This window comes from Chionomys nivalis, chromosome 1 (genome assembly GCF_950005125.1).
Source record: "Chionomys nivalis chromosome 1, mChiNiv1.1, whole genome shotgun sequence".
Lineage (NCBI taxonomy): Eukaryota > Metazoa > Chordata > Mammalia > Rodentia > Cricetidae > Chionomys > Chionomys nivalis.
Genome location: NC_080086.1, coordinates 29,772,110 through 29,892,208, shown reverse-complemented (window position 1 = coordinate 29,892,208; position 120,099 = coordinate 29,772,110). Strand labels below are relative to the sequence as shown.

Here is a 120,099-nt window from a genome sequence, read left to right as displayed (position 1 = left end):
ATGGCTTAAAATCTCTTTTTTAAAAATGGGGTACTAGAGAGATGGCATAGTGGTTTAGGGCACTGGCTGCTCTTCCAGAGGATCTGAGTTCGATCCCCAGCACCCACACGGTGACTCACACCTGTCTGTACTTCAGTTCCAGGGACTCCGATGCCCTCTTCTGGCCTCCTTGGGCACCAGGTACTCAGATGGTGGACAGATATACATGAAGGCAGAACACCCACACATAGAAAATAAAACCTTGGGGAAAAAAGGGGGCTGGGGAGATGGCTCAGTGATGAAAAGCAGCGACTGCTCTTCCAGAGGCCCCAGGTTCAATTCCCAGCATCTATATGGCAGCTCATGTCTGTCTGTAACTCCAATTCCAAGGAATCTGACACCTTCACATAGATATACACGCAGGCGAAACACCAATGAACATAAAATAAAAATAAACTTTTAAAAATCTTGAAAAATTAAAAAAAATCTTGAAAAATTAAAGTTAAAAAAATACCTAAGTCAAACATAACTAGAAAGGCCAACTCACAGCTGCAAATCGTTAACAGGGCACCTTCAAACCACTCAGAAAAACTTTTCCATTTATTTGTTTATTTCTTTATTTCGGCAGGTTCTTGTTAGGTAGTGTAGGCTGGCCCTGCATGCCTGATCTTCATGTCTCAGCTGCCCAAGTGCTGGGATTACGGTTGCACTGTTCCAGACAGCCTTCTTCAGGCGGGGAAGCCTCTCCAGGTGAGGTTGTGACCTCCTCTAACCTGGGCTGTTGAGACTGTGAGACACAGTCAGGGCAGTGTGGTGTCAGCAAGCACCGAGGCCAAAGGCAAGTGAGTCCTTGTCTGTCACTGAGCAAACAGCTGAGGGACACCAGTGTTGTTCCCCAGCTCCTGGGCAACAGGGAAACAGTCCTTTGTTTTCCAAGATGCTGACTTTAAAGCCCTCTTCCCTCTCCCCACCCACGGCACCTTCCTTTCCCTTAAGGCAGATGGATGGTAAGGAGGTAACAGACATCAAACACAAGGCACTAGACCTGGGAGGAAGGTGGTGAGCAGGGTGGGCAAGGCCTGGAGGGCTCCCAGTCCTCAGAAACAGGAGGATGACTGCAGGGACTGGCTCTGGCCTTCCAGCCCACTTCCAAGAGTCCATGGCCTTAGAGAAGCCTGGCACTCCAGCTGTCCGACTGCAGCCCTAGTCTACTTCCTATGTGCCTTTTCTGAAGGGCAGAAGGCCTGAGCAGGGATAAGAAGAGGCCACAACCCATGGACAGAACGGCCCTGCCCTTCTGACTGCTTAAAGGCAAGGCCAGCGGGTTCCCAGTTGTCACCACTTTGCAGATGCCAAACTGTTCTTGGCACTCGCAGAGCCCACCACGTGGGTCCTGCAGCTCCAAATGCTGCACTTTTGATTCACAGCGTGGAAGGCAGGCTCCGTGGAGTGGAACCCTTTCTGCTGCATACCCACAAGTCCTTTCTCGCAGCAGAAAGGCGCTGCACCGACCCCCCCCCCGCAGACTAGGTTTAATGCCCAGCATCTAATGCACCGCTGGTACAGCAGCAGCAGCAGCAGCAGCAGGAAGTCCCAGCCACAGAGCACTGGGACTATTAGTGCAAGATAAGTATGTGACATTAGGGGACAGAAGGGGCAGCCAAAGACAGAAAAGGTTACAGGCTGTTGTCCCCCAAACTAACCATTTTCAGTTCTTCCTGCCCATGGCCTTCCTCCCCCACCTCCTCCTGTCCCTTATGAGATGGCCAGGTTTCACTGCCTCTTCTCCTCAGGGCCGGGAGGCTGGGGCTCTCTCCACAGAGGGTGAGGCCACAGGGCTGCTAAGCTTACAGTATACATTTTCTTCCCTTTGTGTCTCTCCCTGCTTGAGTCCCCCCCAAATTCTCACTTAAGAAGTTGACGTAAGGGTCACCTCTGTCACCTCTGGTGGTCTATTATCTCCAGGTCTTAACTGGCAGGCGAGCCAAAGGAGAAGGGGCATTTCTCGGCCAGCATGGCCTTGCTGGTTCTACATAGCCCATATGTCAGACACTGGGGAGAACGGGCCCACTGCCCACCCGTTCCTGCTCTGCACCCCGTTGCAGTAGGAAGATGCCACCAATGTTGGGTTTCCACTGAAGAACCCGCTCTCTGTAGGAGTTGGGTTAATACCCAGTCGGCGGCCGGCTAGCTGTCCAGTGACTACCAGGACGGATGTGTGTGTTTGAAAGGCACAGACTGGGCCTGGAGCTGAGGTACTCCGTATGGGACCAGCACCTCAGTGGGTCTGAGGCCTGCAATGCACAGCTTCACTCCCAGTCAGTGCTGGGTCTACACAGAAGTCTTCACTCTGTTAAAAATTATCCCCCTCTCGCCTCCACTCCAAATAAAATCTGTCCCATTGAAGTTCTTTGTTCACGGTCAACACCCCCATGAGGAGGGTGGGGCCGTGGGGATGCACCCTTGTGGTTCATGACGGTATCCTATTCAAGAGGTGATGGTATCCTATTCAGGAGGGTGTTTTCTTCTGGACCTCACCGCCCATCCTATGCAGCTGTTCCAACTGTCAACTCAGTGGGTGGCAGAGGGGCCTCCGCACTTGTCCCTGCATGATGGGACAGCTCCTGGTGGAGAGGTCAGTGAGTGCCGAGGCTTCTGTTCCTCATAGTCCCTCCTCGAAGTCAACCGGAAGTAAAGGAGCTGTAGGCAGCTGTCCCTGGCGGTCATGGCATCTTCATCTGGCGGCGATTCCACATGCCTCGCTTGGAATGGAAGTGATGGAAGAAGTTCCTGAGGGAGAGCCGATCCACTTCCAGGCCTGCTTGGAGGATCCTGGAGGATAGAGGGCAGTGTGAGCCTGCAGAAGCAGGAACGCTGCAGGCACCTGGGCAGTGGAATCCACCCTTCCACATCTTTGTCAGACCCTGCCCTCCTTCCTCTGGTCACTTCCCTCGGGGCAAAAAGCAAGCCAGGTGCAGTGGGGCCAACCTGCCTGGATTGTAGTCACAGCTGTGTGACTCGAAAAGCTGCCTATCAAAGACACACTCCCTCCTTTCTAAAAAGACAATAATCTTAGAAATGTGCGTATCTATATAGACACATCCAACCTCTGTAATTAGGCACGCACGCACGCACGCGCACTGGATCTGCAGCACGCAGCACAGTTCCCAGCTTATATCAGTCACCTTACGGTACCAGGAGCCCGGAACTGGAGAAACTACCCACGGGCTCTGCCAGTTCCTGTCTGGCTGTTGTGTTGGGGGAATCATCGTGTTAAGTAACCCAGGCTGGCCTCTAACTGAAGATCCTTCTGCCTCAGCCCCCTGAAAACTGAGATTACAGGTGTGTGTCGCACAGTCTGGCTTTTTTTTTCTTACAATGCTGGGGCTCAAACCCAAGGTCTCACAGGCTAGGCAACGCTCTCATTTGCCCAGCCACCAAGGGAGGGGTCCCTTTCCGAGGAGGCCTATACTTCAAATAGGACTGCAAGTAGATGGAACCAGAAGCCGCTCTATCCTCCAGTCTCAAAGACAGTGGGAGGGTTAAGAACTATTTTGGAGGTCTGCATCAAAGCACAAACCCAGCAGGAAGGGTCATGTGTGGCAGTAACCACTACACTGGGCTCCCATCTGCTTCGGAGTCACTGTGATGTGGATCCCTGGGACTGAGTTATTTGACACAAGCTCTCTGAACCTCTCTCCACCCCACCTTTAATTCTCAGTATTTCAGTATTCTTCTGTTCTCTTCCCTCCAGTGCGAAATCAAAGATGGGTCTGATTTTAAAGCCTCTGCTGCTTTTCAGGAGAGAAGGGGCAAGTTATTAACTACTCTTCACGAGCGGTTTCCCCTCTGAGAAATAGAGACATCTGCACCGAGCCCAGGAGTTTGGTGAGAGGGATGAATGAGGCCCTGGGCATGAACCCCATTTGCCAATAATAACCCAGAGGTTGGTGGCTGCACCTTGTCCTCCCTCTCAAGAAGTAGGAAGTCCCTGGTGCCCCTGGCCTTGTCCCTTCCTCCTTCCAGCACTTACAGGCTTTCTTTCTCCCTCTAAGTGTCTCTCTCAGGCCTCCTTTAGGCTCATATCTCCAGGTAGCATCCTCTCCCTTCCCCTTCTTTTGGGAAAGAGGACTCACATGCAAATACAGGGAGAAACAGTCTCACTGCAACAGGCTCCTCTCCTTCTTGTAGCCCAGCGGCCACACAACCCTGCTTCTTGCTAACACTTTGCTGGCCATCTGCCCAGTCTACTGCTCCCACTGTGCCCCTCATTTCTCTCCTTTTTCCTTTCCTTTTTTTTTGGGGGGGGAGGGTGGGGGATAGGGATTGAGACAAGGTCTTGCTGTGTAGCCCAGCCTGGCCTCAAACTTGTGGCAGCCTTCCTGCCTCCTGTCTCCCCAGTGCTGGGATTAGCAACACAGCTACCACACCAGGCTAAGAATACAAGTGTATGAGTATATGCTAACACATGGCATGCACTGGGTTATGTGTCTCGGTCTTTCTTAGTCCCAGGCTAAGTTTCTTTCGCTCTGCTTCCTAGTCTGCCCAGTGCCAGGAGTTCCCATCTCTATGAATGTTACCATGACAACCCTGCACGAATCCTCCCCCAACTCTTCTTTCCCTAAAATTGCTTTAGTCAGGGACTTTGTCACAATGATGACGAAAGTGATGAATGTGTGCATATGTACCACGCGCCCCTCCTTCTTTAACACTAGGGATTGAACCTAAGACCTCATTTACGCTAGACAAATGCACTATATGCTCAGCTCTTTCCCTCGTCTCTGAGACTATTTACTCTTCTCAGAGCCCCTTCCCTTCTCACCTCCAGGGATGCAGATCCCCTGGATATCCTGCTGCCGTTTAATGGTCCACACTGCCTATTGTGCTGGCTCCCAACTCTCTCCTAACCCTTGGCCTGTCTCCCAGGGTCCTCTCACAGCCTTCAGGCCCTCCTGCAGGCAGCTATGTCTGGTAAGAGCATAATCCCTGGCCGGGGAGAAAGCTCCCAGTGGCTCATCTGGTCCTGAGAACAGTATCATTCACCATGTAGCTCCAGCATCTTGCTTTACCTGTGACAGCTCAACTGCTCACTTAGACTGTGACTCGCAGTGGATGGATCACCCCCTCTGCTGGATACACAGCCCAAGTGTCAGTGAAGCCAGCCTCCGGGAGCTCCCAGACCAGCACACTTTCCCAGCCCTGGGACTTGGCAGCACAGCTCCCGAGGCTCTAAAAGCCCTGCTCCTGTGTCACCTGTCCAGCAGCTCCCAGTCTTCGCCTCCCCAGCGGTCTCGGAACTCCTTGGTGTTCATGCCCCCGATCTTGTCCAGGTCGGACTTGTAGATGCCAAGCAGCCCAAATCCATTGACCTCCCAGTAGCCTGTGGACAGACAAGGCACTGCTGAGACGAACTGGATGCTGTGTTCCCACAGGCTCTTCTAGAGGTACAGAGTTGGGCAGCAGAGGCAAAAGACTGTCAGCTAAGGAAAGCCCTGGACTGCCTGGAGTGGGGGGGTCCCCCTATGAAGGCTTGAGGTTCAGCAAACACAGCAGTTATGTAGACTGATGTCACAACCTAACTGTAGCCCGGCATTTAGGATGTGATCCCAGCAGCCTTCTGGCAGCTGTGAGCTGGTTTTCCCATCTACTTCCTCTCTCCACCTTCCTATCCTCCGGGTACAGCCTCCAACCCACAGCAAATGCTTCCTGAGTGCTGGGTGAATGCAAGCTGGGGACGAGGGAAAGAGCCACTGCTTTGCCTGCTACTGTGTCTGTCAGTAGAGCCTGGGGTCTCTCCAAAGATCAGAGAACACAGGAAGGCAGGGTGGGGAAGCTGCTGATGCTTAGGCATAAACTTTTCCAGTGTTGGGGTTAAACACTAAGGTCAGAGGGTGTCTCCTCTTCCTCATCCAGGGCAAGGCTCACCCTCAGGCCACTGCGGGGTGGCCCCACAGTGCAGCCGCATCACCATGGGGGCAAAGGCCATCTTGCCCTCTACACAGTGCTTGCGGATGGTATCGATGATTCCTGCTGGGAAGTGGATATGCAGGTCACAGAGGAAGATGATGCTGTGTGGATCCTGGGGATGGAGAAGGCAAGGTCAGCAGACCTCTGGACCAGAGCTGGGAGCCGGGGCCACTCTCCAGAGCAGCGGTTCTTAGCCTTCCTAACACTGCAACTCTTTAATATAGTTCCTCATGCTGTGATGACCCCGAGCCATAAAATGATGTTGTTACTTCATAACTATAATTTTGATACTATTATGAATCGTAATTTTTTTTTTTTGGAGACAGGTTTGTCAAGGGGGTTGTGACCACTGCTCTAGAGGCCTCCTCGGGCTCTTCCTACTGGAGTGACTGACAGGTTACACAAAGCTAAATACGAGAGAGACAGATTTCTACAACCCTGGTTAGCAGGGCCGAGGTCTCACATCACACAGTGAACACAGGCTCCTCTCCCACTTTCTTCTGAGACAGACTCTCGGAAGACTAGTCTGGGATTGGTTGTGTAGTCCAGGTGGCCTCAAGTCAAGCTCCCGCTGTCTTAGCCTCCTCGGAGCTGGGATTATAGACACGTACCACAATACCTGACTTCTGCCCCGTGTTTTATGGGGTCTGAGGACTCTGACAACTGGGAAAACACCTCCTTGCTATTTCCTCAGTCCCTGTGCAGTGCAGGGTCCGTAATATCATGCCAAGGGTGCTCCTTGCTAAGGTTTCGAAGTATCCCCCAAAGGTCATGTGATAAAGATTGCTTTCCAGCCTATAGTGTCACTGGAAACCAGTGTAGGGCCCAGTGGGAAGAGGTTAAGTCACAAGGAGGCGTGGATACTGGGAACCCAACCTTTTCTTTCACTTCTTGGCTGCCATGGGGTGAGCAGGGTCCTGTGCCATGGGTTCTGTGCCATGATTTATTCCCTCACCACAGGCCCAAAAGCAATGGGGCAAAGTGATCATTGACTAAAACCATGACCCAAACGAACCTTTGGGTGGTGGAATGCTTGCCTAGCACACACAAGGCCTTGAGTGCAATTCCCAATACCACAAATCTTAATGCAGTGAGCTGATTTTTTTTTTATCAACTTGACAAAAGCTATTATGCCTCCATCAGACTGACATGCGGACAAGTCTATGGGGCACTTTGATTCATGATTGACGTGGGAGGGTCCAGACCATGTGGATGGTGCCACCCCATGTGAGAAAACAAGATGGAGACCGGAGAGGTGGCTCTGAGAGGTGAAGAGTACTGGCTGCTCTTCTGGGGGCCTGAGCTTGACTCCCAGCACCCACAGGGCAGCTCACAACCATCATTAAACAATGGTTTTTAATTTAAAAAATTAAATTGAAAAGAAAGAAAGTTGAGCAAGCTATGAAGAGCAGGCCAGTAGGCCCCTTTCTTCCATGGTTCCTGCCTGAGTCCCTGCTCTGCTCTCCCTCAGTGATCCACTGGGACCCGGACGCGTGAACCAGCTAAACCCTTTCCTCCCCAAGTTGCTCTTGGTCATGGTGTTTATCATAGCAACAGAAAGCGAAGGAGGACACTCAGGTTATCTTGTTACAGGAATGGACAGTGACAAGCACAGTCCTGTGACCCAATCCCTTTCCTCCTAAGGAGCTGACTACCTTCCCAGTGTCTCTCCGTCTCTTGACTTGATCACCTTCCCAAGCGTCCTTGAGGCCCATTACCTTCACCAGATCTATGCCAGCCTGCAGTCCAGCGGAGCGCTCGAAGTTTCCGCTCAGCTTCTGGTACTGGTAGCTGTAGGAAGAGGAGGGGCCGAGTGTGAGGGTTCAGCTGTAGGGTCCCTGAAGGAAGTTGGGAGGCATAAAACAGAGACAGTAGCTGCTCCTGGGTTGTGGACAGGGGTGTAAGGACTCAGGGAAGCTGGCTGCCACTTCCGGTTCTGCCCTGACCGGTAGTCCTGGGATGCTGGCAAGGAGGCAAGGCAGCTGCAGCCGGGGGGGGGGGGGGGGTCGGGGTCTTCCTCACCTCCGCAGCCTGGATCTCTTCAGAGCCATCTCCACGTCCATATCCTCACTGCTATAGTCTGTGATGATGATGTTGAAATGAGGGTCGCCAGTGACTTGGGACAGGCCCTCCATATCTCTGATGAACTGCTGCACCCAGCGAGCCTGGTTCTTCACTATGCAGGTAGGTCATGCAGGGACAAAATGGCAGAGTTAGGGAAAGGCAAACATCCCTCCGCTCTGCCCCAAGTCAGGAGTCCCATCTACCTTGGCCAGGAGATAATGCAACTATAGGAATCGTTAGCATGAAGCACAAGGACCTGAGGGCCAGCGCACGGGCCTTCTATAGCTCCATGAACACCTCCCAGGCCCAAACTGGGAGACAGCCTTGGGTGGGCGTCACGGCAGCAACCCTGCCCAGTTTTAACAGACCTGCTCTCTACCCATCTTACTCACACTTTTGTCTCTTGTTCTTCGTCCTTACACTGTCTCATGCTTTCCCTCCTCATCCTAAAGGCGACTCTAGGGCTGGAGGTGTGGCTCCGTGCCTTGCTTAGCAAGTGCCAGGACCTATTTGATCTCCAGCAGCACAAAAAAAATAATCGAAATAAAACCCACTCCATATAATACCCTCACTCTTATTTCTTCAACAACAACAACCCAAACTGGTGTTCACACCCAACCTGGAGACCTAGCAGGGCACAAAGCAGTGGCTTTGAGATCTCAGTTCCACACAACAGCTCAATCTGATCTCCCTCAGAGGCTTCACTCACAAATCCTTGGGAGATCAAATCAAGAAAAGAGGCCCAGCGCTCATGGTGATCACCAAGACCCCCAATCTGGTAACGCTTACCAGGCACAATAAAGTGGACCACAGCTCGATGGTTCCAGGAGAAACCTTGCGGCCAGCACAGCTTTGGCTCTGGATCCTGGACATTGAGTATATGTCTGCGGCGACGATGTGGGCTCCAGACCAAGCCCTGCAGGTTCCGCGTTTCTGTGTTCTCTCCGCCAAGGTTGTCACCTCCCCGCCAGCCTCGAGTGGACACGTATTCAGAGAGGCGCACCAGGCGCTGGCCTTCCAGCAGTTCAAGCTCCAGGAGGTAGCGCCCTCCTCGCAGCCGGTCCTGGCGCTTCTCCACATTCACGATGCGTTGCAGCTGATATCTCCTGAGGTACAGAGGAGCGCCAGAGTGAGCAGAGGGTGTGTGGTAAAAGCCTGCAGGCTCAGTTGTCAGATCCTAGTTTTGTCTTTGCTCTGCCATTGCTTAGCTGTAGAGGCTCATACAAGATACACAACCGCCCTAAGACTCACTCCATCTTCAAATGAGGAATGATTTTTAAGGCCTTTTATAGCTCTAAGACTCAATATAAGGGATCTTGTGACAGACTCCTTGGGAAATTGACCCACATTAAGAAAAAAAAACAAGTTGGGCAGTGATGGCTCATGCCTTTAAACCCAGCACTTGGGAGGCAGAGGCTGGTGGAACTCTGTGAGTTCAAGGCCAGTCTGGTCTATGGAGAAAGTTCTAGATGGCCTGGGCTACATAGAGAAACCTTGTCTCAAAACAAAACAAAAAACCAACAACAAAACCAAACAAACAAATAAATACAGGATCCAGGGACTTGAAAGATAGCTCAGTGGCTAAGAGTGTTTGCTGTTCTTTCAGAGAACTTGAGTTGGGTTTCTGGCACACATATCAGCTGGCTGACAATCATCCAGCTCCAGGAGATCTGACAGGCTCCTCTAAACACTGAGAGCATTTACACTCACACATGCACAAGCTCCCCCACAAAAGACACCCCCCATATATACACACACTAAAAGTAAATCTTGGATCAGGAGAGATGACTCAGCGGTTAAGACTACTGGCTACTCTTCAAAGGACCTGTGCTGGATTCCACACATCAGCTCATCAGCATCTGTAAAACCAGCCACAGGGGAGCAAACACCCTCTTCTGGATTCTGCTGGCACTGTACATATGTGGTGCACAGACATACGTGCAGGCAAAAGAACCATACACATAAAATAAAAATAAGGATAAAAAGCCTTTTTAAATGAATCTTAAAAAAAAAACAGAAAAGAAAAAAAAAGGCAGGCATGGTAGTCCACGCCTTTATAGTCCCAGCTACAGAGAAACCCTGTCTCGAAAATAAACAAAACGAAACAGGGTTGTATATTTGTTGCCTCCAAGAACACACCTCTCCATCAAATAAAGACACTACCTTAGGGTAAAAGGAGGGCAAAGGCGTTCCAAACAAATGACCTAGAAAACAGGTGTTGCTATAATGTCTAAAACCATAAACTTCAAACCAAAATAGTCAGAAGAGACAAAAAGCCACTTCATAGTGATTAAAGAGAAAACCCACCAGGAGGCTGCTACAATTCCAAGCATACCCACCCAACACCGGGTACCCGAAACAGCAACAGCCCACGGCTGTCCACCAGTGAGTGAGCCCGGAAATAAGCCAGGCACTTCCAGCCAATAGGCTGGCAACAAAGGCAGTGAAACGTACCTTGTCTGGGGAACCGTGTCTGCTGGAAGCGGGAACTACACGTGCAGAAGAATAAAACGAAGCCCACATGTCTCTCCACTCAAAAATCAACTCAAAGCCAGTCAGGCTCGAACATTTCTATTTAGCACCAGAAACGGTGGCACCGCTAGAGAAAACACCCAGGTAATGAATGCTCTGGGCAAAGGCTGCCTGAACGAGCCTCAAAACACAGGTAACAGAAAGGCAAAATGAACAATTAAGGCCCTGTCAAACTAGAGCAAGCATGCGCCCAGGTGAACAGAAACCTCACCAGCTCTGCCTGTCTCCCCCACCACTGCTAGAATTACAGGCACAGAATGCCGAGCTAGGCTGTTATGTGGGAATTTGAACTCAGGCCCTAAAGTTTTCATAGTAAATGTTCTTACCCACTGAGCTACCTCTCTCTCTGGAAACAGAGAGATGCCTTTTAAAAGATAGTAAAATAAACACTGAGGCATGACCTATATTCCAGGTCCACGCAGGCTCAAGACTTCATCTCAAAACAAAACAAAACAAAACAAGATAAAAAAAAAAAAAAAAAAAACACCAAAAGCCAGACTTTGGAAGACAGAAACAAGAGTTCTGCTTGTGAGTCCAAGGCTAGCTCCATCCAAATAGTGAGTTCCAGACCAGTCAAGGCCACATATAAAAACATAAAATCAGGCATGGTAGCACACGTTTGTAATCCTAGCACTTAGAAAGAGGGCACAGGAGGGCCACTAAAACCAACCAAACAACAACAAAAACAAACCAAGGCTGGTCTAGGCAACACAGCGAGACACTATGTCAAACAATAACAACAAACCCCAAACCAAACAAGATCAAAAGGGGGGGGGGACAGGGGGTAGATGGCCTAGAAAGATGGCTCGGTGGTTCACAACACTTGTTCTTCCAGAGGACCCGGATTTGCTTCCCAGTGCCCACAGGGTGACTCACAACCATAACTGACTCCAGTTCGAGAGGATATAGCACCCTCTTCTGGCCTCTTAGGGCACTAGGAACATACACAATGTACTCATAAACATGCAGACAAAATACTCATATATATAAGATGAAATACATAAATCTTTAAAAAATGGTTAACAAGTATGTAAAAATATTCAGATTAATCATCAGATCAAAATGATACCATTTCACCCCAGCACGATTGACAGCTGTCAAGGTGAGTAAAATAAAATGGAGGATGCAGATAGACCCTCTCACATGCTGGTGGGAGCGTAAGTTCATGTAGCTTACTAAAGAAAAAAGTCGTTCAAGACCAGCCTGGTCTACAAGAGCTAGTTCCAGGACAGGCTCCAAAACCACAGAGAAACCCTGTCTCAAAAAAAGAAAAAAAAAAAAAAGAAAAGAAAAAAAGAAAAAAGTCACAGAGGCTCCTCAAAAAACTACAACTACAGCTCCCATCTGATCCAGCTACCCCACTACCCAAAGGAACTGAAATCGGTCTGCTAAAAGCTTCTGCCCTCATGTGTGCATGGCAGCTCTCGTTACAATCATCAAAATATTGAACCAAAGTGTTTACCATAACTGAATGAGTAAACAGCATTGATTTATATATAGTACGGAATATTATCTAGCCATGAATAGCAGAATCCTTCCACAGCAACATGAATGGAATGGTAGGACAAATAACACAGAAAGACAAATACCACATGTCCTCATTTATATGTGGAAGCAAAAAAGCTACCCACGGAAGCAGAGAGTAGAACAGTGGTTACCCGAGCCTGGGAAGAATGAGGGGGGTGGCAGAATAGAGGTGAGATAGTCATGGGTATAGGATGTACTTGGACAGGTGGGCTAGCTCTGTTTTATAGCACACCACATGGTTATGGTGGGAGAGAACCGTTTTAAAATAACTAGCTGGGAAAACATTTTCCTCTCCTCTCCTTTCCCTGTCTTCAGGACTTTAGACACAGGTCTGGAACCCCAGCTCCTCTGGAGGCTGAGGCAAGAGGATCTCAAGTTCCAGGCTGAGCTACACCATAAGTTCAAGGCCAGCCTTAGTAACTCATTAGGACCCTATTTCAAAAAGAAAGAAAAGAGAGGGCTAGGGACATAGCTTAGTAAGGCAGCTCTTGCCTAGTGGGTGTGGGTACAGGAACCCAAGCTAATGCAAGGGAATGGAAATGCCCGGGAGTTATTAGACATTAATACCGCTGAACTCTGATGTGAAGGTGTAAATGTGTAAAGCCAGCACGTATGCACTCACCAGCATACTGAGTTTAATAGCCTGCGACTTTTCTCTGAGAATCTTGATTGATTAAACAAATGAACATATGAAGTAAGGGAGGGTATAACGGAGAGGGGAGGAAAGGAGAGGGGAGGGGAAGCAGGGCTCTAGCCACGCCCTCTAAGCTCCATCTGATGTTTTCAGCCTGCTTTGCTTGTTTCTCTGTTCCCAAGCTCCCTCTCAGAGGGCAGATGCCAGTCTACCAAGCCTTGCTAGTCCTCAGCTCCAGTCAGGGTGAAGCCGAGCAACCTTCTCACACCCCAGAATACCAGCAAAGGTTTGCTACTCCTACAGCAGGAACCCTGCTTTCAGCCCGCAGGTTGGGGCTCCCCGAGGGCAGCGGCTGCTGTCTACCCACGCCCCAGCCCCAGGGGAGCCCTTTACCTTACCCCCGGGTCCTCTGGCTGAGCTTTCTCAGGAAGACCCGTGTGACTTCCAGGGCCTCCTGCTCTGGAAGCAGCAGGTTGCCAGATGTGTTACAGCTCAGATCAATCCAGTCAGTCCTCAGGGCTTGGAAGTCGAGGTTCTGAGCACTGAAGGTCTGGTCCCAGTTCACCACTGGGTCAAACACAGGTACATATTCAAACGCCTCACTCATGTCTTCCTCCTCTTCTTCCCCCTCTTCCTCTTCCTCCACTTCTCCTTCCTGGCCGGCTGCTACCACCACTTCCTCCTCCCCACGCCAGCCCCTGCTGGGAGCGGGAGCCTGGGGCTCCAGCCTGTCAGCCCGTCTCTGCTCAGCAATAAAGGACTCCACTTGACTCAGCCACTGAGACTGCTCCAGAGTCTTCCGGGGACTGTCCCCAGTGGGTCGGGCTCTCGGAATGAGAGGCAGGTTCTTCAGGGTCCCCTTGTCAGAATGAGACACATCTTGGTTGGGCACAGAGCTACTTTTCCCCTTCCTTTTCTCTGGCTGCTGGTTTAGGATGTCACTTGCCCTTGTTGGAAAGGGAGGTGTAGAGTTGTGTTTGGAAAAATGTGCCAGTGGGCCGCTCTGCGGATGAGCCAAGAGCTTCCGGAGGTGGTAGTCAGTGACGCCCAGCCCCGGGGTGGAAGTAGTCTGTGGCTTCCTCCCTAGTGTCCCAGTGTCCTCGTCTCGGGAGGTGGGGATCTCCTCTGCTACATCTTCATACGGGGATTCTTCTAGAAGGCCATCCTCAAAACCTGTCAAGAATCAGTCCTCATTTCAGGAGGTTTCTATTCTTCCCCAAAGACACAAGCAGCGATGGTGACACAGGACAATACCGAGGGGGTCCAGGTGGGGGTCGTTTGCTGGGTGGCCCTGCACAAGTTACTCCACCTCCGTCACCCCAGTTTTGCTATGTACATGAAGGCTAATGGGCAGCATGGAGGTGTGTGCATGCCTGTAATCACAACACTTGGAAGGTAGAGACAGGAGGATTGTAGCAAAGTTGAGTCTAGCCTGGTCTACACAGCAAGTTCCAGGCTATCCTGAATGCCAGCATGAGAGTTTGTCTTTTAAAAAAAAGTACATATGCAAATAAATAAAAGTTTAAAACAAACAAACCCCAACCTCTTAAAGGTTGTGGGCCCAGTGATATAAAACACCTCAAGCACCAGCACCATTTAGGACTCAACAAGCAACCTCAGCCATCCCTGGTCCCTCATGAAGGAAGGCCACAGCAACACAGGGTCTCTCTAGAGCATGCTTCCCTGGATTGTGATGAGGGATTGATCAGGAGGATTTGTATGCTAAATTCCCCATGCAAGGCTATATTAGAATGTTCCCTAGAAAGAGACCACCGCCACCTGCAGCTAGGTGCGCCCTGGCAGCCTTAGCCACATCCGCCTCTTTACCTGGTTGCTCCAGGCCCTCTTTCTCTGGCTTGTCTATCTTGATATACTCCTGGAAGCTGGACCTGTAGGAGGAAGGGACATGTGTACACACACCAGACTCCTTACAGGTTCCACCTGGGCAGGAGTGGAGAAAGGAGCTGGGACAGTCTGTTCTGCGAGGGTACATCCACACAGGTGCACATGAGGGGGGCCCAGAACTCCTCAGTGTGAAGGGGCTCCTCCAGCCTAGGCAGTCTCCTGACTCCTACAGAGCCCCCGAAAGAACCTCCACTTTTCCCATTCAGCGCCACACACCTGTCCTGGTCGTAGGCACTTTCATGGTAGAAGCATTTGTTGTGGGTCTCCATGTGGCTCAGACGAGTATAGTCATTGGGATAAACAAAGGACAGATGAACCTGAAAGCAGACGAGACACAAGTGTGTGAGGGGGAATCTTGGGGAGGAATCAGCCTAGGATGAGCCGCACTGGACGGGGGAGGGAGACACGGGCATGTGACGGGGAGAATCCTGGGGAGGAACCAGCCTAGGATGAGCCCACTAGACGGGGGAGGGCTGCTGCAAAGGTGAACGTCACATCCAGCTATGCAATCTAGACTCCAGTGTTCCCAGACCTGCTCTTTTGGGTTCCCTGGGCCATCTGTCTCCCTTAGTTGTCACCAAGACCATTCCCTCTTCCTTTTGCCACCTAATCCCCTCCTTCCATTCTGGAGCCTGTCTTTATCCACTGTCTCTCTCAGCACCGAGCCCTTTCTACAGTCCACTCCCTTTGCCCCTTAAACACAGCCTGAGCTCACCACCACCAAGAACGTCCTCAATCATGGTCCACACTCCCTGGCCTGACCACAACTCTTGACCACTTCCTTCTTGCCTCCCGTCCTCCATCTTCATCTCTAGGTGGTTCATGTTCTTTCAGTACATTATCTCAAGCATCTTGTCAGTGAGTTTAAAATGTCACTGGCTACCCAGTTGCTGGACTGAGCAGACAGGACAGGGTTTGTGTGGCCCCTGGAGCAGAGTCACCAGGCTAAAGAACTGGGGGAGAGACAGATTCGAAGGCAGGGCATCTATCTGCAGGTTCTGCAGGACAGTCCACCCTAGTGAGCACATCCAGGAATGCAGCCCAGAGACCTGAGAGGCCATCTGTCTGCTGGCTTGGGCACAGGAGGCACAGAGTCAGCTTTAGCCCATCTCCCATCCCCTGCATCCCAGCCACAGGCAGCAGACCTTCCCCCTGTCCTCCCTGGTCTAGGGGCACGACTTACAAAGCGGAGGCCTTGATAGCGCTGTAGCGGAAGCCCGTCTACCAGGTAGCTGGGTTTGTAGGGACAATCGGGCAGGACATGGCGCAGATGGGACTTGGGGATCAGAGGCACTGAGAACAGAAGGGAAGAAGATTGGAGTGTGTGTAGAAGTGAGAGCACAAATATCTTAGGACCGCAAAGGCTTCTGGGTGGGAGAGACCTGATGTCTTCCACCAGAGCAGCCTCCAACTGTAGTCATGGTGACAACTGTGTTGCCAATCCATGTCTATCAGCTGAGTCTGCCACAATAAGGCTGCCACTACTCTTCAGTGGTAGGGGCAGGGACAGTACAATTGGGTACCTGTCTAGTGACACTCCAAGGGGCCATGAGGCTCCACCTTAGTGCACTCCCATCACCTGGATTTCCTCCCTTCCTCCCACTGTCCAGCTTTCACTATTTTTTGGTTTTGTTTTTCTGAGACAGAGTCTGCCATGGTCACAAGCTCAGGATCTTCCTGCCTCATCCTCCTGACTGCTGAGACTGTAGACAGGTGACACATCTGGCCGCCACCTTCTTTTATTTCAAAGGGAAGAAACAGGGCACACTGTCAGCTTTTAAGATGTGAACACGACCAGCTGGGGGTGCGCTCCGTGGTAGAGCACATGCTCACTCAGTTCAAGGTCCCAGATTCCGTCCTCAGCATCAAACCAAAAGACTGAGCTATTCCTTGTGGGATGATAAGAGCTGGGACCCACAGGCCGGCATTTGTGGCCAGAGAGGACTGTGCGAGGACATCTGGACTCTCATTCCATTCCTGGTCTGGGTGGGGGTTAGACAATTACTCTATAATGATTTGTAGAATCATAAATCAGACAGAAATGCTCCTGTAATTGTGGTCTGTATGCTATGTTTTACACTTCAAAGGGGAAAAGATTTTGTGATTTTGGGTCTCCTGCATCTTGTCCATCAACAGAGAGAACCTGGCTCATGCAGACGCTCACCAAGGACTTACCTCGATAGAGGGTGTCCCGAGGGTCAGGCCGCAGCATGTCAGCTGGTGGCTGCTCATCCCTGGGAGGAGTGTTGGAGGAGCTCACGTGACTGGCTGCTGTCTGTGGGATGTGGCCCACCTCATCCATCCTTAGGGTGGTCTCATCTGTGCCCAGAGGGAAGAGAACAGAAGAAGCTGTTGGACCTCACAGAATCGAGTGTGCTTTGGCGGACAGGTGGAGGAGCTCAGGCACAGCCTCTGCATTCCTGCAGGTAGTCTAAGCTGTGCCCAAGCCCCTGCCTAAGCCCTTGCCCTTGGATACCCCAAAACTTGTGGGTTTAGCTGGCTCCCTGTGAACCTGCTTCACCCATGGCCAGAACATATCATGATTTTGCATAGACTAGAAAAAGATACCTTTCCTCCTCAAAATGCTTTACTGATGTGGGAAGTCCTTCTGTATATGTGTTGCTTTTATTGGTTGGTGAATAAAGGTGTTTTAGCCAATGGCTTAGCAGAGTAAAGCCAGGCAGAAAGTCTGAACAGAGATATATAGAGAGAGTAGGCAGAGTCGAAGAGATACCATGTAGGTGTCAAAGGAAAAGTAAGCCAGACCATTACCAGTAAGCTACAGCCTCATGGCTGTAGTAATATTTCATTTGTATTTTAATAAATAAAGCTTGCCTGAAGATTAGAGTAAAACAGCTCCCTAGTCAGCCTGACTGACCAGGCAGTGGTGATATACATCTTTAATCCCAGTAGCCACACTAGTTTGCCATAGAAACTGGGTGGTAGTGGTGTACATCTTTAATCCCCACCCTAGAGAGGAAAGTAAGATGGGAGGTGATAGCTCTCAGACACAGTCTCATTCTGAGATTCCTGGAGGCAGGATTGCCATTTCAGACTAAGGTAGAGGTAAGAGTCAGTGGCTGGCTGTTTTGATTTTTTGACCTTCAGGTGCCCAAAAATTTGGCAAAAATATCCACATAAAGCCTGAGAAAACTTTAAAAAAGAAAAAAAGAATTCTAGACCAACATGGTGGCACACGACTTTAATCCCAGCATTTGGGAGGCAGAGGCAAGTGAATCTCTGTGAGTTCAAGGGCAGCCTGGCCTACAGAGTGAGATTCAGGACAGCCAGGGCTACAGAGAAATACTGTCTCAAAAACCCCCAAAATTTTAAAAAGGCACATAAAAGTGAAAAATACACAAAGAATCTAGATTATGCATCTTACTGTGTTTTCTTTGAATTTTTTTCACTATGAATGAGCTAACTACAGAGAGACATTTCATTGTACAGGCTGCTAATCTAAACCAACGTATATATTTTAAAGGTATATTGACTTCAAAATTTAAGTCTGAGGACATGCTAGTTTGGAAAACAGGTTCTGCTTTTGTTTCTACAAAGGATAAAAAGCTGTGGATTCCTTACCAACTAACTAATATGGTTTGATCAAAGAAGACCCCCTGAAGTGATGGCCCAGTTGTTCCAACATCCATGACAGCTTCAGGACTGCTGGATGAGGTGGACCAACCACACAGGATACCCAATAAAAGACCTGATTGACAGCACCCCCAATTAGCAAAAAACAGTTTGGAAAAAACAACACCCAAATTTCAAAAATGATTTTTTTTTATAAATGTTTGTTTTCATTTAAAGGAGGTTGATCATAAATGGTTAATGGTTACAGTCAAGATCTTCCTAAAGAAATAAAAAGTTTACATTGAATGAATACTTTACATTGGTATGGTCTTTGGTTTACTGATACAAATTTAAGGATAATTTTGTTATATGTATATTAATACTCTAAGGCATTATGTTTATACAGCTCATTTGAAAATTTAATATATAATTAAAATTATGGATTAATAGATAGTCATCTATAATAGTCAAACTGAGTCATGTTAGGTTTTCTACTAGATGTCAGAGATATATTTCAGATGGATAGGTATTCTTTAAACCTTTCTAAGACCTACAGAATATGGCATTTAAAATGTTTTAAGAACTTAGACTTTTCTCAACAGTGAGACATGTCTGCTTCTGGCAGTACCAATTCCTTTAGAGAGGCTGATGGGCACTAAAGAAACTCATTATGGAATTTGCCTTCAATGTGACAAGGCTAGCTGTTTGGGCAAGAAACCACTCTTGCCTGGAGCTCGAACCATGACCCTGACATTAAGAGTCTCAAGCTCTACCAATTGAGCTATACTTATTGTATAGTTTTGTTTTAGGTTTAGAACCCTCTTATTTAGACAAAAAGGGGAGGTGGTGTGGGAATTCATTCAGCCAATAGCCTTTTAGATACCAGCACATTAGGGCGTGGTCTGAGGGACTATAAGCACAGACAGGAAGTGTGCTCACCCCTCTCTTTTTTCTTTTGCATGGTTGGCTACCAGAATTTGGTTTGCAACCCCAGTGCCCACAGAGCAGAGGAATGCAGTGGCCTTCTATTGTGAATGATCCCCAATAAACATTTGTTATCCTTTATTATGGACTCTGTGGACCTCGTTTAATTATGCAACACTTTACTGCTGACTTGACAGAAATCTACAGTCAGCCATATTATTTACTTTCACTTAGACTACACTTACATAGTACTTCCTGGGTATTCACGGCAGTGCTGGGGTTTGAACCTAAGACTTCTCTGGTAAGACGAACAGATGTTACCACCCATGTGATCTAGTTCCAACCTCTAGGGTGGGGAGCCTCTCATGTACCATCTGTGAGCACCATGTGAACATGGCGAGCTAGGCTCCACCAGGCATCCACAGCACTACAGAGGTCCTCCTCTGTCTGTCCTCCCCACCAACTACAGTACTGTTTATCACAACCACTGGGGCTCAGACCCAAGTCTGCTCACACCACCTCCCTTCTCCAGCCCACAGCTTAAGCTGGTGGTCATGCGCTCACACCGAGCGGTGTAACCAGGTAGGGGTTATGAAAACCTGTGTCAATAGTAAAAGGTCTCTGGTTGTACTACAAAACACTGGCCTTGGTTCTGAACATACAATAATGCACTCAGCCACACTCCTAGCAATGTCAGTGGGCAATCCCTGAAACAGCATGGCTCAGGTTCAAGACTTTTGTATGCTATGAAATGGTGTTTTTAAGGTACATGTGAAGTTTGATGCTCTTATAGAAACATAACAGACCAATGATAGGAAACAGGAATGCCAGCATTTTGAAAAGCTGTCAAGTGAATTTTGGCTTAGAATTAGGAAAGAATTTCCAAAATGACCCTTAACATAACTTCTAGTTTGTACCACTTATATATGCTGAAAGCAGGGCTCTCAGCATTGGTGATTATAAAATTAAAATACTGACCAAGGGGCTGAGGATATGCCTCAGTGAGTAAGCATGTCTGCTTCACAAACATGACTTTGAATCTCAGAATCCACATAAAAGCTGGGCATCGCCTGTAGCCCCAGTGCTGTGGAACAAAAATAGGTAGTTCCCAGGGACTCACTCGCCAGCCAGCATAGCCAAAACAGTGAGCTTCAGTTCCACTGAGAGACCGTCTTCCGGGGATCAAGTGGGAGCAATAGAGCAGGACACCTGACACCTTCTCTGGCACACACACGCATGTACACACACATGCATACACATACAATATTGATTACTTGAAAAAAACTGGAAGATGATCCATATTCTACAACATCAAATATTCAGCCAAAGTTTAATCTTTCTAAATAAGTGTTTTGGTTCTTGAGACAGGGTCTCGCCATGTAGCCCTGACTATTCTTTACCTCACTATATAAACCAGGATGGCCTTAAACTCACAGATCTCCCTACCTCTGGCTCTTGAGTGCTGAGATTAAAGGCATTTGCCACTACATCTGGCCCAAGACTTATTTTTACTTTTATTTATATGTTTGTATGTCTGTCCATGTGAATGTATGCCATATGGGCAGATGCCTGAGAAGGCCAGAAGAGGGCATCCCATCTCTTGGCTCTGGTGGTGTTAACCGTGCCCGACCTGATAAGCATGCTGAGAACTAAACTCAGTCTCTGAGGAGCAGTAAGTGCTTGTTTTGTTTTGTTTTTCAAGATAGGGTTTCTCTGTGTAACAGTCTTGTCTGTCCTGGAACTTGCTTTGTAGACCACACTGGCCTTGAACTCACAAAGACCCACCTGCCTCTGCCTCTGCCTTGAGTGCTGGGATTAAAGGCGTGTGCGAACACCACCTGCTGAAGATGTCACTTTTTAATTTTAACTTTTTTCTGAACTGGGGGTGAAAACCAGGGTATTGTACATGCTATGCAGGTGTTCTACTACCAAGTCACAACCCAGCTCTGACTATTATTATTAGTAGTAGTAGTAGTAGTGGTGGTGATGGTGGTGGTGGTTTTTTGAGACAAGAGTTTCTCTGTGTAGCCCTTGCTGTCCTGAAACTCACTCTGGAGACCAGGTCGGCCTTGAACTTAGAGATCTGTGTGCCTCTGACTCCCGAATGCTGGTGTTAAAGATGTGCGCCACTACCACCTGGCTCAACATTTTTATTTGTTTTCAATTTTTTTTTCTTGAGCCAGAGGCTTGATGTGTAGAGCATGCTGGCCTTGAACTCAAGATCCTCTGACATCAGCTTCCTGAGTGCTGAGATTATAGGGTGTACCCACCAAGCATAGTCATTTTTACTTTTTAGTGGGGCCGTGGAGTACCAGTCATGCCGAGACAATGATAAACAGTGAAAAGAACCGAAAAGTTTACATTCTGCAAATTTAAAGAAGACGACAGTTTTGAGCTGGGCTGTGGTGGCACACACCTTTAATCTCAGCACTCAGGAGTCAGAGGCAGGTGGATCTCTGAGTTTGAGGCCACTGAGTTCCAGGACAGGGAGGACTACACAAAGAAACTCTGTCTTGGGGAAAAAAAAAAAAAAGGAGATGATAATTTTTCTTCGTGGTCTTGACTGAGTAAGAGCCATAGTACAAAAAGACTGGATCTATTTGTCAACCTTTTTTTAAAAACATACTTTTTTTTTTTTTTTTTTTTGGAAACAGGGTTTCTCTGTGCAACAGTCCTGATTCCTAGAACTCACTCTGTGGTGGTGCCACTCAGCATCAGCTAAAGAGACTGCACAATTGCTGCTTGGCAGAAGAAGCTGCGCGACGGAGTTCCGGTTTCTGGTTGAGTGGAGACAGCCCACTTCCTCCGTTAGTTTTAGTACTCAAAAATGAAATAATTTGTACAGTGGTCTCTGGATTTACTGACTTGCTTCCTTTTGTCCTCAAAATATAAATAGTCTGAGATGGCTTGGGAAAGGGAATAAGATAAATAAACTTATTTAAAAAAAAAAAAACAGACCCTACACATTTAAAAGTATCAGTATGGGTGAAATGGCTGAACAGGATGTTCTAGCTAGTCTCCAGAGATGGGGAAAGAACAAAATCACGGATGAGTTTGGGAACATTTTCTGCTTACTTTGTAGTGAAGGTATTAATGCTTTTATAAATATAAAATGCAAATTTAAATACTAAAAATCAAGACAAAAGGATATGATTTTACATTGTAAGTTAATCATGAAGAGATTATAAAAATAAAAGACAAGAATATTGTAGAAATTATATTTGTTATATAAATAAGGACATATATAAAGTTTTAAAATAGATTCTAGTATAATTTGATAAAAATTTTTGCTTTGCTTATTACAAGTTAAAAATCACCCTTTTAGGTTCTAAACTGTCTAGCCATGAGAGAATATTAAAGGCCTCTCCTCCTCTGCTTAGTTAAATTTTGTTTACTTGCTCCTGGATCTGTGATCATTGGATTTTATGATTACAATTATTTTATAATTTTAGGATGCGTTTATTCATGTTGGGAAAATAGTCACATATTAGATATTTTTGCAATGCAAATATAGATTAATATTGTAAGATATAAAAATAAACTATGTGGCCCTGGGAAGAGAGAGATATACACATATTCTCTCCTGTAGGTGACCTCCCAAGTGCAATGATAAATAATATATTCCTAGAGGCTCAGAAAATGATTCAAATTGCTGTCTGGTGCAGCTTCTTTATATCACCTGCTACATCCACTCTTCTCAAAGTCCTGACCTCTGCTGGAGCTGGTCCCCAGCAGCTCTGGAGACCAGGCTAGCCTCGAACTCACAGGGCTCCTCCTGCCTCTGCCTCTGCCTCCTGAGTGCTGGGATTAAAGTCATGTGCCACTACCACTGGCTAAAAATACATATTTAATTATAGAAGAATTACATTGCTTTCTCCCTTCCCGTTTCTCCCTTCAGGCCTCCCAAGACCTCCACTCTCAAACTAATACCCTCTTTGTCTTTGATTATTATTGTGACATTCATATATACACATACATATGTATATGTATGCACAAATAAACACATGCAACATGCCGAGTCTGCTGTCCATCAACTGTCAACCTCAAGTGAGCCCCATGGTCCCAGAGTCCCTTGTAGTTTTATTCAAAATGTTAGGCATAGGTGGGCAAGGGCATTTTTCAGAGATGAGGGCTCTAGCAGGTTCTCTTTGTTTGTATTATTCTTTTTTCTTTTTTATATTTAATTTTTTTAGATACACATATATTGTACACTGAACATATTTCTCGCTCTGTGTCTATCTTTAAGTCTCCATATGATAGCCTTGAATATGTGATCCTCCTGCCGCAGATCCTAGTGCAGGCAGATCTCGGAGTTCCAGGACTGCCAAGGCTACACAGAGAGAACCCTGTTTCAAAAAACCAAAACAACAAATATGAAACCACCACATCTGTGCCTCGCATGTTCTTAAACGGACCTCTGACTCTAGAGAGTAAAGGCCCCCTCACTGAAAGGTGCCTCGAGCTTTTATCCTCTCCGGATCTTCTTCATACACGTGTTCTAAGTAGCAGAACTTCTCTCCGCCCCTCCAACCTCACCCAGGGCCACATCCTCCTGAATGGAGTGGCATGTGCTTCCAGGCAGGCAGAGCCTACTCACTTGTGAAGAGGGACAAGGAGGGGGACTCAATGATGGTGAACTTGGCTCCAGGGTCATTCCGTCTCCACTAGAATTAGAGGAAGGGCACAGACGTTGGAGGACACTGGATTTGGGACAGCGTTCAAGAGCTATGGGGAAGGGAATGCTGGGAAAGGCGTGTGGGGTGCAGGGAGGAGGGGGTAGGGGGATGGGATGATGAAGTCACTCACCGCAATCTCCACGTGATCGGTGCCCTCATCATTCTGTTTGTGCAGCACCTCAAAGTAGTACCTGAGGGAGGCTGATAAGCTGGCAGAAGGAGACAGGAAACGTGCTTCTCCTCAGCTGGTCCCCTCGTCCACCTCTCCCACCTGTAAGCTCCCTGATGCTCTTTTCTCTTCCCAAGAGCTTGTCCTTTAACTATCCCCCATGCACCCTGACAGCTGACCTTGGCTTTCTTTCTGCAAAGCCAAGTATAAGTAGTTCACAAGTCAGTTGGGGACCCAGTGCAATAGGCCTTTGGGAGCAGCTACTGTACACAAGAGCCACAAGAGGGTCGGTGCTTTGACTGACCCTCCGTGGCTGTCAGGAAGAGGCCCCATAATCTTCAGTAACTTGCCCAACGTCACCAGGTAGTAAGCAGTGCTGGAATTTGGACCAGGCAGCCTTGCTTTAGCGTCCACGCCATCACTGAGAGAACTCAGAATGCTCACTAGTGCTGGCACAAAGCAAGGGCTGTTTGCAAGCTAGGTCGGCTCAGCCTGTGGCTGTACCAGCCACCAGGTGGCGGGCTGAAGCTGGACTAGATTCAAGCTCCACTGATGTACCCAGATCACTTCAAAGGCATCCTTCCAGTTCCCTGTCAGGATCCCTCTCTTAAGTCCCAGAACAACCACGAGACTGTCTTTATGTGTGAGAGCATTTCAAAGTCTGGAGAAAATGGGAAGGCAAGGACGGGAAGAAAGGAGACCTTGAGTGCCACTCAATGTATGTGTGGCTTCCATCAGTCACAAATCTTCCCTGGGCTTGAGTGGCCTCATCTAAAATGAGGAAGGCGTCTGGAGAGATAGCTTACAAGAGTGAGCACTGCTCTTGCAGAGGACCAGTGCTCGGTTCCCAGCACCCACCACCCACGTGGCAGCCTATGACCACCTGTAAAACCAGCTCCAGATAATCCCTCTGTCCTCTGAGGGTGCCAGGCCCGCACATGGCACACCCATATGCGTGTAGGCAAAACATACTCATTAAAAAAAAAAAAAATCTAGCCAGGAAGTGGTGGCACATATCTTTAATCCCAGCACTCGGGAGGCAGAGGCAGGCGGAACTCTGTGAGTTCGAGGCCAGCCTCGACTATAAGAGTTAGTTCCAGGACAGGCTCCAAAGCTACAGAGAAACTTTGTCTCGAAAAAATAAAAAACAAACAAAACAACAACAAAAAAGAATCTAAAAAAAATTTATAAAATAAGGAAGGACACAGCAGACAGCTTCTGTGTAGGCAGACCATGTGGATGCTCGGGCACAGGAACCCTGAGCCGCAAGCCGGTGGAGAGGGTGAGGAGAGGCCCTCCCAGCTCTCTCATGCTGGTCAGCCTGGTACTGCAGTGACCCCTCCCCTACTCACCTCACTGGCTTGGAAATTTGACTCTGAAATTTCCCAAACTCTCCGGGGGCTGTCCATTCCTTTCCTGTCTAGAAGTGTGTGGAGAGGGGAGGGAAAAAGGGAGAGGGAAGGAGAGAAGACAGAGGAAAGGAAGAGGAGAGGTGAGAGAAACAGAAGGCGGAGTTAGGGAGGACCGCTGGCCAACACACATCCGCCCCACTTCCCATAGACAACCAGCGCAGCGTGAATCTTCAGCATGGGGCTGAGGGACAGTGGAACCCAAAAGATAGATGTGGCCGGATCCCCACTCAGCCCTTTGCAATATAGGGTGGAGCACCATGCGTGGCTTCTGTCCCTTCTTCAAGAGGGCAGTGCTAATGGCTAAGGAGGCCCCTGTAGTCTCATGTACTACAAGACCTACTGCCTCCAGGGATCAGTGAGAATCAGGGGCTGAGCTGACCCTACCTTGCCCACACTGGCCAGAAGCTGAAGGCCCGAGACCTGGTCATCATGACTCAGCCAGAATTCGGCATTGTCATCAGCAGCAATGGCAAACTGGATCTTTCCTGGCAACGGCAGAGTATCTGGGTGAGTCAAGGAGGGCCCTGGCACCAGGGCTGAACGCCTACATTATGCCTGGGCGTTAATTCCCTTCACTCATGGCGCCTGGCTGCCTCCCACCTTTGCCTATGGGGGGACTCTACATTCTGGGGTAGTAATATGAAGATGGAGAAGGACTTATGGAGACCAGCCAGTTCCAGCTGCAAGAGAGGGAGGGAGGCGGCAGCCTGAAGCTATTGGGTGAGAGTTCACCATGCCTCGGTTTCCCCTCTCCCTTGATGATGGGCTAACAGGGACTCAATGTGACGTATTTCCTAGCTTGAGCATATGTTTCTAGGACCTTCCTGAAGTACTCAAGAGCAGGAAGAAGGATGAGGCTTTGGGGCTGCCTCACCATCAGTAAAAGGGTGCAGGTAGCCAAATATGCGGAGACCATAGTTGGTCCACTTGGGGGACACAGCCAGCTTCCTCAGGGTTGTGCGGATCTATGTCGAGAAAGATGAACTGTTACTCAGAATCAGGAAGAAGAATTTAAGGGATTTGAGTCGGAGCTACTCAAGACTGGTGGGAAGACCAGGAGGGGAACAGGAGATGAGAGACCAGGGGTGTGGCACAGCGTGTGGCGTTCACGATAAATGTCAGGTCTCACTCAGTTCTTGGTCCGGGTGACCTTGTGTAATGCACTACTTGCACACCTGTACATGTTGGCCCTGGATAAATACCAAGAGAGCCTACACTGAATGCCAGGCTGCAGGAGCCTCGGGGAGGGAGAAGACAAGATATTCTAAACAGAGGATGAGGGGGCCCACGAGACCGAAGGAATAGTAGAGATTGCAATGGGCTGAGAAGGGGCAGGGAAGGAGGCAGGTGGGAGGGATGAGGTGGAGGGGACACAGATGGTCTGGGATGGTGGGCAGACACCCCCGCAGGCACTTACGTGGGGGTACAGCGGGAAGTGCAGGTTCCTCCTGAGCTGCTGGATGGAGCTGCCACACCAGTCCTCAAACACATGCAGGTTGGCATGTCCCCGGAACTGTGCACAGGAGGAGAAGGGACGATGAGCAAGCAGCAGAGGCCTGTGCTCAGCCCTGGAGCAGAGCAAGCAGGTGGGCACAGTGCTTCTCGGATATTCCATGGACGGCTTGGTTCCCAGCCCATGGTGTTTCTGGGAGATGGCAAAACCTTTAGGAGGTGGGGAATCTAGCAGGGCACAGTTAGGTCACTAGGCTGTGCCCCTGAAGGGGATACCGGGGTCCTGGCTATTTTGTCTTACTTGACTTTCCAGTCCTTTGCTACCATGATGTACTCAGCAGCCAGAAGCCCAAAGCAACTGGGCCAAGCAAGCCTAGGACTGAACCTCTGAAACTGTGAGCCAAAGCAATCCTTCCCGCTTTGAGTTGGTTATCTCAGGCATGACGGAAAGCTAACAACAGCCGGCTGGTTGACTCGATGGATGGGTCACATATGCCTGCGGATACACACAACACATTCCTCGTTCCTTCCAGGCAGGCAGGGAGCTGCCTTGCATCCCACAGGTGCGGGCACAAGGAGCACAACAGGGACAAAATGGCAGAAGCAACAGAAGGAACTAAGAAGGGCTTGCGCCCGTCCCGCCTCCCCCGTTCCTCATGGAAGGCCCTGCAGCAGTCTGACAGGCAGGAAACCTTATCTGCATAGTGGTGTTCACATTCTGGCTGGGGGAAGCAGCTGAGTAAGACTGTGGCAACATCTGGGACCCCTCCGGGTCTTGCAGCACCAGGGCCTCCTGTAGCTCACAGGTTCCTGGCAGCACTGAGTTGGCAGAAACAGAAGTGTCTGCCCGTTCTCTGTCCCTCTCGGCTGTGGCATTGGAGGGGGACAGGCCTAGACCTGGAGCAAAGGTTCTTGCCAAAGACAGGCCATAGTCAACAGCCATACTCCAGGTGAGTGAGGGGCTATGTTTAGGAAGCGAAGAGAAGCAGGGATATGGTCCCAGCTGAGCCACAGTTTCAAATTACTCCAGTCCTTCGCCAGAGCTGAGCGCATTCCGCATGGCGCCTCATCCATACACACAAACAGGTCCTGACCTGCCCCGCCACCCTAATTGGAGCGTGTTCGATCCAAAATCTGAGTCACTCTTGAGAAAAAAGTGGGCAGAAGCAGAACAGGCACCCAGACCGAAGGACTCGTTTTGGGTCCTCCGTGCAGTGATGCAGGATGAGCTACTGGGAAGACGGCTCAGTTAATACAACCTTGCCACAGGAGCACAAGTCTCTGAAAAGGCTGGTGAGAGCCTGGAATCCGAAGGTGGGGATGGGGAGACAGAGGATCCCTAGAGACAACCAGCCAGCCTAGTCCTAAGTGGGCAAGCCCCAGGCTAATGAGATCTTATCTCAGAACCTGAAGAAGACACCAGAGGTTGTCTTCTGGATCCCACGAGCACCAGCACACATGTACACCCCCAATACACAATTCTTCTTAAAAAGGGCTTTGTGGAAACAGGAATGCTGAAGGTCTACGTTAGGCTGCCATGACCGGCAAGGTTTCACGGACACGGTCCCAGTGCTGGCCCCTGAAGACAGAGGCTAGCTTGTCCGTCTCTGACCTGGAGGCACACGAGCTGAGTCGACACTTGGGAAGTAGCCATCGCTCATAGGGATACAAGAAGGGGGCTGGGGTGGGCGAGAAAGTGTGTGGGCCGGTAGGTGGGAGGTGGGTTGTGACTTCGAAGAAGGGAAGAATGAGGACATTATGCTGCTTCTGAGGAAATTCCTCAAGTCCAGCTTCAAAGAATCAGTTGTCTCCTCCAAGTGGCCTGCTTTTTAGCCCTCCCCCAAGAGACCTCCAGGTCAGAGAACTCTGGTCCCCAAAAGAGTAAGGGAACAAAGGGGGAACACAGTTACCAGAGAGGTCTGCAGTGTGAAGCCTGGAGCCAGGAGGCCAGGCTAGGCCTGAAAATGGGTTTGGCCTGAAAGCAGCTTGACCTGAGGGCAGGTAGACACCAACCCCCACGGCTCCTCCCCAGGCGGTCTTGGCACAGGAGTCTGAGGTACTATGGAAAGTCAGCAGGGCAGACCAAGCGTGAGTGAGATTATTTATTAGCCCTTTCTTTGGGGTACACCTCACCCAACATTTGGCTCTCTCAGACCTTTGTCCCCAACCTCTGATTGTGGGGGTGTCTTGGAGACCCACATTGACAGCACCATCCAGAGTTTGTGTTACTCCATCGTAGGGACTCTGAACTAGCAAGGCTGTGGCACTCAGGCACAGCCTCGGCTGCGGCCCCTCTCCCTTGCCTAGCAAAAACAAAAGGCTGGGAAGGGGAGGATTTCCTCCTCCAAACCGTAGTTGTGATGGTTTGGAACCTGCATTTAGCTGTAGGGAAGAAAGTATCTATTGGATAGACTCATTTAAAAGGGAGGATATCGGGGCTCAGGAAATGACTCCCTGAGAGAACACACAGTAATTACCCCGTGGAGACGGAGGGGGCAGAAGGGAGTATTTAAGAAGAGCAAGGCCTGTCCACTGCTTCCCCTTCCAACTCCACCTCTGCCCAGCTTTACGGGCTTGCCAGGCCAGCAGCGTGGCATGTGGCCTAAGTGGATGACAGAGTCTCTCCAGTTCTGAGTCCTCTTACTGCCTCCAGGAACGTTCTGGAGCAGCTCGGATGGTGTGATGGAGCAAGTCACTCCGCAGCTGAACACTTGAGGTGACTGCAGAATAAAACCTCACTGTGATCTTTATGACTGACCTGCCTTCCCGGCCCTCACCATACATCGTACCCTCCCTGCCATACCTACCCACATCTAACTCCCAACCTTTGCCCCAAACCATGCAGCTCCCGACTTCCCACACTCTCTCAAATACTTTTCCTGATCAGGCCCCATGCTTTCTTCCCCACATGGCAGGCTCCTATCTATTCTTCAAGCTTTCTCAGATACTTCTGAGGCCCTCTTTGCCTGCCCTGGGAAGAGCTAACAGCTCCCGCTGCCGTGTCCCACCACATCTGAATTATCTGAACGGACGGATGATCGCAGAAGCTGAATTCAGAGGAATAAAATCTGCCACTGAGTACCAGGTCACATGTTCACTGTGCAGTTAGCCGAAAGAGAGCGGAGTACAGCTCAGGGGTGTAGCGTCTGGGGAGAAGACAGAGAGGGAGGGAGGAGGGGAGAAAGGGAAGGGGGGGCACTCAAATCAAAAATCAAGACTTCAGGTGTGTACAATGGTGTCACCCGTGTTTGGAGCTGTTGCAGAAGGACAGAGGGACCGGAGAGATCAGTTGCCGTGGCTGTGGGCACTGGCTGACCCTTGCTGGAGCCGCTGTTCTGTCAAAAGCCCAGCACACTTGATGGGTGGGTTGGCTTGGAACTGGTGAGGCCTTACCTGATCTCAGTGTGCAGCCAATCACACTGGTTCCTACACACCGGGTTCCTGGGCAGTGTTCGGAACAATTTGATCTACTCCTCCCCACTTTTTCTAAGATAGTGCTGGGAATGGAATCTAGGGTCTCATGCCAGTGCGACAAACACTACCAATAAATTACACTCCTAACCTCTGACCTACTCTTGAGTGGACAATGCTCCTTGTGGAAGGAAGGGGCTCGTGATGCTAGAAAGAAAAGGGCCATTCTGGAGCTTGAGGAAGGCTGGAGGCCATTCTGTGGAGCCTGACGGGTGGAGCTTCCCCACTCATACAGAAGGTTCATAGGGAACTGACATGCTAGAGGTGTGTCACCATGTGACCAAAGTGAGGAAGAGGTGAGAGAAACTGCAATGATGGTGATCTGGGCTTGGAAATCAGAGAGCCCAACCCACAGCAAGGCTCACACAAGGGTTCACAGCAGCACTAGTCAAGGTGGCCCCGGATCAGCAACAATCTGTCCGCCAAAAGAGGAAGGGAAAATAAAAGGCGAATAGCTCTCCCTGTCTCCGTCCTCCCAGGAACTTCTGCTCCGTGACAGCCAAGCAGAGGGAGGAGCCAATGTGTCGGCCCAAGCCAAGGAAGAAGACCAGCAGATGACTAAGTGATGGGCAGCTGTGCCCTGCAAGCCAGGGAGCTGGTGCTGCCATCTAGAATGTTCCCCCTCGGTGGTCTAGAACTCATATCGCCACTACATCACCAAAGGCCACTTTGGTAGGACCAAGACAGTCTCTGAGGGTGTCTTGGACCCTGTAACATTGTTCCTAGTTACAAGCGTGACACATGAGCAATAACTCATCCCTGCGGTCTCAGCCAGAGAAGTCTTAAGGTATGGCTTTTCCATGAGATGCCATCCTGCACCACTACAAAATGTCGTATTACCTCGTGGCTGAACTCTGCAAACCTCATAGGAGTGACAGAAGCCAGGCCCATTGGGACTCATCTCATGATTCCATTTTTATACCATATCTGGGACAGCCAAATGTAGAGCCAGGAAGTAAACAACTTTTCTCTTACAGAGGACATGGGTTCAGTTCCCGGCACTCACACCGTGGCTAATAACCACCTATAACTCCAGATCTGGGGAGAAGACACCCTCTTCTGTCCTCCATGGGCACCAGGAACACATATGATGTCCAAACATACATTAAGCAAAACACGCACACACATAAAATTAAAAAATGTATAAAGCCAATAGCTCTGTACCTAAGGCTGGGACGAGAGTGTGGTGACAGGGTATGGCCGGGGATGCAGGGCTTTCTTTTCCTTTTATGGCATAATGTCTCATATAGCTCAGGCCGTTTTCACACTTGTTATGTAGCCAGCGATGATCCTCCTGCCTCCACTTCCTGAGATTACAGGTGTGCATCACCACGCCCAATTTATACAGAGCTGCGGACTGAACGCAGGCAAGTCCTCTCCCAACTGATCTACATACATTCTCAGCCCTGGTTTCCTTATCTATCTGTATGAATTGTTATCTCAGGCCTCACAAATTCCAAGCAATAATCTACCACCGACAGACAGTCAGCAAGATGCGGAGTCTTCAACAAAGCACAACTCTGTCAATAAAACAGAAGCTACTGGGTTGCACACTGTATGAGTGAGTGACGTGTAAGGAATATGAACTAGATCTCATAACATTTTTTGTTGTTGTTTTATTTTGTTTTTTGAGACAAGGTCTCAACATGTAGCCTGATGTGGGAGTCCCCTCTGTGTGCTGTGATTACCATTAATGGATAAAGAAACTGCCTTGGCCCGTTGATAGGGCAGAACTTAGGTAGGCGGGAAGGACTGAACTGAATGCTGGGAGAAAGAAGGGCGGAGTTAAGAGATGTCATTGCCGCCAGAGTCAGACATGCTGAAACTTTGCCAGTAAGCCACTGCCATGTGGCGATATACAGATTAATAGAAATGGGTTAAATTAATGTAAGAGTTAGCCAATAAGAAGTTAGCGCTAGGGGCTGGAGAGATGGCTCAGTGGTTAAGAGCACTGCCTGCTCTTCCAAAGGTTCTGAGTTCAATTCCCAGCAACCACATGGTGGCTCACAACCATCTGTAATAAGGTCTGGTGCCCTCTTCTGGCCGGCAGACATACATACAGATAGACTATTGTATACATAATAAATAAATAAATAAATAAATAAATAAATAAATATTAAAAAAAAAAGAAGTTAGCGCTAATGGGTCAAGCAGTGTTTTAGTTAATACAGTTTCTGTGTGATTATTTCAGGGCTGAGCAGCCGGGCGGCTGGGAACCGACAAGCCTCTCTCCCCCAACAACAGCCTAGATATTCTCAAACCCAAAGTGATCCACCTGCCTCATATTCCCAAGTGCTGGGATTACTGATATGCACCATCAGGTCTCTTTCCAAAATTCTACTTTTAAAAGCAGTAACAAGGACCACGAAGATGCCTCAGTGGTAAATAAAGCGTTTGCCCCACAAGCCAACACCCTGAGTTCCATCTTCACCACATAAACCAACTGGTATTGTGGATCATGTCTGCCATCCCGGCAGTCCTACTGTGAGAGGGGAGGCAGAGAATCCCAGCAGTCCTACTGTGAGAGGGAGGTAGAGAATTCCAGCAGTCCTACTGTGAGATGGAGATAGAGAATGCCAGCAGTCCTACTGTGAGAGGGGAGGTAGAGAATCCCAGAAGTCCTACTGTGAGAGGGAGGTAGAGAATGCCAGCAGTCCTACTGTGAGAGGGGAGGTAGAGAATGCCAGCAGTCCTACTGTGAGAGGGGAGGTAGAGAATCCCAGAAGTCCTACTGTGAGAGGGAGGTAGAGAATCCCGGCAGTCCTACTGTGAGAGGGGAGGTAGAGAATCCCGGCAGTCCTACTGTGAGAGGGGAGGTAGAGAATCCCGGCAGTCCTACTGTGAGAGGGGAGAGTTGCCTAGAGCACACTGTGCAGTAGAAACAATAGATCCTGCCTCTATAAGGGGGAAGATGAGAACTGATTCCTGAAAGTTGTCTTTGCTCCTGGCCCTCCTGGCCCTCCTGACCCTACTCACCCGTGCCCCACAGAAACAGTAGCAAGCTGAGCGTGGAGTCACAGCCTGTAACCCTGAGGCAAGGAATCACTATGGGTCCTAGCATATCTTAAGCTAAAATAAACTCTAAGCAGCGTTAGGTTTCATGTCTCAAAAAATAAAATAAAAAATAAAAAACAGCCGGGCGGTGGTGGCGCATGCCTTTAATCCCAGCACTCAGGAGGCAGAGGCAGGCGGATCGCTGTAAGTTCGAGACCAGCCTGGTCTATAAGATCTAGTTCCAGGACAGGAACCAAAACCACAGAGAAACCCTGTCTCGAAAAACCAAAAAAAAAAATAAAAAACAGGAAAAACAAAAAAGGCAAAACAAAGCAAAAAACAAACAAACCCTAAAACAATGCATGGGGCACTGGATTAATTGCTGGAAACACAACACAGTGAGAACCCTGGGTCTATGCCCTGCTCCTGCCCACAGATGAGGAGCACCCTATCCCAACGTCGTGCAGCGACACAGACACTGTGGCCACTAGGACAGCTGTGCTCATCAGGCCTCTTGCTGATAACTAGTTTTGTTTGGGGGAACGATTCAGGGAAACCGAGTGTGCCCATGGCCCTGCACACTGACCGACAGATGAAGCGTCTGGCACTGGAGTTTGCTAGGGTTCCACAGAAGTTTTACAGGCAGCTACCCCATGCACCCAGCCCCAGCTGTCCAATCCGCGGAGTCCTCTTGGACACACCAAGGACAGCAGCCAAGGCTGCTGCCTCTCCCAGTGACTCTGGCCTCAGAGCAGGCAGGCAAAGCCTGAAACTGGAAAGCAAAGAAGTATCTTTACATTTAGTCCTCTTTCACTCAGAACAAGGCTCTCCACCAACTCTGTGACTTCCCAGACACACTGCCTACCAAGTGGTGACCACCCTAATCTAAGAGTCACTGAGCTGGGCACAGGAGGGACGGGACAGCTGGGCTGGAGAGGATGTTACTCATTGCCTCAGCCTAGGAAATCAGGGATTCCCTAAAGAGCTATAAAGATTGAGGGTTTTACGTCTTTTAACGTTTAAAGATGAAATCCATTGGCATTTACCACTAAAAGGACCTCCCACACCAACTATCTCTTTAAAACAGTCAATCTTGGCCAGGTGTGATGGCATATGCCTTTAACCCCAGCACTCAGTAGGCAGAGGCTGGCCCTGTGAGTTCCAAGCCAACCAAGGTCTCTTTTCCTCAAAGACCCCCCCCACCCCAAAAGTCAATTCCAGGAGAGATGTGGTGGTAGCACAAGCCTACAACCCCCGGTTTTCAGGAAGTTGAGGCTGGAGGATCATAAATTTCATGCTAGCCTGAGACTCTATCTTGAGAGAGAGAGAGAGAAAGAGAGAAAGAGAGAGAGAGCACACAAATGAGAATCCGCTAGAAGTGGTAGCACGTGCCTGTAATCCTAGCACTTGGGAGATGAAGGCAGAAAATCAGGAAGAATTATAAGTCATTCTCAACTATACAGTGAATTCAAGGCCAGCCTGGGCTACAGGAGACCCTGTCTCAAAAATAAACATGAAACCAGATGGTGGTGGCGCATGCTTTAATCCCAGCACTTGGGAGGCTGAGGTGGATGGATTTCTATGAGTTTGAGGCCAGCCTGGTCCACAGAGTGGTTCCAGGACAGCCAGAGTAGTTACACAGAAAAACCCTGTCTTGGAAAAAAAGAAAGGAAGGGAGGGAGGGGGAGAGGGAGGAACGGAGGGAGGAAGGAAGAAAGAGCAAAATAAGGAACAACATTTAAAAGAAAGAAAGAAAGAAAGAAAGAAAGAAAGAAAGAAAGAAAGAAAGAAAGAAAGAAAGAAAGAAAGAAAGAAGACAGACAGGAAGAAAGAAAGAAAGAAAGAAAGAAAGAAAGAAAGAAAGAAAGAAAGAAAGAAAGAAAGAAAGAAAGAAAGAAAGAAAAGAAAAGAAAAACAAATCAAGCTGTCCTTAGAGAGAAGGCTGTATCCCCAGGACCACCTGATCTTTAAAGCACGGCCCAGCAATCTATCTCCAATGCCTGATGATGTCAGCGAGAACAAGTGTGCCAGCACTGTAATCCATCCTCACCCTGAGCTTTAAGAGGGCAGTCTCACAGAGCAGAGGAGCTAACACTGACTCTTCTCTCTGGCCCTCGAGTGGGTGAGTTAGAAATAAAACCACCCAAGCTGCAAGATCAGTCTGTAATAGGAACACTAAAGACAATAGACTGGCCCACGCGACACAGCCAAGAAAAGGAGTCTTTAACACAGGCTCCAAGATGGAGATTCTGGGTTCTAAACACAACATAAAATGGGATTTTCACAAAGTACCGTGATATTCTAGAGTTTTTGGTACAAGCATGTACTCAAGATAACTTGTACATGCTCACGAAAGGAAGGAAGGAAGGGAGGAGGGAGGGAGGGAGGGAGGGAGGGAGGGAGGGAGGGAGGGAGGGAGGGAGGGAGGAAGGGAGGAGGGAGGGAGGGAGGGAAGGAAGGAAGTTAGGATGGAAAAGACTATCAATGCCTATTAGTAAATAGTATCAGGACAGCTGGGGTTTTCTCTGCTGCGCCGGCTCAAGTGATCGCCCCTCTGAGTTCCTGCACCTGGTTGTGATTTGGGTCCCACAATAACTGTTCTCTGAAGCAGATTCCTAATGCATGTTCCTTTGGTAGCTCAGAATATTAACATGCATTCATGGAAAAGGCAATTCAGAGGCAAATAAATCTGGGACATGCTGAGCTAAACCAAGCTAAACAGATTTCCCCAGGACTTCTCAGAATCTTTCATATGTTAATGTGAATTTCCAAGAACAGTTGTCCTGCACAGTGGACTTTTGATTTTTTTTTTTTTTTTTTTTAGGTTTATTTCACAATGGATTCCTTTTTTCTTGGAATATCTTATGGGACTTAATAGTCTAAGAGAGCACTCTTGGGCAAGTTGTTATCTTTAAGACTGGGGATTGGCAAGGCCATGAAAGACACGGAACTTCCCCAGACACTGTTTGCCAACCTACAAAGTAAAGATAATGACCGTTACCACCGGTTGGATCTACAATGTCCCTGAAATGCCCACAGGTCACAGCCTGAAGTACTGCTGCGACCAGTGGGAGCTTTAAGACGCAGAGCCCAAGGGAACCAGGTCCTGCTGCTGGAGGGAATATTAGGACCAGCCCCTTCCCCTCTTTCTTTGCTCCCAGTCACCCCAAGTTAGAATCCTGCTCCTCTAGCTCCACCACAATGGGCTATGCTACAAAGGCCCAAAGCAACAAGCCAGGCAACCACAGCCAAAATAAACCTTCCTCCTCGTGAGTGGACTGTGTTAGGCAGAGAGCTGAGCTAACAATAAGACCACCTTACAGGGGATAGCAGCTGAGGAGAGATGAAAGGCGGAGCCTGGCACACAGTAGGCCTGCAGCAAAGGTTTGTGCTCCTCTAATGGAGGAAAATCTAATGAACCCAGAGGAAAACATTTTAATACAGTACAGCAATAATCACAAGAGAGTTTTCTAGATCTCTGGGTTTCCTCTGTTACGCCTGTATAAAGAGCAGGATCGGCGGAGTTCCTTACCTCTGAAAGCCAGGGGACAGGCTTGTTCCACTTCAAGTAGCTACTGTTCCTATTCCTACTTTGGGAAATTTCTTGGTCCTATCAGAAGAATAAAAAATGAAGTTGGTGAATATATTGGTAAAAAGTTGGAGATAGGGGCTGGAGATATAGCTCAGCGGTTAAGAGCACTGGCTGCTCTTCCAAAGGTCCTGAGTTCAATTCCCAGCAACCACATGATGGCTCACCACTGTCTGAAATGAGATCTCATGCCCTCTCCTGGTGTGCAGGCAGAACACTGTGTACATAATAAATAATTTTTAAAAAAAACAAATGGAGATAGGACGGGATATGGGGCTCCTTGAAGATGCCTCTGGGGAAGCAGGGGGTCATGGGACACAGCTCCTGTCCCTAGGAGGCTTGTCAACCTAAGAGATACTTTCACTCATTATCTACGCCATATCCCTGAGGAGACTGTCTCAGGCTTGTCAACATGCACTCTGGAGGTCTGCTCACATTCCTGAATTTTTCAACCTGCTCCATGAGGAAAAAAACCTGACTCTGGACCCCCTTGGAACAGGAGCTGCGACTTCTTATTCCCCCAACATCACGCCAAGTTCTATCCAGATTTGTCACTGATCTCAACAAATGGGAACCCCTCAAAGGCACCCCAAGTCCTCCCTACCATACCCGTCTACAGACTGACTCTGGTCTCGCCCAGCTCGGAGGATCCACATCTGGTTTTGGCTCAGCTGTTTCGGGGGTGGGGTTCCAAATTGGAATGGCCCCCAGTTTCCCTAATCTACCTCCTGAGAAACACTATAGGGAAATGCTCCATGACAAACCATACCCCAGCTGTTTGCAGGGAAGGGCATCTGTCTCCGTTATCACCTCTGGCACCACGTATCTGGCACTGTCAGCAGAAACAGTCCTGTCTCCAGGATATGCTGGTTAATAATATGCAGGGAATGCTGTGTGTGTGTGTGTGTGTGTGTGTGTGTGTGTGTGTGTGTGTGTGGCGGGGGCAGGGGGGAGTTAGGGGTAGAATAGATGGGAATGAAATCCAGGGCCTCACAGAAGCTAGGCAAAGGCTCTACCGCTAAGCCTAGCTTTTAGGATGTGTTGTCTTGAGATGGGGGCCATATGTCTGAAACAGCTCAGACTTGGATAGCTTGGACAATGTGGTAAAAGCAGAAACAAGAGAACTAGGCCCACTGGGGCTCTGAGCAATGGTTCTCAACCTGTAGGTCGCCACCCCTGGGGGCAGAATGACCCGTTCACAGGGGTCGTATATCAGATGTCCTGCATGTCAGATAGTTACATACGATTCATAACAGCAGCAAAATTACGGTTATGAGGTAGCAACAGAATGATTTTATGGATGGGGGTCGCTGCAACATGAGGAACTGTCTTGAAGGGTCGCAGCTTTAGGAAGGCTGAGAAGCACTGGCTTTGAGGAAGGCAAGCTAGATATCGGCACAGCCCTCCCTGCAGTCTCTGCACACAGATTTCCCTTATGGCCATGGAGCAACCGAGGACAACTGAAGATCCTGACTGATTGAGCAGCAAGGAGACCAGAAAAAAGACCGGACCTGCCACATACCTTGAAGCTCAGCCTCTGGGGACGATAGAATTGGAGATTGGGATCAACAGCTGGAATGTTCCTGTTGGCCAGGGCCTTGGCCAGTTCTCTCCAGCTGCCATACCCTATGAAAGGGAAAGAAGAAAAACAAAGTCAACTTAATTCAGGAGCCCATAAATCTATGATTAGGGAGGCAGAGATGGGGGGGGCGCTTCTTTTTTCCTTACCCCACCTTGCAAGGTAGCTATGAAGTGGGCCAGGCATGGGCAGATGCAAATTTAGCCACAGTCCACAGGGCAGAGAGTGAGAAAGACTTCCCTAAATCAGAGAAGGAACTCCGCCATGTGAACTGGCTCTGGTCAGTACTGTGGGGACTCACTACAGCATGATTCTTACCCAGCTGCACATGGTGGGTGATTTCTCACAAAAGGCCCAGTCAAGAACTGGCAGCAAAGGCTATTTCCAGGGTAGCAGCAGGGGATTATGGGAGGTGGGGACAAGAGGGTTAAAGGCAAGGAGCACAAGCCTCTCTGATCATTAACCATGGGATTGCTGGATAGAACCAGAGCTAAAGGAGGCAGGAAAGGGTGAGCCAGGGACTTGGTGTTTGTCAAGCAAATTTAGAGTCCTGAGCTGATCTGAAGGCTCAATGCGACTCACTGATGTGTGCTCTGGAACCGGTTAGCTTGCGTGCATCTGAGGAGGTGAAAAGACAAACCATGGTGGGAGGGAGGGGACAGGAAACTGTTGATGTGCAAGCAAGCATACCTACACAGACGAAGAGGCAAGGGACTGCCGTGGATAAGGGCGGGAAGAGTCAGGGCCAGTGCTCAGTCTAAGTCACTAGGTGCCATTGCCTTCTTGATAATAAAGAGATCGGCTGGGCAGAGCTGCTGGGCTTAAAATGAGTGAACCCACAACATGATAGGCCATGAATCAGAACTGGGAACCATCAGGCCAGTTTTGAAGAACACTTCATCCTCACTCCAGGAAAGAAAAATGGGGAAACAAAACAACAACAAAAAGCCCTTAAAGCCAGGCAGGTGCCAGTGGCGCACGCCTTTAATCCCAGCACTCAGGAGGCAGACAGGTGAATCTCTGAGTTCAAGGCCAGCCTGGTCTACAGACTGAGTTCCAGGACAGCCAAGGCTACACAGAGAAACTCTGTCTCAAAGGGAAAAAGAAAAGGAAAAAGAAAAACTGGGACGAAGGCTGATGAAATGATGAGAGTCACAGAATGAATAGCAACAAGACTGAGATGGGGACCTGAGTGCCTGCTTCAGTAGGACGCCGCTGTGGGGCCAGGCTGCATCTCGGCTCTGGAGCTCACGTGAGGCACAACACAGGCACTGCTCAGGAGTGTCAGATTGATGCAACACTTGGGGAAAAAAACTCCACGTAAAAGGAGTTTGACAGTCACCCTCCCTCCCCACTTGGGAATCAACAGTTGGCAGAAGGCAGAAGTGTGGCAGGATCCCTATGTGAGCACCAACAGGGACACAGATAACTGAACAAAACCAGAATAAACAGCTAAGTACAAGGGCAGATGCCTCTAACACATCAGAACTCTAAGGGAACTAAGGCAGCATTGGACCAGCCTCAGATACAAAGCAAGACCGTCTCAGCAAAACAAAAACAACCACAGAGTAGAAGTCGTGTGAACCAGAAGGTAGACATCTCCTGTGCAGGAGTCTTATGTGCTGATGCTTGGAGGGGTGGGTGCAGAGCCACAGACCAGAGCAGGCCGTGGAAGGGGCTTATGTGGCTATGGCTCGTGCTGAGGAAGCATCTCGGACGCAAGGTTTCCTGTGAGCCCTTTAAGATGCTGGAGTTAGGCCAGGTGTGAGCACTCTCATCTTACAAATGAGGAAAGAGGAGCTTGGAGTTCTGAGTCACAGATCGACTTGTCACCCAAGATTAGAGAAGACAGTCCTTACAGGCCAGCGTCTGTCATCATTCATGCTTTCTCCCGTGGCCACTCTTTAGCAGGGCTGTGAGGAGTCCTGGAGTCGGAGTCCTGGATCTGGGCCTTGGGTCACTACACAGTCACGCTTACAGTTATGAGAACCTCTGGCCTCCAAGGTCACATGGACAGACACATAATTTAAAAAAAAATACAAATCTCAAAAAATATCCCCTGCCGAGCAAGCGTGCGTGCGCGCGCGCACGCGCGCGCATGTGTGTATATGTGTGTGTGTGTGTGTGTGTGTCTCGTACGCATGTGTGGGGACCAGAAGGCATCGGGTGTCCCCCTCAATCACTCAATTCCCTTTGAGGACAGGTCTCGCTATGAACCTGAGTTCATGTTTTCTAACCTAGTCTGAAAGCCAGCAAGTCCCAGCAATGCACCTGTCTCCATCCCCCTGCACATGTGCAGGGTACCCAGCTAACTACATGGGCGCTGGGACCTGAACGCTGCTTCTCATGATTGCCAGCAATAGCTCTAAGTTACTGAGCCGTCTTTCCAGCCCCAAACCCTTGCTTTTAGAGGAATCGTGCTAGCCTAATTTGGCTACAATGTTCTTAATGCCTCTACTTGGCAACTGCGAGGACTGCCTTCCTTAATCCGTTTATTGGCTGTAAACCCCTGGCTTCCTGGCTGTACTCAGAAATGAACTCGGATCTACACTAAGGGAAGAAGTCATTGACACTCCCAGTTCTACTCCTTTATAACTGAAGGCTCTCTCTGCAGCTGAGGGGAGTTCTGTTGAGAAAAAGACAGGAAACTCAGTTAAGTTAAACCTAGTCAGGCCCTCACCTGCACGTCACGGTATGTCCACACAGTCTGATATAACTGAGATTTGGACAGTCAACCGTGCAGTCTTCAGGCTTCAGAGTGGCAGGTCTAAGTACATGTGCCTTCCAGCTGTAAGGGTGTGAGCATCTCTTTAACCTGGCTTTCTTCATCAGGATAAACAGAAGCATCTGCTCTGTCCCCCAGGCCCGCTGTGAGCACTGAGTTATATGTGTCTGACTCACACACTGCTTGATAAGCATCTCTTCCTCCTAACTGTCCTGAATTGGGGGTTTAGATTTGAGAGTCAGGGGACAGGAATCCCAACTTCTTTTGAATTGTGTAAACTGCTAAGAGTCAGTAGCTCAGACTCTTGTCTGCTTACCGGCCCGAGAGCAAGCAGACAGGGCAGCAGGAACTTGGTGTTGGCACAGCAATAGATATGTCCTCTCTGCTCCATGGACTTTGTGGTCCTCTATCACCTCTCCATGGTCCTGCCAGTGTTCACTGGGCAAACACGCTATGCCAGGCACTGGGCCCTATATTTGGATCCTCCTCTTCTCTGCATCTGCATTGCTTAGCCCCCTGGGGACAATTGGAACTAAAGAATGTGCTGATTGAATGACAGACACTTGTCACTTGTCCCCTGTTAAGTGACTCCTCCTGCTTCTGGCTGAACTTCTCCTTCCAAAGCACCAGCTGCCAGGGCCTGTTCTTCCTCCAGCAGGCGTCACATTGATGCCAAGAGACAGACATCTAGATCTCAGGTATCAGATAAAGCAGCACCCTGGGCCTCATGGTCTGCCCTCACAAAGCTGGGCTATCAAGTTCACCATCAGCCAGAGCTTTGCCAACATCCCTCCTGGGGGCAAGAGAGACTTCAAAGGCCTGGAGATTATCATCCTGGCTCTTTGCTACGATATAGCACACATATATCCCTCGGTATCATTTCTCAAAGCCTCTAACACATGCTAACTCCACTGCCTCCTCTCACCCTTTCTCTCAGAAATAAGAAAAATGAAACAACAATACCGGTACAATTATTAGCCCAGAGTCTCACAGAGAAACGAGAACGCACACGAAGCACCCAGTGCCTGTAACAACTCAATCTCCAGCATCACTTGGTGCTGCAGGCCAGGAGATGGTACTCATTTCCCTGGACACTTCATCTGATGCTCTTGTCAATACAGCATAGGGATGTCAGGGCTCTTCACATGGCAGAACGGCAAAGGTCCTCACTTCTACTGCAGATCCCCCAGTGGGACTGCAGGCTTGGCCTTGGACTCCATCCCAGGGGCTGAAAACACTTAAAAGCATTTTTAACTTAACAGTTTAGGACTGGAGGTAGAGTCTAGCTAGCACAAAGTGCTTGCCAGGGTGGAGTTCAGTGTAGAGCCTTGGCTGATGGTGTACAAGGTCCTAGGTTCCATCCCCAGTACAACGTGTGTGTGTGTGTGTGTGTGTGTGTGTGTGTGTGTGTGTTATGTACACGGTGTTCTATCTGCATGTATGCCCGCAGACCAGAACAACTTAAGAAATAAAAAGTTATTGCTAAATTTGCATGTCAGTATAAATTCCTAAAGCCTGTTAATAAAGACCCTGAACTGACCCAAAGCACACTCCTTTCCAGCCAACCACATAAGGATGTGTTCAAGGGGGTTGGATTCAAGGGGGTTGGAGAGATGGCTTAGCCATTAAGAGCATTAGCTGCTCTTCCAGAGGTCTTGAGTTCAATTCCCAGCACCCACTTGGTGACTCACAACCATTTGTAATGAAATCTGGCACCCTATTCTGTCCTGCAGGCCTACATGCAGACAGAACACTGTATACATGATAAATAAAAATAAAAATATTTTTAAAAAATGTGTTCAAACCTCTACCAGTGCGCAACCAGACTCCTTACAAGCTTGTGGAAATGTGTGTTGCTTTTGCTTCTAAGTGACTATAAGAATGATACTAAGAGCAGCCAACATTAATAAGCACTTATTATATGCAAAGCATCGTGCTAGGAAGTATGGATTTGGCTTTAGGGTTGTTTTGTTATTATTTTTGAAACAGGGTCTCACTATGTAGCCATGACTGGCGTGAAGCTCTCTATATAGCTAAAGTTGGCCTTCAGCTCATAGAAATCCACCTGCCTCTGCTTCCCGGTTGCTGGAATTAAAAGTGTGCACCACCCTGCCCACTCCATGCTAAAAGTTTTATTTCACCATGCAAAGACAGAAACGATAAGCGTACGGGCACACACATCACTTCACCGTGAACAACAGGGAGCCCCGCAGAGACCTAGGGAATCTGCTCCAACCCTGTGATGGTGGAGTGTCAGCCCTGAGTGGATGAGTCACCTCATCTCTCTACTCCACACTCCATTTCTTACGCACGTGGAAGCTGACAGAACTGAATACAGGCAGCCCAGCACAGAGTGATGCAAGATTAACCCCTAGTAAAGGCTAAACAGTGCAATAGGCTGGTTACTTAGCCCTTCCCTCCTCCCTAAAAAAGAGAGCAATGAAGGAAGGAAGAAAGGAAGGAAGGGAGGGAGGGAGGGAGGGAGGGAGGGAGGGAGGGAGGGAGGGAGGGAGGGAGGGAGGGAGGGAGGGAGGGAGCTGACAGCTCTATGTAGCAGCAGGGAGGCTGAAGGCAGCCCAAGAATGCTACCAGGAGAGATGGAACTGGGAACAACCTGAAAAGGGATGGATGCACAGGGTTACCATGGCAGGCATAGACATCTTTACACTGTTGTTTCCAGGCTTAGGGCTGGTCTCCAGTAGAAAGGGTTTTCTCCTTCTCTAAACTACGGGGGGTGGGGGTGGGGGGTGAAGAGCTGGCCCTCCCAGGACTCTGGAAAGGGTGTGAGCAGCCTAGGAGGAGGGTTAGTTCGCCTGTTCCACAGACACCACAGACGGAAGAGCCAAAATGAATATAGATTTCAAAACGAAGCCCTGGGGTCTGCACAGAAACACACTCTCCAGAGACCAAAAATGCAAAGAGAAAAGGTGGTGAAATGCAGCAGCGCCAAAGAGACAACACCCTCGACCTGAATTCGGCACCAAAGAGACAGCATCCTCATCCCAAATGCAGCGGCGCCGAGGAGACAGCATCCTCGTCCCCAAGAGACAGCATCCTCATCCCACTAGGAAACAAGAGGTTGCCGAGGAGACCAGAGGTCATGACATTTGGGGCATGGATTTACAAGAACTAGCCCTGAGTCTCAGGATGAAACGGTTCTGTCCCTGGGGAGCACTTGAGGAGAGAGCCTGGGGAGTTAGTGTCTTCAGTGGGACAAAGAAACCATGACTTGAGGCTAGCAGGGTCTAGCTCAGATCAAAAAATGGAAGCAGCAAGTCACAGACAGGCATGGATGAAGCGAGGACCTGTCACCTGGGAGACGGTCTTCAGGGCATGCCCAAGGCTCTGACAACAGAGTCTTTCCTTCCTGCTCTCTGATGCCCCAGGAAACTATAAATAAAAATTATTATTACTTTAGCCATAACAATTAACATGAATGAGTTAAAATACACACACACACACACACACACACACACATATATATATATATATATATATATATATATGTCTACTATAGAGGCCTGCTATATTTATATTAACTTGGGCACAGATAATTTTGTTTTTCTTTATTTTTTAAAAATTTAGTTGTAATTTCTAATACATAAACTATATAAGCAATCCTCTTTTGTAGTTCTTGATAATCAATGATATGGGGCGGAAAGATGGCACACACCTTTAATCTCAGGACTGAAGCACTCAGGAGGCAGAGGCAGGCAGATCTCTCTGAGTTCAAGGTCAGTCTGGTCTACAGAGAGTGTCCCGGGACAGCCAGAACTATGTAATGAGACCCTGCCTCTAAAAACACAAAACACAACAAAAACAAAAATAAAGAGCACTGACTGCCGTTTCGAGGATGCAGTTTGGACGCCCAGCATCACACCGTGTCTTACGACCATCGGTAACTCCAGGGTATCCAAGATCCACACCGTCTTCTGGTCTTTGTGGGCACATATGTGGTTCACAGGCATACACACTGGCAAAACTCATACACATAAAAATAAGTAAATCTCAATAAATAAGCAAATAAATACAAATTAAAGAAAACAATCTATGACACCACAGAGCCCAGGGACCCAAAAGCAAGTGAATGGCAACCTCAGCAAGAACGGGCTAAAGTGTTGACATTGGCTCATACCTCCTGGGTAAGAGGAAGGAAGGGTGGGCAGGCCTGGCAGAAGCAGAGGCCTAATCAGATCACAGGCACAGAAATGTCTGTCAAACAATGCTGCACGCTATCTTTCAACAATCGCTTTTCCAGGCTCTGACACTTTTTTTTTAAATATTCAGTTTTTTTTTAACAGGTTTGTGTATATATAGACTGAGTGTGTATATAGCTTTTATGCTTTGACAGGTTCACATATGTGTAGACTGAGTATGTAGATAGCTTTTATGCTTGGACAGGTTCATGTGTATCTAATGAATGTTGGTCGTTCTTTTTACCTCCTGTTACCCTCTCTTATATCATCCTCTCCCCTACTGAAACCTTTCTTCCCAACCTTATTGTCGTATTTTCTTTTACATATATTCATACATATTGTTATTCTTTCTTTTTGAATTACATACATGTTATACAATGTATTTTTATTTTAGGCTTTGTTTTTGCGACAGAGTCTCATTAGAGTCACACACCACCATGCCAGCTTATATGATACTAAGAACTGAACCCAAGGCATCATGCATGCTCATCAAGCATTCTACCAACTGAGCGACATCCACAGCCCAGATTACTCTATAGGAAAACAAGGTTTACAGGGCTGTTTGGTTGTGGGTGGTTGATCCTGCTAAAAGTCACAAAGACAGTAAGTGACTGAGGCAAGATTTGAGCCCAGGACAAAAGGTTGTGTTCTCAATTCTATTACTCCCTTTCCCTTCAGATGTGCACAAGAGCTTTCCCTTCCATTATCACGACTGTCACCTGGTACATGTGCCCATTTATTCACCAGCCCATCCCTGTTCTCCCACCGTCTCCAAACTACCTTTTACTGATACCACGTGCACACACTCGCCAGACCACTTCCTTTCTCTTTCCAATTTAGTTACTAGTTAACCAGTGTCTCTCTGTAAGTGCCAAAGAAATGCAGCGGCGGGGGGGGGGGGGGGAGAAATAGGGGAAAGGAGGAGGGGGAGGAGAGGAGGGAATAGAGCCCTGAATGGACGATCCCATCATCCTCAACTAGCCAGAGAACTAGACAAGTGCATTTGGGCAGTTTGATGCCCTCTTCCTACTCTCGGCACCTTCTCCTTCTCAACAGAAATGGTGCAGGGTTTGTGTTCATGATGGGCCCTGGGGATCACTGGCCCAGCTCATCAGGAGGAGGGAAAGTCTGAGGGCTGAGGACAGTAGGCAGGTGGAGTCCTAAGGTTTCCCTGGTTCTGCTCAGGAACAGATAAACTCAGGTGGGGCTCTCATGAGCTTCGCCCCTGACAGGCCTCCAAGCCTGCTCACAACCAGGCCCAGGGGCCTGAAGAGCCGTCAGCTTTACCCCCAGCTTCCCGCCAGGCTGGCACCTAAGCTGTTGGGATGGTTGTGGCGGCAGGCAGGCTGAGGCTTGCAGCTCGTGACATGGGAACTGCACCTACCGCCCTAGAAGGGGCCAAAAGAGGGCACCTGAGCCAGGACCAGGGATGCACCTGCCCTACAGCTGCTGCTCACCCAAACAGCCAGAGAGAAGATAAAGCCAAGGGCGCAGATGAGAAGAAGAGACAGACAGAAAGCTCAATGTCCTTCTATGTGCTGCTGCTGCCCTGGGAATATGGACCTGACTTTACACAGCCCAGCTCCGTGAGTTTCCAGCCTTCAGGCATGTATGATAATGGACACAGACTCCAGAAGGCAGGGCCCGGCCATTCTCACTAGCATCATTTCAAAAATTTAAACAACCCATAACATTCCAAGCTCCATCTACTAGTCAGGACTATGACAGTCACAGTCCCGTGCAAGGGGGATGTGAACTTAAGACCCTTAATGAAATGGAACATTTTTGGGAAAACCGAGAGCTGACAGAGTCCTGGATTTTTAAGACTGGCCCATAGCCTGCACTTCATTCCTCAAGGACTCCTAGGCAAGAGCCACTTAGGTTCTTTCAGGACCCTGTGATGGGGCTGACTTTTCTGAACCCACGAGATCTATTGCTGTGGAATAGTCCTGTACACTGTGAAGATGTGCTGCTCTTGTTGGTTTAATAAAGGGCCAGCTGGCCAATAGCTAGGCAGGAAGAGGTTAGGCGGGAGAACCAAACTAAGAGAACACTGGGAATACAAGAGCTAGTTCCAGGACAGGCTCCAAAACCACAGAGAAACCTTGTCTCGAAAAACCAAAAAAAAAAAGAGAACACTGGGAAGAAGGGTGGAGTCTCGGGAGCCACCAGTCAGCTCCAGAGGAAAAGGATGGATAGAAAATGAGGTGACAAGTCATGAGTCACATGACAGCATTTAAATTAATAGAAATGGATTAATTTAAGTTGTAAGAGCTGGATAGTAATAATAAGTCTCTGTGTGGTTACTTGTGAGCTGAACAGCGGTCCTGGCTTCATCTTCTTCTTTTTGGTTTTTCAAGACAGAGTTTCTCTGCGTATTTCTGGTTGTCTTGGAACTTACACTGTAGACCAGGCTGGCCGTAAACTCGCAGAGATCTGCCTGCCTCTGCCTCCCTGAGTGCTTGGATTAAAGGTGGTGCCTGCACCACCATTGCCTGGCCAAAGATATTCTTTAAGGAAAAAATGTGGAACTACCCTTTACCTCCCTGGGGGTCTTTCAAGTAGGGAGTTCAGGGCTACAGTAGTAGGGTATTCGTCTAACGTGCAGAGTAAGTAGTTAAGGATGATCGATCAGAAGCCTGGGGAAATTGAGCAAATGGACCAGTGAGCTACCCTGTCACCAGGCATTTACTGAACACCTAGTGTATACTGAGTATGAACCCTACTAACAGCTGGATAGAGAGAAAAGGACATTTAGTTCTTTCCGTTCCGAGAAGATGATAGGGCAGGCATCCATGGTTACTGAAAAGACCCACTTATCTAAGAACTTGGAAATAGCCTGGTTGGTCCTCACACTTGTGCCCACACACAGGGCAAGTGCATGCCAGTTCTATTGGATGTGAGTTGGGAGACACAGCAAGCTGGGCTCACTAGATGTTGATGACATGTTGCGCAAGGATTTTCCATTTTCAAAGACTCGGGCAAGGCTATGAGCAAATTCTCTGTAATTAAGAAACTTGTCTTCATGGTCCTAATAAATCTAGGAAAAGCAACAAATAGGAAAATCCTGACTCTATATAACAGCAATGGAGGAATTTCAACAAGAAGATCACTAGATCTCAGAGGAAGATTTAATGATGCCCACAGAGGCTCTGGAGGGCATAAGACAGAATAGTAGCTAGTTAAAAAACTGGGGCTCGGGACTGAAGAGATGGCTCATCAGTTAAGAGCACTTCCTGCTCTTTCAGAGGACCAGGTTTGATTAGCAGAACCCACACTGAATGGCTCACAACCATCTTTAATTCCAGCTTCAGGTCTGGAGCCTCTAGCCTCCACAAGCGCCTGTATGCATGCACACGTACATACACACAGATACATACACATAGGACTGGGGAGACGGCTCAGCCGCTAAGAGCACTAGACGCTCTCACAGAGGACCTGGGTTTAGTTCTCAGCACCCAGGATGGGACCTCATAACCACCTGCAACTCCCGCTCCAAGGGGTCTGATGCCTTTTTCGTGCCTTTGTGGGCAATGTACATACATGTGGCACAGACATACATGCCAGCAAAACACTCGCGCCCATAAAAATAAAAACAAATCTTAAAACTAAAAAACATGCAATCTTAAAACCCGAGGCTCTTCCTCTAGGAGGAAACAGGGATCTCTCTCCTGACTGAGTGAAAAACAGTTTCCACTGTTGGAGAACCTTCAGAGACAGAAGCGTCATTGATAGGAAAAAGTGAGAGTTGGGATAAAAACAAGCAAATAAAACCAAACCATCGTCATCAGAAGGTGGAGGAAAGATGTGGGGAGTTAAACAGTGGGGGGTGTGTCTGTGAAAAGCAAGCAGGAACATCAGCTAGCCACTAAGGAGACAGGAAGGAACCTGGGTACAATGGCACACCCGCATCACAGCCACGCAGAGGAGGCGAGTCCGGGTCTCTTAAGTAATATTTTAAAAGACAAGCGGGGACAAGCAGGAAATACTTCGCAATTAACTGCCTATAGCAAAGGGCCTGGACTTCCGGGATGACTCCGGCGGGATGACGACACAGACCTAGGAGTCTGTTTAGGAATCTCCTCCACGCATTACCCCGCCACCTAACAGGTTAGCGCGTGCTTCACAGAGAAAACCACCATAGCTACAAACAGACATCTGCCCAGGCTCGTCTCGGCTACGTGCCTGACGTACATTGTCTCATTTCACTCCCACAGCAACCACATTGACACGATTCCTGATTTACAGATGGGGAAAATGAGTCCTCATAGCCTCCAGATGACGGCATTGGGAGACTGCTGGTTTTTCAAAAAGATCTAACAATATCTTGCATAGGACCTTCTACCTACTGTACAGAGAGGCAGTGGAATCCAAGGGAAGCAAAGAGAGGAAGGACCCTGGAAGCCAAGGACATTCTTGGGCCACACAGGGCCTTGGTTTGGACCAGCAGCCAAGAGACTTAGTCTCCCAGCCCATTTCACCTGATATCAGCTGTCAGACTACCTCCACTCCAGCCCCCCCACACACACTATTTGCAGTATTATCTGATGTGGGTGCCTGCCCACTGCTAGATGGTCTGAGTGAAGTGACCTGCCAAAACCCAGCTGCTGTGATCTGTTCCCGGGAAGGAGAAGGAATGGGACAGGAAGGCATACAGGACAGCAATAGGAATATCGGGGTCAGGTGTGGTGGCACCAGCGCTCAGGCGGATCTCTGTGAGTTCAAGGCCAGCCTGGTCTATACAGAGTTCCAGCAGGCCGAGGTTATAAGGGAGATTAGGAATTACTTTCCTCCTCCCCACAAATGTCATTTAAATGAAACTCTTGAGTGTTTGTATGCACTGAGGACAAAGGACTGGGCATAAGGGTAAGGCTCTCATCCCAGAGTCACCACCACACATTCTCGATCTCATTGTTATGTTCAGCCCAGTGCCATGAACCTTTTCCATTTGGTTGACAAGGGCGCAGAGACCTACAGGTTAAGTTCACCGAACTGTCTAATATGCAAGGGGAGCCAGGATTAAGGATGTCTGATATCAGTCTTTGATTCTTGCCAGAGGCACAGTATGCTGTTATAGTGTTTAACTGCCCCTGAGCCTGAGCTCAGGAAAGCCTGAAGATCACGTCTCTCTCATTATATTCCCATTGCATCAATCAAGCACTTGCAACGCGAGGATAAATGAATGGCAAAGGGTCTGGGTGTGAGGAGCTGGAATGACTACTTCTTAGGCAGCATCTCCTCCTAACTCTGGGCTAGAGACTGGATGAGCTGATGGACACTGGTCCTGACAATCAGCTGAAGGCTGTCTTAGCAGACTGTGGACACTCATGGTGGCTGAGATGGCAAAGTCACAAGCCAAGGGTCTCCAAGGAAGCCCTTGCTGCTTTAGTGTATACTATTTCCTCCCCCCCCACCCATTCCCCCTACCCCATCTCTATCGCTTCACTATTTAGCCCTGACTGGCCTGAAGCTCACTATGTAGACCAGGTTGGCCTCGGGCTCACAGAGATCCACCTGCCTCCAGAGGCATTAATTCCCGTGCCTAGCCTTCCTTCTCTTTTTGAAATGTAACTTTGGGGTGTGTGTGTGTCTAAAACATAAGATGGACTAATCTTGATTATCAACTTGGTAAGATTGAGAGGCACCTGGGAGATTGGAGAGGCGCACCTCTAGGGAGTCTGCAGGGTGCCCCCTGAATGACTGACATGAAGGCTGACATAATGAACGCTCTAACCAACAGACAGATTTAGGCTCCAAACAGACTCTTGGAAGTGGCTGAATTGTGGACAGTGGCGCCAGAAGAAGGAAGATGGTCTCAGAGCACACGTCTCTACCCAGCAGGCCTATCTCTGGGCCACTGCCTGTCCTTCTCTGAATTTCTCTTCACGATCTGAGCACCGCCACACGTCCTCCTCGTCATGATGCAATGGACCCTCCCCTAAGTGGGGTACAGCCCCTCCCCCACTAAGCTGTCTCTGCCAGGCACTTTCATACAGTAATGCAAAGTCAGAGCACATAACAAAAAATTTATGATTTTTAAATTCGCAAATGGGGCTGGAGAGACAGCTGAGCCACTGCAGGTTAACCTGATAACTGCTCCCCCACACACAAAGAAAAGTTCAGGCATGCACAGTTCAGTGTACATTAGATACATTTACACTGTTATACAACCATCCTTACTACAAAGTTCTCAGCATTCCAAACTGAAACTTTGTATATACGACTTAACTTCTGTTTCTTTTCCTCCAAGCCCCTGGGGACCACTATGCAACTTTCTCTGTGAACTCTACTATCTATAAATTCACTATACTAAGTATCCCATATACATGGAATCATACAACGTTTGTTCTTATGTTTGGCCTATTACATAATTATATGTTTGGTTCATAATTATATGTTTGGTTTATTTCATAATTATAACATTATTTCATAGTTCAATCAAGTTGTAGCATGTGTCAAAATTTCTTTACTTTTAAAGCTGAGCAATATTCCATTGTATATGGGTATACATCACATTTTGCTCATCTATTCATCTATCATGGAAAGCTGGGTTGTTTCTCCCACTAGGTTATTGTATTTAAAAAAGAAAAAAAGGCTGAAAAATATAAGTGTTCAGGTGTCTCTTTGAGACCCTGTTTTCAAATCTTCCAGGAAGGCACACTACTGAACAAGAAAAATAAAAACAAAAAACAAACAAACAAACAAAAATCTAGCAGGAACTGAAGACCAAGGGGACCAGACTGCTATCTCAGGGGAAGAGACACAGTAGGAAGCCTGGGTTTCACTGAGGATGCAGAAAATCTGTGGAGCCCGGAGAGGAAAAGGAGTGGAATGTGGTATGCTCCGATTGAACCACTCCCAGCCCACAACAAGAAAAGGTGCAGATGCTCTGCATGCCTGAGGAGGGGCATTCCCAGGGCACTAGTGTCCTACTATACTAGACAGTGTGAAAACACCAAATTCAGTACATGCCAGCTTCCAGGACTGCTTACATTTTCTGGTCCCTTACAATCTGCAGCTCAGGAAGCACAGGTGGAGACTTAGTTGCCTGTTCTCCAAGAAGCAGGTATTTCAAAGTAACCATTTCGAACCTTTTTAGTTCAATTGTTTGACATTGTAGTTAAATATAGTGATAGTGGAATTAGCACAACGAGCATGGCATAGACGTGTGTGTGTGTGTGCATGCGCGTGTGCTTGCGTGTGTGCTTATGCGTGTGTGTGAAACGGGGTCAGTCTGGTCTGGAACTTGTACCTCCTGGGTACTGGGACTACAGATCTGTGCCACACGCTTGGTTCTGGATACTCTGAACTCCTGTGGTAAGTCATATGTCACACCAGATGCATCCTGGTGATGTGTAGTGTGACCAGGCATCAGTCAGTAAAACTCAGCAACTAAACACAAAGGCTCCGTTATGGCTCCTTCTACAGTTCCATCTGGCTAGAACGGCAGGCCCACCTGCCTTCCCTCTAGCCTTAACTGAAGCCACAGGGAACTTTAGGAGCTGGTTATGGAGAACTTGGGAGTTAGAAGGAAGGGTATCACTGGAAGTTTGCAGCCACCTGGTCTCTATAGTGAATTTCTGGTCAGTCAGGCTACAAGACCCTGCCTTTATTTTTTGTTTGTTTTGTAAATTGGGGGAAAGACCACAAAGTAAATAGACAGGGAGTCACACCACCAGGCCCAGAAAGGCCAGGAACCAGGCAGTTACCTAAACCTTTGCTATCTCATCTCTCAACACCCTGATGTCTGCTTAGAGATCAGATCCCCAGTGCTGCCTGCAGGAACCTGGCAGCTCCATTCGAATACGGGCAGGGTGGGAGGCGCTCCGCCCTGTGAAAACATCTTAGCTGACATAGCCGACTTGACTCTTCAGAGGATGGATGAGAGGCTTTCCTGAGAGCCATTCTATTTTTAAAGCAAAAGTACACAAATGTACCAAAGACACAAACACTACCATACCTAGACACTTTTATAGACTATCTGGAAGACAGGAGAATTGATTATTTAGACTATTAAATGTAGCCGGTCTTTCTTTGGACCACCATCTCCCAAATAATGACATGGAGACTTCTTATTAAGTATGAAAGCTTGGCCTTATCTCAGGCTTGTTCCCAACTAGCTCTTAAAACTTAAATTAGCTGAGCAGTGGTGGCTCATGCCTTTCATTCCAGCACTCAGGAGGTGGAGGCAGGCAGATCTCTGTGAATTTGAGGGCAGCCTGGTTTACAAAGTGAGTTCTAGGACAACCAGAGCTTGAGACAGGAGAATCCCAAGTTCAAACCCAGCCTAGCTTGTGTAGTGAGACTCTTAAACAAACAACAGAAAAGAAAAAACAAAAAAAAAAACAAAAAAAAAAAAAAACAGCTCAATCCAAGCATGGTGTCACACACCCTTGATCCCAGCACTCAGACAGAGGCAGGCAGATTTCTGTGAGGTTGAGGCCAGTCTGGTGTACTAACTCCAGGATCCTGTCTCAAACAAAACATCTTGTTGCAGTCTAGGAAGAGAGAAATAACACAGCTACAAGCTCACATACTGTCTCCATTAGAAAGCTAAAGGCTAGAAGACCAAGGCGCCCTTGCCTGAGATCACAAAGCAAGCTCGGAGAAGACCCATGTCTAAAACCCAGGTCTCTGGTTCAGAGCACGTTCCTAGCCCGCCAACAAGCGAGGCTATCTAGTACATGAGTCTGGTATCAGGTGCCCAATATCGCTGCTTCTGTCTAGCTTGGACCCTAAGAACATAAGCCTTCTTGTGGGAACAAGGTCATGGTCCCAGAGGCAGCTTGGAGAACACGTTTCCCTGAGAATCTGAGAGCCTGCTATGAAGGGCAGGATCAGCCCTCAATCTGATCGCTGCCACGTGAAGAGGGGGAGCCGTAAGGCCCCATGGCATCAGCTGTGGCCTCAGTCAGAAAGGCAAGAGCCTGCTAACCGATTAGACCTGCTTGACACACCGTTTATTATCCTCCCTTCAGGATTTCCCTCCTAGCCTTACTGTGAAAACACACGCAAAATAAACAAATAAACCAATGTCACTTTCTAAAACTTGAAAAAAGAAATCAGTCCCTTGGGCTGTAAAATAAATATTTACTTTGGTTCAGATATCATGATCACAGCTCCATAAAATAACCTCCACTGTAACTTACATGCATGAAAATACCCAGAGGCACACTTAAGTACTTCCTTGACATGTTAATCTCCTAACATTTCACACAGAAGGAAAAAAAAAAAAAGATCCTTTCTTTAGGTGAAGAAGCAATTTTTAAAATCCATGAGTAAGGGCTGGTGTGCAGCTTGGTGGCAAAGCACTTGCCTCATATGCATAAGGCCCTAAATCCCAGCCCTAATGTCACAAAGAGGTGGTGTGTGTGCGTGTGTGAGCAGCTAAATCAAATCCAGGGACTCATGCATGCAAAGCAAGCCCTCTGCAAACTGAGCTATAGTTCCAGTCCTAGATTTTTTTTTTAATTACATTTATTTTGCTTAATGTGTGGGTGGGGGCAGTAGACACAGCTTTCTGCAGCGAGTTCTCTGCTTCTATCATATGGGTCCTGGGGATGAAACTCATGTCGTTAGGCTTAGCAGTAAACACCGTTGCCTGTGAGTTACTTGATGGCCCTCCCCGGACTCTTGAAATCAGTAAGACAGACACCTGCAAGCCTACTTGAGAAAGGGCCTTGGCCTGGGAAGGGCTAAGGAGTCATGAAGGTAAATGTCGCTCTCTACCTTCTCAACAGAATCTGCCCCTCGGGGGCAGGAGATGACCTGGGCCTGCAGTCCTCTGAGTTCCACATATGCACTATGCCATATGGCATATGTGCAGGCACATGCACACACACATACCCATGCATGCACACACTCAAAACACACACACAAAATAAACACATAAATCAATGTAACTCTCTAAAGAAATCAGTCCCTTGGGCTGTAAAATATTTACTTTGGTTCAGATGTCATTGATTACAGCTCCATAAAATAACCTCTACTGCTCTGCTCTGACCTTCACAAAGTCCATAGACGTCAGTAGAACGTTAGGCACGCAGGCCAAAGAGTCACATTGTTCGATAGTCGATTATTGCTTACAGTAATCCCAGCACACAGTAGGATGCTAACTAAAGTAGGGTTTGAAACCACCCAGCCTTAGTGAGTTCTAGGCCAGCTTGGGCTGATGTCAGGCCTTGTCGAGGGTGGGGGGATCACTTAGCCTTACACAGTTGCTAAATTCTTCAGATGACATGAGGACCCACCTATAAACTATTCTGACCCACCTGTAGCTGGGTCAATAAGAATGTAAAATGCGGCACTGGCGAGATGGCTCAGAGGATAAGAACACTGTCCTGAGTTCAATTCCCAGCAACCACATGGTGGCTCACAACCATCTGTAATGAGATCCGATGCCCTCTTCTGGCCCACAGGGATACATGAAGGCAGAATGTTGTATATATAATAAATAAATAAATTTTTTTAAAAAAAGTAAAATGCACAAATGGCTCGTGCACAGACTCTCCACTCCATGTACAGCCCCACAGCTCACTGACTTCTCCATCAATCCCCTTTCCCTGAGCCTGAGCACAACACTCTGGAGAGTCGGGAGCGAAGAACTGGTATGAGGATCAGATAAACGTGGAAATCCTCCGCCCACTGCAGGACTTTAGTAAGGAGCAGGAGAGTCGGGATCAGGTACATCAGAGGGCACCTTCAGAGTCGCCGTCTCAGGGTGACCTATCCCAAGCTCGACTCTGTTCACCCTGGCCCTGAGAAACAGCAGACATTCACCGGGACGCCAGTGTCTGTCTTAAGGAACCTCTGATGTCGGGTCTAGTGGAACCAAAGAGAAAATCGAGGGCATCTAAGAAGATGAGCTGATAAAAACTGCTCAGAAATGGGTCAGACTGCCCAAAAGGGGAGGAGGAAGTTAAGTGTGCTGTGGAGAAGGAGACAGTGATATAGGGAAAAGATGAAAGGCAAGAGGGTGCCTCCCACTCCTGAGCGGGCACGGCTCCCAGAGAGAGCAGAGCTACTGCCGTTGGATCTCATCCACTCTCGTTCTACTGATATAAATTTAAACGGTCTCTGGAACGGTCTCCCACTTGGAGTACTTGTAAAGACAGCTAAGGCAGAGAGTTTGAACTTTTTTTTTTCCTTCTTGAACATAAACTTGGGTGTTTAGTGATCTCTGATCACCGTCTGTATCCTAGTAATACATAAAGCTCTCGGGAAGTTATTAACTGTTTAGCCCTCCCGGGTCTTAGGGGAATACGTTTTCCATGTTCAAAGAGTCTGCTGTAGGCAATTTATTGAGTAAGATGCAAATGTATCCCCTTGGGCTGCTTGGAGCACTAAGCTAGGTTCCCCAGAGTTCCCCACCACACAAACAGATACAGCTTTCTCACAAAGACTACAGTCTGTTACCTATTTCAAGCTGGTTTCTTGGACCCGTATATTAGAGTTCTGATGGTTGCATAGAATGGCTCAGAATGGAGATAACGCTTTGAAAAGGCGTTTAGAAAGAAAGGCACCATCAGTCAACAGGCTAGATTTCCCAGGCACCGTGTGGGGCACAGCTGCTTTGTTTGGTGGTCAAGTACAGTTTAACAAACGAAGTTAAGAGTCAGAAAGTTCTGGACTGAGTCCCTGTCTACTACTTTTTCACTGTCTGCCCTCTGCCAAGTCTGTTATCATTTCAAGATCTCTACTGCCTTATCTTCCAACTGCATCATTCAGGGGCTTGAACACATTCGGCCAACACGTGCTTCTCCATTCAGTACTCTAGGCTATAGTTTACTGATTTCCCACGCCACGCCAAGCACTGCGAAGTCATTCATTCCCAGTGCAGAACCAGGAAGGTACGCCAGTCCCCATCCTACCGATAAGACTGAGGTTTAAACATTTTACGGGATTTGCTGCAGATCTCACAAATGGCTGAGCTGAGACTCAAACTAGCTCTGTGTGGTTTCAAAGTCCATGGGCTGCTCAGTCAATCCTCAACCCAACCCTGAGAAGCTGGTCTTATGATGCCTCATTTATGGAGGACAGACGCTAAGGAAACAGTGGTCAGGCAGCAGGAAGTCACAGGCCAAGTCCCTACATGGCCACTGACGCGGGGCTGGCTGTGTTTTCACAGCCAGTCCTGCCTCCCAACTGTGATTTCTGCACAGCACCCAGGACAGGTATTTAGATAACAACAGGGTACACAATGAAACACAAAGGATCCTACAGTCAGAGAAGACTTCACTGTGAAGAGGAACCAAACAGGTATTTTGGGGTGGGTGCATTTCTAAGTCTCAGAGGCCTGCCCCCACCTACGCATGGGTTCCTACTGGAACCATAAGGTATTTTTCTGAAATAAAGCAAACGTTAAAACACTACCTTCCCTGAACCCCAGAGCACAGAAACCTGCCAGGCAGAATCCAGGATCCTTGAGAGTCTTTCCTCTGGCTCTCACATGTTCTTCCTCTGCCTTTTTGCTAAAAACTCATTTTCCTGCCTCAAATCATACTAACTTAACTTTGTGGCTGGCTCAGCCCAGGGAGTGTTTTTCCCACTTCACTCATTGGGCCTGGAGAATATCACTTGCTATTGCCCACCTTCCTACATTTCCTCTGACTTTTCCTTATATGTAATTTTTAAATTTACCTAGTCCCTATGGTGAACATCTTTGCGGTAACCCAGAAAAGTCAAACTTGATATTTGCTTCTAAACCTGGGTCCCCCAAAGACAGGCATCTCAGTAAATGGCAACATCCCAAGTCAATCATCTTTGGAGCTGAGGGCATGGCCCAGTGGTGGCATACTTACTCAGCATGCATGAGGCCTTGAGTTCCATGTCTAGCACTAGAGGTAGGGAGTGAGGGGCAGGTGATGGCCTGTGGGAGACCTAAGAACTGGCATTCGGCAAGCTCCCAAGGAATTCTGGGGCTAATGGTTCTCAGTCCTTGAGTGGCAACATTTTTTGGAAGAACCTTGGTTACCTATAACTGAGCTTAGGTGGTAGAACGCTTGCTGAGTGTGTGCGAGTCCTGGGTTCCACCCCCAACACTGGGCAACAGCTTCTTGATACTAAAGCACAGCATTTCTTCACCAGTAGCCAGTCAGCTGTCCTCAATCAATGGTTCCTAGCAGCTGCCATGATCTCTAGACTGAGTTCCAAAGTGAGACTGTCGGGTCACAGGATGTACATGTGTTACAACAGAAACATAGACATTAGCGTGTGAGCTTCCCAAACGCTGAAAAACAGTCCATCATCATTTATATCATTTCGGCGTGTTTTAGGAGATAGGATGGATTAGACAATGAAGGCATTTGCCACCAAGCCCAGTGACCTGAGTTCAATCCCCCAGGTGGAAAAGAGAACTGGCTCCCCACAAGTTGTCTTCTGACTTCCAGATGTGTGCCCTGATTCGCACCCAGGATATATGAAATAAAAGAATTTAAAACTGATTCAAAACACGATGACTGGGCTGGAAAGATGGCTCAGAGGTTAAGAGCATTGCCTGCTCTTCCAAAGGTCCTAAGTTCAATTCCCAGCAACCACATGGTGGCTTACAACCATCTGTAATGGGGTCTGGTGCCCTCTTCTGGCCTGCAGGCATATACATAGACAGAATATTGTATACATAATAAATAAATAAATATTTAAAAAAAAAAACACGATGACTTTATAACGTGTGTGTGTGTGTGTGTGTGTCTTGGTTAGGGCTTCCATTGCAGTGATGAAATACCATGACTAAAGCAAGTTGGAAAGTAAAGGACATATTTGACTTACACTTCCACATCACTGTTCATCATAGAAGGAAGCCAGGACAGGAACTCAAACAGGGCAGGAACCTGACGGCAGGAGCTGATGCAGAGCCCAGGGAAGGGTGCTGCAACTGTTGCTGCCCGTGGCTTATTCAGCCTGCTTTCCTATAGAACCCAGAACCCATGAACAGAGTCGTCCTTATCTAGAATGGGCTGGGCCCTCCCTTATCAATCATTAATTAAGAACATGCCTTACAGGATTGCTTGCCTACAGACAGATCTTATAGAGACATTTTCTTAATTGGGGCTCCCTCCTCCCTGATGACTCTAACTTGTGTCACGCTGACGTAAGAGCTGGTTGGCACAGTATTTCTGCGACTTGCTCAGTCCCCTCAACAGTCGTAACATGAGCACTTTTCAATGGCTGTGCCCTTCGGTTTGTGTCACACAGCTCCCCATGCTTCTTTCCCACCTGAAACAGGGGACAATGAGAATAACAATGTCCATCTACTTCACACTCACTGGAAAAGATATGGAGAAATCAATACCCTCAGACAAAGGGAAAACAGTCAAAACTCTGAAGGCAGAGGGAGGAAGATTGTCCATGAGTTCTAGGCGAGCAATAAAAAACAAAACAAAAACAACAGAAAAGAAGCAAAAATCACCAGAGCAGGGCCAGTCCTGATAGCCCCAAACTGTAAGCAACCCAATAGTCATCAGCAATTAATGAAGACACTTGGGAGACAGGTGAGCAGGAGGATCAGATAGTGGGTTCAAGGTCAGCCCAGGCTACACAGTGAGTCCCAGGATGGTTGAAGCTATATAGGGAAACCCTGTCTCAAAAAAACAGAACCAGGGTGGTGGTGCACACTTTCAATCCCAACTCTGGAAGACAGAGGTAGGAGGATCTCTGTGAGTTTGAGACCAGTCTGATCTACATAGAGAATTCCAGGATAGCCAACAAAACAGAGTAAGACCCTATCTCAAAGCAAAAGGAAAAAAATTATCTCAAAAGACAAAACAGCCAGGCCGTGGTGGTGCACGCCTTCAATCCTAGCACTTGGAAGGCAGAGGCAGGCAGATCTCTGTGAGTTTAAGGCCAACCTGGTCTATAAAGTGAGTTCCAGGGCAACCAGAGTTGTTACACAGAGAAAACCCTGTCCCAAAAAGAAAAAAGACACACACACACACACACACACACACACACGGGCTAGGAATGCAGCTCAGTTTGCAGAGTGTTCTTTTTGAACCCATCCTTAGTCCTGGGTTCAATTTTCAGCACCCATAAACAGGGCATGGTGGGGCAAGCCTTAATCTCAGCACTCGAAAGTAGAGGCAGGAAAATTAGAAGTTCAAGGCCATCCTTGGGCTACATTGTGAGTTTGAGGATAGCCTGGGCTAAATGTGACCATGTCTTAATCATCCCTCCCAAAAAAAATTAAAGAAAGAAAAGAAAAAAAAAACAAGACAGTATATACACACATGGAATATCATAATATAAACATATCTATGTATATATATGTAAATGTAATATAAACAATTGTTATACTGCATATATATATATATATATGTATACACACACACACACTTGGAAGGCAGAGGCAGGCAGATCTCTGTGAGTTCAAGGGCAACCAGAGTTGTTGCTTCTTTCCCACCTGAAACACAGGATTATATACATATATACACGTTTATGCTATACCCAATATCACAAGCCATCTAGAAAGACTTCTAGTATACAGGAGGCTGTGCTAGGTTGCATGAATGTGAGGAACTAGAGCATCCCTGGTCTTGGGTACCCTCGGGGTACCACAGGCCCCGGAACCAATCTCCTGTGGATACTGAGAGACCCATACTACACCAATAAACCTGAAAATCCCATCATTCGGGAGGCAGAGGCAGGCGGATCTCTGTGAGTTCGAGGCCAGCCTGGTCTACACAGAGAGTTCCAGGACAGGCTCCATAGCTACTGAGAAACCCTGTCTCAAAAAAACAAAAACAAACAAACAAAAAAATCTCAGACACAATGGGGCACCTATTACATGGGCCATTCATATGAAATGTTCAGAACAGGCAAATTCCTGAAGATTAAAATAAGAGAGAAGACCTGTGGTTGCCTGTTCTGGGGATAGAGAGACGATTGATTGCCACTGTGTACTGCTTCCTTTGAAGAAAAAAAATTTTAAAGTTTTGAAATTAAATACCAGTTGCCCTGAACTGTACTTTTTGGGGGGCAGGAGAGGGATACGGTGCTGACGCTCACACCCCCAGCCTTGCACAGGGTAGGTGAGAGCGCTGCCACCGAGTACTGACACACCCTCAGCCCCTACTGAACTGCAGCCGGCAATGAATGATTCCTTTTTCTTTTCTAGGATGGGCACTGAGAACCTGACCTCCCTCTCCCGCCCCCAGAACGTCTGGGTCTCTTCCTCCTTCCCAATACATCCCCACCCCCAGCGTAATCACCACAGGTCCCCAGAGAGCTGGCAACAGGTTTTTCCTTAGAGCTGACTCCTTAGGATTTGGAGATAGCAGAGCCCCTCCCTCTCGTGCCCAACCCCCTCCTCTTTGCGCACAGATCGTTTACTTATTAAACCAATTAGATTAAATGACTCACACTGCACCCTTGGGTAGGAGCTGCTGTAAACATCTCACAAGAGACTGATTTGTTCTTGAAAGGCTCTGTGTCCCTCAGCTAAGGTGAGTCCTCACCCCCAAGTATTTCTCAGATCACAGAAGCAAGAAACTGGAGGGTCATGGAGCTGGGGGAAAGTTACTGCTCCATTCCTGAGCTGTGTCACCCCAAGGAAGACCACACTAGCTCCTCAGGGAATTGACACAAAAGCCTTCTTATTTCCTGGGATTACAAAACAGCAGGCCGGGTAACCTCATATTAAATTCCTGGTGCTTCAAAGGAATTGGGGAAGGGGATGGGGGGGGGGGAGGAAGGGGTGCGCGCGGGGTGGGGGGGTCAGGGTCTCACATGCTAGGCAAGGGCGCTATCACTTTTCAAGACCAGCTCTGAGCGTGCAGAGCTATTCACAGCCCTCTGGTGGGCCCAGTGTTGCCACATCTCAGCCCCACCCAGTAACACCCAGAGCTGTGTGTGTCTCATGGTGCTCCACCCCTGATGAAACCTGGTTGGTGTGAGAGGCCTTGTCGACTGACAGACAGCATGTGGCATGCCCTGGCCAGCTTAGGCAGCCAAAGCCCAACACTAGCCTTACCTGAAAAGAGAGGAGAAGGGCCTAAATTATTTCTCCAAGCTAAAGATTGACTTATAACCTTGGACTGGACTCTAGAGCCAGGGCAGGGAACACAGGTGTATGGAGCAGGTCTCGATCCTGGGAAGCAGCAGCAGCAGATCTAATGAAAGACTATAGGCAAGGGGGTAGTTCCAGCGCAGTGTGCCGGGGGTCTAAAAGGGTGTGATGGAAAGAGGTTCCTAGGCCCCCTTTCTTTTCAGCTCCCACTACCCACGTGCTAGCCAGCGACCTAACAAACCCTCCCTGCTCCTGGCAAACACCAGCTCCAGTGCCATCCCTCCAGCCCGCCTGAAATCCAGGGGCGGGGAGTGTGATTTGAGCCGGATCCTGTCCTGGAGTGCAACCACATCCACTTGCCACCCCTACCAGGCATTTCCGAGTCTGTATATTTATGACTCTCTTAAAATAGGTCCCAGCACAGAGGCCAGGGGCTTGATTTAGGTCAATGAAATCAACATTTGGAGAGTGAAGCGTCCCTGGGCAAAGCTGTTGTTTCTTCTCTAATTCTATATCTAGGTTTCCGTACCATCTACATTCCTCGGGAGGCTGCCCCATTCACCATTCTGTGTTGCCTCAGGTCCCTCCTGCCCTGAACATAGTCTCTTGTTCCACTCCAGCAGATGGGTTTCCTAAAACACAGTGGCCTCAGGCTGGCTTCTAATGCTCATTTATTATTAAGCATTTGTGTTTTGCGAAGTATTTCTCTGCTGTCAGCCCTTTTGTTCAATGAACTTAACCACTCCCTTGGAAACAGGCTCAGTTACAGCGATGGCCAGTAAGGTCTCAGGACAAATTGCCCATCATCTTTGAAGTACTGGAGGGGAAGCAGTGTCTCGGGTATGTTCCTAGTTCAAGTACCTGCAAGATATGACAGAAATTCTGTGTTGGGTGAGTGAAATTATTGGACCCAGGTTCTACCTTCCCTCCATACAACAATTGCCTGGCAAGAAAAAGTCTTGGGGCCTGGGCCGCTCCTGTTCCGTCAACTCATAAGACTGTATTCAAGGTAAGGACCTTGCTTCCAGATTCTTCTCTGAGAGGTGATTTCCTCTGTTGTCTAGCTCTTAAGTCCAAAGTCTAGGAGGGTTAACCCAGAGTCTAGGAGAGTTAATCCCAAAAGGACAGTCTGTGAGCTACTGGGCCTATGTAAATCAGAGGTCAGAGGGAGGAGATGAGAGGGTGCAAGGGTAAGCCTGAGCCGTGGAGAATGGTGGCGGCTAATCTGAGGGGCTAAGTAGGTCAGAGGCTCCGGCTTGAACAGAGAGAGGCCTAAATCCAAGATAAAATTTATAAAGGAAGTTGTTTCAAAATAGGGAATAGTTATGGGGGCAGAGAGTGTGGGGTCCAGAAGTTTTACCCCTCATTAACTAATAAGAACTGGATGCTGCCATAAACAGGTGTCTGAGATTAGAGAGGTGGATAGAGAAGAGGCAGTTAAAGAAAACATCTGGCCAGACAGTGGTGGCCACCTTTATAACCCCAGCACTCAGGAGGCAGAGGCAGGTGGATCTCTGAGTTTGAGGCCAGCCTGGTCTACAGAGTGAGTTCCAGGACAGCAAGGAAAGGAAAGGGGAAGGGGAAGGGAAGGGAAGAAAAAAAAAGAATCTGTTGTACTGGGATGGGACCTCTGGTAAATGATTTCCCAGATCACGTCTAGTTACTGTTTGGTTGGAAGCGTCACCTCAGCCCCCTGGTACCCCTATATCCAAAGAGTCTGAAATGTTTAGGTCAGCCCCCTGGCACCCCTATATCCACGGAGTCTGGAATGTTTTGGGTGGAACTTTCTACCCTAAACCCTCTCCCCTGGGAGTTGCTGCAGTCCAGACTTCACTTCTGAGAAAGTCCATCAAAAGGTGACCCCTCCCCAGGGAGGGTCAAGACCACTCCCACCGGCTTTTTAAATTGCCCCCCTCCCCCCCCCCCCCCCCCCCCCCGCAGAACAAACACGTGGTCTTCCCGGTTCACTGGAAGGCCACCTGGGAGCACTGGCATCCATTAAACCTGGGCTTTTTTTAATTCGGTTTGATTTGGATTATCGCATTGGCAGAGAGGCTTATTGGGACGTAAAAACTTTACAGTTACAAACAATGACCACCAGAAGATACCCCCCTCCTCTTTTTGAGACGGGGTCTCACTATGTAAACTTTGTAACCTTGGCTGGCCCAAAACTCATGTGGACCAGGATGCTCTTGAACTCCTAAGAGATCTGCCTGGTTCTGTTGGGATTAAAGTCAGAAGCACCACACCCGGACCCAGAGGTTTCCCCTTCATGGGGATAAAGTAGTAAGGTTTGAATCCAGGGCCTCTCGCATACCAGCATGCACACCCTCCGCTCCGGTTCCCAAGCATACGATGCCAGCACTAGCAGTTCTGCCCCATTGTTGAATGCACACACAGAGACCATGTTCTTTTCTTTTGCAGGGTTCCTTGGACAAGCCCAGTGTTCCCATGAGTGTTCAAGACACGTCGTTTAGTGGGATGAAGAGCAACAGTGGTGCTTCAGGCCACTAGATATGTTTTTTTTAAATTTATGTGCATTGGTGTTTTGCCTGCATGAGGATATCGAGTATCCTGGAACTGGAGTAACAGATAGTTGTGAGCTGTCATGTGGGTGCTGGGAATTGAACCCGGGTCCTCCAGAAGATCAGCCAATGCTCCCAACCGCTGAGCCATCTCTCCAGTCCCTGGTCACCAGATTCTTTCCCAGAGCTGTGTGGGATCATCTACACCAGCTGTTGCTCTGGTGACACATCAAGGCTCAAAGCTCCAAGGCAGGATGAAGCATCCACCTCTTTAGACAGCACTTAGAGCCCGTGTTACTTTTATAGTAGAGATTATTGCTGGGTTTATTATTGTTTATTATTGTTGTTTATGAATTATTTTATAGTAGAAATTTTTAATTTTTTATTATTGTTATTTATTATTATTTTGTAGTAGGAACTATTATTATTATTGCTGGGGCAGTGTGACGACAGGGTAGAACCCTCAGTACATGGCGGGTGATTTGAAGTATGTAAGGGGCTGGTGAGTGGCTCAGGGTAGAGCACTTAATAGTTAGCAGACACGTGTTCTGGGTTAGACCCCCAGTAATACAAAGCATGCACACACACACATGCAGGCACGCATGTGCACACTCGCGCACACATGTATACATCGTATATACTACCCCAGAGGTGTTCAAAGCAGTTATACGGGTGAAATTGCCATATACAGGAAATGTAAAACTACTAAGCAAATAATTAAAACTGTCACATCCAGAGCTGGAGAGATGGCTCTGAGGTTATAAGCACTGGCTGCTTTTCCAGAGGACGCAGGTTCAAATCCCAGTTCCCACATGACAGTTCAAGACTACCTATAATTCTGGTTCTAGGGGTCTTGACATCCACACACAGATATGCACACAGGCAAAACACCAATGCACATAAAATAAAAATAAATTAATTTTAAAAAACCTGTCACAACCAAGAAAGACATGGAGGAATCATAATGACTAAATGGATGGGATCCTGGAACAGAAAAAAATATTGGATAGGAAATCAAAGTAAAATTTGGGGGAGGAGGGCTGGAGAGAAGGCACAGTGGTTAAGATCATTGGATCTTCTTTCAGGGGACCTGGGTTCAATTCCCAGCACCCACATGGTAGTTCATAACTGTCTGTAACTCCAGTCCCAAGAGATCTAATGCCCTCGTCTGGCCTCCTGAGGCACCAGGCACACATAGGGTACAGACACTGATGCAGACAAAACACCTATACACAAAAATAAGTGAACAAGATAAGTACTGGGCAGGGTGCAGAAAGGTGTTAGAGCCTTCGTTTCCATGTATGAAGGCCTGGCTCGGTCCCAGCGTCACCGAAACAAAACAAAGCAAAGTGTGGACGTCAACTTTTTAAACAGGGTCTAATATAGCCCAAGCCAGCTTCAACTCCCTACTTACACGATCCTCCTGCCTCCGCCTAAGAGCTGTGAGCCAGGAGTGCATCCTTGGACTTGGAGTGCATTAGGCAAGTACTCTAGCGGCTGAGCTACAGTCCTAGCCTGATTCTAATCAATATTAGTGCTCCGATACTGGACCATCGGTGTGACAATATCATTCTCCTGGAGTAAGATGGTATGAAAACTGGGAAGGATGTAAACCCCTGTGGCTAGGGTACCTTTGTAACTATAAAATGACTCTAAAATTAAGTGTATTTCAAAATATACCTATGTCGATAATGTAAATATTATATAATCATAGAAAACTTGGAAGCCAAGATTGAGGGTACACACTTGTAAACACTGGGGAAGCAGAGACAGGAGGATTATCAAAAGGTGAAGGCTAGCCTGGTCTACACAGTGAGTTTCAGGCCAGCCAGGAAGGGATGGAGCAAGCCTGTCTTAAAAGAGAAAAAAAGGAAGGAAGGAATATAGAAAGAAAAAGAGAAAGTGAGGGAGGGTCTAGAAGGAAGCATGTGAAACTTTACATGATATGGTTTGGAGATTTTTGCGTGTTCATTTCTTGAGAGGGCATGGTGCTGTGGAACCCCCCTGGAGTCACACTGAGCTGCTCCTGCTTCATCTGCCTGGGTGCTGACATGGTAGGCGGAAAATTGTTGGGTTTTTACTTTTTTTATTATTTTTTTATTTTATTTATTTATTTTGTTTTTTGTTTTTTGTTTTTTGAGACAGGGTTTCTCTGTGGCTTTGGAACCTGTCCTGGAACTAGCTCTTGTAGACCAGGCTGGTCTCGAACTCACAGAGATCCGCCTGCCTCTGCCTCCCGAGTGCTGGGATTAAAGGCGTGTGCCACCACTGCCCGGCGGGTTTTTACTTTTTTATTATTATACACTTTAAATAAAAAGCTGTGTATGTGTGTTCATGTAGATGGTCCCAGTTGGAACCGAGAGCGGCTATACATGCGACGCTCACATGCTACCATCTTTCTATACCCCAGCCTGCCCTCAAACTCATCATCTTCCTGCCTCGGGCTATTGAGGTCCTACATATGCCCACACCAAAAACTTCAAAAAAAAAAAAAAAAAAGATTTATTTGCTTATGTACTTGTGTATATGGGTGTTTTCTCTACATGTGTGCACGCCAGAAGAGGACATTGGATCCCAAGGAACTATACAGTTACAGATGGTTGTGAGCCACCATGTGGGATCTGGGAATTGAACTCAGGATCTCTGGAAGGGCAGCCAGTGCTCTTAACCACTGAGCCATCCTTCCAGTCCCTCAAAAATGTTTTTTGTTTTGGTTGGCTCAAAGAAAATTTTTTTGGTAGTGGATATACAGACCTGGTAAATGCTTCAAGCTATGATTTCGATCTTTTTCACTGTGGGAAGGGGGGTCTCACTAAGTTGCCTAGGCAGGCTTCTAACCTGTGATCCTCCTGCTTCAATCTCTAGAGTAGCTGGAGCTACAAAGCTGCACCTCAATGCCTAGCAGTTTGGGTTTTGTTTTATTATCATCATGTATGTGTGTGTGAGCACATGCATGTGTCACGGTGTATGTGAGTAAGTCATTGAATAACTTTTGGAAGTCGGTTCTTTCCTTCAACCGTGGGCTCTAGGGACCAAACTCAGGTCACCAGACTTAAGCCACAAGTACTTTCCTGTAGCAAAATTAATAAAAACCCTGGCTCTTACCTCCACCTCAGTCCAAAATGGCGATCCTGCCTCCAGGAATCCTCAGAATGAGACTGAGAGGTAAGAGCTCACTAGTGGCTTGGCTGCTTTGCTTTTCTGATCTTCAGATTGAACCCCAATATCCGTCTCTGGGTTTTTATTATTCGTGCTACACTTTCCTGCCAAGCCATTTTGTTGGCCCAGTTTTGGGCTTTTTTTTTTTTTTTTTTTTTGAGACATGGTTTCAATATGTTGCCGAGGGGCTGGAGAGATGGCTCAGAGGTTAAGAGCACTGGCTGCTCTTCCAGAGGTCCTGAGTTCAATTCCCAGTAACCACATGGTGGCTCACAACCATCTGTAATGAGACCTGGTGTGCTTCATAAATAAATAAATCTTTAAAAAAAAAATGTTGCCCAAGCTACCCTTGAATTTATACTCTTCCTGACTCTACTCCCTGAGTGCTTTAGAATTACAGGCATGTGCTACCATACCTAGCCTCAAAATGTTTTTAAGTCAAAGAAAAAAAAAGAAGCAAAAGGAAAAAATATAGGAGAATCAAGATTGGAGAATTCTGCCATGTTCCATCATTGCCATGACTGAAAAAGCACTGGGCTAGGAGACAGGAGTCTAGGGCTTGGGCCCTCATTATTGTCTAGCTTTGTGATCTGGTCCCGTTTTATCTGGAAAAATGATGCTTCTGGGCTTCTGCAAATATTATGCTCTATTTTTTATTTTTTGTTTGATTGGTGTTTCGTCTGAGACAGGGTCTCTCTCATGTAGCCCACGGTGGTGTCAAACCCACCCCACGGTCTTCCTGCCTCAGTCTTCCCAGAGCTGGGATTACAGCCGTGCACTAAACATGCAGAAATGCAAACCTCTTGTTGCTAACACACCCAGCGTGGCTTCCTTTAAAGTAACACAGCACCCCAAGTACTTTCAAAATTGCTCTGCCTCTAAAGCTGAGTCTTACAGAATTTCTCAGGGCTGTGTCTCCTCAGGGTTTACTCCAAGGTGCCAAGCAGCATTCGAGAGGTTAAATAAAGAGACAGCTGGGCTACAGTCTGGTTTCTAAGAAGAGCATAGACTGAAGCTTAACTGGCTTGCATCTATGCAAATGAAAGAGAAGAGAAAAAGATGCCTGAAGCTGCCCATGGTGGCACTCTGCCTGTCTGACCTGGGTCCCTTCGTGGGAGAGGGCTGGAAGCCCCCCCACCGCCACCGCCACCCCCCACCCCCGGCTCCACAAGCCTTTGTTTTGGGTCTTTGTTCTCTCTTCCTATCAATCCAGATGCAGGACAGTTGGAGAGGCAGACTTATTCACACCCCTATCTCCGCACAGATAGCAATCCGAGGCGGGGGTAACGTGAAACAAGGGTCCTGGGCACTCCCCGCCAGGACAATGAAGTGTGCCGGGCAGACACCACCTCGCACAGTGGGAGCAGTCTCAGAAAAAAACAACAACAACAACAAAAAAAAAACGGGACAAAGCGTGAGAAAGTCCTACAATTGCAGAAGACAAGCCAATAAAGGGACAAATTTCTGCCTACACAGATCTCAGCAAGGGCCAGTTCTTGATTTGGGGTTTATTCAAAGCAGTTCTCGAAAAATAAAACAATAAAAACTAGAACGTGAGAAAGAAAAAGAAAAACGTCTCTAATTGCAGGGAAAGGGAGAGCAGTGTCGCCCAAGAGGGACGACTGGGAGACAGGGTATCATGAAAGCCACTGTGCTGTTTTTCTTCCTTTTTCCCTTTTTAAAACTCCCTTTGTAGACCAGGCTGGCCTCCAACTCACGGAGGTCCACCTGCCTCTGCCTCCTGAGTGCTGGGGTTAAAGGTGCACGCCATCACTCCCTACATGTGGTTATTTCTTTAGGTGACATCAGCTTGGTATCCATCCTTCTATTCATTCAGTAGACATTAATTCATTCAAGAAACAAAGCTAAAACTCAAGTTGCCTAAGAGCTGACAGAATAATCCAGCCAATACCTAAGAAAAACAGTGATTTCCTCATCAAGACTGCACACGTACAGAGGGCTTTTGAGGAAGGAGGAAGAGTCTGGATTTGAGGGCAGAATAGTAGAAAAAAAAGGGAAAGCTGGGCACTTGGTGGTGCATGACTTTAATCCCAGAATTTGGGAGGCTAAGGCAGACAGATCACTGAGTTTGAGGCCAGCCTGGACTACAGAGTGAGCTCCAGGACACTAAGAAACCCTGTCTTGAAACAAAACAAAAAAGCAGAAAAGAAATAGATGATTTAAAAACATGGTCACTATATTATTTAGTGTCTGTGTGTGAGATCAATAGTAACTGGCAGTTGGTATGTGCTGGGGACTATGATGAGTGCTGGAAATCCGTGTGTGTGTGTGTGTGTGTGTGTGTTGCTGGGATCAAACCCAGGGCCTCATGCAAGCAATCCACTACTGACCTATACCCTAGTACAAGATATTCTTCAAGAATATTCTACAGGAGTGGATGTTTAGTGTTCAAGCACAAAAAATAAAAATGAAAGAGAGAGAGAGAGAGAGAGAGAGAGAGAGAGAGAGAGAAGAAAAGGTGTGAAGTCACAAATGTGCTAATTGGCTAAATTTAGCCCTTCTGTGATCTATTATCCACCAGATATAAACTAATAGAGTATAAACGAGTAAGTAAACACAGCTATGCAGCGACTAGCTGAGAATGGAGCGAAAGCAGAAAGGCTGCTTGAGTGATGGACTTAGACGCACCTGTGTGGGCTCTCTCTTGATGACCTGAGGTTATAGACAGGTGACACTGGAGATCTAGAAATCAGGCCCCCATTCGCTTCTGGCACCCTTGCAGCCATCTTTTCTGGACATGGGGTGAGCTGGTTTCTGTTTAGTGTCCTGTCATCCCTTTACAGGATGTGACAGGAATCAACAAGAAAATTATATGGATAGATTTTATAATGTATGATTTGAGGTTAGGGGCAGAGAGGGTTCTACTTCAAACCCACTCTGTGTATTAGTTTCCAAAAACAAGGCTCTCCAAAACCATCAACTGAACACAACCAGTCTGAGCTGCACTCTAGCCTGTGCACACATCAGGTGCGACATCTCCATCAGTTCACACTTGACCCAGAGGGGACATAGAGCTGGCAAGACACCACTCTGTTCAGCGTCTGCGTGCCCTTCTGTATCTCGGCACACATGGTGTCCACTGTGAGGACAACAGACCACTGCCATGATTCTTCAGCTGGAACTGGACAGCCCCTTTAATTGCCTCCTCCACTCCATACCCATAATCACCACCGAGGCCTTCTGGCAGCTTTGGGATGGCTGTGGGTGTCAGAGCCCCAGACTAGAGGCCACTGCAACCTTCTCTGTTTTCCCGAGCACTTTCCCTTCCCAGGCTCATCCTTTCTCAGGCTTTCTTTCCTTCCTTTTATTGACATTTTTTCCCTTTCCCACCACTTTCAATCTGCTACATACTTTACAAGATCAAGACTTCTGATCCATGAGGTGGGAAGATCTCTCTATAAAAAGCGACAGGGGTTTCGGCGACTGTCTCTCCCAGCTTATGGCTTAGGGGGTATAAGAAAGGAGAAGAGTATGAAGATTATCATCCTTCCCTCAGTGGCATGGGAGCATGTGGAATGCCCTTCTGTATATGTGTTGCTTTTACTGGGCACCATTTTGCAAATGGAGACTGCGTTTGTTTCCGCTGGCCACTCAGACTTGAATAGTCACATAGAAACTATATTAATTACAACACTGTTTGGCCTATTAGCTCAGGCTTCTTATTAGCTAGCTCTTTCATCTTAAATGAACCATTTCTATTATTCTGTGTATCACCATGAGGCTGTGGCTTACTGGTAAGGTTGCGGGGCATCTTTCTCCTTCAGCAGCTACATGGCGTCTCCTAGATTCCACCTACTGTCTCTATATATCTTTGTTTGGATTTCCTGCCTTGCTTTACTCTGGCAAGCTATTGGCCAAAACAGCTTTATTCATCAACTAATAAAAGCAACACATATACTGAAGGACATCCCATCAGCACTATTTTGTTTTCTTACATTTAGCCTTGCCCTTCCCGCTCTGGGTGTTCTTAGGGAGTCAGGGTCACCACTCCCTTAACACACTCATGAGGTGGCCCAGGGTGAGCCCATGGTTGGCTATTACACCCTTGATCTGGTGGAACTTGGCCAAGTATGCACTCTGAAACACATAATCAATGTAGAAGTACTTGCCGGAGTGAAGGGTTTCTTCTAGGCTAAGCACAAGGTACAGGCACTGGCTTCTGTGGTGTGTGTGTGTGTGTGTGTGTGTGTGTGTGTGTGTGTGTGTGAAGCAGATTTTCCTGGGCCTCGTCTTCCAGGTGTGCTTGCAATCCTGTCAGCTGTAGCTGCCCTCAGAGTGGGTCTGTGGATCTGTTTGATCTACTGGACATAGTCCATTGGGAGCTGCAGGGCCTCAGCCAGATCTCGCGGGAAGAATGCATCATATTGCTCACATGCTGTGCTGGGTGCTGCCGAGGCTGGAAGAGCTAGCTCATCATGTCTCAGAAGGTGCTCTCAGTGAAGCTGTCCTTAGGTATCTCAGAGAAGCCTATCGGTCAGAACTGGGAGAGGACCATGAGCAAAAGGAAAAGGTGGCCACTGTCTGGGAACACACCATAGGCAGAGAAGTTGTAGGGCTTGAAGGGCCGCTCAGCCGGTAGGTTTTCGGATCACTTCGGGTCAGCAGCTCCCTTGGTACATTCTTTCCTCATCAGCCAGCTTCTCAGCCTGGCCTGACTGGACCAGCGGCAACTGCCTCTGTACTTCATCCTCTATACTGCCCACCACTGGGAACACCCAGGGCCCATCTGCTGCAGTCCTGTCCATGTGGATCCACAGTCTTGCTGAAGCCCACCTTGCTGCTGGGCAGTCACATACGCTCACTATGCACCAAGCCTTCAAGAGGGATGTTTCGAAACACATGGGCCTCCTGGCTGTGTGAAACCTCCTCACCCTCAGTGGTCAGCCCCAGCACTTGGTGGAATGAAGCTCAGCCTCAATGGCCTCACCCAGAGCCTGCAGGCTCTTCACTGCACCCACCACCACCACCTGGTGCTCTAGGCCCAGCTGCATGGCCAACTCTGCTGCACTGTCCAGACCACCATCAGCTGCCTCCAGCCGTCACAGTAATTGCTCCTACACAGGGTTGTCGGCCATGGCTGCCCCCATAGTGCTTAGTGTGTAAAATGAGTGACTTTTTGTTTGTTTGTTTTCAAAACAGGGTTTCCCTGTGTAGCCCTGGCTGTCCTGAAATTCACTCTGTAGACCAGGCTGGCCTCGAACTCAGATCCATCTGCCTCTGCCTCCCAAATGTTACCATGCAACAGAAACCAGTGATTTTTATATCTAACTTAAACTCTGGTCTATAATGTTTTCTTTTCTCTTCCTGTGGCACTGTACAGAACTCAGAGCCTTGAACAGCTACACAAGAGCTACACTCCAGCACAAATTCTTTTCCCTGAGCATCATTTTTCAAGAAAGGAAGTAGGTGTCCTGCAGTTTCTAATGGGGTAGGAGTGGGTGAGATAAAGATTGTTAAGCGGTCAGTGGATCTGGAAAGTGAGGTCTTCAGGGGTTCACAGACCTACATGACTTTCTTATCTGTGTGGTAAATAGTCAGGGGAGAGACACAGGACTTGAGGCAGGAGGGCAGGTGGAATGAAAGAGAGAGGAGAAGGGACTGTGTGAATCTCACTGTGGCATCTTTGATCTGACAAGAAACACTTCCCCAAAGACCTCATTCACATCACAACACGGCAAGCAGTAAGCCTGAGGTTCGTTTTATAGGTCAGAAATCTGAGACACGGACAGGAAAAGAGCTTCATGCAAGAGCCCAGAGAGGCTTTATCAGCTGATCGCAGAGGACTCTGGCTCCTAGGAAACACAGCAGCAAAGAGGGAAGAGGAGATGAGTGGCAGTCCCTGCCTGGTGGTGGAGAACACAGAGGGCAGAGAGACTGTAGGGTGTGGTTGCTGAGTAGTAATAGGTGTGTAAGAGAAGGAACAGGTATTTAAGGCTGTAAACCCGGAAAACCCTGTGGTCAGGTGAGTCATGTGTGCACACGCGCCCCACAATCCCTAGGATCTCAATGCTGGGAAACCTTGGCTGGGAAGCCAAGCCCAAACCTTCCTACCTTATTGCCTCTGTGAAACACTACATCCCATCTTCACAGGGTTTCCTACCCAGGAACTTGCTTAGCCAAACAGGAAGACCAAGGGTGCCACGTCACAAGGATGTCACAGCCACAGTAAACAACGGCAAGGGTCATTTCCTCATTGTCACCCCACGCTTATGCTGACGATGCTACCTGGGGCCTTGCACATGCAAGGCAAGCAATCTACTACTAAGCCACATCTCCCAGGCCTGCCATCCAAATCTGATTTCACTTGCCTTGCAGACCCTTCTGGGCCCCTCTCTTGCTTAGTCTTCACGCTTTTTGCCTTCGCTGTTTCCTTTCTTTTCCTATGTTCACCTGCCTTTGAGACAGGATCTCCTGGCCTGAAACTCACTCTGTAGACCAGGCTAGCCTTGAACTCACAGAGATCCTTCTGCATCAGTCTTCCAAGCCCTGGGGTACAGGTGTGTGCCAACCCGTTTCTTCCCATGTCTTCCAGCACTATCTCCCTCTCATCTCGTCTTTGTCATTCGGGATGCAATACTAGGAATATTACCTCTGTCTGTAACCAGATAGTTTACTCCCAGGGGAGGCCCCTAGGTGTGTAATAAGGAAGCACTGGCTACAGCTGCCAGGCAGAAGGGGGCTCAGCAGACAGCAAGTCAGAGCACCTGATACCTAAAGGACAGGAGGAGCTGTGGCTCAGCTGAGGACACAGAAAGCCTGTCAACCGGTGGCACACACAGGTCAACCAACTCCTGGCTCTGTGTCCGAGGAAAAGGGACGGACAAGCTAATTGGCCTACAACAGATCTCTCCCCTTCTGATCAGGAAGCCAAATCCACATCTATTCTGTTTACTGTGAAGCCCAATAAGAGACCCAGGTATGGTCTCGTCAACCCTTTGCTCTCAGCCTTAGGGGGATTTAGATCCCACCGAGGGCACGGGGCAGGTCTGTAAGGGGTGGGATCTAGTCAGCTGCCTCAGAAGCATCCATTAGTCCAACAGTCCCTCCTAGGCACTGAGTTCCTGCCAGAAGGACCATATTGCCTGCAGCACAGGCTTAGTCAGTGGTTCTCAACCTGTGGGTCACAACGCCCACAGGGGTCCCATATCAGATAGCCTGCATATTAGACATTTAATATTATAATTAACATTATATAGCAATGAAATAATTTTATGGTAGGGGAGTCTCCACAACATGAGGAATTGTACTCAAGGCTCACCTCGTTAGGAAGGTTGAGAACCACTGCTCTAAGTGAAAAGGCGGTGGTGGCAGAAGAGGCCAACTCTGCCCCTGACAGAACAGTCTGGCTCCCAATTCACCTGTCAATCAAAATCATCAAAATGTGATGGTGACTATGATTCCTGGGTCCCACCCAGAGCTGCTGAATTAGAATTTCCCAGGCTCCTTTGGTGATTCACTAGCAGCTAAATGGGTTCACTAGCAGCTAAATGGGCACCAACAATTTTTGGGACCCAGTCGGTCATGTCACTAGGCAATCCTCAGCCCATAGTTCTCTGATCCAAACTTCGCAAAGTCTTTGCATAGAAGACAAGGCAAGGAGGGAGCAGCTCAGTGGCTGGACACTTCCTAGGCATGTCAGGACCCTGGGTTCAATCCCTATGTATAAACGGATGATGCTTCCTTGATGAAGGCGTGGAAATAATCATATCCGCGTATCCTCCTTACAACTGCCCTTCAATATTAGCAGTATTGGTCCCTATATTTTAAGAAATGAAGAAAATTAAGCTTCCTAGCCTAAGTTACTTATTAAGGAACACTCGACCCAGTAAGGAGTCAGGCTTGATATTCAGTTTCATCTAAGACTATGTTCAAAGTCCCTACCCAGCACCATAGCATGGACACTGACTGACCCCTGATAGCAGCTGTTACCTTGACAATGCAGCACCATCCTGAAGCCCCACTAAGGACCAGGCATTGTTTTGGGTTGGTATGAAGGCCTGGAGATCTAGGGATGGGTGGCAACCACTGACCATCTATCATCTGGAGAGCGTGAGTGAGGTGATCATGTGGGTGCATACGCTGAATGTCTACAGCTAACGCATACATGCCTACCGCTGTCTTTCGTCCTGGCCAATGAGTGCATTCCCTCTCACACCACAAACATTAGCGCTTTGGTTCACCTAAAAGACATGGGAGGAACCACCATATGTGGCACATGCACCACGGAAGTTGTCAAAACCTTAGTTTGCCTTCTTCCAAAAATCTTGCAACTAAGCCTGCTCATGGAGCTCTTGAGCATCTTTGACAAGAGGTTAAGGTGTGAGTGAGTGCACGTGTCAGGGGGCATATGCCTATGTATATAGGCATGTCTGGGTGCACGGAGGTTAGAGGTCAGTACAGGGGGTATTCATCTACTGCTCGTCACCTCTGGTTTCGTTTTGTTGTTTGAGCTCTGGCTGTCCTTGAACTCACTTTGTAGACTAAGCTGATCTTGAACTCACAGAGATCCACCTGCCTCTGCCTCCTAGTGCTGAGACCATGCTCGGCCTGAGAATAATTTTTAAGTTGCTTCTCTTTAAAGCTGATATACCTGCTAGAGAGCATAACCTTAATTTAGAAACTACAATCTCCTTAGAACTCACGGGGCTTTAGATAATCTGAGACAACATTGAACACTTGGAAAACTTTACACAAAACTACCAATCTCTACTTGTTCTTGAGAAGTAGGGCAAAGTGGAGAACCAGTGCCCATAACCATATATAAAAGAGGGGCTGAGGCCAAACAGTGCCTGTTCCCTACTCACTCATTTAAACTTGTACATTTTTATTTATTATCATGGGGCGGGGGTGTGCACCAGATGTGTGGTGAGAGGAGGTTAGAGGGCATCTCGTAGCGGTTGGCTGTCTCCCTCCAGCATGTGGGATCAGACTCAGGTTATCAGGCTGGGGATTCACTACTCCTCACTGAAGTGAGGCAGCGAGGGGCTGATCCCTATAACTTCACAGAGATGCCTTCTGTGCATATGAGAAAAACGCCGTACAAGAGCAAGGCAGCCCTGAGCTGCTCCAGAACAGCCAAGGCTACCTACCCCAGGAGGGCCTCTGGGTTTCTGTGCAGACATGCTCCTTGGCACCCGCAACTTACACCAAACTGTGGATCTCACTCACACCCTGGGAAGAGGAACATCTGGATAGAAGCCAACCTGCACAGCTGAGCCCAACGGCTCTGAGCACGGGCTTGGAATCCCAGTGGGTCACCTTGGGCTGAAAATAGAAGCAAGCTCACAGGTACCATAGTTCACCTACTACTTGTAGAGGTCTTCAGTAAGAATTTAAAATTTTTTTACCTCAGCAGGTGCGTTTGGAAAACAGGACATTGGTCAACTACATTAAATTTTACTTCAAAAAATCAGGATGAGCCAGGAGTGGTGGCTCAGACCTGTAATCCCAGCACTTCACTGGCTGAGGCAAACAAATTACTTACTGCAAATACATACGAGAAGAGCCTGGATACATCAAGAGTTTCAGGCCAGTCTAGGCTACAGTGTGAAGGCCTGTCTCAAAACCAACAACAACATAAAGAAACAAAAAGCCAGGGTAAAGATATAGCTCAGTTGATAGGATTCTGGCTTAGCATGATGGCCCCAGGTTGTATCCCAGCACTGCGAAAACCAAACACACTTGCCACATGCATCTAATCCCAGCACTCTGGAAGTAGAGGCAGGAGGATCAGAAGTTCAAAAGCATCCTTGGCTACATAGCAAATTGGAAGCCAGCCTGGGCTACATGAAACCTTGTCACAAAAGAACCGAACAATAAGTCAAGTGACTGAGGACTAGGAGAAGGTTACTAGAGTTTCAGAAAGAGATGAGAAACCTTGAAAGAGCCATGTAAAAGCCTTCCTCGGGTGAGAACCAAAACAAACCATGTTAGGAGAGTACTAAATACACGGAAGTAATTAGGACTCTGAAGTCAGGGAGAACGCAGTTAGCGTGAATGTGGTTCCTGGGACATGTCAACCTTTCTCAGCCTTAATTTACTTAACCTATAAGGAAAAATAAAGCCTGATGGACAAAGAGTCATAAGAGGTGACCTGCCAAGGCTAGCTATCCCCGGAGTGACACTTCTGGCAGAACTGGAAGCCAACCAAAGGTGACCTTTGTATCCCCTGATTTCCTAGTTTCTAAGCCAAAAAAAAGTCCAGGGCTTTTCAGACTACCACCACCATGCAGAAGGCTCCGGATGCTCACCTGTCACTGCTTCCAGCAGGAAATGTTGCCCAGAGACAGGACAACTCCACCGGCAGGCTCAGTCAGCACATCCACCGACCCTCCCACCGCTGCCACCCTCAGATGCCCTGTATTCCACTCTGGCGTTCTTATCCCTTGCTTCTCAAAATGGCAGCTCTGTGGGTCCTGCATACTCCTTTTCCAGTGTCCCTGCTTCTCGTACTACCCAGAGCCTCTAACATGAAGAAACCCTTATCTCAAAAAATTCTCTCAAGGCACAGCAATTAGATTGGCGTGTTGGCCATGATGGCTTAAACCATGGTCCCGCGTGCAGTGTGGAACAATGGTACATTTGTTAGGGGTTTACCTCTAGTCAGTCTGCTTAGGTGTTAGTGACGGTCAACAGCTGTGTAGCTACGGCAGCAGCACCTTCAACAGCAGGAGCAGGAGCTACACCAGAGCCTCTAAAGCCAGAGTCTAACTCTGCCTCCTCAGCAACAGCAGCAGCTTGAGAGATGGCTCAGAGGGTAAGAGCATGGCTTTCCCTTCCAGAGGACCTGGGTTTGATTCTCAGCACCCAGATGGTGGTTCACAACTGTCTGCAGTTCAGGGGATGATGCCCTCTTCTGGCCTCCACAGGCACCAGGCATGCACAGACACACATGCAGGCAGAACACCCATACACATAAAATAAAAACATAAAAATGAAAAAGGGAAATGGTCCTGAGGACAGAAGGAGAGGGTAGAACATTTAAGCTATTTCTATTTACAGTAACTCGAGTAAGAAGTAGAGATTCTGCTGGGTCCCGTGGCAGAGGACTACAACCCCAGCCACACACGTGGTCTGTCCACCAGTTCAAGGCCTGCCTGGGCAATTTAGTGAGGCTCTGCCTAAAAATAAAAATAAGACAGGGGTGAGCATATATCCTAGGGATAGAACACTTATCTAGCATGAACCAGGCCATAGAGTCTATCCTTAGTAACACACAGAGAGAAAGAGAGAGTTCCATGTCAACGTGGTCATTGTGAAGACAAAGTAGGCGAGTTTTTTCTGGCTGGTAGGAGACCCAAGGAGAGGAGTGACGCTGACCATCCACAAACAGAAAATTAGCTGACTTCTTTTTATCATAGCGTTAGCATTTCCTCATAGAGGTCTTCCTAGTTAGGTTCCTTCCTCATAGAGGTTCTTTGTATTTATACTTAAGTATCTCATTTCAGACAAGCAATAATATAAACCTAAATGCGTTTTCAATCTCGAATTTTCTGTGTTCAGTGTTGAGTAACATTAAGAAAACTGCAGCTGATCATGGCAGTACGCACCTTTAATTCCAGCACGTGGGAGATGCAGAACAAGGCCAGCAAACCTGTCTCAAGGGGGGGGCAGTCATATTACTTTGTGCTCTGTGGCCTTGCCAACCTTAGTGGTTTCTGGAAAACCTTCAGACTTCTACATCAGCTATCATGGAATTTGAGCACAATGAACATTTATTACTTCCTCGCAACCATCATACTTTTATTACCTTTTTCTTGTCTTATCCCATTAACCAGGACTTCTAGGACAAAGGGCTAGGGAAGAAGGTTTCATTGTTTCAGAGTTCGCAGTGTGTGTGGAAAACCTTCTGCTGCGCACTGCTAGGTATGACGGTAGCTGCAGAGTTTGTAGGAATTTAGATTTTCTCCTCACTTGTGTTATGTCTTTGTTTAAAGATTGGTGTGATGCTGGCCCTACAGGAAGAGATAGTAGGTGTCCCCTCTGCTTTTGCTTTCTGGAAGCAAATGTGGAGAATTAGCTATATCTTCCTTAAATGTCTGGTAGTATCTATCACCAACCTGGGGTTGGTGCTTTTGGTTCTAAGTTACTGACTCAATGTCTCTAACAGATGATCTATTACATATCTAAAACAGCCTATTCGGATGATCTAGTTCTTCTCAAATATTAGTAGATTCTGTCTTTCAGGTATTTATGGGCACAGAACTGTTCACATTCTTTTTTAAAGATTTCTTTTGTTGCCAGGCCATAGTGGCACACACCTATAATCCCAGCACTTGGGAGACAGAAGCAGGTGGATCTCTGTGAGTTCAAGCTCAACCTGGTCTACAAGAGCTAGTTGCAGGACAAGGTCTAAAGCTACAGAGAAACCCTGTCTTGGAAAACCAAAAAAAGATTTATTTTGTTGCTGGGCACAGTGGCGCGTGCCTTTAATCCAAGAACTAAGAAGGCAGAAGCAGGCGGATCTCTGAGGTCAGCCTAGACTACATAGTGCGTTCCAGGGCAGTCAGAGTTATACAAGAGGCTCTGTCTTAAAACAGAACATTTGCAATTATGAATATCTGTGTCTGTCTGTATCTGGGTATATGCACATGAATACAGCGTCCTTGGAGGCCAGAGGCATCAGATGCCCGGGAGCAATTGTGAATCCCCTGATGTGGGTACTGAGGGCTGAACTTGGGTCCTCTGGAAAAGCAGCAAGTGCTCTTAATGGTTGCGCCATCTCTCAGCTGTCACTTTTTTTGAGACAGGGTTTCTCACTGAACCTGGAGCTTGCTTGCTATTCCAGGTATGGTAGCTGGCCTGCAGAAGCTCCCTACCTCGGGCTGGTGATCCACATCTATTACTCCTCCCCCAGCACTGGATTTATAGGTGCATGCTGTCACACCCAGATTTTATGTGGGAGCTGGGGTCCCTAGTCAGGTCTGCTAGCACAGCAAGCGCTTCTCCACTGAGTCATGCCCCAGCCTTCTTTAGTGCCCTCTTAATACCATTAGGCTCATACCGCGCAACCCTTTTACTTTGAACATTAGCAATTTGCCATCTCTCTTTTTTCTTAGGGAGCCTGAGTTAGAAGTTTGCCTCCTTTATTGACATTTTCAGAAGTCCAGCTTTTGGATTTCTTGATTTTCTCTTAATTTCCTGCATTCAGTTTCCCTGACTTTACTCCAGTCTTCAGTATTCCTCCGACTTACCTGGAACTCAGTTTGCGCTGCGCTTTCTAGCTTCCCATGGTGGAAGCACAGAGTACTGATGTCAGATCTTTCTTTTCTTATCTACACATTCAGTGCCATGAATTTCTCTCTGAGTATTCCTTTTGTTATGTCCCAGAAATTTTGCTAAGTTATATTTTCATTTTTAGTAGGTTCAAAGTATTTTAAATTTTTCTTGACATTTCTTCTTGGATCCATGTGCAGTTTGGAGTCTGTTGTTTAATATCAGCATATTTTAAAATCTTCCAGTTATCTTCCGGCTACTGGTTTCTAGTTTAGTTCTACACAGCCTGAGGACAGATATTATATAATCGTAGCCTCATAAATTGGTAAGGTGTGCTTTATAGCCCAGAATGTGATTTGTCTTGCTAAATGCTCCTTGTGAGCCGGGGAGGAATGTGTGCTGGGTTGATTCTGGACGATCCAGTCTACAGGTGTCAATCATATCCAGTTGATTGATGGTGCCGCTGAGTTCAACTATGTCTTCATTGATTTTCTGCCTGCTAGACAGATACATTTCTGAAGGGCAGGTTAAGTTTCTAACTACAACAATGGGCTCATTCATTTCTCTTTGCAGCCATATCAGTTTCTGATTTGTGTATTTTGACACCACCCGTAAGCACATAGACCCTAAGGACTGTCATTTCTTCTTAGAATACTTAGCCCTTTGTCATTATGTAATGTTCCTCTTTACCCTTGATAAGTTTCTTTACCTTGCAATCTGCTCTATCTGAAATTAATGCAGCTGTTTCTGCTTTTGTCAACACGAGAGTGCTTAACCTTTTGTCATTCTATAGAACTACATAGTTTCATTTTCTTTTTTTTTTGGACAGGGTTTTACTGGCCTGAAACTCACGAGGTAACCAAGATTGGCCACAAACCCATGAGCCATCTCAAACTACAACTAGAATCATGTGCGCTACTCCCAGCCCACTTCTGCAGTTTCAGCTGGCCCAGAGGGTGAATCCTGTGTCTTCCTGACTTTCTGAGGGTCTCTCACTGAATAACTCAACAATGCTGTCTAGCTAAGAGCTCCGGGGGTCCTCCTATCTCCATCTCCACGGCGCTGGGTTGTGCATTGTGCATGTGTCCCGGAGCCCCACTTTTACATGGACACCGAGGATCAGAACCTGTGTCCTCATGCTTGTGGCAGAGGACATTTACCGACAGCCACATCTCTACCCTTTTTCTGATCGAGACAGGGTCTCTCTCGCTCTGTGGACCAGGCTGGCTTCAAACTTCCAGCACTGCCCCTGGGTGCTGGCATCACAGGCCTGTGCCACCATATCCAGCTAATATTTCTTCTCTTACGCTTAGTGGCGTCTGCTACTTGCACAAATGTATTTACAATGAATGACATCCACTTTTAAACAATACTGACGTGTATAACTATACCTTTACACTATTATCTCCGGTACCCCCTCTATCCCGGGTACCCCACGTGTCACCTGTCATTTGTCTTCTTCATGTCAAAGCATGCACACGTACAAGTACGCATGTGCAGTCACATGCATTATTATTTCTAACACTGTTAGATCAACTAAGATTTTTTAAAAAAGCTTTTATTTTATCTTCACTTATTCTCCTTTTGATCTATCACTTTCTTCTCCTGACCTGTCTTGTAAGGCAGACAAACCGGCACAGATGCCTCGATCTGTCGTTACCCGAGACAGGACATTTCTTCTTTGCCTTTGATGTGTCATGGACACAGAACCCAGCTCTTTAAATAGGTCCGCTCTGCTCTCCCCCTCCTTGTATCATTTCTGAAGTCAAGAATAATCATTGACAAATTAAATACAGCTCTATTTCGTAAGCTGAGAAACAGGCTTAGAGGTGAGGGACTCTCCTTCCTTCCGCCCAGGCCCCTCCCAACCAGCCCTCTCTGTCACCTCATTTCCCTCCATCATCAGGACAGTCACCTCAGACTGCATGGGCGGTTCACCATGACACCTAGGACAAGGTGAGGGACCTTCTGTAAACTGGGAATAGAAGGGTTTCTGCCCCCACAGGGCCACTGAGATCACGTGATTGAGATCGCGTGTCAAGCACGCATAGGTGGGCTCTTACTGTTATGGCTCTGCCTAGCTCTTAGCATCCTGCCTGCTAATTGACTTACGTTTCTTTTTCCAACTTGGGTTTCTCCTCCTTGCCTAACCAGATCAGTTTCTCCAGCCTGTGAACGTCCTCAGATTTTCAATTACTTTTGAAAAGAAATCTATCCGAAGGAGTAGAGTGAGATGACAGGATGGATGATGGACACCGGGGGGCCTACCCCTCCGCTATAAACCAGAGAACATTCCTTTGGAACTTTCTGGCATCTCTTCAAATTCCAAGTCCTCTTCCCAGAAACCATCCCTTCCCAAACAGTCTGCTTTCTGGAGGATTTTTATTCTGTTTGCAGTGCTAGAGAGGGTCTTACCTGTGCTAGACTGGCACTCCCCACTGAGCTACACTACACTCCCAGCATCTTTTTTTTTTTTTTTTTTTTTTGGTTTTTCGAGACAGGGTTTCTCTGTAGCCTTGAAGCCTGTCCTGGAACTAGCTCTTGTTGTTGCAAGAAAGTTGTTTGTTTGTCCCGGCTGCCCAGAACTGAAATAATCACACAGAAACTATATTGTTTAAATCACTGCTTGGTCCATTAGCTCTAGCTTCTTATTGGCTAACTTTTACAACTTTACATCTTACAAATTTAACCCATTTCTATTAATCTGTGCATCACCACAAGGTCGTAGCCTACCAGCAAAGTTTTAGCATGTCCGTCTCCACCCATGGCTCCATGGCTTCTCTGCCTCTGCCTCCCTTCTTCATCCCAGCAGTCCAGTCTTCCCCACCTAGCTCTGCTCTGCCCTGCCCTGCTCTGCTATAGGCTCAAAGCAGTTTCTTTATTCATTAATGGTATTCACAGCATACAGAGGGAAATCCACATCACCTCCTTTTAAATAAAAAAGAGGGCTTTAACTTTAACATAGTAAAATTACATATAACAAAACAATACTGAACTTTATAACTATATTATTACTATCTCTGTGAGTTCAAGGCCAGCCTGATCTACAGAGAGAGTTCTAGGAGAGCCAGGGCTACATAGAGAAACCCTGTCTCAAAAAACAAACAAACAAAAACAAAATTTAAAAAATGGAGTGACTCCATCTTCCTGACTTCCCTTCCAGTGTCCCCTGGGATGGGCGTTGATGAGACAATACCGGAAAATAACTCCCCAGCAGAGCGCCCAGAACACTACTGGTGGGCTTCAGGTGGGTAGCAAAAGTACCATGGAATCAATCCTGGGACCTGGGGGAGCAGAAGCAAGGAGCTGCTGTGTCCAACAGAGACCTTCATTTCTTTATCCCTATGTGTGACTTAATCTTTTTTTCCCTGTTTACTATATATGTCAATAGGAAAAAGATCAAAAAATACAAAATTAGATGCTCAGATCAGTAACGAGTGGGAGCCTGGATATGTACTCTCATGTCCCCTCCTGCCTGCTTTTGGAGTCTCAAAGCCCCATGCCTTGGGCGCTATCTTAGTAGTTTCTAGTCTCCAAAGCCACCTGGACACAGCCTGAGAAGGCTGGAAAAATCCTAACACAGTACAAAGGAGATTAGAGAAAGTGGCGGTGTCTGCGCCCTCCCTCTGGTGCACAGGAGCCTACCTCAGGCTTTCTCTGCAACAGAGGCTGAGGCAGGAATGTGCCCCTCCCCACCCCCAGACACATGCATGGCTCCCAGTTAGGAGACAGACCCTGGTTGTCCGGCCAGCTGCCTGGGAGTCTCCAAGTCTAAAATTAGCCTGGAGCTCTCCACCCAGGCAGTTCCTCCTCTCAGCTCTGGCAAACAGGGCCTTGCGGTGAGGTAATGACTGGGAGCTTGTCTGCCCTGCCCCAGGCAACTAGGGGTTAGGGAAAGGCACACAAAGCAACCTCCCACCCATCCACCGTGGTCACCAAGCAGGCCACCTGGAGTTTGACAGCTCTGTGGTCGCTCTTGCTCCACATCTGCAGAGGGCGTTACACTCAGCCCGATTCTGAGCCCCAGGTACCAAGGGGAAAGAGGGTTTGCTGAAAATTTAAGATGTGCCAGGCTTTCACCTTGTGCCATCAGCATCATCATTACCATTAAATAGATCACCGCAGGGATGCTCATCAGACTGCCACCTAAACTGAGCCAGCCTGGAGGGAAGAATTCAGAACTACTACTCCCCATGAGATGCAAGGGAAATTGGCTTCCCGGATGGGCACCTCTGCCAAGGGCTTCTTCCCCGTGGCTGCACCCATGACTCACTAACTCCTACTTCTAATTCCCCCCACTTCTGATGGTCTGGTCAAGCTTGTGGCAGGAACTGCCAAAATTAGTGGGCAATTCCTCAGCCAGTCCCTGAACAGAAGTCTTCCCACTCCTGGGCTAAGCACACAGCAGTGTTTATGTGATGGCTGACCAGCAGGCAGGAGGAACAGAGGGCGAGGCCCTAGGGGAGGGCCCAGTCCAGTTTATACCGCACAAGTTTAGGGGAGGGCTGTGAGATTAATGACAGTGGTGACCAGAACTTAGAGAAATGTCCCCAAGACACTGAGCCTCTTCATCTAACGCACCCCACATCAATACCCAACCTTTAGCCGTCCTCAGAGCCTCCTCCACCTATGGGAGGCTTCCTTCCTTCCGCGGGGGGGGGGGGGGGGAACTGTCTCAGGACAGGAGTGGGCCCAGCCCAGCCCTTCCATCTCACTTCCATGAGTGTGGCAAGTTTACAGAGCTAGGGGCTGTAAGGAGGCGGGACCTGAACCCAGGCATCTTCCTTAGTCCCCTTTTCGCTAATCTCTCTCTCTGGCCACATTCAACTCAAGGTACGGAAAGCTGAGACAAACACCATTTCTCTGAGGACAATGTCAGAGTTAGATAAGACCAGGAATCCTAGTCAGAGCTCTGTGTTGACAAAGACTGAGCCCCAGACAGCAAAGAGCAGGACTGACTCACTGAAAGATGGACACCAGTTCATATCAGAACAAGACTGGAAATCTAGCCCATGATGCCCAGTTCTTCTGTGTGCTGGAAAGAGGAAAGATTGATATCTGCTCCCGCCACACACATACTTTTTCTTTTCTGGGGTGAGGGGACAGTACTGGGGAGTGAGACTAGGGCCTCAAACATGATGCCAAGCGAGTGCTTTATCACTGAACTATACCCACAGCCTCTTTTTTTCTTTTCTCTTTTTCTTTTTAGGCTTTATTTGGTACAGGGTCTCCTTAAGTTATGCAGGATGGCCTTGAATCCACTTTGTGCCCTGAAAGGCTTGCGATTCTTCTGCCTCACCTCCCCTGGTAGCTGGGATAACAGCTGCACACTGGTTTTTTTTTTGTTGTTTTTTTTTTTTTTTTTTTGGTTTTTCGAGACAGGGTTTCTCTGTGGCTTTGGAGCCTGTCCTGGAACTAGCTCTTGTAGACCAGGCTGGTCTCGAACTCACAGAGATCCGCCTGCCTCTGCCTCCCGAGTGCTGGGATTAAAGGCGTGCGCCACCACCGCCCGGCCTCTGCACACTGTTTTTTAAGCCAGTTCTGAATATCAGTCCCATCCTATTACTGCTTGAGACAAACCCCAGGATCCACCACAGTTACACGTGGTAAAAGCACACAGCTGCCATTAAAGGCCCAGGTCAGGAGCCAGTGGCAGGGCTCCGCGGCAAAGCATCTGCCACCAAGACTGACGGCCCAAAGTTAATCCCCAGGACCCACGTGGTGGAGGGAACCAACATTCACATGTTGTCCTCTGATCTCTACACGTGTGCCATGGCATGTGCATGCACACATACTCTCTCACACACACACATACATGAACAAATAATGATTTTTTAAAAAGCTTTCCAAGGAGGAGGAAGGAAGAGGCAAGGAGGAGCTTAACACTGAATGGGCTCTGTTCTCGGGACGGGAGCCTAAAACAAAGGAATCTGTCAGATGAAGAGCGGCAAGTCTTCGTCAAGTCTTGACCTGCCCTTGCAACATGAGACTTCAACACCAGTAGGAACATCTTTGCAGGATGCTCCCAACCACTAATACCAAAGCAGGTGTCACGAGAGAAATTTCAGGAAAGCCACAGATCACCGCTAGTAGCCGCTGAGCTGGAAACATGATCCACTTGCAACTAGGTGGCAGTGACTTCAGCTGCCTCACTGGTACAAAAAGATAAACACCCGCTGAGGGTGTTGCTCAATTAGAGTCCTTGGCATGCATGATGCACCGGGTTCCATCTCCAGCACTGAGGAAATAAAACATCACTTAAGGCAGAGGTTCTCAACTTTCCTAACACTGTGACCCTTTAATACAGTTCCTTGTGTTGTGGTCACCCCCCCCAACCAAAAAATTATTTTCATTGCTACTTCATAACTGCAATTTTGCTAGTTTATGAATCATAATGTAAACGTCTGTGTTTTCCAACAGTCTTCAAAGACCCCTGTGAAAGGATCACTTGACCCCCCCCAAAGGGGTCGAGAACTGTTGACTTAAAGGGAGGAGGAAGAAAGCATTAGCAAAGAAAAGGGGAATGAGAAGGCAGAATGATGATTGCTAACTGGCAGGGGGAAAATGTATCAGGAGTTCGGAGTCCATTCTCCTATCTGCTCAAGGCCTTAAAATCTCCACTGGTGAAGCCCTGAAGTTGGGCAAACAGATTCCATTTTTTGTTTGTTTGTTTGTTGTTTTGTTTTGTTTTGTTTTGTTTTTCGAGACAGGGTTTCTCTGTGGCTTTGGAGCCTGTCCTGGAACTAGCTCTGTAGACCAGGCTGGTCTCAAACTCACAGAGATCCGCCTGCCTCTGCCTCCCGAGTGCTGGGATTAAAGGCGTGCGCCACCATCGCCCGGCCACAGATTCCATTTTAAAGAATAACTCAGACCAATCGTAGCAATGCCTCGGTGAACCACGTTGAGAAGGATGCTCAGATTACATAGAGGCTCAGTCAAAGGATTCCACGTTCTACCGTGGATGTCTGTCTGCCATGGGTCTAGAATGAAAAACACAGATAGCAGTCATCTCAAAAACTTTAATCTCTAAAATTTGGGGCTGGCAAACAGGTATCCTTATGATATATTAGAGACAGAACCTTGAAACCAAGCAAAGGAGACAATGAGGAGCCTTATAAAACCACCACAAGGCTGGAAATATAACTGAGTCTCTAGATTCTTGCCTACCATGCACAAGGCTCTGACTGGCATATGCCTGTCATCCCATTACTTGGGAAGCAGAGACAGGAGGATCAGAAGTTAAGGTCATCCTCAACTATACTGAGAATTTAAAGGCCAGCTTGAGTGCCACATCTCTCTGGGAAGTAGGGAACTAGTGCCCACTAATAGCAGGTGGTATGGGTGGCATCGTGGCAACCTCAGAGGGAGCATGAGCTTTGCCAGCTTGAATCTAAGGTGACCACCTGCCTCTTCAGCTGCCCCCACGAATGTTTAAAGAGCAATGAGCTGCCCTGACGAGATACTCAGGAGTCTCTCAGGCTGTCAATACAGGAGACAGATCCAGATGATAAGCCTCACATAACTGCAACAAAGTTCCAAAAAGGATAAAGTCAGCCAATTCTGAAACAGTCAAAGAAGGCTCTGGGCAGGGGATGAAATCAGAGGATGGGCAGGACTTGAAAAGCAGGCTGAAGGGATGAAATGACAGCAGAACACAGCATGAACAATGGCAAAGATGTGAGAGAAGGTTAGCCCAAGGTTTCAGGATAGCCACAGCCCCCTGAACAGCTCTGCCCTCTGGATGGGTGCAGCCGGTTTATATGATCCCTTGTACAGGCACTCTGACTACCCATCCTCAAAACTAAAGGAGATCTAGTTGGTTCCCATCAGTCAGACCCCGACCCCGAGTGCTTACCTGAAAACTGGGTGAAACTCTTAGGAAATTACTGCCTGAGGATTCCGGGGTCAGAGGACTGAGTAACTCCCCAAGATAGGATGTGGAATTATTTAAGGGGTGAACAAACCTCTGGAGAAAAGGGCTACAGTTTCTCCATGAGATTCTTGCAGGTATACACAATCCAACAAAGTGTTAAAAATCTCTGTACCAGGGAGTTAAATGGGGGGCAATTCCTAAGTACAGCACTCCAGAAATTCATGATCTCTTGGGGGAAGACAAACCCAGACAGAAATAACTCTGATGCAAGCAGACTCTGATAAGTGCACTAATGGAAGCCTGGGGAGCACCGTGAGGGGACGGGAGCAGAGGTTAATTCCAGCCAGGCTTTCAGGAGGAGGAAGGACCCAGCCCCACCCGGACTTGTTTTGGGATCCAGGTTTACGCTACAATGGGTCTCTCTCCAGACCCAGAATAACCCTGAGTAGAGAGCCCAGAGACAGTGGCTGGCTCTTCCTGCCAGGAGGTAAAAGGGCAAAGCTTCAAGGATGGCAGGGAGGGTAGAAAGGAGGCGCTGAAAACCAGCCCCACCTCCATTCTGTCCTTTTCCATTGTCTCCCAGGCTCCCGCTGTCTGAACCACTAAAGGCCTTTCTTAAATCTCCGCATGGATCAGGTGCTTCATCACGTCCTGCACCACTAAGACGCCTGCTTTCAGAATGTCACCTCTTAGGAATCCCTTTCTCTCCCCTCCACGCAGTCACTTTGGGCCACTCTTGAATTTCAGTAGCCACATACTACGCTCCCAATGCAGAGGCCATTGCCTGGTGTTTCACAAGTGCTCAGGAGGTGTCTGCTGAATGCTGGCTTGTCTCTGATCCCTTAACACTGCTCTCTGGGACTAGTGCAGTGCCCAGATCCCAGATGAAGACGTGAGAAGAAATGAAGCACTTCCTTCTCACGAGAACACTTTTGAGATACTGGACAGATACAGCATCCCTTAATAAAAATGACCAAGACAATGGAGCCAGAGAATCCCATCTGAAGCCCATAATGTCATATTTTCTCCTTTACTACATCAATTCTATCACCGAACTCTATCACATCTTTCCTTGGGATGGCTCAGCTTTTGTCTGCCTTCCTTCAGAACTAGACACTCGCTGCCTATCCTTGGAATCACTATAATAACCACTAGGTGGTTTGGGTATGAGGAGGTCATTTGTTCGTTCATTCATTCATTCATTCATCCATTCATTCGAGACAGTGTCTGGCTATGTCACCCTAGCTGACCTGGAACTCAGAGATCCACATACTTCTGCCTACTGAGTGCTGGAATTAAAGGTCCATGCCACACACCTGGCTACTGATTTGAGACAGGGCTGTAGCCAGGCATAGCGGAGGCAGAGGCAGGCAGAGATCTTTGTGAGTTCAAGGCCAGCCTGATCTACATGGTGAGTTCCAGAACAGTCAGGGATACATAGTGATACCCTGTCTCAAAAATAAATAAATAAAATTTAAAAATTAAAAAAAAAAGACAGAACTGTACCACATGGGCAAAGCTGACCTCAAATGTGCAGCACCCTGTCTCGGTCTCCTGAGAACTGGGATTACAGACATGTGGTAGCATGACCAGCTCTACATACCTATCACCAGCCACCTGTAAACTTCCAACATCTTTATCTACAGTTACGTCACAGTTCCTGGAACACGCAAAAATTCAATAAATGTCTGAAGAATTGAAATACAATTTAGTGGATTTTTTTTTTTTTGAGACAGGGTTTCTCTGTGCAGTCCTATCTGTCCTAGAACTCACTCTACAGAACAGGCTAACCTCAAACTCACAGATATCCACCTGCTTCTGTCTCCCAAGTGCTGGGATTAAAGGTGTGCCCCACCACCACCCAGCCAAATTAGTGAACTGTTTAAAGGGGCCTTTTATTATCTCATACTCCTGCCTAATGGAATTTATGCTGCTACCCCACCCCTTGCTAAGTCTGAACTCTGCAGAGTGGCATCAAGAGACCTCACATGAGGCCGCTCACCTTCATCCCCCCAACCCCAGGCAAACCTCTATGCAACAGGCTCCTCAACTGTTCCTCAACTCAACAAGCTGGTTCCCTCAGCTGTCACTTAGCTAATGCTATCTGCTTTCCGCAGAAATATTCACCTCTGCATGCACGTGTATGCATACGCATACACATGCACATGCATATACATACAGACACACACACACATAATCAGACAGTAGAACTTGGAAGCTGTAGCTAAAGGAGGAAGGTCAACTGGCTCAGTATCCACAAAGACCCAAGTTTGGTCCCAGCATCCACATCAGGCTGATTACGATCACAAGTCCAGTTCAGGGGAGTCCGAAGCCATCTTCTGGCTTCCATAGGCACTAGCACTCACATGGACACACAGGCAAATGCATACAAAAAAAAATTGATAAAAGTAAATCTCGATGGGCTGTGGTGGTAGCACATGCCTTTATTTTATTTTATTTTTTTTGTTTGTTTGGTTTTTCGAGACAGGGTTTCTCTGTGGCTTTGGAGCCTGTCCTGGAACTAGCTCTTGTAGACCAGGCTGGTCTCGAACTCACAGAGATCCGCCTGCCTCTGCCTCCCGAGTGCTGGGATTAAAGGCGTGCGCCACCACCGCCCGGCCCTAGCACATGCCTTTAATCTCAACACTCAGGGGGCAGAGGCAGGTGGATCTGGGAGCTAGTCTGATCTATAGAGTTCCAGGACAGGTAAGGACTACACAGAGAAACCCTGCCTTAAGAAAACAAAAAAACAAACAAAATAACAACAAAACAAAAAACTCTTAAAAGGGCACTTAAGTCAAAGGACTTCTTTGGAAAAATACACCAAAATGTTTACAAATACTGCGTGCAATATTACCAGCTTCTTTTTAAGGACAGAGCTAAATCCTTCATAATCTCCGAGGACCAAAACATAAGGTCTGACAATCAGAGCAGCAAGCAGATACAGGCCCCTTAGTTTGGGGCAATATTAGATTGTAAAGTGGTTCACACACTGACAAAAAAGCATACAATTAATATAGCATTTTAAGGGAACTAAAACTGTTGAGGTAGAATTAAATAAAACTTATAGAGAAAAAAAGTCACTAGACAGAAAAGAGAATAAAATTCTCCCCCTTGGGCTCTCGCGCTCAGTCTCCCTCCCTTGTACAATCGTCACTGCTTCTGCTGAAAGTCGTTCACTGGGCTCTCCCGTCTCCACCCCTACTTCCCACTCAGCCAAAATGGGAAGGAAAGAGACCCAAGAGCTGAGAACTCGGGTTCTGGAGGAAGACCCAGGGTCCTCACTCCCTCTGCCAGTCTTGGACCCAGCAGTGTCGGGGACACCAGCTGAGCTCGCTGCACAAGGAGGGTGCGTGTGAGCACTGCCACACACCTGTGAGCTCTGGTTGGCAGACAAGTTGGAAAGGGTGGATCAAGGCATTTGTAAAGGGGTCTCAGCAGAGAGACCTTTAATCCTCAAGGCAAAGCTTGTATTGAGACCACACTAGAGATGACCTCGGCCAGAGGCTCTGGGAAAATGGCCACCACTAAGAGTTTAGGCAACTGAGTCTTCAAGACCATAACTAGAACACTAAAAGCGGCGTCCCCTCAGCTCCTAAGTGACAAGGAAGAGTTCCAAACCTACTCCCAAAGAGAATAAAGCTAAAGCCTTCAAATTTGATATCGTTTTAGTTCAAATTTATTGTTTTAATGGTTAATCTTCAACTTGATTGGATTTAAAATCACATGGACACACACCTGTGCATGGTACAAAAGTGTTTCCAGAAAGACTGAACGGAGGAGAAAGGCCCAGGTAACTTCAGGTGGTCCCATCTCACGAGCTATTGTCCCACAACTGAATGAAAAGGAGAAAGCAGCAGAGAACCAGCATCCTTCTCTCCATGTTCTTGAGTGGAACACAAAGACAGCAGTTGTTCCCATGGCCTTAGCACCAGCACAATGGACTGCAGCCCAAATTACTAGCCAAAGAAAGCCCTTCCTTCCTCTCCCAGTCACGTTCCTGTGGCTGAGATAAACACTGTGGCTAAAAACAACAGGTCACGGTCCACCATGCAGGGAAGCCCAGGCAGGAACCTGGAGGCAGAGACCGTGGAGGAACTTCCTGACTTGTTGCCTCTGGCCTACTTATCTACCTGTCTTACGCAGCCCTGGTTCACCATTCAGGGATGACCCTACCTCCCACTTCAATCACAAAGCAAGAAAACTCCCCCACAGACGTGGCTGCTGGAAGCCAATAGAAGCAATCCCTGAAGTGAGGGTCCCTCTCCCAGGTGTGTCAAGTTGACAGCCAACGTTACCCACTATACTTCCTCAAGTTGCTTTTGACAGCTATTTTGTTATAGCAACAAGAAAAGTAATTAATACTGTTCCTTCTAAAATTTTATTCTCCTTTGTTTTTAAATCATTTAAATTTATTTTATCTAATTTATTACCCATAACAAGTCAGAGTTAAGATTTAAGTTATTTTTATTTTATTTTATTGTTTGAAACAGGGTCTCACTATGTAGCCTTGGCTGGCCTATAAACTGTAAACTCACTTTACATAGATCAGGCAGGCCTTGAACTCATAAAGTTCACCCTGCCTCTGCCTGTGGTGGGATTAAAGGCATGTGCAGTCAGCACTAAAATTTAAATTAGGGTTACTGTGAAGGTTCCTGCCTTTCAGTGCTTTCCATCCGCAATACCCAGTCCAGACCACGCAGCACATGACAGGCTGCTGCACTCCATCGCCTGTGCTTTCCTGTCCCGCTACACAAACGGTGCTCAGTCTCCCAGCCGCAGGTGCTGAGCAGGGACGGCTGGGCACGGGTTTGTCACAGGCCAACGTGAAGAGGCATCTGGCCAAAGGACCAGTTGAGGACTGCAACCCATGCCTGCCTGGGCATTCTGGGCACACTGGAAAGTTCAAGGAGGAAGAGGTGGGACCCAACATTCCCTAAGCACTTAACTCTTACCAGCTCTAACTAGGCACCTGTGTGTGGTAGACTCATTAATCTCACTGTAAGAAGAAAAACTCTCCGTCAAGAAGTGTGACCTCTGACCCAGATGAGGCATCAGAGGCTTGGAAGACTTACTGAGGTCTTCACTTGGTGAATAACTGGGATTAAAACCCTGCCTTGTCTTCAAATTCTGCATTTTTCCAGGAACCATCAAGGCTTTATTCCATTCAGCGCGCCACAAAAAAGTAAATGTTCCATAGACATTTTCCCTTAAGCTTTAAAGTGAATCATCTCCGTTACCAGTCAAGATTTGCAAATTGAAAACTGAAAAACACACATCATTCAATTTCCTGGGTGCTTACATAGAAAATCTCTTGGAAGTCCTCTCTCCATCCCTATCCTCCACCTTCCCCTCCCTCTTTCCTTCCTTCCTCATTTATGTTTATTTTATGGACACTGATGTCTTGCCTGCATGAGGGTGTCAGAAGTCCGGGACTGGAGTTACAGACAGGTGTGAGCTTCCACGTGGGTGCTGGGAGCTGAACAAGGGTCCTCTGGAAGAGCCGCCAATGCTCTGAAACTGCTGAACTTTCTCTTCAGCCCCCCTACCCCTTTTAGAGACAATGTCTCACTGTGTAGCTCTGGCTGGCCCAGAAGTCACTATGTAGACCAGGCTGTCCTCAAATTCACAAAGTGCACAGATTAAAGGTATGCGCAACCAGATACCTTTTGGTTTTTAGTCTGGTTTTGATTTTTTGTGACAGGGCTTCTTTCTCTTTGTTCCCCTGGCTATCCTAGACCAGGCTGGCCTCAAACTCAAGAGATTTGTCTGCCTCTGCCTCCCGAGTGCTGGGATTAAAGGTACCACTTGGCAATACTTTTTTTTTCTTCTTTTCCCATCCTTCATCAGTCTTCTAAGGGCCTGATTCTACAAAGTATAATTTTATCTACACAGGTAGGTAACAGGACACAGCATAGCCTCTGCTAGGTCATACAAAAACATGGTCTAAAAGAAATGAAGGCCAAGTACAATGTCACTTCCTCTAATCCCAGCACTCAGCAGGGTCAGGAGGATCTCTGGGATTTTAAGGCCAGTCTAGGTTATATAGTGAGGGCCTCTTCCTTTAAAAAAAGGGGGGGGTGCTGGATATAAGGATAGAATCCTGTAATCTCAACATTTGAAAGACGGAGGAAGGAGAACCAGAGGTGAGCTATGTGAGGAGACTATCTCAGAAAACTGCAAAAAGTAAAAGGGTAAGAAATTGGAGGACGAGGCAAGCAAAGGCTCTTCCCTGGCCTGTTTTCTCCGCTCTTCAGAAAGGGAGGAACCTCTGCTGTCTGTGATTTTGTGGCTCTGTCAGGCACAGGCTTCGTAGCAGACATAGTTCTTCACCTCCATGACTTCTCTGTCACCCTCCCATCTTCCTCTCAACAGTTAGGGTCAAGGCTAGAAAATGAGTTTTCTAGCCCGGCAGTGGTGGCACACACCTTTAATCCCAGCACTCGGAAGGCAGAGGCAGATCTCTGTGAGTTCGAGGCCAGCCTGGTCTACAGAGTGAGTTCCAGGACAGGCTCCAAAGCTACACAGAGAAACCCTGTCTTGAAAAAAACCAAAATAAAAAAAAGGAAGAAAATGAGTTTTTAGCCTTGCTGGCTAGTGCCTGGATTGTGTGGCAAGCAGTGCTGCCAACCAGCTCACTGAACTTTATTTACTTATTTTGCAGGCTTTTTCCCAATAATCTCCCTGTAAGAGTAGCAGATCAGAGGCAATTTTTAAATGTTCCTATGTACACCGTAGCACTTTTATTGATTTCTTGATTAAGTTAAGTGGCTTGTAAGAACCACAGACTGTTAAGAAGGTATAAACTGGAAGTAGTTCTAGGACAGAAAGAAAGTAATAGAAAAACACAGATCTGGGCACACTGCTCCATAGCAGAGGGCTTGATTAACATGGGAAGGTCTGGGTTCCATCCCTAGGGCTACACAGGGAAGGAAGGAAGCCTCAGGGAGGGAAAAAAAGGAGGGAGGGAGGGAGGGAGGGAGGGAGGGAGGGAGGGAGGGAGGGAGGGAAGAAGGAAGGGAGGGAAGAAAAGAGGGAGGAGGGAAGGAGAGAGGAGGGAGGAAGGGATGGAGAAAAGGTTATAAATCATAAAATCCCTTTTACTTTTGTCCAGGTGAAGGAAGAGTTAAATTCTAAGGCTTTCTAATGACAACACAAAGGGAGAAACCAGGGTAGCTACACAACTGATTTGACCAATAAAAACTAAGCTACTCAAGAGAAACAGTAACAAGACTGGAAAGAAACACTTTGGGGAGTTTCACAATAAAAGCAACAACCCCCAGCTCTACCCCACAGCAGCTCCCCAGGGCTGTGTTGTGACACTGAGCAGCTGAGCCCCCAGCCCTCCTCATCCCCTGGTGACTACTGTGCTAGCCTAAAGCCCAGGACAGTGAAGCTGTGCATGTGCCTTAACATGGTCTGGCTAGAGAGCTGTCTTTTGGAACAAGGAGTGGTCACTATTTTTAGAATCATAAAGAATATTTTAAAGTCAGGCATGGTGGCACACACCTGTAATACTAGTACTTGGGAAGTAGAGGCAAGATCAGGAATTCAAGACCAACTTCAGGTACACAGTGAGTTTGAGGCCAAACTATTACATTAGACACTGTCTCAAGAAAAACTCTGTGTGTGTGTGTGTGTGTGTGTGTGTAACTTGTACAATAAATCACATATTGAATGATTTCGTTTATATGATGACATAAAAAAGTAGTCTAAGTTCATCTATGCTGGTGCCAGTGATTCAAAGGGAAGTCCAAGGGGACTTATAGAACTGTTTCTTTATCATGGTTGGCTATGTTGATACATTGTTTACCCAAGTTGGACACTTACAGAGCAACCCCCCCCCGTGTGTGTGTGTGTGTGTGTGTGTGTGTGTGTCTGTGTCTGTGTCTTTCATCAAAAGGTTTTTTAAAAACTGGAAACTGAGGAGGGAGATGGCTCAGTAGCTAAGAACATGTATACTGCTCTTGCAGAGAATTCAAGTTGGATTCTTAGCACCCACATCAGGTAGCTTGTAACTGCCGATATAACTCTAGCTACCAGAGGGGTATGATACCTCTGGCATCCAGGACCACACAGGCAAACATAGGTGTAGTGTTACAAAGTCATAGCTCAAACTCCAGCATGGCAACAAATAATGAAGATGATCATTTTTATCTAACGGATGTTCCCAACATTAGAAGAACCTGAGTCAGAGACACAGCTGTTGTAAAGCGCTTGCCTAGCATGCAGGAAACCCGGGCTGATCCTCCGTACCACATAAAAGAACAGGGTGTCGCCGAGCACATCTTTAATCCCAGGTGTCAGATTCATTCAGGAAGTAAAGGCAAAAGGATTAGAAGTTCAAGGTCATCCTTGGTTACTTGGGGACTTGGAGGCCAGCCTGGGATACATGAAACCTTGTCTAAAACGGGGGGGGGGGGGGGGCACGGGGGGCGACACACAGAAAAGCAGAACCTGCGAGCATAAAAAACTAAAGGCCTATCACGCTTTGCTCAGAATACACAACCTATTCATTCAGTTTCACCCCTTTTGTAGATATACCATCCAAACGTATCTGTCCCAGCGGTATTCTTTTGAGTTAATCTATAAACCTACGAATTAGGTGTATTCAAAGGTCAAAGGTCAAAGAAGAACCGCATTGAAGTGTAAATGTGTGGCTGACTTAGTTTAGACCTCATCGTCTTGGGACATAAGGAGAGTGCTTGCGGAAAAATTTTACAGGGGAGGCGTTTGAGACTGGTGGAACTGGGTAGACACTAGGCTGTGCAGCAACTCCAAGAACAGTCTCCAGGCCCCCTTCCAAAGCAAACTCCATGGCGGCTGCTCTGCTCTGCTCCATAAAGCTCAACCCTAGAGGGCCAGGCCAGATTCTGTGGCCTGGAAAATTACTGCAGTGTACCTTCCAGCCGCCAATGAAGCAGCACAAAATCGGCCATTTCAGAAGACCCTGGGCTGCAAAGTCGGAGAATCGCGCCCTTTCCAAACCCAAGGACAGGGAGTGTCTGGCAGCTCGAGTGCGCAGAACTTAGACTGAGGATCCCCGGGTGGAGAACAGGATGAAGCTGGGGAGGCCTTGCCAAGATACCCGCTGGCTCCATGAGGACAGGAACAAGGAGGGCAGGTAAAGGACAGAAACAAATAAGGGCAGTCTCCTCGAGCCAACACCACCCGCCCGCCTGCCAGAACATACTCAGACAGCATAAGCAGCTCAATTCTTTACTTTTCTTTATTATCATTTTTGTTTTCTCTCTCTCTGTTTTCTCTTTTCTTCTTCTTCCTCCTCCTCCTCCTCCTTCTTCTTCTTTTGTACTTTGAGACAGGGTTTCTCTGTGTAACAGCTCTGGCTGTTCTGGAACTCGCTTTGTAGACCAGGCTGGCCTCTAACTCAGAGATCCACCTGCCTCTGCCCCCCCCCATCCCGAGTGCAGGGATTAAAGTCGTGTGCCACCACTGCCCAACAATTCTTTTATTTTCAATTTTATATATATAGTCTGTGTATGTGCACACGAGTCCAGGTGCCCTCAGAGGCTCTGATCCCCTGGAACTAGAGTTACAGGCAATGTGAGGTGCCCAACAAGGGTACTAGGAACCAGACTCAGGACCTCTGCAAGAAGATTGTGAAGCTGAGCCATCTCTCCGGCCCAAACCACTCAGTTCTTATCGTTGACATTCATATTCAAAGGCATTGTGTGATGGTACACAGGAAAAGAATTCCTGGGTTTTATCTTTGGATTAGCCACTGGTAAGTTAGTGTCTGCTAATACAAATTGTCGGGTGCTTTGAAATCTCCAACTGCCCAGTGGTTACCAGGGGTGCTTAGGCGAGTACCTAGAGTGCCTAGTACGTGCCCAGAACTGAATACTAATGTGAAGGGGCCCACAGCAGCCAAGTGGTATAACAAATGCCAAGGTACAGGGAGGCAAGCAGAGCACAAGAAAAAGAGCCAGTGGATACTTGGGAAAGAACGGTGTGGCAAAAAGCAGGAGCTGTGACGTGCTGTGCTCTGCTGTGCTGTGCCCTCCGCCACTGCGAGGTTCCTCTCCAAGCCATCCTATCCCTCTCCCTTGCCCACACATCTGCCTCATTTGCATCTCCCTGCCAAGCACAATTCTCGGATTACCAGTCTGCCCCGGGTTACCTCTGCTACAGGAAGTTTCTGTCCTTTCTAGTAGAATGGCTGTGGTGATATGGGAGCAACTTGTCTGTTTGACATCTGTGGGTGTCCCTCCCTCCCTGAGTCGACTCAAGCCAACCAAAATGATAAGGGCCAACTGGAAATGTGGGGCAGACCTTAGAGGCAGCAAAAGACAATTAGTTCCCTAAGCTTGAGAGGGCTTTGGTGTCCAGCAGGTAAGCCTAGTATTTGGGAAGGAATATGCCATGTTCAACTCTGAAATAAAACCAGTATGAGCACTATCTCTCTGTGCTAGCTTTGTACCAAATGTCATCTAATGGCTCTGGCACAAGTCGACCAACCTAGAAAGCATCTTAGTGCAACCTCTGCCTTCTGAAGAGCCTTACCAGATTCCATACGAACAAACGGATATAACTAGCTAAAGTCTGTGCGAATGGAGAACCCTGAACAGTCTGCTCTCGGGGCTGCTATTCATCCACTGCACATCAACGTAGCTACCCCAGTTACTAAAATACTGAAAGACTTAGGTGCACATCTGAATACACTGTCACCTCAGGTCCTCTGAGCACCACCACTACTGCGATGACAGACCCCAGAGCATCTCTGACCACCCAGCCATTTAAGGATTTATGGGATACGGCAGAGACCTCTCACAACCCTATTCCAACACCACTACCTATCCTCAAAGTATTATTAAACAGATCTTCTATGGCCCTTCCCACACAGCAATGTTATTCTACCTAAAACTCCTAACTGCTCTTCTGCTTTTGGTGAACTAAATGCCACGTTTCCCTCTTACTCAAAGTCTTGCAAGAGAGCTGCGCTGAAGCTCACCCTTCATTTACCTACACACCTTCTGACTCAACGCACTCAGCCGCTCAATCTTACCAATTTACACTAACTTTTCCCTGGCTCCTGGTGTTGGCTGCCTGTGAGTAGTCTTTTTTCTATTCTCCATTAGAATCTTCTTTTTCCTCCTTTCAGGTGTTTTGCTTTGTTTGTTTGTTTCACATAGCACAGGCTGGCCTTGAACTTCCAACCCTCCTGTCTCTACCTCAGAGTGCTATGATTGCAGGTGTACAGCACATCCAGTTCTATATGGGTCTTAAGAATCAAACCCAGAGCTGCATCCACACTAGGCAAGCATACTACCAACTAAGCTACATCCCAGCCTCAGTCCATCAGAATGTTTCTAGTTTGTGCATGCTTCGCATCAGTAAGTACACCGTGCGCATGCTATCCTGGTAGAGGCCAAAAGTGGGCACTGGATCCTGTGTACTGGAATTCAGATCACTATGAGCCACCATATTGATCCTGCAGACCAAACCTGGGTCTTCTTCAAGAGCAGCAAGGGAGCCGGGCCGTGGTGGCACACGCCTTTAATCCCAGCACTTGGGAGGCAGAGGCAGGTGGATCTCTGTGAGTTCGAGACCAGCCTGGTCTACAGAGCTAGTTCCAGGACAGGCTACAAAACCACAGAGAAACCCTGTCTTGAAAAAAAAAAAAAAAAAAAAAAAAAAAAAAAGAGCAGCAAGGGCTCTTAACCCAAGGGCCATTTCGCCAGATCCCACACATCAGAATTTAACTAACTCCTCGCCATCTCTCTAAATGTCTCCAATTCTATGAAATTATCTGAAAACTGCATCCCGTTTTCAGAAATATCACTGCAACATCTACCTTCTACTTTTGAAATTTTTAATGAATGTTTTCCGGATAGGGTTTCTCTGTGTAGGTCTGGCTGTCCTGGAACTCACTTTGTAGACCAGGCTGGTCTTGAACTCAGAAATCCGCCTGCCTCTGCTTTCCAAACACTAGATTAAGGGTGTGTGGCACCACCGCCCAGCCTGATTTTTTTCATATCAACACCTTGTCCCACTCCTAGACAGAAAGTTATAGAACAAAGAAATCATTATGTGCTGGCTAGTTTTATGTCAACTTGACACAGGCTAGACTGACTGGAGAGGAGGGAGCCTCAACTGAGAAAATGCCTCCATCAGATCAGGCTGTAGGCAAGCTTGTAGAGCATTCTCTTAGTGATTGATGTGGAAGGACCCAGCCCATTAATCAGTGGTGCTATCCCTGAGCTGGTGGTCCTGAGGTGTATAAGAAAGCAGGCTGGAGAGATGGCTCAGTGGTTAAGAGCACTGGCTGCTCTTCCAGAGGACCCAGGTTCAGTTCCCAGCACCCACATGGCAGTTCATAAATGTCTGTAACTCCAGTTCCAGGGCTTCTGACATCCTCACACAGACATATATGCAGGCAAAAATACCCATGGACAGAAAGACAGAGAGACAGAGAGAGAGAGAGACAGAGAAAGACAGAGAGAGAGAGAGACAGAGAGAGAAGGAGGAGGAGGAGGAAAGAAGGAAGGAAGGAAGGAAGGAAGGAAGGAAGGAAGGAAGGAAGGAAGGAAGGAAGGAAGGAAGATAGATTAAGTCACGTGGAATAAGCCAGCAAGCAGCAACCCTCCATGATCTTGGCATCAGCTCCTGCCTCCAGATTCCTGCCCAGATGTCCTTCAGTGATGGACTGTGATGTGAAAGCATAAGCCAAATAAACTCTTTCCTCCCCAATTTGCTTTAGGTCAAGGTGTTTCATTATAGCATTAGTAACCCTAACTAAGACGCCATATCTTGATCATCATATCTAAACAACCTAGCACATTGCTTTGTTTGAGCTATATATTAAACAAACATGACTGGGTGAAAGGCTGTGATCATTTCAGCCAAGAAACCCTCTTCTATTTGTTAATAATTTTAGTTGTTTTCCTTTAAAGCTATCCCAACAGTAGTTATGTCTTTTTCTGCATATGGAGCCCAAATTGCACACCATCCATATCTTAAACTACCAGGCTATTTTGTGAAGACGGAGCAGGAAGTGTGCTCCCCTGTCATTACTTTGCCACCCTAGAGTTTGGGACTGCCATCCTCTGTACACTTTTCCAGGGCTAAACCAATATACCTCACACAGGGACAATCAAATGACAGGCTCTGGGCACTGGAGGCCAGCCTCACAGATGACACGAAGGCGCGTGGTGGGCTGAGCTGGCAGAGATTGCTAGAAAGTGGCAGGGTGGCTCGTTGGGGCTCTGGTGGCTGTGGTCAAGCCCTGGGTACAGCTGGGAGGGGCAGCTTTACTACTCTGGTAGCTCTTGGTATGCAGGGTGTGGAGGAGGGAACACTAGCAACCCCCTTCCTACTTCTCCATTCCTACCTAATTCCCTGCTCCTTCCCCAGAGGAATAGCTCTGAACTGGGAGTAAGACACAGCATAGGAGGGAATTTTGATGCAAAACATCTGGGCTTCTTAAAATAAAAATAAAAGTTTAGGGAACAAGTATAGCCATCTTTCAAATCTCACCCTACCTCCCCCCACCCCCCAATCTCCTCACCCCCGCACCATAAAGAAATCAAGACAGGACTGGGACACATGTCACAGCAGATGGACTTTAGAGTCCTAGGAATCTAAGAAGAGGGAATCGTGACCCTCAGTGGCCAGGCTTGGGCTCTTGTTAGAAGTCACAACAAGGACCAGGCATGGTGGCACATGTCTTTAACTCCAGCACTGGGGAGGCAGAGGTAGGTGGATCTCTGTGAGCTTGAGCCAGCCTGGCCTACAGAGTGAGTTCGGGGACAGCCAGGACTACAGAGAAATCCTGACCAAAAAAAAAAAAAAACCAGAAAGAAAGAAATCACAAGGAGAAAGACAGACTATCTGACATATACCCACTGTCACCACTGGGAAAAATAGCAAGCTGCAGATTAGCATGGGCTACAGAGTGAAAAGCTGTCTCAAAAAGAAAAAAGAAACCACAAGGAGCACAAAGTCAATTTTGGAATAAGAAGCTGGGAACATATTTTTGGAGAAGGGTCAGTTTGGAAAAAGAAATAATTTTTTTAAATAAAAGTCTAAAACCCCACAAGTCAGATCCACCGAGGAGAGAAACACAACAGATTCAGAAACTGGTATAAAGAAGCCAGCAAAATCCAGAGGCTAGAAGGGAGCCAGAGTGCAAGCTTATTATTATTATTAATTATTTTATTACAGCCAGCTGGGCCTGGTCTTGGCCCAGAAAGCACTCCTGAGTAGAGGAAAAGTGAAGAGGAGGGATGGCACTGACTTCAGGACCACAGAGCAACGGCTTTCCTGTCTAGTGTAGAGTATCCCACGAACCATGCTGGCAAAGGGTGTTCCGAGGAGGAAGTGAATTCAAGCCTCCCCCACCCCTACACACTCCAAGGAAACTCAGCCACCTGCACCCGGGTGACCAGAATGTGAAGGCTTCTACAAAAAACAAAACCTGAGGAGGGAGGCTGGGGTCAAGCGAAGAAAGAATTCTAAGTATGGCTACATGCTTGCATCTCAGAGCACCCTTCTTCCCCAGGTGCACCGGCTCTTTCACCTCGGCAGTGCTCAAGAGGCAGAGACCACAGTCTCTTATCCCAACTGAAAGGAGACCATGTAGGCCAAATCCCTCTCGTCCTCTTCATCTCTAGCTACATATAGTAGCTTGATCTCTTGCGACAGCCAGTCTCCTAGCTCACAGCTAGAATTACGTTCTTTGCCACAGAGAGGTTGGACTATAAGCACACATCTCCAAACCGTCCCTGCTTAGTTCCAGAAACAATAATTTCTTCTGAGCCACAAAAGACAAAAGACCAACATCCAGTTGTTGACCAAAGTATCTACCAAGAGGGTATTTTTTGAGATTCTTTATGCAGAAAAGCGAAACCCAGGCAGAAGATAAAAGCGAACTTCCTCTTTAGGCTGGGGAAGGGCACCTGACCCTTCGAGAAACTTCTCCACTCCATTCTGGCTACCACAAGACATTTAACTTTGTTAGGCTAATCAAAAGTATATTGGAAGTCACTGTGGATAATCATACCTATTGAAGAAGGGAAAAGCCATTTCCTACCGTTTTCCTAAGCAGAAACGTGAATGCTTTGGTGAAATAAAAATGTAAGTAGGAATCTACCCATGGCAGGGTCGCTTGAGAGGGATCTAGGGAGTTTGTTAGATCCGCGGGCTTTGCAAGGGCTTCAAACACTGGAGGAGGCAGTCTGGACGAGCGGAGAACTACGCATTCAGTAGGTGGGATACTTGGAAACAGTGGCGCACGCGATGCGGGAAGACCCGGCGGCTCTCTCGATGGTGTAATTGAAAAAGAACCCCAGAAATTTCGGCCGGAGGGAAAACAGGGAGCCAACCACACACCAGCAAGCGGAGGGCAAAGCTGGGGCGGTGCCGACCGCAGCGTGCAGCCGAATTGCGCCGCAGCGCCGGAGCCCGCGCTCGCTAACCACGCGTTTCTGTTCGCGAGGCTGCTTGTTCCGCACGGTGGAAGGCGCCCCAAACCTCTCCCGGCGCTCAAGGAGCCACGAGAGCGTCCTGGTCCCACTCTGCCCTGGGCAGGCCAGAATCGGGGACCCACGGCGGGCCCCACCAGCCAGGGTCGCGGGTAAAGCGAGGGGCGGCGCTGGCACCTGGAGCCTACTCGGAGAGGCGGATCCCTGCCCCGGAGCGCCCGCCCACCTCTGCCACCTCCTTGGGCCCCCCGGCGCTACGTACTGCGATTCAGGGGGTTCCCGCCGGCCTGGGCCGACGCCACCAGCTCCAGATACAGAGTCCAGAGTCCCACCGATACCACGGCGAGCAGCAGCAGCAGCCGGAAGCGCCTCCTCAGCAGCTTGATCGGACGCAGGAGCAGCATCAGCAGCGCGGCGCGGGGGCTCCCCATGGCTCTGCTCCCGGCCGTCCGCCCAAGCACGGGCTACCCAGTACCCGCTGCCCCGACCCGGCTCCGCCGCTCAGCGCGGCGCGCAAGAAGTCTCCCCCGGTCGCTCTCCGGCCGGCCGGCCGCTCATGCTCCGCGCGCTGGGGTCCCTCGGCTGCGCGGGCGTCTCGCAGGTCTCTCTCCGGCCGCGGAGCCCGGCTCCTCCTCCCCAAGTGTCCACTCCACGCCTCTCCTCGTCGCAGGCCCGCCACCTCCCTCCCTCCCTCCCCGCTCGCTCCTGCACCCAGACTAGGAGGCTCTCCTAGGTGCCCGCGGGCTCCTGCGCTCGCTCGCGACAGTTAGGGCGCTTTCTCTCGGCTCGGAGCTTTACCTTACACCCTACCCGTCCCGCCCCCGCCTCGGCCCCGCCCCCAGGCACAGGTGGGCCCTGCCCCCTAGAGGCAGAGGACTGGCGAGAGGTGGGGCCAGAGAGCAAGTCCCTGGTGCAGCCACCCGCTTGGGGTTAGGTAGGAGGGTGTGTGGGATATGTGATAAGGGAGATTTGGGAATGAAAGAAGATTCGAGTTAAGACGTGGGCTCTGTGACTGAAGGAAACTCAGGCACCGCCAAGATATTTGAGGGTGCTCCTTCCGAAGCTGGTGTGGAGTTGAGACTCATTTTTTGTTAGAGTGACCTGGGTGACCTTGGCCTCAGGGACTTTCTCTGTCTAAAAGGACCCTAGCCCCAAGGGACACTTAGCCTTAACTCTGTCTTCCAAGTCAAATTTGAATACCGTTCTTTCCTGGTCACAACTACACTCTGAAAGACACGGGGTGGGGGGGGGGGCTTAACAAGGAGTTTCCCCCATTTCGGGTGGAAGCGATGTTGGAGAACTTAAAAAAGAAAAAAAGACTGGAGGTGCAACTCAATAGTAGACCACATGCTTGGCTTGTAGGAGGCCCTGGGTTCCATTCCTAGAACTCTAAAAGAAATAAGGAAATGAAGAGAGGGCGAGCTGTTGTAGAGATGGCTCACCCGTGGGTGCGTGATGCTCTACAGGACCTGAGCTGGGTTCACCTGGGAACCGAACCTCTGCTAGCTTCTGCTGCAGCAGCCTCCGCTCACGTGTATTACCCACACAGAGAGGGAGGGTGTCTCTGTGTAACAAACAGTATTGGCTGTCCCAGAACTCGCTTGGTAGACTAGACTGGCCTCGAACTCACTGAAATCTGCTTGCCTCTCCCTCCCAAGTGCTGGGGATTAAAGATGTGCACCACCAACCCTAGCTAAAATAAAATATTTTAAAAAGGGGGAAAAAAGAAAAATAAAAAGGAGGGGCACCTCTTCCTTGAGGAGCCCATACCACTGTTGCATATGCATTACTTCCTTCTGAGTCCCTCTTTTTCTCCACCCTCGTGCTTAAGTCTTTATTAAAATACCTTTAATAAAATCTGGAGCTCTACATCACACACGCGCACACACACAAACACACACACTGAAAAGGAGGGGAAAAATCACTCAGGGTTGAAAGGGTCCAGATATTCCACATTCCAATGCCCCGACTTTAGGCAGAGAAAGCAGTATTACCTGATTTAAATGGGATAGTTAAAAACCCAGATGGGCAGAGTGAATTATCAGAGGTCACCCAGCGGCTGGAGGCTCAATTTTTCCCTCTTGTGGAGAAAAAAAATCAGAAGAATGTGGAGAGAGCTGGGCATGGTGACACCCACCTGTGATCCCAGGGATCAGAGGTAAATGTAAGGAGGACCTGAAATTCAAAAGTCATCCTCAACTACATAGTTGAATTTGAGGACAGCCTAAGATACATAAAAGTACATAAAGATACATAGGGGGAAAAAATTGGAAGAGGAGGAAAAGTGGAAAGTTCCAATGTGTCTCAGGATATCTTAAAATCAAGCACCTGCCATGAAAGGGCAGGATCTACGGACTAAGCATTTCCTCACTCCAGTTCTTCAGTGGGAGGGAGCACAAAGGGCAGCTTCTGAGGGACGTCCCTGGGAAGTGTCCCTGTGACATTCTAAAGCCCTGCATAGATGTTCATTTGTTTGTTTACCAAAAGTCCAAAGCAGGAGGGCAGCTTGTTCAAGATGGCCTGAGTCTGCCGGGAAGGGACTGAGGTCCCTGTCAAATCTCTCTCTTTCATTGGTAGCAGCGCTGCTGGGCGTCAGGCTGAGTCTCTTGCAGTGTTTTGTCATGGAAGTGGGTGGTAGCCTGTTCCTACCATGACTCTCTCCTGAAAGCTGGCCATCATTTCATTCAATCAAATAAATGCTCAAAGTGGGAACTGGGAGAGATGGGAAACAGGGAGCATGCTGTCTCTTGGAGGAGAAAGGGTATTCACAAAGAAATCAGACGCTTTAAAGGTCAAATTTCTGGCCCAAGCAGTAAGTTTGCAAGAAAGTCAGAAGAAGAATGAAACCACCTTGCCCCTCTCCACCTGTGCCCTCCTCACCTCTCTTTTTCTCGGCTTTTTCTAAGGACTGGGCTCAGGTCTTGGGCATGCTAGACCCCTGAGTCACTCCCTAGCCCTGTGTTCTGTTCTTATAAAACTTCCCTGATAAAGATGGAGGTGGGGGGAGAGAAGAGCAGGAAATTCGCATGGTTCCCCTCTCCTCTCTTCTGTCCACGTTCCTGCTGCATGTGCCTCTGTGGTACCCTGCTTGCTCTACACCCCTTTGCATACTGGGCAGGTGGCAGAGCACTGATTGACACCTGACCTTTGCATTCCTTTCTGGCTTCTGGTGTCTCACAGACTCTGGCACTCAAGTCTCTTTCCCGATCAACTGAATTCCAGAGCTAAGTACATGGGTTGGAATACTCACGCTGACCCACATACACAGGCTAATATATTAAATATATTGTTTATCATGTCGTCTTGTTGTGTCAACTGGATACTCACTAATTCTTCAGATGTCTTTTGGTGACTTTTTACCCTCTGACACTGACCCTACCATAACCCAGAGTCACAATGCAGAGGCTGCACCAGAAAGGAAAATTAATTTCTTTCCTATTACCTGCAGTATCATTTGGGAAGCACTTTCTCTGGGTTTGGGTTTGGCAAGAATCTCAGCGTCAGGTCAAGCCATGCCATGGAAAAAGTCTTCTATTCTGATTACAGAAGCTTTGAAAGAAAGGTCAAGGCAAGCTTTGTAAAGTGGGCCAAGGTCAACACAGAGACACAAGGATTCTGGGGGTAGAGAATACAGAAGCCAAGAGTGAGCTGGGGTGTATCTCAGTGGTACACAAAGCCTTGGGTTTGATCCCTAGTGCAGGTGGGGGCACACTAACATGCACGTGTGTGCACATGAATATGCACAGGAACCCCCACCCCCAAAAAATAATCCTTAAAGTAAGAGGGAGGGGGGAAAGGTGATATGCATAAGATATGAAAGCAGAAGGAAAACTCGGGGAAGGAAGAGTAACAGGGGGCAACAAGTGATGAGGAAAATCAGTGTGTACCATAATAAAATTAATCATTTGGTATACTAAACTCTAAAAAAAAATATTATTTTAAAAAGAAAGTGAGGAGCTGGAGAGATGGTTCAGTGGTTAAGAGCACTGACTGCTCTTCCAGAGGACCTGGGTTCAATTCCCAGCAACCACATGGTGGCACACAACCATCTGTAATGAGATCTGCTGCCCTCATCTGGCCTGCAGGCATATATGCAAGCAGAATACTGTATACATAACAAATCAATCTTTAAAATAAATAAATAAATAAAAAGGAAGAGAAGGATAATGGATAATGTTGGGAGGTGATAGTGCATGCCTATAATTCAGCACTTAGGAGGCAGAAGCAGGTGAATCTCTGTGAGTTCAAGGCCAGCCTGGACTACAGAGCAAGTTCCAGGGCAGCTACGGCTACACAGAGAAAGCCTGTCAAAAAAAAAAAAAAAAAGCCTAATAGTCTACGTAGGGTAGCAGCAATGCCAAATACAGAACAATTCTTTTAAAAAATGTATCTTTTAGACTTATTTTATGTATATGAATGTGTGTACCTCAGAGGGCAACCTGGAGTCACAGATGGCTGTTACCCACATGTGGGTGCTGGGAATCAAACCCGGATCCTCTGAAGAACAGCCAGTGCTCTTAATGACAAAGCCATCTCTCCAGCCCCTGCAGAGCAATTAGTATCCTACCCATAGAGATGCATGAGGCCCTAGTCTAGGGATGCAGGTCAGTCGGTAGAGGGCTAACCTAGCCTTCACAAAGCCCTTGGCTCAGTCCCTAGTGTTACACCAAACTAACCTGCAATCCCAGCACTCCAGAGGTGGAAGTAGGAGAATCAGAAATTTAAGGTCATCCTGAGTTACATAGTGAATTTGAAGCCAGCCTGGGTTACCTAGCAAGAGCCTGTCTCAAACCCCCCATCACCCAAAATAAACACATTTAAGTAAGTGAGAAACTGTGTTAAAGCGCTATGTATCTTGGCAAGGCTTCAGCTTTTTTTCTCTCAACTCATGAAAATCATTTATAGAGAAGCAATAGGTTTCACTGGTTCATTTTACAGAGAGAAGACATAGGCCCAAAGATGTTAAATGCTAGATGCTGTACAGGCAACTCATGAGTCTTGAGCAAAAGAAAAAAGAAAGAAAAGGAGAAAGGAAGGAAGGAAGGAAGGAAGGAAGGAAGGAAGGAAGGAAGGAAGGAAGGAAGGAAGGAAGGAAGGAAAGAAGAAAGGAATCTTTCTGGTGTTAGAGGCAGGGAATATCAAATTCAGGACTTGTAATGCTGGCCAGACACCTTGACCTGCATCCCTGACCTCATCTGTATCTTACACAAGACTCCAACCCAGAAGCTCTTGCTCCAGGTCCTGTATACATTTCTTTTTGAGGTTCTGGGAATGGAACCCAGAACCTTACGAATGCTTTTACACGGAGCTGTATCCCAAGCCCTGGGCGCCAGTGTCTTTTTATTCCTCCCTTGCATATGCTGCTTCCAGGAAACGGAAGTTCCCCTGGAGAAATGAATTCACCCTGGAAACTCTGAGCTCTCTTTCAGCACATCTGCAAGTTATTCAGACAAGCTCTGCTCCTTACCCTTCCTCTCCCTGGCCTCAGCAGGGCCACCTGCTCTCTTCTTTAGTGAAGACATGTTTATTTCCATCCATGGTTTCCTGGGTTCATTAGCTACAAATAATTTTACAGAGTTTGCTTCTACAGGGCTGCTTCCCGGAGCAGGTAGAAACCCTTACTGAGTTAATGGCTCTTACTGTTATTTTTATTTTATTACAGCAGGGTCTCAATATGTCACCCAGGCTAGTCTCTCAATTCTTGGACTGAAACAATCCTCCTGCCTACGCCGCCACCAGCGTCATCATAGGCATGCTTCACCACACCAGGACTGAACCCTCCTTCCTGGTTTCTTCTCTTACTTGCCAGTATGGTCAGGTCATTCCATCTGGATGATGGAATAAGCAGCAGGAACTCTGCTGAGGTCCTCTGTCTGTAACCTTACAGACAGAAAAAGTGGATGCTTACCTTCTCCATGCAAGAGGAGCTGCAGACCTGTAATCCCAGAAAGTAAGGAAGCTAAAACAGAAGAATCTCATATTCAAGGTCAGTCTGGACTATAGACTGACTCAGAGGCAGTCACAGCAAGCACAGCAAAACTCTATCCCAATGTTATTTTTTAAATGAAGAGGAAGGACTGAAGATAGAGGATTTGCCTAGCGTGTGTGGGTCCTGTATTCAGTCCCCGACACTGAAAATAAACTGCAAGATTGAACCACAAGAGAAGAGTTGAGAGATACTGAACAGGATGGTAGTTTATTCGTCCTACACTCCAGAGTCAGGCAAACAGATCACTGTGAGTTCGAAGCCAGCCTAGTCTACGTAGTGAGTTCCAAACCAACCAGAACTACATAGTGAGACCCTGTCTCAAAAACAAAAAACAAATAAATCCACACTTTTGTTTATTTGTTTTGTTTTTTCAAAATGATTTCTCTGTGAAACAGTCCTGGTTATCCTGGAACTTGTTCTGTAGGTCAGGCTGACTTCCAACTCACAAAGATCTTCCTGTTTCTGCTTCCTGAATGCTGAAATTAAAGGTGTGTGCCACCACTGCCCAGTTACAAATTTATACTTTTAAAAAAAGGAACAAAAGTCTGGATTTTGATATTCAAACAGTTGGGCTATGTAAGTTTGAGGCCAGCCTGGTCTACAGAGTGAGTTCCAGGACAGGCTACACAGAGAAACCCTGTCTAGAAAAAAAGAAAGAAAGAAAAAGAAAAAAAAAAACAGAAAGAAAAAAAAGAAGGAACAAAAGAAATCAGACAAAGGAAGGTACAGAAAAGAAGAAAGGTAGACAATGTTATACTCATATCAAAGTAAAGCTCTTGGACTAGGGGAAACCCGCACCATCCACATGCTAGGAGACCGTGACTTTATTATACCCCATTCCCCAGTTTTCAGCACAATGTTCAGGGAACGGCAAGGAGGTATTCCCAGAGCAGAAATATGTGCTTTGAAGTTTTCCACTGAGCAATCCATTGCTTGGGCTTGCTTCCTTTTCCAGTTCAAAGTGAGAACGCACCCTACACACCCATTACTTTTTAGACAGGATTTTATGTAGCCCACGCTGGCCCCAAACTCCCTTGGTACAGGAGGCTAACCTTGACCATCTGATGATCCTCCTGCCTTCACCTCCCAAGTGCTAAGGTTACAGGTATGTAACACCATGACCAGTTTGGACTTTGTAATTTGAAATGGGGCTCACTGTGTGACAGGCTGGCTGAGTTCTTCCTGCCTCAGCCTCTGGAATGCTAGGATGATAGCCTTGTGCCTCGGGCAGGCTTGTTAGTTTGTGCACTGCGGATCAAACTCTGAGCCTCACACATGACAGGTATTTTTACCATTGAGCTACATGCCCACATTTTTTCTTCTAGCTGACCAAGTTTGACCCAAGTGTGCCACCATGGGCTGGTTTATGTGCTGCTTGGCATTAACTTTGTGCAGGTTAAGAAAAGATTGTATCCACTGAGTTGTATCTTAACTCCTGCTTCCAAATCATGACAACCATGCTTCCAGCCTTCCATCAGTAAAAGGGATTCCACAGAAATTCACCAGAACTTATGGGGGAGGAGTGCAGTTTTATTTTCTCAGGATTTGCAACAGAATAATATCAATTATTTTCCCCCACTGAGGTTTGCTTTGTTGCTAGGAAGCCCAGAGGATATAGGTAAAAAGCACTCTTCTTCCTCCTTCTCGCCCCCCCCATCTTTTTAGGGTTTGGTGTTGACACCAAGTCTTTAGATCATACATGGCAAGCAGCTCTAGCCCTGAGCTGCACTCCTAACCCCCAGAAAGGTCATTTGGATTTCTCTTTACGTTTAATTTTTATTTTTGTACTACAATTGAAAGTTTATCTTATCACTTAGGACAGAAACCTCTTTAATTGATGCCAAAACTTAAGTCAGAAGAGCTTCCCCTGAAGCTCTACTTCCTGTGTCTCTGAAGCCCCACAGAACTGCAGGTGCTACCCAGTCAGGAGCCCTTGCCTAGCATGCTTGAAGCCCTGGGTCCCATCCTGGTGTGTGTGCTTGCGTGGCAGGGTTGGGAGGCAGCAGGAGTTCTAAACTTGAAAGACACTACTCTCTTACCTTTCTCCAGGAAGACACTCTCGTGCCTGCATCCTGCACTCTGGTACCACGGATAATGGTGGGGAATGGGGAAGAGTTACTTCTCAGTCTAAGCTGAGTCTGGCATGCCCCCAAGCCACGTCTACTAGCTAGCTATGTGGTTCACCGTTCCTCTAAGCCGTTCCAGCTACAGTGAGGACCTGACACTTTTCTCCTGTCCTGCAAGGACGTATTTCACAGGCTTAGTTCTCAGAAGCTTGCACACACGCATGAGTCTGCACTCCCTGGTAGGGAGCTGCACAGACCATGGACCCAGAAGCAGCTCCTGGGCACACTTCAGCTCTCTGGCTCCACCTTCTGCATCTCTGGGGATGTTCCCAGCATTTTCAGAAGAGGCTGAAGGACCCTCGGCCTCTGGTGTTTCCCCTCTCTATCCTTCCATTGTGAAGAAAGGAACTCTTTAAGAGTCCTCATGTATACCAGGCAAATGTACTGCTACTGATCTAAGTCTTTAGACCTGAGCGATCTTTTGTTTGTTCTGGTTTTGTTTTGTTTGAGACAAGATCTTCTCTTAGCCCCTGTTGGTCTGAAACTCACTGTGTAGTTCTATCTGGAGTTCAATACTCATTGATCCTCCTGTCTCAGCTTTCCAAATGCTGGGGTTATTGTCATGGCTTTTGACCTGTTTTTATACTTCTGGCGATCTACCTGCCTCTTTAGCATCCAGTTGAAAAAAATCACTCAATAAATATTTTTTTTTCTAGAGATAGGCAACCCTGGCTGCCCTGGAAGTTGCTCTGTAGACCAGGCTGGCCTTAATCTCAGAGATCTACCTGCCTCTGCCTCCTCAGTGCTGAGATTGATTAGAGGCATGCACCACCTCTGGCTGGCATCAATAAACATTCTGTAATAATGGAAACTAAGCCTAATCTCTATTCACATGAGTCTCCATCTCCTCAACAGTCCACTCACCTAATGCCTTCCCCCTAGTAAAGTAGGCATGGTCCAGCCTGAAGCTGTAGCTCAGTGACTGGCTCTTGCCTAACACATTCAAAGCTTTGGACTCAAATTCCAGAATGGAAAAAGGAGGAGGAAGAAGAAGACAAAGAAAAGGGAAAGGAAGAGAAAGAAGAAAAAAGAAAGGAAGGAGGAAGGAAAGAGGAAAGGAAGGAAAGAAGGAAGGAAGGAAGGAAGGAAGGAAGGAAGGAAGGAAGGAAGGAAGGAAGGAAGGAAGAAAAATGAAGAAGGAAAGAAACACATCTATACTCCATTTCTGCTTTTCTTTCTCTGACTTTCACATTGTTCCTCAAACACAGTTGCACCCACTCACCTGCCTGGATTGTTTAGGCACCTTGGACAAATAGCTCCTCACTGTGCTACATTAACCTACCTTCTGCTTTGCCGGGGAAGGACAATGGTCCTAAAACCCAGTACATGTGCCAAGTGTCACAAAACAGCAGCAGCACTCAAGCCCTGAACAGACTTTCTGAAAACCGTCTTTGTCTAGGTCCTCTGGTCCAGGCTGTGAACCCGGTAAGAGAGCTCAGTCGGGCCACTCAGCCATCAGCCACTGCGGCATCTCAGCGGCGGGCTCGATTTCCAGACAGCGAAGCTGGGCACTGATGCAAGCCGGAGCAGCTGGTTTAGGGTTTCTCAGCCATGTTATCTAAGGACCGGCTGCTTGGGATTTGATCAGGGCTGGTTTGGGAGAGAGGCAGACGCCCGCTTCTCCCCAGAACAGACTGCTCTTTGAGCCCTGCCGCCACCGGGACTGGGGATGGATGAAAGAAAACAAAAATCCCCACTGTATGTGGTTTTCTGGAATTTAGTTTGGCCCCGGAGAGGGAAAATTAGAGAACAACATTGCTCCCCGACTCCCTACGCCCTCTGCAGGCAGTAAACCCCGCTAAAGCCTTGTCGAGGCTGGAAAGAGAAAGAATGAGACAAAATTTTCCCAAATCCTGTCAACAGTTGGCGGCTCCCATTTCATTCCCAGGGAAGCAGCAAGCTGCCTAGTGAAAAAGCCTGGTGTGTCAGTGTGTGCTGTTGCTCTGAGGCGCAGATGGAATTCAGGACCTCCAATGGGCCAGGCAGGAGCTCTACCTCTGAGCCACACCCCAGGCCTGAAGTTCACTATAAAGTCAGTTCGCAAGTCCCCACTGAAACCCAACATGCTGATCTGGCTAAGGAATGAAGAAGGTAGTGGCTTTAGCTCCCATTTTGGTTCCTTCATCCATAAGCTGCATACACTGTGTGTGTGTGTGTGTGTGTGTGTGTGTGTGTGTGTATGTTTGCAGAGAGCAGGAGTTGGGTGGGTAGGGGGTGGGGGTGGAGGTGATGGAAGTGGAGGGGGCCAGTGAGTGTGGGTGTTGAGGATAAGCAGAGGCCTCCCAGGGAAAATGGAGGGGTGAGTTCATCTTAGCACTTGTCGCCTTGGAGCTCCGAAAACATTCTTGTGTCTTGAGGATTCTGCTATTCCTCCAGGAGTCTTACTCGCAGAGGGATGTCAGGGCAGGTTGAAGAGAGATGTGTGTGATGGGGACTTCTATTCTATCATTCTGTGTCTTTTTGTTGTTGTTGTTGTTTGTTTGTTTGTTTGTTTGTTTTTCCCTGGAGCTGAGGACAGAACCCAGGGCCTTGTGCTTGCTAGGCAAGTGCTCTACCACTGAGCTAAATCCCCAACCCTCCATCCTATGACTTTAAAAGCAAAACAGGGGCTGGAGATTTAATTCAGTGGTAGAGAACTTGCCTATCAAGCTTACATCCCTGGGTTCTGTCCTCAGCTCCAGTTCTGGAAAGAAAGGAGAGAAAGAGAGAGAGAGAGAGAGAGAGAGAGAGAGAGAGAGAGAGAGAGAGAGAGAGAGAGAGAGAGAGAGAGAGAGAGAGAGCGTCTTGGTGTGGTGGCACATGCCTTTAATCCCAGCACTGGGGAGATAGAGAGGCAGGCTGATCTCTGTGAATTAGCAGCCAGTCTGATCTACAAAACAAATTCCAGGACAGTCAGAGCTGTCTCAAAAAAACAACAACAAAAACCAGAATTTTGTTTTGTTTTTCCAAGACAGAGTTTCTCTGTATCTTTAGAGCCTGTCCTGGAACTCTCTCTGTAGGCCAGGCTGGCCTCGAACTCACAGAGATCCGCCTGCTTCTGCCTCCCAAGAGCTGGGATTAAAGACATGTGCCACCACCTCCCAGCTCAGAATATATATATTCCTGGCAGACCTGGTACTTAACACTTACTATGTAGCCCACACTGGCCTCAAACTTGCAGAACTCCTCCTGCCTCAGCCTCCCCATAACAGAGGTTATAGGTACATGCTTTTGTTTCTGGCTTCTCCTTCAAAGGACAAAAAGTAAAGTGATCTCAGAAATTTCAGGACAGCCTCTCCCTTACTTTTCTCACATGGGTTGTCTGCCTGTTTGCTCTGCATTTTCAGGATGTGGCAGCTATCTTGGCCCTCTAGGTTGAGCATTGTCTTAGCCTTCTCTTAAATTCCATGCTATCCTTAAGGGAGACTACTGCTGCTTTGAAGACCTCTTCGGAAGCTGGGCGTGGTAGTATATACCCATAATCCCACCAATCCATAGGCTGGGTCAAGAGGATCACCTACGTGAGGCTAGCCTGGGATACATAGTGAGTCAAACAAACAAAACTGACTTTTTGGACAAGAAACCATAGCAGAGTCAAAGCAATGAGAACCCCGTAATGAGAGGATGCAGGTAACTTATTGCTTGAACCGGAATGCTCCTCAAAAGTTCAGTGCTCGGTGGTGGCGCACGCCTTTAATCCCAGCACTCGGGAGGCAGAGGCAGGCGGATCTCTGTGAGTTCGAGGCCAGCCTGGTCTACAAAGGGAGTTCCAGGACAGGCTCCAAAGCTACAGAGAAACCCTGTCTCGAAAAACCAAAAAAAAAAAAAAAAAAAAAAGTTCAGTGCTGACTTTGGAGATGAGGACTATTGGAGCATCTTCAGGTTATTGGGAATGTGTCATGAGAGGGTTGCCTGGCTGTTCTTCTTCTGAGTCCTGTTCTGTTTTGTGTTGTTTTGTTTTGAGAAGATATCATGTGACCCTAAATGGTCTCAAACCCACCATGTAGCTGAGGCTCGACTTGGACTCTGATCCCACTGCATCTACCCCTAAGTACTGGGATTACAGGTGTGTGCCACCATGCCCAGCTGACATGAGTTGCCACCATGATGTCTTGCCTTGCCACAGAGTGAAGAGGCCTAACTTAACATCAGAGGAGCCATGGCAGGCTGTAGACTAACAAACTGGTACTAGGCCTCGCCATTACAATAACCAAGAAAAGGCACAGACTGTACCCTGTGGGGGACCAATCAGAATTGAGACAAACAAGTACTAGATACTCCAGAACATTAAGAATAGCTTACCTAATACTCTGGTTTCTCTTCAGATCGTATAAATCTTTCGCCTTTTACTAAAGATTTCCGTGGAGAGGAACAACTCTGAGTCTTTACACAATTTTTTGAAGTCCTGCCTATGCAGGGCAAATATTCCGGTTTAAATAAAGACTTTAAAAAAAAAAAAAAAGAATAGCTTACCTAGCTTGTATATAAGGTGGCCAATTCCCTTACAGCAACCCCAGTACCAACCACTGTTTGACAAGACTTCTGTTAACTCATTCCTGCCCAATCAGGAGTTCAAGCCCCCATCTGAACCCAGAATTCCCCTACCCACCCATCCACCCACCCCATCCTTTACTTCTTAAAAACGCTGCCACAGCTGAGCTCAGGGCTCTCCCTGATCCAACCACTGTGTCGGAATGGAGGGAGGGCCCAATCTTGAGATTGCAATAAAGGCTCCTTGCTTTTGCACATGAACTTGGACTCCTGGTGGCCTCTGGGGGACCCATGATGCGGGCATAAGGCCAGCTGACAGCAGACTGAAAGCAGTGACTCTGGTCAAACTGTTTTCCTCATGGGCTGATTACTTCAGACATTTTTTATAGTAACAGAAAGCTGACTGACTCGTGTGTGTGTGTGTGTGTGTGTGTGTGTGCGCGCGCGTGCGCACGCGCGTGCATGTTCTCACACATGTGCGATGGCTCAATGGATGAAAGCACTTGCCTCTCAAGCCCGGCGACGTGAATTTAATCTGCAGAACCCACAGTCCATAGGACCAACCCCAAAAGTTGTTCTCTGACATCCACATGCATACTCTCTCATACATATATATCATACAGAGAGCGTGAAGAAGGAGAACAAAGAAGAATGGGCAGGCAAAGAAGAATATTTGTTTTTAAATCCAAGGTTATGATGGCTTAGCAACATTTGCTGCTCTTACAGAGTACCCCAGTTGAGTTCCCAGCACCTCCATGGTAGCTCACAACCATTTGTAATTCTAGTTCCAGATATCTTCTGGCCTCTGAGGACATCAGACATATGTGAGAATATACATACAAGTAGGCAAACACTTACACACATAAATTTTATTCTAAATGTCCCAGGTCAAAATTCCCAGGAAAGCCAACACTAGAAGAGGAGTGGGTAGCAGGGAGTGTGGAGGTACAGGAGACGCTGAGGTGATGCCAAGGAGCATGTAAGATGCAGGAAGGCCAGAGTCCATGTCCACACCTAGATTGCACAAGCAGCAGTCTCCCAAAGTCGGTGCTTTGGAGGAGAGGGCTAGAGGCCAGGAGAGCGGCACCTGCACTGGAGAGGGGGTAGGAAGTCAGAGACAGCTGGGCAGGCTGCCTTTGACTGACCACAGAACTTCACAGATGAGAACAAAATACACCTCAGGAAACAAGAAGGGAACGTGTAGCAAAGGAAGAATCTCATATAGTTGTTTTTTAAAGGAAGGAGATTATTGCTTTTACATAAACTAAGAAAGAGCAGGGGCCAGGCAGTGATGGCACACACCTTTAGTTCTGGCACTCAGAAGGCAGAGGCAGGTGGATCTCTGTGAGTTCAAGACCAGCCTGGTCTACAGAGCTAGTTCCAGGACAGCCTCCAAAGCTACAGAGAAATCCTGTCTCAAAAAAAAAAAAAAGAAAGAAAAGAAAAGAAAAGAAAAGAAAGGAGAGAGGGAGGGGGGGAGAGGGGGAGAGAGGGAGAGAGAAAGCAAGCGAGCAAGGGAGCATGGTCGTTAGCACAGAGAACAGAGCTCTCCCACAAACGCTGACAGAAGCTGCTCTGGGAAGTGACACAGCAGATGCAAGGCTAATCTAAGTAAAAGAGCTCCAGACAGATGAGTCCAGACTGTTTACGGAGCCTGAAGCCAAATGAAATCTTACAAAAGCTTGTGTGATGACATGACATTAGACTCATTCAGATTCTGGGTCCTGCATTTAATATTTAATTGTCCTCCAGATGTCAAGGCAAGTTTGACAATTAAAGGCTCTGAGGCCGTTAGCACACTCATATTAAAGCTGTGCTAACTTAAGATTAGCACTTCTATTGTTAAATGCTGAGATGATGGGAGGACAAAGGTGGGCCAGAGTGAAACAGAACAGCACAAAACCGCCGCGGGCCGACAGGGCAGCATGGGAACACAGTCACTGCAGCTGTGTCAGGGGGAAGTCACAGACTCAGGGATATTGGGCCAATGCATACTGGACCACCGTACTATCTACTACAACTGAATGCAAATGTATAGTTATCTCAAAGATAGAGACAAACGGACTGAATTATCTAGGATAATAAGATATGTATTTAGCCAAATCAAAAAAATTAGTTATCAACATGAAATTCCTGTATCATAATAACCTAGTATCTAGTTTTAATTGAATCAATTAATATGTGAATAAAATACAAGTGTATGTGTGTTTGTGTGTGTATGTGTGTATTTATATGTGTGTATGTGTGTGTTTATGTGTGTATGTGTATATGTGTGCATGTATGTATATGTGTGTACTTGTGTGTGTATATGTGCATGTATGTATATGTGTGTACTTGTGTGTTTATGTGTGTGTGTATGTGTGTGTTTGTGTGTCTATGTGTGTGTGTATTTGTGTGTGTGCGTGTGTGTGTGTTGCTGGAGGTGAGTCCAGAGCTCTTGGATGCTAGACAGTGGTGTACCACAGCCCCAGCAGCACTTCTTTTTTCCAGGGCTGGGGTTTGAACTCAGGACCTTATGCAAAGGACTATCTGGCAGGTGTGTGTGTGTGTGTGTGTGTGTGTGTGTGTGTGTGTGTGTATGAGAGAGAGAGAGAGAGAGAGAGAGAGAGAGAGAGAGAGAGAGAGATTATGCCAGCCAAGATGCAAAAGAGACAAGATGTCAAGAAAGTCAGTAAATAGCAACAATCACTGTCCCCACTGACCGCCCCGAGGCAAGGCCTTTGTGGTTCTCGGATCAGTCCTACTCTGTACACTCTTAGTCGCCACTTATTTTGGTCTGGCCATCCCATGGCACAGTTTTTGCCCATAAAACAAGGTTTTCACGTGGAAATTAAATACTCTTTTAAAAATGTTTTCTTTGCAGTGCCTCCTTTCAGATGGCAGCCAACTCCTCCTTCCAGCTTTACCC

General features: G+C 47.7%; 1 protein-coding gene, 1 non-coding gene and 1 pseudogene across 2 annotated transcripts; 1 reads left to right on the top strand and 2 right to left on the bottom strand.

The window, feature by feature from the left end:
• Nucleotides 1-2,702: 2,702 nt before the first annotated feature.
• On the bottom strand, nt 2,703-105,037 carry B4galnt3 (beta-1,4-N-acetyl-galactosaminyltransferase 3). The gene is made up of 20 exons (XM_057782833.1): nt 104,869-105,037; nt 38,391-38,494; nt 36,812-36,889; nt 26,780-26,875; nt 26,237-26,327; nt 25,747-25,847; nt 25,303-25,370; nt 23,912-23,990; nt 23,703-23,769; nt 16,784-16,927; nt 15,792-15,901; nt 14,825-14,925; nt 14,531-14,592; nt 13,102-13,876; nt 8,800-9,116; nt 7,969-8,122; nt 7,665-7,737; nt 5,905-6,058; nt 5,233-5,359; nt 2,703-2,811 (listed from the first exon to the last, which is right to left on the bottom strand). The coding sequence occupies exons 1-20, from the start codon at nt 105,035-105,037 to the stop codon at nt 2,703-2,705; spliced, it is 2,979 nt and encodes a 992-aa protein (XP_057638816.1).
• LOC130876296 (phenylalanine--tRNA ligase alpha subunit-like) lies at nt 72,057-73,150 on the bottom strand (annotated as a pseudogene).
• Nucleotides 105,038-117,005: 11,968 nt separating the features above from the next.
• LOC130890001 (U5 spliceosomal RNA) lies at nt 117,006-117,121 on the top strand. Its single transcript, XR_009058667.1, has one exon. It is a non-coding gene; the product is annotated as a U5 spliceosomal RNA (small nuclear RNA).
• Nucleotides 117,122-120,099: the final 2,978 nt, after the last annotated feature.

Coding starts and splice junctions, on each gene's coding strand:
- B4galnt3 (XM_057782833.1), bottom strand. CDS start 105,037: ATGGGGAGCCCCCGCGCCGCGCTGCTGATGCTGCTCCTGCGTCCGATC. Junction 26,328..26,779: donor ACTTCCCGCTGTACCCCCAC/GTAAGTGCCTGC, acceptor TTCTCGACATAG/ATCCGCACAACCCTGAGGAA. Junction 25,848..26,236: donor CCTGCACCCTTTTACTGATG/GTGAGGCAGCCC, acceptor TGCCGTTGCCAG/GAAAGATCCAGTTTGCCATT.